Below are 128244 nucleotides of genomic sequence, written 5' to 3'. Positions count from 1 at the left end.
TCCACTCACCTCAGCCTCCCAAAGGCGCGGGATTACAGGCTGAGCCACCGAGCCCAACTAAGATGGAAAATCTTATGTAGTTTTTACCACAATAAATTTTTTCTCAAATCCAAATGGTATGGAAGTTAAAACAACTAAACAAACTTGTGTTTTTCTCTAACAATCCTGAAGTAACTGTTGGACGCTGCAGCCAGATAGTTTGATATTATGGACACCTTACCTGACATCTTCATTTTTAAAATGGAGATAATAATGGTATCAATTTCATAGGCTTTTAAATAAGAGTTAAATGCACATAAAACACTTAGAACAGTGCTTGGCACATAGTAAGTACTACATAGTTGTTAGACAAAAATAAAAAAATATTTAAAATGTTTTTAAAAACTATCAAAAATATGACTTTATAAAATATAATTTTGTTGTGAGAAACAGATTTCAACCTAGTTAGCCCTAGTTTGACATCCACAGAAGATTATCACGTTAGTTTTTTAAAGGGTAGCAGTACATGATGGTTAAGTGATAGACTCTCGATCCAGACAGCTGCAATTCAAATCTTAGCTCTATTGCTTTGTATTTTTTTAATCTTGAATAAGATACCAAATTTTCTGTACTTCATCTTCCTCATCTTACTTTTTCTTTTCTTCTTTTTTTAAACTAGGGTCTCACTATTTTGGCCAGGCTGGACTCAAACTCCTGGACCTCAACCTCCCACATAGCTGTGACTATAGGTGTGCACCACTGTGCCCAGCTTCGTTTTCACAATCTTTTAAAATGAGGAGCATAACAATACATTTATCGGATATGAAGAATTAGTGAGCAAAAACTAATAGAGCACTAGGAACAGCATATATGGTATACAAGCATTGAAAAATAAGTTGTTACCAAATAAGCAGTATACATATTCTATTCCATACTCTTAAAATGAACATTTCATGGACATATTTTCATAACAAGACATATAGAGCTATCTCCCTTTATATATTTTTATTTTTGCTTTTCTCTTTCTAGTTCAACAGCTTTGGGGGGGTACCAATAGTTTTTGGTTACATGGATACACTGTATAGTGGCAAAGAAGTCTAGGCTTTAAGTGTTCCCACCACCCCCACCTGGGTACATTGTACCCAATAAGTGATATTGCATCCCTTCACCCCTTCCCACCCTCCTCCTTCAGAGTCTCCAGTGTCCATGACAACTTTCTATATGACTTTGCAGATCTTTAGTTTAGCTCCCACTTATAAGTGAGAACATGTGGTGTTTGGTTTTCTGTTCCTATGTTAGTTCACGTAGGATGATATTCTCCAATTCCATCCAAGCTGATGCAAAAGACATTATTTCATTTTTTAATTGCTAAATAATATTTCATGGTATACACACATGCTACATTTTCATTATCCACTGATCAGTTTATGGGCATTTAGGTTGATTCTAAATCTTTGAAATTGTGCTGCAATAAACATCCAAGTACAAGTGTCTTTTTTGTATAATGACCTCTGTTCTTTTGGATACTTAGTAGTGGAATTGCTGGATAGAATGATAGATCTACCTTTAGTTTTTTGAGAACTCTCCATACTGATTTTCATAGAGATTGTACTAATTTGCATTCCCACCAACAATATATTAGCATTTCCTTTTCATCAGATCCGTGCCAGCATCTATTGCTTTTCTGATTTGAAATTCATCCGGGCTCGGTGGATCAACCTGTAATCCCGCGCCTTTGGGAGGCTGAGGTGAGTGGATTGCCTGAGCTCGCGGGTTCGAGACCCGCCTGGGCAGCGAGACCTCATCACTACAATAAATCAAAAAATCAGTCGGGCGTGGTAGCGCATGCCTGTAATTCTGGCTACTCGGAAGGCTGAGGCGGAAGGATCGCTGGAGCCCAGCAGGTCGAGGCTGCGGTGGCCGGGAGCAGCCACTGCACTCCAGTCTGGGCGACAGAGTGAGACTCCAACTCAAAAAAAAAAAAAAAAAAAGAAATTCATCAAAAGTAAACACTTTTGCTCAGTAAAAACCCTATTAAAAGGATGAAGACACAAGTTACAGAAGTGGGAGAAAAGTTTTGCAAGCCACATATCTGACAAAGGACTAGTGTCTAGACTATATAAAGAATGTTCAAACCCCAACAGTAAAAAAGCAAACAATCCAATTAGAACTTGAACAAAGGACGTAAAAAGACATTTTGCTAACAATATTTATGGCAAATGAACATACAAAAAAGATGCTTAATATAATTACCCATTAGGGGAATGCAGATTAAAACCAAATAAAACACCACTACACACCTATCAGAAAGGCTAAAAAAAATAGTAACAACACTAAGTGCTGGTGAAGATACAAAGAAACTGAATCAATCATTGCTGGTGGGAATGAAAAAATGGAACAACCATTATGGAAAATAGGTAGTTTATCAGAAAAAAACCAAGCACACTATCATATGACCCAACAATTGCACTCCTAGGCATTTATCCTAGAGAAATCAAGAGTTGAGTTCACACGAACACCTGTACACTAATGTTCATAGCAGCTTTATTTGTAGTAGCCCCAAACCGGAAACAACCCAGACTTCCTTCAATGGGTAAGTAGTTAAATAATCAGTAGTATATCCATACTGTGAAATATAACAAAAAAAGAATGATACATAGAACAATCTGAATATTTTTCAAAGAATTACGCTGAGTGGAAAAAAACTAATCCAAAAAGGTTAAACATTTAAGCATTCAATTTATATAACATTTGATACATTCAATTTATATAACATTCTTGACATGACAAAATTATAGAAATAGAGAATAGAGTAGTAGTTGCCAGGCTCAAAAAGAAAATTAGGGGCAAAGGGAGATGTGTGTGTTTATCAAAAAGGATTCTTATAGTGATGGAAATCTTCTGTCTCTTGACTGTATCAATGTTAATATTCTGGTTGTGATAGTGTATTATGGTTCTGCAAGATGTTACTAATTATGGTAACTTGGTAAAGAGTAAATGAGATCTTTCTGCATTATATCTTACAACTGACTGTGAATCTATAATTATCTTAAAATTTAATGTAAAAGATTTATAAAGCATAATATTTTGTGACATGATAAATTAATTACCTTGAATTCAAATTTCAGTGTCCAAAAATTAAGTTTTATTGAAACTGAAAAAAGTTGGTTTAGAGCTAAGGAAACTTATCTTGAGGTCAGTTGACCAGCAACCTTATTTCTAGCTGCAACATTATTTCCCCCTTGCCATGTAATATATTTATAGCTTCTAGGGATTAGGATGTGAACATCGTTAGGAAGTTATTATTCTGCCTAACACAGGTAGTATACTAAAAACACAAGTCAATCACTCCACGGCACTGATATAGTACATTGATATAGTTCTCATTTATTTTTATAACTACCTCATACTCTACTGGGTAGATATACTATAGTTTATACAATCAGTCCTTCAGCGATGGACACTGGTTTATTTTCAATCTTTAGTGTGACTGCTTCAGTGAATAACCTTGTACATGTCACTTCATTTTTTTTCCCAATATATCTTTGAGATGGATTTCTAGAAGTGGTATTGCAGGAATAAAGGATAGACTTACCTATATAATTTAGCTGTATATTATTATTATTATTATTATTTTTTTTTTTGAGTTGGAGTCTCACTCTGTTGCCCAGACTGGAGTGCAGTGGCCGCTCCCGGCCACCGCAGCCTCGACCTGCTGGGCTCCGGCGATCCTTCCGCCTCAGCCTTCCGAGTAGCCGGAATTACAGGCGCGCGCTATCACGCCCGGCTGATTTTTTGATTTACTGTCGAGATGAGGTCTCGCTGCCTAGGCGGGTCTCGAACCCGCAGGCCCGGGCGATCCACTCACCTCAGCCTCCCAAAGGCGCGGGATTACAGGCTGAGCCACCGAGCCGGCTAGGCTGTATATTATTATTTTTCCTACATAGAGGTTGTGCCATTTTGCATTTAGGGATGTATGAGAGTTCCTTTTTCCTCATGAACAGAATATGCTGTCAAACTTCTGGATCATTGCCAACCTAAGATGACTAATGGTACCTTAGTGTTGTTTTTAATTTGCATTTTCATGTTTCAGTGAAGTTGAACATCTTTGCAGATGTTTGAAGGCTGCTAGCATTTTTTATTGTCAGCTGTTTGGTTTTTTGACTACTTACTCTGTTGGGTTACTGGTTATTTTCTTCTCAACTTTGAGAAACTCTTTATATATTTGGAATACTAGCCCTGGCCTGTGATATGCTGCAAATCTTTTTCTAATGTCATTTTTTTTTTACTTTCCTTATGGTGTTTTTGACAAGCAATACATGTTATTTTTATGTAGTCAGATTTATCATTTTTTATTACTTTTGGATTTTAAGTCATGTGTTTAGATAATATTTCTTCATTCCCTGGTGTTAGCATTATTATGTTTTCTACTAATAGGTGCATTTCTTACATTTGGATCTCAGATCCATTTGAAATTTATCTTGATTATGATGAGTGGTTGGAGATATGGATTCAATTTTACCTTTGATTAGAGGGCTATCTGTCATCCCAACACAACTACTTTATAAGTCCTTAATTTCCCATTGATATGTGATGTCACTTCATCATTTGCCAAATGTTCATACACATCTATGTTTATTTCCAGTCATTCAGTCTGTTCACACACCAATATATCCTAATATGTTCTAGTAAGACTGTCCCTCACCATTTTTTTTTTTCAGGAATTTCATGTCCATTTAAACTTTCTAATGCCGGGCACGGTGTCTCAGCCTGTAATCCCGCGCCTTGGGAGGCTGAGGTGAGAGGATAGCCTGAGCCCGCGGGTTCGAGACCAGCATGGGCAAATTGGCGAGACCTCATCTCTACAATAAATCAAAAATTAGCCGGGCGTGGTAGCGCGCGCCTTTAGTTCCAGCTACTTGGAAGGCTGAGGCGGAAGGATCGGTGGCCGGGAGCGGCCACTGCACTCCAGTCTGGGCGACAGAGACTCCAACTCAAAAAACAAAGCCAAAGCAAAACAAAACAAAAAACCAACTTTATAATAAGTTTGTTTAATTCTAGAACAATATTTGTTGGCAGTTTCAGTTGTAATTTTACAGTTGTATACATGTTTGGGGGGGTTGACTTCTTTGAGTCTTTCTATTCAAGGACAGTATATTGCTTTCTAATTTTTAAAGTTTACACTTGAGCTTTCATGAGTGTTTGAAAGTTTTCTCCATATGTTTTGCTCTTTTCTTGTTTATTCCTATTGCCTTTTTTGTTGCTATTGTAAACATGGTCTTTTCTTTCATTACATCTCGTAACTAGTTTTCACTGGTTATTCGTATATGTGAATGCTATTGATTTTAGTGTGTTAATTTTACATCCTGTTACCTTTTTTATATTTTTCTTTTAAACTCTGTGGGTTTTCAGAGGTATAATTATCAGCGCACAAGTCCCTTCACGAATATCGTGAAGTGTGGTTGAGTCAGGAAGGATCTCAGAGATACAGAAACCAAAAATAAGAGTGGAAAAACTTGGGATTTCCCTATCTACTGATCAGCTCTCGACCACCCATGAGGTCGGGGAAAGTGGGTAGAGAAAGAGAAGCAAGCCAACTCCGTTTATCCGCGGTCCTGAGCATCCTCAGCCTTTCTCTTGCGTGGACGCGCGGAGAAACTACCGAGTTGGAAGCCCCTCCCGCCCCTTTCCTAGAACGGCCGTGGAAGCGCGCCCCGCGCGGGCCGAGAGAGCACGTCCTCCGCACCGCGCGGCCGCTTCCGGCGTCTGTGGGTCGCTGGTGGTGGGTTCCGGGTCCCGAAGGGGTCCGCGGCCCAGCCCTTTGCTCCTGAAGAGGGAGTCGTAAGCCGGCCTCCCGGGGCCGCGGGTGAGCGAGCCAGTGCCCTGGACGCGGCGGGCGGGGAGGCGGGGCATTACTGTGTTCCCGCGGCCTGGCCCCTCAGGCTCACTCTGGTGCCGGGCGGGCTCCGCTCCTTTCCTGCCTAGGCGGGTCCGCGGGAAGCGCTGGCTCCCCAGAGGTCACCCCCGCGGCGTCTAGAGAGCGGCGGAGCCCTAGGGCGAAGGGCCGCCCCCAGTAGGCCGAGAGTCTAGGCCGTGCGCCCCACACCGTCCGGGTTTGTTTCAGGCCTCTGCGGGCGAAGCGCCTCCCGGCACTTCTGGACACCGAGTCGCAGGCGCTGGCAGGCGTCCTAGGGATCCTTTCCTTGACCTGTCTGCCTTTGGATTTGTAGTCACAGTATACGACGCCTCAAGCAAGCCTCAAGGAGCAGTAACCTCTTCTGCTCTTACTCTTTATAAATAAGAGAATGAGATGCAGAGAGATTAAGTCCCTGAGAAAATAAATTTATGTGACTTTGCTGCTTTTGTGATTTCACGGTTTCCACCAGACAGCTGGGTATTTAAAAAAAAGAAGAGTAACTGATCAAGGATGTTCTAACCTTATACTATTACTATTTACTGGTTCTAAATGTTAGTTTTATTCCAGTTAATTGTCCTTTATTTTAGGGCTGAGTGGAAATAAGTTACCTACTAAATTTTGCTCTTCTTTCTTAAAGTCCTAAAACAACTTGGCACCTTTTCTGTAACCTTTCTATTTAAATAATAACCTTTCTTTGCATTCTTGAGTCTTTTCTATCAAAGTACTTCTCTGAGTATTGTAAATTAACCTGGAAGCAGGCTTTCAAAGGTCATAAGTTCTTAGAATTTGCAGTATTGTTTAAGGTGTAGTTTGTATTATTGATGATGGCTTATTCCTCAGTTTCATCCAGGAAGAAAGTTTTCAGGGGAAATCTTACTTGAAGCACTGAAGAGTTTTTGCACAATTATGATGGCATCTACTTGGATTATACAGGCCCACAAGGATCAAGGTGAACTTTTGAAAATAAAGATAGAGGAGGAGGAGGAGGAAAAGTATAAGTATACCACCAGACAGAATTGGAACCTGCAAAACAACAACATCCATAGCAGAGAGGTCTTCCGACAGTACTTCAGACAGTTCTGCTACCAGGAAACATCTGGACCCCGTGAGGCTTTGAGCCGACTTCGGGAACTTTGCCATCAGTGGCTGAGGCCAGAGACCCACACCAAAGAACAGATTCTGGAGCTGTTGGTGCTGGAGCAGTTTCTCACCATTTTGCCTGAGGAGCTCCAGACCTGGGTACAGGAGCAGCATCCAGAGAGTGGGGAGGAGGCAGTGACTGTGTTGGAGGATTTAGAGAGAGAGCTGGATGAACCAGGGGATCAGGTGAGAAAAAAGATGTGATTTGTATTTGAGAAAAGAGAAATTGTGGATTTCTAGGTGACAGTGAAGTACAGCACTATTTCACAAAGCACATTCTTGAGAGTTTGGTGTATCAGAAAGGAGCTTGAGTTTCATGGAAAATAGGTTAATGTGGTCCTGACTTATACCTTTTCTGCAGAAGGATGTGTACTTTTGCACTAAGCTACGAAATTCTGTTTGATGAACATGGTACTCAGCTAAAAACAGAAGACTTCTAAGACAGAGAGAAGGTGTTCGTTAGACTAAGGAGGCAGGGTGGGAAACAGCTTCTTGAAAGGGACATCACTTCTGTTGCATAATACAAATGATCAAGAAATAAGATTTTGCAGATATATCCACTACCCTGACTCTCCATTAAAATATTAAAAGATGGAGAAATCAAAGTCATCATTTCAGGGCAATGGGATGTAGGAGCAGAATAGAAAGTTAGCGGGGAGACCAGGGCAAGGATTCGTGTTTTTTTGAGCAGCAGAAAGCCCAGTTAGGTTGGAAAGGTGAGTTTTGAATAGAAGACTTGAGATAGAGTACAGTTAACCTCTGGAGTTTAGATTTCATTCTGTGGGGCAGAGGCTCTCAGCCTTTTCTCCTTGAGTTCAAATTAGATTTGCAAGTCCTGAGAAGTAAAAGGGAACCAAATTATGCAGAACCTTTTTGCTTTAACAGTGATATAAAACACTGTTACTCAACCAGTGGCAATTTTGTGCCCCAGGGACATTTTGGGGGCATTTTTGGTTGTCATAACTGTGGGAGGTGTTACTAGCATCTCATAGGCAAAAGTGCAAGGATGATGCCAAGCATCTTACAACACACAGGATAGACTCTGACAACAAAGAATAACCTGACCCAGTATGTCAATAGAGTCAAGACTAGGAATCTTTGGTATAAAGAATAAGAAATTTAGTGAAATAATAAAACAGGAAGTGCAATCTAGCACTAGGATACAAAATAGAATAGAGAGGGAAGGAGCATTTGGCAAAAATATTTTAAGTTCAAAATAGGGTCATGAACGTGTGACTACAAAGGATGAGGCGTGTCTTAGGTAAGAGCTAATGGAAATAATGACAGATTCAATCTGTAAAAAAGTAAAAATGGACAACTCTTTGTAGAGGAATCTGTTCTAGGCCAAACACTAGGAATTTGAAGCTTGAAAGATTAGTGTGATGGAGACATTCCTAACAGATCTGAAGACTATAGGAAATCATTAAGCAGATATTTACTGAATATCTATTTGTATCAGGTACTGTTTTAGGCACTGTGAATGCAACAGTTAAAAGATAGAAGATTGCTGCTCTTATGTAAATTCTAGTTTACTAAGAGGAGACAAACAGTAAATTTTAAAATCAACAGACATATAAGATATCAAGTGGTGACAAATTTTATGAAAACAACAACTACATGTTTTTAAGAGATAGGTAATATAAAAGATGTACATTGAGATATCAAAATGTAGGGGGCAACGAAGTTAAAGTGTAGAGTTAAAAAAAATTTTTTTTTGCCATTTGTTTCTTTTCCTTGTGATCAAAGTTAAATTTATCATCGGTTTAAAATATATTGTTATAATTACAGGGAAAATAAAAGAAAACAACAACAATAAAAGCACAGAAAAAGAGTAGTGACGGAAATGGGGATTGTGCTATTTTTGATAGGGTTGTCAGGGAAGACTTCAGATAGGGTGATGTTTAGGAGCAAAAATCTGAATTAAAAGAGCAATCCATACATATATTAGGGATAAGAGCATTCAGGCAGAGGGAATAGTACATGGATAGATCTTAATGTAAGAATGTGCTTATCATGGTAAAGATGTGTTTATCAAAGAGGAGATGAAATAGTTATAAGGAGATCACATTATGTAGGGACTTGTAGGTCATTATAAGAACTTTGTATTTTATTCTGAGATGGAAAGTTTATTGGAGACTTGAGTGATGTAATCTGACGTAAATTTCAAAATAATTACTCTGACTACTATGTTGAGAAAGTTTACAATGGGCCTGGAGGAGTGGTAGTAGCAAGGGTACCACTTTAGGAGGCTATAAGCAATAATTCAGGCAAGAGATATTGGTCACTTGTACTAGGATAGTAGCAATGGAAGTGGTAAAATATGGTTAGATTCTGAATATATTTTGAAAGTAGAGCTTGCCAGGATTTGTTTTTATATGGGATATTGTATGTGAGAGAAAGTAAGTCAAGGATTATGCCAAAATTTTTGGTTTGAACAAAATTTTTGTTATTCATAGAAATGGTAGACTGGGAGAGAAGTAAGTTTGAGGTGGAGGGACAGGAATCAACATGTTGGTGTTGAGATTCCTACTGGAAGCCAAGTGGAACAGTTGAGCAAGCGACTGGATATAAAGAGTTGGAATTCAGTGGAGGAGTCTGTGTTAGAAATATAAAATTGGGACTTTTCAGGATATGCATGATATTTAAAGTTGTGAGACAAGAAGATATTATCAAGAGAATAAACAACAGTGGAAACTGAGTAGTGGCCAGGGAGGTAGGAAGAGAACGAGAAGAAATAATGGGGTTCTTAGGTACAGGCAAAAGTAACTTGATTTTAAACAATGTTGAGTTTGTATTGCCAACCAGGCCTTTCTTTGAAAATATGCTGGGGAAAGCTTATGGAATTTAGCTTGAGTTCTGAAGCCTAGCCAGAGATCTGGGAACAGAAGGCAGGAATAGAAAAAAAAAGACTCACTGTACTGGCCTTTTCCCCCCTTTTTTTCCGCAAAATTTGAAGTGTCACAACATCTTTTTCTATAAAACTGAGATAGCATTCTACTGATTCTGGCTCTAACTTTGAAGACAGAAGCTATACAACGAAACTGTGTCAGAGAAATAGAGGCATTGTGTGATTTCTTATTTATAAAATTTATCCTTTAAAGGAAATGGGAAGGTGGTTTGAGGGCATATTGTATGGCAAGGCTCTATACCAGGTGCTTTATATACATGATATGTATAATTTCAGAAAAAGTAAGTAACTAGCCCAAGGTCACAGAACTACTACATTTAAGAGACAGAGTAAGTAATTAGCGTGATTCCAGATCCCTGTTTTTCACAGTACTATGCTAGGAAAACCAGTTATTTTTAAACGTTAGAGAAAGTGGGCCTATGGAGGAAGGGGAGCCACAGAGTGGCTGAAATTGTTGAATAAATGAGTTAGTTAATTGAGGAGGCAAGGGTCAGAGGGAAGCAGAAAGAGATAAGATTGAAGGCAAAATTAGAGATGTGATCCTTCAAAAAGAGAAGACATTTTCCCTTAAGACAGAAGAGAGAGAGAGAAGAGTATGAGGGAGCAGATAAAATGAAGTGTAGGTGATTTTTGAGATGAATAGAAAAATAGATCATCTTCCCAGACAGAAGTGGGTTGGGCTCCTCAGAAGGGGCAGAGACTATAGGGAACAGTTTCTGGATATGGAAGAGACTTCTCTCCTTTTCCTTCTTTTTCATTTCTTTTTCCTTTTTTTCTCCCTCCTTCTTCACCTGCTCCTTTTTTCCCTTCTTCCTTTCTTCCTTATTATTTCCCTTTACTTATCCCCTTTCCTTTTCTTCTTTCTCTCTCATGCTTTTTCTCCTAATTTCTTTTTTCTTTTTTCTGCCTCTTTTTACCTTCTTTTTCTTCTCTGTTATGTCTTTCTCTCTTTCCCTTTCACACCTCTTTGGGTGTGAAAGAAGACAAAAAAGTAAAAATGGCACAACCAACACACTAGCTGTTAACACCAGGGGAAATTACTTCTGGCTAGAAAAAAAAATGTTCCCAAGAGGAGGTGACATTTGCATTGGCCTTGAAAACTGGTTAGGATCATGGCAGGCTGATATCTGGAAAGAAGGTCATTTTAAATTTTAGCAAGCTAGGTGCCACTAACTTGAATGGTATATTCTTTTGTTTTCTGTTCTCAGAGCAAGTCTGTCAGCTATATCTCATTTTTCTCAGGTCTCAGTTCATCCTGAGGAACAGGAAATATTCTTGCAGGAGATGGCATCTCTAAGAACAGAACAAGAACCCAGTATGTCCCTCCAGTCCATGAAAGCCAAGCTAAAGTGTGAACCTCCAGAACTTGAAGCCCAACAGGAGCATGGTAAAGAAAAAAGACTCATCTTGAGAGGAAAGCGAAGACAGGCCTAGCACAACCCATTGGGGCTCTTTTGTACTTGGTACAGTTTGTGATCATTAAAGTTAAAAAGGCCTCTCTAGGAATCTGATGACTCATGCATAGATTCTCAGGCAGCCTGGTTTGTTACTTCAGTTCTTTTTTTTTTGATATTCATTTTCTAAATGATGGCTGTATTTCATTTGAGATCCCTTAATTTAGTCCTTCTGATAGTTATCTTCCTTTATACTCATGTGTCTGCTATTTCTAGCCTTTGTCATACCATACAATACCACTATCTTCCATTTGGGCTATATTTCTGTCACCTTCAGTAAATAAACCGTTTGGCCATGCTGTCTACAGCTAATTCTAAGATGGTTTAAGGAAAAAAAAATTGTGTACACATGTAAAAGAAAGGAATAATAAAGCAGATGTCACAAAACTGTTAAAAGTTAGTGAATGTATGAAAGATCCTCTGCTTTCCTTATCTCTACTTTCTGTTTTTCTTTCATTTAATTTTTTAAGTAGGTAAAAATTTGCATGGTTCAAAAACAAAAATTTTAAAAGTTATTTAGTGAAAAACTTCCCTTCTACTCAATTCCCCTAGCCATCTAGACTCTTCATCTGCTTTGAAATAGGTTGTTACTATTAATTTCTTATATTAAAATCTAGAAATTTTGTTAATGTATATACATTTTGCATATTGAAACAAATACCTTTTTCCTCTCTTTACCACTAAGATAGGAGAATCTTGTATTTTTTATTTTTTCACAACTGCTTAATATATGGATATGCCACAGTTAACTTAGCCAGTCCCCTACTGATGACGTTTGTCTTCAGTGTTGTACTATAACAATAATGCTACAATAAATAACTGTGTGTATGAATGTATCTGTAGCATAAATTTTCATATGTTCAGAGGTTTGATAGGTATTGTGCAGTTGCCCTCTTATGAAGGCTTAGATCAATTCACACTCCCACCAGCAATGTATGCTATCCATTTCATGAACACACTGTTATATTAAACTGATTAGGCAAATCAATATTGTCTAAATTTGCTTTTCCTTAATTGTGAGAAACAGCATCTTTTCCTATGTTTAAAAACTGTTGTATTTCCTGGAAACCATCAGTTTTTCCTTTTCACAATTTTTTGTTGGGTTATTGATCTCTTCCTTAATTTTTTCAATGCTTTATTTCTTAGGTTATCCTATAGTCTAATGACATTTTATAGTCATGCAGAAACTCTAGGTTCTTATAGTTTTCATTTGAATAATTTTATGTACCCTAATGAAGTTACCATTTGCTATCACTGGAAACTAGGTAAAATTTATGATCCTTTGTGTTTTCAGATGTTGAGACCAGAAATGAGTACAGAACTTTAACTCTCAAGCAAGAAGTTTCTGAAGAAATGGAACCACATGGGAATATATCTAGCAGATTTGAAAATGATATGTCCCAGTCTGCTAGGTGTAGAGAAACTGAACCTGAAGAAGAAACAGAAGAGCCTTCTGGATACTCCGGGAAAGATAAGCAACTTATATGTGAAGAAAATGGAGTAAGTCTGACTGATAACTCAGACCATATTGAACACCAGAGAATCTGTCCAGGAGAAAAATGTTATAACTGTGATGACTGTGGAAAAACTTTTAATCAGCACTCACGCCTCATAGAACATCAGAGGATCCATACTGGAGACAGGCCCTACAAATGCGAAGAATGTGGAAAAACTTTCCGTGGGAGAACTGTGCTTATTCGACATAAAATAATACACACTGGAGAGAAACCATATAAATGTAATGAGTGTGGCAAAGCCTTTGGCCGATGGTCAGCTCTTAACCAACATCAGAGACTTCACACAGGAGAAAAGCACTACCACTGTAATGAATGTGGCAAAACCTTTAGTCAGAAAGCAGGCCTCTTTCACCATCTCAAGATCCACACAAGAGACAAACCTTATCAGTGTACTCAGTGTAATAAAAGTTTTAGTCGGCGTTCCATACTTACTCAGCATCAAGGAGTTCACACTGGTGCAAAGCCCTATGAGTGCAACGAATGTGGAAAAGCCTTTGTTTATAACTCATCCCTTGTTTCCCATCAGGAAATCCACCACAAAGAAAAATGCTATCAGTGTAAGGAATGTGGGAAATCCTTCAGTCAGAATGGCCTTATTCAGCATCAGAGAATTCACACTGGGGAAAAACCCTATAAGTGTGACATATGTGAAAAAGCCTTTATTCAAAGAACAAGTCTTACAGAACATCAGCGAATTCACACTGGAGAGAGACCCTATAAATGTGATAACTGTGGGAAGGCTTTTACTCAGAGATCAGTCCTCACTGAACATCAGAGAATCCATACTGGAGAGAGGCCCTACAAATGTGATGAGTGTGGGAATGCCTTTCGAGGAATCACCAGCCTCATTCAGCACCAGAGAATTCACACTGGGGAGAAACCCTACCAATGTGATGAGTGTGGAAAAGCCTTCAGACAGAGGTCAGATCTTAGTAAACACCAGAGAATCCATAGTAAAGGTGGTCCCTGTATATGTAAAGAGTGTGGGGAATCATTCAGGCAGAACTCGGCTCTTATTCAACATCAGACTGTCCACAAAGGAGAAAAATCTGTTTCTGTGTGATGACTACAGGGAAGCTGTCTCACAGAGTATAGGCTGGTGAGAAATGCTAGCTTTGTAATGATTTGAGGGAAAACTTCAGTCACTATTGCTATAAGGAAAACTCAGATATTTAATAAGAATCTGCTGTGTACTGCCCTTTGTATTAGGTGCTGTGGAGAACAAGAAGATAACACTAGATTTCTTTTCTCAAAGAGGTTATAGCCTAGTTTGGGATATATAATATAGCCTAGTTTGGGATATATAAGATCCACATATAGTTATATAAGACTACAGGATAGTAGAATTAATGCTCGACATGGTATAGAATTAAAGTGGCACTTGGGAGACATTAAATATCATTAATTCTAAAGGACAGATTACTTTTGCTAGGGTGGTCAGGAAATATTTTATTGAAAATAAGGGTCTGATGGTCAGACTTGAAAGGCAAAAAGGAGAAAACATTTAGGTAAAAAAAGTAAGCAGACTTAAGAGTGCATGTGCTGGCTAGGCACAGTGGCTCAAGCCTGTAATCCCACCACTTTGGGAAGCTGAGGTGAGAGGATTGCCTGAGCCCGTGGGTTCAAGAACAGCCTGGGCAACTTGGTGAGACCTCATCTCTGCAATAAATCAAAAAATTAGCCAGGCATGATTGAACACACCTGTAGTTCCGGCTACTTGGAAGGCTGAGGCAGAAGGATCACCAGAGCCCAGCAGGTTGATGCTGGGGTGACCATGAGGCATGCCACTGCACTCCAGCCTGGGCAATGGAGTGAGACTCCAACTCAAAAAAAAAAAAAAAAAGTGCATGTGTTTTGGAAGCATCAGTGACAAGGCTAGCCAACCTAAATTGGAGAACTTATTCATATTGGGCAGTTGATAGAATTAAGTTGGAAACAGTTTAGGGATAGACTGTGGGAGGGCCAGAATGTCAATAATTTCATCTAATACTTTATAGCACTTTGACACAGAACACTGTCTCACTTAATTCCTAAAATACCTCTGTAAACCAAAAGTATTTTCCATTTTAAAAATGAGGATACTCTTGCTTATAGAGATGGTGGCATAGCTATAATACCACACGTAGGAAAAAACCAGCAACCTACGTATGGGTCTCTGACTTGTATGTAGGCTTACCCATTACACTAGTGATTCCTCAACTTTGATGAACATCAAAATTACCTATGAAGCTTGTTTAAAATGCTCAGGTCCCACTCAGACCTTCTGCTTCATTAGGCCTAGGGTCGCAGTTGAGAATCTTCATTTTTATAGCTCCACAATTATCTGATCTACTCTGAAATTTGAGAAACATTAAGTTGAATCATAGCTGTCTTCATGCTTGTCTGTAAAGTAAGAAAACCTGAACACAGTCCTATAAACAAGGGGCCACTGCAGATTTTTAGCATCAGGAAAGCCCTTCAGGAGACATGTGCCACCAGCTCTTTAGAGTGATTAGGGAATTAGACCACTGCTATGCCTAAAAACTAGGGTTTTTAGTGGCCCTTTCTTTCCTTCAAATTTAAGTTCCGAAAGAAGAGACAGACCTACCTTCCAAGGGTCTTCTGAGTGAAGGTTTTATGTGTTTGTTTATTTAGGATAGGGGTGCTAATGCTCTTTGCTGTTTTAACTTTTCTTCATTTCTAGCTGTCATTGTGTTCTGAATTTCTTAATAATTGCTCTTGAGAACTGATTTACAATTTTTTGGGTTTGTATACCTCTTCTTGAGCATATAAAAGGCCCAAATGTTAGAGATAATTTCCCTTGGGCTTCTGAAAATTAATTAGCCAACAACTGGTTGACTCTGCCTTGTATTGCTGAGTAAAAAATTCTGTTTTGGATGAGAATCTATGATGATTATTTAGTGGATTATTTTAGATAAGCCACATAGAAGTACTTGTGGCTCTTGATTTGTTTGTCCTTTTATTTACAGAAATCATTCTTAATCTCTGCAGAGCTGTGCTTTTATTTTCTTTCTAGCCACAGAAAACCACAATTTCTGAGACTGTTTTTCCACCTCACCCTACTCCAACACAACTCTAGTCCCCTTTTTTCCCCTCACTTCTAGCAGGTTTGAAGTGGTGAGACAATGACAAAAGAGGAAGGGGAGAGAGAAGAATGGGGCAGTACCTATTGTTCTTTAGTAAGTCCCTCTCCTAATTTCCTTTCTATTCAGCTTTCTGTCTTTGTTTCATCTTCTCCCCACTCACATAATACACTTTAGCCTCATTTCCCTAGAGTTCTTGACTTTTGCCCCTCTGTCCATAACCTTTATACAGAAAATCGTCACTGGAACTGGAAAAGTTCCTAGTCCTACAGGAATACATGTTTCTAGTTTTCAAAGTTATGAATGTGAATACATTTTCCCATAGAAAAGATAATGACATAAGTACTGTAATTTAGGCATATTATGTACCAAATTGGCTTCTGGGATCGGAACTTATATTACTTTATGTGCAGAAAAACATTCGTTAGTTCACAACAGAAAAGAAAATGAACAGCTGAAAAACAGCTCATAAGTTGAGAACTCCTTAGTTAGGCTTTTTCATAACACATGTAAGGCATGGAGGCAACTGTTGGGAATGGAAATCTAGGTTTTTTATTTTTTTGGTCTCCAGGAAATAAACAAGGAACCCAGAGTGAGCTTGAGAGCTCTACAGCTATAAGTATGTGAGGCCTATTCCCTACCTAAGCTTTCCCTGCCTCCCATTTCTCAGTTGTGCAGTCTCTTTTCATTGAAAGAGACTTCATTTAGTAAAGAGAACTTTTATAAGAATGTCCTCCTTACCAAACCAATATTATCCGTAGTCCTTATCTAATCTGATTTTATAGACTTGTCCTCCAAACTGAAACTACTCTTCGTAATAGGTTCATAACCTCACTCTTTAATCTGACTGCTTACTGGAATGCAATCCTTGTTTTACTCCTCTCAGTGCCTTTACTTGGGGTCTTTCCAGTTCACTGTCTATTTAACATGTTCTGTCAATGCACACGTTCCTCTGTTTGCCTTTCCACAAACTACTTAATCTAATACTGTAAAGGAACCGTAAAGACCCAGAGCAATGGAATATGCCTGTTATATAGAAAGATACAGTTCATACATATTTAAAAATAAATGCAGGGGTTTGGTCTCTTGCTTAAATACAGTTGTAGTACCATAAAAAGTGGAGTGGCATGGAATTTTTAGGTAGGCATCAAAGGGGATCAAACTAGTTATCCAGGATAAAGAGAAAATGTAACAGACTAAGGTTACTAGTTGGAGCTAAATTGGCAATATAAAGAAATTGAAGGCCCTGAGGGGCAAGTGGAGGGTGTGACAGATGTTAGGTATGGAATGGGAGTGCTGCCTTGGGGAGTGTGGTGAACAGAGAATGGCTTGTGAAGTCAAGAGTACAAATTTATGGATAAAAGATAGATACCGTGTCACAATGACTAGATCTAGGAAACCAGGGTCCTTTCAAACATCTTATCTATTTTGAACCAATAACAGGAGGCAGGATGAAAAGAAGAATGTGAAGTGAAGCAGGTTCAAGGTAGAAGTGATGACAGTCAATAATAGTAACACAATAGCCAGGTAGAAGTACCTGTTATAAAACACAAATGAATGAGTCATAGAGCAACAGCTTACAAATAACATTAAGAATGAGAATAGGATCAACTGACTTCTCTTCTAATAGATTAAAAGTAAACAAGACATTTGAGTGTTTAAGACCAACAGCATGGAAAGGTTGGGGAAGAGCCACGTTTCTAAAGCAGTGAAAAGAGAAGTGAGCTTAAATAGGCAATGCATGAAAATGTAATCTGACAATCAAACAGTGATTCCAGAGAGTGCAGTGGGACTGCAAAGGTAAAAAAGATGAGGTCCTCCCCCCAAAAAAAATTTTATGAGGAGATTGCCAGAATTTGAGGTAATGAAGAAGGAGAATGGGACTGAGTAGGGCTGTGAGTAGAGAAATCTCAACTGTATGTGAGGTTGGAGGTAGAGAACACGAAGATACGAGAACTTAGGCAAGGTCTGCACATAGGTAGCCTTTTTGTTAATATACAGTAAATTACTGATTATAGCGTTGCATAGTCAAAGCCATTATTATTATTGGCCATCTTTTAGAATTGAGAAAAGGGCTTGTTAAAAATACTACACATTTATTAAGTGTTTACTAAGGACCAGACATTACTAAATGCTTACATTATTTCATTTTCAATTGGGGAAACTAAAATTGAATTAAAGCTGCCCAATGTCACAAAGTTAATATGTATTGGTGCCAGGATTTGAACTCAAGTAGCTCAATTCAGTTCCAGAGCCCACACTTTTAACACCTATGATACACTTGTTAAATTTATTTTAGTTGAACAAACCATGTTTTGCAGTGTTAATTCAGTGTCTTGAGTAATTATCTGTGAAAACTTTTCAACTCTTATCACTATTTTGGAAAACACCTCAGAAACCTCAGAGTCCTGCGGTCCAAACACCTCAGGCATCACCCTCTCTGCGTAACAAAGCTTGGATGAGGTATTTGGCCAGCATAAACATAGACCTGATTCTTATTGCTTGCACAGTGAAGGGGGTTGTACATGTCTTGTAGCCGCACAGGAGGGTGTGGCAGGAGCCTATTTCACTTTAAAAACAGGCCCTTCATATGAATTAATCACCCTTCTAGCTTAGAACCATAATTTACTCTCTGCATTATTCTCATGGAATAAGGGATATTTGGCTGTCTAATACAGATCTTAAAGGTATGACCCTAAGTGTTAATAACCCGTTATGGATGGGAGTTTTTAAAAAGTGATTTTATATTTGGAGTTTCTTGTATTAAAAAAAAAAAAACATAATTCTACATTGTATAAAATATGTATTGGCTTAAAATTTACCTCCTTTACAGTTTAAATGATGTTCCTCCTGATGCCATAGGCCAGAATTTGAGCAACAAGTGTTGTTCAACTTAGGGATAATCATTTGATGGTCTTTATCTGAATCTCTTCCCAACTTTTATCCTTTCACATTGAAAAGTTCTTGTACCCCAGCTCCTCCAGCAGCTCATCATTTTGTTAGAATTTCTTTGAACCTTCACCCCTTTCAGATGTTTCTGGGTGTAATTGGTAAGGAGTCTTTGCATGTTATTTTTTGTACATATATACTTTTTCTACATACATATTAATACATAAAAATTATGTATGTATTAATATATTTCATGTAGTGTATATATTTATAGATATGATTTGGTATATATAATTTGATTTTTACTAAGCCAACCATGTTTCACGGAAACAGTTGATTCTCTTCACACACATTAAAAAAGACCATTTTGGCATCTGAAACTGATTAGTCAAGGTTCCCAGAGCTTTCACCCATCATAGTTCAGGATGACCTCTGGGGTGTATGTCTGTTTGGGCTTGCAGGTCATTTTCCTAAGCCCTATTGGTCTGCTCCTGGGTGTTCACAGAAGGACTCCTAAGTGGAGGCCATTTGTAACCTCTGATTTATAGTTAGATCATTATTCCTCTTCAGGCTTGGTATGCATATCTTGCTTTTTTGATCTTTTGCTTTAATTCAACCTACTTCAATGTGGACTTAGGAGTAGGTATCTCCCCATTTCATCCCCTATAAAAAATGAGGTAGTTTAGGAACTGAACAGTTTTCTGTAGCCAAATTTTGTACTTATCCTGAGGCAAGGTTTAAGAACATGGCTTGAGAGTGCCAGGGTTCAAATATCAACTTGCTAGCAGAGTGACTTTAGCAAGTGATTTAACCTCTCTAATGACTGAGTTTTCTTATGTGTAAATGACAATAATAGTACCTACCTAATTGGGCGGATATGTGAATTAAATGTTATATATAAAGTGCTTAGAATAGTGGTTGGTACATATTTAGTGCTTTATACTGTTTGCATTTTTTAAAATTGTTAACTGTGGGCTCTCTCAGCTGGGTTCACTCTATATACTCCTGCCCTAGGTAAGAATTTACCTTTAACCGTGCTACAAGTTTCCCGGCTCTTTTGCACAGCCCGCCCGACCCTGAGATGAAAGCTCCCACCCAAGTCTACTTTTACTTTTTTGCCTTAGGAACTGATGAACAGTGGCCACCAGGGGACACGTGTCGCCCAAGCTGAATAACAAATTTCCCGCCTCTGTTATCGGAAATAACTAGCAGCCCACGGCTTCCGCTGTTTGCCTTTGGAGCTATTTCTCCAAAGTTTTGCGCGGAAAGGCCGATTTTCCCGTGGGGCTGACGCGCCTCAAGCTGGGAGCATAGGCCACTGGGGTTACCTGACTGCGCAACCGGAACCGGTGCTGTTCAGCGGGGGCGCGTACGGCCAGGCAACCACAGAGAGGAGAAGTCCTCCAAGATCCTAGAGAAGCTGAAGGCTGAGGCCGCTGGTGACCGCGGCGAGTCCTAGAACTGCGGGCCGTTTCGGCCTTTGTGACGTACCTTTGGAGGCTGGGGTGGTCTTAGGTTGGTGGACTGCTCGTTCGAACTCGGTTCCGATTCGGCCTTTCAGTGGCTCGGAGGAGGTTGAGCTTGGTGTTTGGAGAGCTGCCTGGAAAGTCAAGCATGACTTCAAGTTTTGAGGTATCTGGGTAACTGGGCTGTTGGAAACAGAAAAGTCCGGGTGCCCGTTTGGTAAAAGGAAAGTTGGAGTCGATTGGGGGAAAATGATGTAGTTCATGACTCTCCTAAGAGTAGATAGGTCGACACTTCAGTACAAGGAAAGGAGACCAGTGTGTGATTTTGAGCAAATTACTGAATCTCTCTGTGCCTCAGTGCCATTAATCTGTTAGTGAAATTAAAATAGTGTCTACTTAAATGACTACGTTTGTAGCACTCTTTAAATATTAGCTTTTGTCTGGGCGCGGTGGCTCAGCCTGTAATCCCAACACTTTGGGAGGCTGAGGGGAGAGGATTGCCTGAACCGAGAATTTAGAGACCAGCAGGTCTCGACAATAAATCACAAAAAAACTAGCCGGGCGTGGCGGCGTGCGTCTGTAGTTCCAGCTGCTTGGAAGGCTGATGCGGAAAGATTGCCTAAGCCCAGCAGGTGGAGGCTGCGGTGGCCGTGAGTTTGCCACTGCAGTTCAGCCTGGGTGACAACTCAAAAAAAAAAAAAAAAGTATATATGCTGTCATTTCTCAATTCTGATGTCCCATTCTTTGCGGTTTATATGGGGTTCTGTGAATGGGAGAACGGGGAAGAGGGTCATGGTCTTTCTCTCAAGCTTTATTAACAAACATTTAGGAAGTAAAAGGCTAGAAGATGGGGCTAGCTAATAATTTGCAAAGCCACACCTGCTCTCCTAATTTATTTAGCTTCCTGACACAGTTCCATTTTCTTCAATGTGTTGTTCAGGTATGTGAGTTCTTGGCTAAAAGAGCTAAACAAAATTTAGTTTCTGTTAACATTGTTATTTTATGCCTCAGGAAGAAGACCATCTACAAAGAAATACTTCTGAAAAATCAATGTGAACCCCAAGCTGGAGTGAATCTTCTCCTAAGCTCTCTCATTCCAGAATGGCAATCCTGTTGCAGGAAAGATCTCTAATAGTGACTGAAGATAGAGGAAGAGGAATGTACCTGGGATTACAAATCAGGCTTGCAAAGAAATCACAGGTCTTTCCTCAAACTTTAAGTTGTTACTACTAGGACCTTATAGACCTGTCAGAAGACTCAGGGAGTTCTGGCATTTCTGGAGGCCAGAAATACATATCAAGAAGCAGGTGCTGGAACAGATCCTGACTCCTGACTGGGAAGCTACAGAATAATGCCATCCAAAATGTGGAGAGGAGACACTGATTGTGCTGAAAAAGTTGAAGAGACAGCTTGAATAAAGGACAAGCTACAGGTGGGAAGGATTGGGAGGATCACTGTGGCTTGACTAGCAAAGACTTTGGGAATAGTATCGAAAACAACAAAACTCCAGATGTCTCTGGAGCCATAACCCAGTGTTTCCTTCTTGGGACTTTTTTCTTCCTGCTATTTATATATACCTCTGGAACTTTCTCTTTCTATATTGGAGTTTTTTGTTTGCTTGGGCATTTTTTACTGAGGGTTTAGCTTCAGATTCAGTTTTCCAAGGCCAATTTATCGCATTGGCTTAAGGTCCCAGGCTAAAGGATAGGATAAGATATGCCTACAGCAAAGGCAAAGATAGTACTTTGGAATCAAAGTTTTCAGATCTAACCTAAGACCCTGTCTTAGTTTTATTCTCAGCATTATTGCCTTTTGATTTGGAAAGCTGATGAGAAGGAACTCTGGAGAGAAGGACAGAAAAAGAGAGGGGAAGCTTTTTAGAAATTTTAGTTCCCCTCTCTCTCTGAAACCTTGCCTCTGCCATCTCCTTATTGTCTACCTAATTCTTTAAGTAAAAACTCTCAGCCATATTTTTAGAGGTTTCAGGTGTGTGTGTGTTTTTTTTTTAACCTGTTTACCTGTTTTAGCTTCTAAGCATTGCTTTCTTTTAGACCTTAATGTTTTAGACCTGAACATTACCTGGAAAAGTTATTTCTCCACTGTAAATTTTTTAGTTGATACACAACAAACTAGTATGTATTTTGAAGCTGTTTAGCTATTGCTACAAGTTAACTTTTATCATGTCCCATTGTTTAAAGAGACACTCAATAAATATTCATTGAGCATTTTGTAAGTCTGTAGTAGTGGCCTAGGAACATATCAATAGGTAGAAATAGTCCTTTCAACTGTCCTTAAGAAATAAAACTTTATCTTGGTTTCATGATATTTCTTGTTTTTCAGTTTTGAATTCAAACTGATCTCTTCTTTTTAAATTGTATTTTCCTGATTCTTGATTGTCACTTTTTATGAGAACAGGCTTTCATACTCTTATAATCTCTCTGCCTAACTGTTTTTTCTTCTCATTCAAACTGGACCTCCTCCCAGCATGTGCCTTTTTGGGCACTTCACAAGATTGAGATATCTGTTTAGAGACTTAGAAAAGGCATGCACTTTGCGTAAAACTGGGTTTTATTAGTATCGCTGTTACTACATCTCTATCTCAGAAGAGACAAATAACATTTGAATTGTCCCTGCATTTTTCTTTTTTAGACGATGTTACTGAGAATGAAAATAAGGACTCGACTCCAACACAGGAACATTTTGGAGATGCTGAATTTTGTGTGTGTGTTGGGGGCAGGGGGCGCGTCTCCGTAGAACTGCAACATCAATGCAGTAAGTGTAGTAAAAGCTTTAGTCCTTGGTTGCTCAGCATCAAGGAGTCCACACTGAAGAGAATCTCTTTGTGATCACCAAATTTTGAATGGTTTTTGTTTATGGTGGCTCCTTCTTTTCCCACCAGGAGATCTACCACAGGGAAAAATACTATCAGTATGAGGAATGTGGGAAAGCTTTTGGCCATGAATATCAAAGAATCCACCTAAGAGAGAGACTGCATAAATGTGATGATTATGAAGGCCTTCATTCAGCAAGGAAACCTTATACAACCTTGTGTGAAGTATGTAGGAGGATCTTCATCTAGAAGTCTTCACCCAGAAGTTACCAGAAAATCTGCACAAGAGGGAGATCCTATAAACATGTTGAGTGTGGAAGTGCTTTCCATGGAATCCACCAGCTTCATTCATTCAGCATTGGAGAATTTACATTAAAGGGACACTCTGTCAGTGTGATGGGTATGGAAAAGTCTTCAGGGTTGGACCCTGGGAAATATCAGCAAAATTTATATTAGAGAGGCTCTTATAAATGATAGAGTTATAGGAAGTTCTATGGATAGAGATCAAGACAATAGAGTGTCCACAATACTGAAAAGATAATTTGTATAAAGGGGCAAGTTGTATGGGAGTATCTTAAATTGCCCATGTTAGCCAGTAAAAACATTAAATGACTGTCTCATGTCAAGAAAAGGAAAGACCAGAAGTTATTTTTCCCTCCCCAGAGGGATCTATATATGTAAGCAATCAGGATTTCTGAAATAAGCTATTACCTGCATCTCTGGATCTGTGTTCTGATTCCTGGATAATTATTTCTGTTTCAGGAGACATGTTATTTCCAATATGCCTGCTCTAGTCATATCTTTAATTCATTCAACAGGTAATACATAGTAGTACTATTATCTACTGTTTGTTGTAAATATGTGATATTTCATTTTCTTTGTGGGCTAAATAGCCTTGTGTGGGTACCCTAGGACACAAAAACTGCATGTATAATTTTTTTTTTGTAAATGTAGTTAAAGGAACTACGTTGAATTGCTGGGCACTTTCATAAATATGGGACTGCTTCTATGTTCTCCAACACGAGGCCATTAGAAGTCCTTAAAAGAGTATATTTTTCCAGCTTTGGCTTAGTTATTTTTTTAAGATAGAAGAAGAAATTTCACTGTAGTCTATTGACAGATAGTGACTGGTGTTTTTTCTTGTAGATAACTCATAACATTGTAAAGGCTAATCTTTAAGTAACTTGCTTATTAACCTTTTCAACTCTAAAATCTACAGGCAAAAAGAAAAGAATGTTTAGAAGCTGTCTGTTAGCAAGTTGATAAAATAGCCCAATCTCTACCTATGAAAGGAGAGTGAGGCTTGCATATTTTATAGTAGATAACTAAATATAGGAACCATGTATTTCAAAACTTTGCAGTGATTATTTCAGAATTCTGGCTTTGTATGTATAGTACATTCATAAATTTTTTGTGTAGGTATTGCTGCCATTTTAGAAGAATTGTATTCTATGAAAGACTTTTCTAGCATCTGTGGAAATTACATTATTCTTTTCCTTAACTCTATTATATAAAAGGATTTCTTAATATCGTACCAACTTTACATTTCTGGAATAAACCTCACTTAGTGATGAATTATTTTTTCTTTTTTTTTTTTGAGTTGGAATCTCACTCTATCGCTCAGGCTGGAGTGCAGTGGCACGCTCCTGCCTCAGCCTTCCAAGTAGCTGGAACCATAGGTGCACACCACCATGGCCAGCTGATTTTTTTTATTTAATGTAGAGATGAGGTCTCACTACGTTGCCAAGGCAGTCCTCTCACCTTGGCTTCCCAAAGTGCTGGGATTACAGGCATGAGCTACTGCACCCAGCTGCATTATTTTCTTAATGTTCTAATGGGTTTACTTGCTAATATTTTATTTAGTACATTTTTTCGATATCCATGGAATTTGGTCCATAGTTTTTATACTATATTTTTTAGGTTTAGGTTTCACTCTTTTATTTGCATCATAAAAATAATTTAAGCATGTGTAATTTTTAGTGCTCTAAAACAATTTATGAAGCATTGGAACTAGCTGATCATTGAAGGATAGATTCTAATGTGAAACCCTCTGGGTTACATGCTTTTTGGGGGATAGTTCCTTGGAAACTTCCTTTATTCTATGAAAATGGTCTACTTCGGCACTCTGTTTACAATGGAGTGGTCCATTTTGTTAATCTTTATTTGCCTAGGATATTATCCATTCCATTAAGATTTTCAAATTTATTTGCTTAGAACATGCAATGAAGTTCTATGGCTTTAAACAGCTTTATTGCGGGAAATTGATATGTAATAAACTGTACAATTGTATAGTTTGGTAAGTTTTAACATGTGAAACAGTCACCAAAATCAATCAAATATCACCAAAAATTTTCTCATGCCCCTTGATATAATTCCTTCTACCTTTACCTTTATTCTACCCCCATCTCCAGGCAACCTGTGATCTGCCTTCTGTTGCTATAAATTTAGTTTGCAATTTTCTGGAATTGTGTATGAATGGACTCATGCAGTATGTTCACTCTCTTTCTCTTTTTGGGGGGGTGTCTGGCTTCTTTCATTCAGCATAATTATTTTGAGAATCATCCATGTTGAATGTATCAGTAATTCAATTTTTTTCACTTGAGTATGTCACTAAACTCTGAGCTTCAGTTTCCTCATTTAGAAACAGATTGTAATCCTAAAACTTATAAATAAATATAAGTGCTTAACTAACACAATGTGTGGCACATAGAGGATACTCACATATTAGTTTAGTACCTTTCTCCACTATCATTATCTTCATCTGATTATTTTCATCTATGTAATTTATGTCATGTCTCTTCATCTACATCATTTTCTTCATCTAATGTCTTTCCATTAGACATTTAGCAGCACTCAACCTTTACCAGTGGCTTTTTTTTTTTAACATGTCTACTTATAGGCCGTTAGTGTCAAGTCAACCTTGGCTTTCTACTCTCTAAAATACCTAAAACTGGCCATACTTGGTGACTCACAATCAGCACTTTGGGAGGCTGAGGTGGGAGGATCACTTGAGCCCAGGAGTCTGAGACCAGCTTAGGCAACATAGTGAGATGCTGACTCTACAGAAAAATTGTTGAAACTTAACTGGGCATGGTGGTGCATGTCTGTAGTCCCAGCTACTCAGGAGGTTAAGATGGAAGGATTGCTTGAGCCCAAGAGTTCAAGGCTATATTGAGCTATGATCAAGCCACTGCAGTCTAGCTTGGGCAACAGAGCCAGACCCTGTCTCTTAAAAAGACATACTATGGACTAAAATACCTGAAGCTTTCCAGGCTTATCCTGTAAGTAAATCGATTCTAGACCCTATTAGTGATTTTTTTCAGGAACTAGAAACTCCTTTCTTATAATAGAGTAGATTTAATGATCCCTAATTCTCAGTGATAGAGATGTAGCTCAGAGACTTTGGCAGATTTCTGTAGGTTAATCACAGAACAGACCCTTAGGATTTGGGGGAAAAGTCATGCCATTCTACAGATATTCTCATTTTGAGAACAGTTTTTTACTTGCTACTGGACCATAGTAGAGAATAAATGCTTGGCCATGGACCACCATGTTACCATGTGACTTGTTCTGCTCATCATGAATTAGATGTTGTCTTATCTACTAAATCATAAAATTAGTCATGCACAACAGCACTTCACTATGAAATAGAAATAGTAGATACACGATCGAGCTTGAATAGGCCCTGAAGACAAGTTGCACGAAGGAACCCAAATACTTAGGATTTCTACTACTACATTACCTTGTCTTCATCTGCACAAACCTATGGACTCATGGAAAGTCCTCTATGAGCAATTGACTGAGGAAGAAAAAAAGTTGGGTCTGATTTACAGATGACTTTGCATGACATACAGGCAGTATCCAAAAACGAACAGCTGCAGTGCTACAACCTAACTCTCAGAAATTCCTGAAGGACAATGATAAAGCAAAATTCTCCAGGGGACAGAACATCAATCAGTGCACCTTATTTATTTTGCCTAGAAGAAGAGATTGCCAGAAATGTAAGTCCATTAACAGTTCATGAGCTGTGCACATTGATTTGGTTGGAAGGGCAGGGACTTGGAAGGAATATGATAGAAATATTTGAGACAAGGAGGTGTGGGAAGAAGTATGTGAATAAACCCCTCCAAACAAGCACTGAATATGAAGATATATGTGTACCATTGAGTATTTACCAAAGGGTGACCCTTCCCACTGGAGAATTTTAATTATCAAGTAGCTAAGATAACCTGTTTTACTGTATCAGTCAGCCCCTTTCCCTAGACACTCTTGTCATTGCTTAATGGGCTTATGAATGGAGTGGTTTTTGGAGTTATGCATAGGTTGAAAACATGGACTTTCATTCACTAAGGACAACCTAGTTAGAGTCACTGCTGAGTACCCAGTCTGCCAATAGCAAAAACCAACACTGAACCCCAATATGTACCATTCTGTGGGGTGATCAGCCAGCTGCCTAGCAGTGGTCTACCTCTGCTGTTAGTTACTCAAGGCAAAACAGGAGGCTCTCAATAGATGAACTTTGATAGAATCCTATAGCCTTATCCTAGACTTAAGTGGAGTTTCAAGTGTAACCATCAACCTATCAATTCACCTCAATCTACTGAAAGTGGAGAAAGTCTCAGTAAGGTTCTGGGTACTTAGAATCGAAGCCACCAGGAGACTTCATAGAAAAAAAATAACAAAAATCTGAATAGGAGATAGGGATCCTGTCACCCCCCTCCCCAAAAGGAGCAGTTTGATCTTTTATCTGTCACTTTACTCCTTCCTCAACATCAGCCAACAAATACCCAGCTCTTATATATCCCCCCATGATTAAACACCATGTTCTGCCAGGTATATGAAATACAAACACAAATAGAGTTCCTGCTTGCCGATGAGTGTAGGAGGATGGCAATAGAGGGCACAGGCAAGTAAACTGGGTTAATTTATTCATGCTACTATTGATGGGCATTTGGCAACTTCTAGTTTGAGACTGACAAATAATGCAGCTATAGAAATATTCTTCTACATGTTTTTAGGTGAACATGTATACATATTTCTCTTATATATCCAGGTGTAGGATTGCAGAGTCATGCATATGTTCAACTTTAGTAGATGCTGCCAATTAGTTTAATCAGGGCTGAACCATATATTTGGGCCTATAATAATGAAATCCACTAATATGTGTTGGTAATCACCTGCTTCTCACTTTCTGATAAGAGGACATAAGAAATAAAGCTGGATGTTGGGTGACTATGGCTGTTTGAGGAATTGGGTATGTCTTGTTCATAGTTGTATTCCAGATCCCTTGCACATACTGGGTACTCAGTATTGAAGGGATCAGAGAAAGGGGGAAGGCTACAGTAACCTATACTAAGTATGTAACTTTGGGGTAAAGTAGAAGGAAAATCATAATGATAGCTATTACTTACTGTTTGCCAAGTCCTGTGCTAACTGCCTTACGTTAATTCATTTAATACTAAGCCTGAGGCAGCTGTTATAATTGATAAGAAAACTGGGGCTTATAGAAATTTGAAAACTTTGTCAAGGTAATTCAGTTATTATAAATGGAAGAGCTGAACTTGGAAGCAAAGTCATCAGCCTTCATATACCATCTTAACTGGCGTGCTTGTCACCTAAATTATTCAGCTGGTGACATGTATACAGCAAAACAAAAGCCAGTAACAAGATGAATATCATTTGTTTAGGAAGTAGATGATATGAGAACATTGACAAGGACACACCTGAATGGGATGTTGAATTCCGATTTTGCCACATTCGACATATACTGGAAATGGGACTTCTAGTTGGAGGCATGTCAAAGCCACTTCTGCGTTAAGCTAAAGGAGGAATCCATTCAATAATTGTTTTTTTGTAGGCACTTGTACATAACATACATATTCCCATTGCTCTTGTGGACATTATAATCTAGTGGGGGAGACAACTTAAAAATTACATAAGCAGCAGTATATTTATAATTGTGGCAAAAGTTTAGAAAGAGACGTGTAAATGATGTGACAGCAGTGTATAATGAGAACCTTATTTAGTATGGAAAATCAGGTCTCTCTCAGGATATGACATTTAAACTGAGAGACCTGACAGAGAAAGCAGGGCGGAAATAGGTATAGCATTTCAGGCAGAAGAATCTGCAGGAATGAAGGAAAAGGAAGCTTGATGATTTTGAGGAACCAAGAAAGCTTCGGGACTGGATCTTAGGGAGAAAAGAAAGACTGCCAGACAGGAGGCCCAATAAGGAGAAAAGCCCTGTCTCCTCTTCTTAGGAAAACTGAGAATTTTTCCCTTGAACTTTTAAAAAAGTATTACCATCCCCTCTTTCACCCTTTCAGTCTTCCCTTCTTCTCTCTTCCCTCAGGTAAAGAGAGAAATGCCTTTTTCTATAATATTATTGTTTCAGAGTTCCCCAAGACTACCCTCAAGCCTGGAGATTCACTAGAAGGAATCACAGAACTCAAGGGATTGCTATTTATTTTGCAGTTCCTTAGGCATGCAATGAGTCAACTCCTCAGCAGCTGTGTCTATGATTTCTAAGTTCCACTGGTATCCTTATCTCATAACTAATCACAACATAACTGCTGTCTCACCATGGGTGAATCAGTAGCCATCTAGGCATCAAAGGGTTGTCAAACTCTGTCTTCTTTTTTCTAGACAATGCTTTTGTCATGTTTCAGTGAGTTGGAGGTGGTTTTAGCAAATCCCTCTTTTGATGCCATCTGTGTCAGAGACCCACAAGACCACCTTCAGTCTTGATTTACTTGAAGGACTCACAGAACTCAGAAAAACTGTTATACTCACAGTGACAATTTATTACAGTAAAGGGAAACTGATGAAAGTCAGCAATAAGAAAAGGCACATGGGTGAAGTCCTAGAGAAGCCAAGCACAACCTTCCAGGTGGTGTCTCCTCCCAGTGAGGATGCACTGAATTCTCACAGCAATGATGTTCTGCAACATATGCAGAGTATTGTCTATCAGGGTTTTTATTGGGAATCCGTCATTTAGGCTTGCAAGCCTGACCTTAGCTACTCATTGTTCCAGCCCCCAGTGGTTAGGCCAATAAATCATGACCCAGGGCCTCAGACATACAAAAACAAATGTTGACTGTAAGTCACATTGTTAATATAAATTATCTGCTCAAATGAATACAGTGGGACCCAAGACTACAAGCATACAAAACACTCTTATCTGACAGTATATTCCAAGGGCTCAGAAGTTTTGTCCCAGGAATCAGTCAAGGGTCAGTCCTTCTGAAAACAGATTCTTCTTTAGAATGTGCAGGGTTTAAGCAACCTGGGTCTTTTAAGTTAAGCCTCTTCTGCACACTTATCCAGGCAGGTAACAAAAAAACAGCTAAAGGTGGCCAGATCAGAGAGATGAGAGGTGAGGAAATGGGGATTATGTCAAATATATTTCTCCTTTTTTCAGTTCTAGCCAATTATTGGAAGTTGCCGTCCATTTCCACTGAGCCAGATCCAGTGTTTTTTCAAAAGGAGCAAGCTCGAAATGGGACTTCTGGTTAAAGATATGGTAAAACTAATTTCTATCTTAAATTAAGAAGTTCCTTCAAAAGTTATTTGTTGCAGGCACTAGAGCATGACAGACATATTTCCCTTATTCTTGTTAATATTATAGCCTCATGAAGGACCCAAATACAAAGCAAATAAAAAAATTCCATAAATGGTCATATAATTATCTCATGGTAAGAGGCTTTGAGACTTGAAGAAAAAGTACAGATGATGTGATGGCAATTTTTAACATGAGTTCTCACCTGATCTGGGGAATCCAAGCTGTCTGACTAAATTACGTTCATCTAATGCCTGAAAGAATTATCTGGGGTGGGGGTGGGGGTGTAGAAACAGCTTTTCACCCTTTTCAGAGGGATCTGTAAAAACAAAGTCTGTGAACAGGAAGCAACTTGATGAATGTATGAAATAACGACGAGAATTTTAGAAGACTCAGTTCAAATGAGGAGGCTGAGAGGAAGAGCCCCACGTCCAGCTCTCAGTAAAGATAGGTCTTTTGTCCTTGGGCTTCCTAAGATTCTGGATGTTCCCATTATCCTAAGTGAACTAACTCAGGAACAAAATCAAACACCACAGGTCCTCACTTTTAAGTGGGAGCTAAACTAAGGATCTGCAAAGTCATGTAGAAAGCTGTAATGGACACTGGAGACTCAGAGGAGGGAGGGTGAGAAGGGGTGGAGAGAGGAAAACTCACCCATTGGTTACAATGTGCACAGGTGGGGGTGGTGGGTATACTTAAAGTCCAGACTTCTTCGCCAGTATACAATGCAACCATGTAACCAAAAACTATGTGTACCCCCCTAAAGCTATTGGAATAGAGGGGGAAAAAAGGAAATATAGTTAACAGCATTAAAAAATTTTTTTTGGATGCTCCCTCCATGGCTTCAACTTTGCCTGCTTCTATCTTCCTTTGGGTACAGGAGAATCTCATACTTTTTCCTAAAACACTATCTAGGCAGTTAACAAAAGTGATTGAAGAAGTGATGGAGACTGTAATTAAAAAAACACCTCTCTTTTCAGTTCTAGTCAATTAGTGCCAAGTCACAATCCATCTCTAGGTAGCCAGATCCTAAGAGTTTTTCAAGAGGAGCATGAATTTTTCTATGAAGTAGGAAGTAGTTTTAAAACATTATCATGATGTATGTCAATCATGTGCAGACCAAACTCTGCAAACCACCATGTTACCTCTGCAACTGTGATCAATAAGAGTAAGGTGTCAGCCAGGCTCGGTGGGTCAGCCTGTAATCCCAGCACTTTGGGAGGCCGAGGCAAGTGGATTGCCTGAGTCCGTAGGTTCAAGACCAGCCCAGGGAACTTGGCGAGACCTTGTCTCTACAATAAATAAAAAATTAGCTGGGCGTGGTAACACACACCTGTAGTTCTGGCTACGAAGGCTGAGGCAGAAGGATCGTTGGAGCTCAACAGGTCAATGCTGGGGTGGCTGTGAGCGTCCCACTGCACTCCAGCCTGGGCGACAGAGTGAGACTCCAACTCAAAAAAAAAAGAGTAAGGTCTCATAAGTGAATTAGTTAAAAGGTAAGCTAATTAAGCTTTTTGTTGTTGTTGTTAATACGTTAATCTTGGGTGTATTAGAGTTATTCTAATGATGAAAATTTCTAGCAGGGAAGGACCCTCCACTATCTTCTCCTAAAAACTTAGATAAATGGTTCTCAATTACCTTCCATCTAGAAAGCATTTATGGCAAGGCATCTTTTCTTCCTTTCTGTGCTCCTTATATCCCAATCCAACACGGAACTTTTTCTCCTGGTTTCTTTAATGAGTGCTATCTGTGCTGCTTAAGCCCAAGCAGGTCTGGCCAAGAACACGCTGGCTGAGGTATTATGAGAATCCAAAAGGCAGGAAGAAGGTAGACAAATAAGATTCTTGTTAGGGCGACCGGGGACGCCTGGGCCCAGAATGCCCACGCTCTGCTGGTGGGGGATCTATAGCTGAGCCGGTCAAGGGAATAGCGTGAAGTTGGAGATGCATATGAGTGAGCACCTCAGGCCTCGGCTGCCAGGCCTTGGAGAGGAGGTCACCTGTTTCCAGAAAGGGGCCTGGAGGTCACCTGTTTCCAGAAAGGAAGCAGAAGCGTGTCCAGGGCACGCTGTGCTGGGCTTGACAGCTGCCTGCAATAAAAACTTGGACAATCGGTAACTTTGGCGGATGGTGGCGGGGGGGGGAGCGGAGCAGACTCCCTGCAGACTTTTCTTCCACAGCCCCGAGGGGGAAAAGACCAGCCCCACCCCACATTCCCTTCCCGTGGGTCTAGTCCCTTTTCAACTTTGTGAACGTTTACAGTAGGACAAGGTCAACTCTCGCCCATCCGAGCCTGGGTTTTCTGCTAACCACAGCTTGAGTTATTAATTTGGTTTCTATGTCTAAACTCTATTTATTTTCATTTTACATCAGATTTTGCAATAATTTTATCAGCTAATCACCAGGTCCCTTGCCAAGTATTTGCACCATAGAAATGTGAAATATTTCCAGTTTATTGGTTTGTGTTTCCTGTTTTTTTGTTTTGTTTTGTTTTTTGAAGTAGGGAATCACTCTGTCGCTCAGGCTGGAGTACAGTGGCAAGATCACTGCTCACCACAGCATTGGCCTCTTGGGCTCAGGTGATCCTTCTGTTTCAGCCTCCTGAGTAGCTGGGCTACAGGCATGCACCACAACATCTGGATACATTTTTTGATTTTTTTTTTGTAGAGATAGGTCTTGCTATGTTGGGTAGGCTGGTCTCGAATTCCTGATCTCAAACGATCCTCCCGCCTTGGCCTCCCAAACTGCTGGGATGAAAGACCTGTGCCACCGTGCCAGGCCCCTACATTGTTCGATTTTTTAAAAAAAAATCATGGACTCAAAATTTATCTAGTCTTAGAAGCTTTTGATTTTACCCTTAAGCTAATGTATATATTTTATTACATTGAATTATTTGGTTAACTTACTTTGTCATTGGAATCCCTATTGAGCTCCTACTGTAATGAAGGTAACATTGAAGACTAATAATAGCTATTTAGCCTCATTTAATTTAGCTGTTCTAATCTGTTTTATATTTCCACTTCAGTTATTATACTGGTTGATTAATTTACTTAATATCTGTTCTCAAACATGATTGATTTTAATTTCTTCCCTACAAAAATTCTGTACAAGTTAGTCATTTTAGATATAAACAATCCTTAGAAATAGCAGAAGAGTTCCCAACTATTTTACCACATGACTAATATTTTCGTCCCCATCCTACTTTTGAAATATTTTGCCTGTTAAACAAAGTATAATTATTTAATATATCCAATTTATTTTCTACATTTTATTAATTCTAGAAAAACAGAACTAGACAAATTCAGTCACTCTTATTACTTATTATGGGTGACTACAATAACAATCCATTGGCCACATCACAGGAATTCTTATCATTTCAGCTGTCACCCATTCTGAATTTCTGATCTACTCATTCAACAAATATTTATGTGCCAGAAATAGTATAGATATAGTTATTAGAGTGGTAAACAAAACAGACAAAAATTCCAGCTTTCACAGGGGGTTACATTCTAAGAGATGTAGGCCAGTTGACCAACAGGGGAAAAATAACGTATAGGTATCCAGTTCCTGACAAGATGGAACAGATACACTTATCCCTATTTCTCCTGCTAAATATGGCTAAAAACCCTAGAAATTATACATAAAACAAACAAGAAGACTCTGAGAGTTGGAGAGAAAAAGGCATCTAGGAACCTTGAGATCCAAAGAAAGACATAGAGATGAGTTCTCTTGATTCTTTATTCTTATGTTTTGCATTGTCTGTGGAGACCACGGTTTGGGTCCTAGAGAAGGCTGCAACTTAAACGTACAGTAGTTGATTCTAACCAGGGAATTATTTCAATTATTGTATGTTTCAGTTCTAAAACGTTAATCTGACTCATCGTTGTTTCTTCTAATTTTTTGCTGAGACTATTTCTTTGCTGAGAGTTTTGTTTCAAACATTTTTCTAAATGTTTACTGAAGCGTTTATGATGACTGCTTTAAAATCCTTGTCAAATAATTCCTGCATCTGTGTCATCTTAATGTTGGTGTCTGTTGATTCTTTTTCAAGCTGAGATTCTCATGGTTTGAAGTAACAAAAAGTTTTTTATTGTCGTCTGAATTTTTAAAAATATCCTTATCTGGACTTTGGATCTTATTTAAATATTCTGTTTTAGCAGACTTTCTTCTGATATACCACTCTCAGCAATCATAGAATGACTAGACAGAAAAATCAGTAAAAATATAGAAGCAACACTATCAACTAAAAGAATCTCAATCCTCTCACCTCAGCCTCCCAAAGTGCTGGGATGACAGGTTAAAAAAAAAAAGGATCTAATTGATGTTTACCAAACATTTCACTCAATAAGAGCAGACTACTACACATATTTTTTAAAAAGTATCCATAGAACATTCACATTTGTTTAGGTCATAAAACAAACCTAAACAAACTTACAAGATTGAAATCATACAGAGTGTATTCTATGGCCACAATGAAACCAAACTAAAGATCAATAATGGGAAATTTCCAAGCATTTGAGAATTAAACAAAATACTTCTAAATAATGCCTAAGATAAAAAGTCATTCTCAAAGCAAACATTTCTTTAAACAGTGCACTAAATGAAGATACAACCTACCAGAATGATGCTGCTGAAAGGGAATGTTAGAGCAGTAACTGCTTCTATTAGAAAAGTGCCCCAAATCAATAACTAAGTTCCTGCCTCAAGAAACAAAAAGATCAAGAGCAAAATAAACCCAAGGCAGCCGAAAGAAGGAAATAATGACTATAATAACCAAAATCAATGAAATTAAGAACAGGAAACAGTAAAAAAACCTGAATCAAAAAGCTATTTAAGAATGCTGGTTTTGGGTTTTGTTCAGGAATTGGATGCCAGTTCCGATTTCCATGAGGGTTTTTCCTTCATTTTCTAAGGTTCTTATAGTTTGAGGTTTTACATTTAGGTCTCTGATCCATTTGGAATTAACCTTTGTTCATGGGGATAGATAGGGGTCCTGTTTCAATCTTCTGCATGTGGTCAGCCAGTTTTCCCAGCACCATTTACTGAATAGGTTCTCCTCTCCCCAGTGGTAGGTGGGGGAGGCTTTGTCAAAGATGAGTTGGTTGAGAAATTGAGGTTTTGCTTCTGGGATCTCAATTCTATTTCATTGATCTATATGCCTGTTCCTATACCAATACCAAGCTGTTTTGATGATTGTAGGCTTATAGTAAAGTTTGAAGTCTGATTGTGTGATACCACCTGCTTTGTTTTTTTTGCTGAGGATTGTTCTGGCTATTCTTGGACGTTTGTGTTTCCATATGAATTCCTGGATTGTTTTTTCTAGGCCTTGTTCACAATAGCAAGAACCTGGAAACAGCCATGCTGCCCATCAAGAGGACTGGATTAAAAAATGTGGTACATATACACGATGGAATACTACGCAGCCATAAAAAAGAACAAAATCATGAATTTCGCAGCAACCTGGATGGAACTAGAGTCTATAATACTGAGTGACCTCTCACAGAAACAAAGATCCGAGTATCATGTGATACTCATATGATGGACCTTAAACATCCAATGCAATACTATACGAAAATGACTGACCGTACTGGGAAACTATGGTGGGGGGGGGAGATGGGATTAACAGTAGCAAATATCTGTCTGGGAACGGGGAAACACCCCATATCAACAGGGTGCCTGAATGAAACGCAACTGTATACCTAACCCTTAACTGTACCCCACAACTTCACAATAAAAAAAAAAAAAAAAAGAATGCTGGTATCATAGAAGCAGCGAGTAAAACCGTGGGCTTCCAGAGACTGGAGGTGGGGAGGATGAGAAAAGACTGGTAAACAAGTACAAAGTTACAGTGAGATAGAAGAAATACACTCTGGTGTTCTATTGCACAGCAGAATGACGATTGTTAGTGGTAAAGTATTGTATATTACAAAACAGCTAGAAGAAAGTGTTCTTACCAGAAAGAAATGATAAATGCATGAGGTGATGGGCACACTAACTACCCTGATTGGATTACTGTATAACATAAAAATGTGCCAAGACATCAAATTATATATCATAAGTATGTACAATTTCAATGTGTCAATTAAATAATTTTTTTAAAACTGTAAAACAGATAAACCTCAAGCAAGACTGACAAAGATAAAAAGAGAGAAGACCAAATCACAAATAACAAAAATATCAGCGATTTCAGATCTACAGATCCTGCAGCTGTTAGATGAATCCCAAAGGCAGACTATTAACACCTTTACTAATAACTTTGACAACTTAAAAGCAATGGACCAATTCTTGAAAAAGCACAAGTAAACAAAATCCCACCAAGATGAAACAGACAATCTGAATTGTCTTATAATCACTCAAAAAGTTGATGATCTAAAAGTTTCCAAATCTTCAGGCCCCAATGGCTTCACTGGAGAATTCTAACAAAAATGTGAGGAAGAATTAGCACCAATTTTATACAATTTCTTATAGAAAATAGAAGAGGAAAGTATACTTTGTAACTCATCATATGAGGCTAGAATACCTCTAATATCATAAGGAAACAAAGATAGTACTAAAAAAAAAGAAAAGAAAAACTCCTACAATTTAGTGTCCCTCATGAAATTAGATGCACAAATTCTCAACAAAATATTAGCAAATTGAATCTAGGTATTTATAAAAAGAATTATACACCATGACTAATTTGAATTTATTCTAGAATGCAAGCCTGTTTCAATATTCAAAGATTAATATGTGTATTCCATCACATCAACAAATATATATCTGTTATATTCATATATAACAAAAATGTTTTAAGAACATACATTTGGCACAGAAAAAGCATTTGACAAAATCTAACACCTATTCATGTCAAAAAACCTTCAGCACACTAGAAATAGAGAGGAACTTCTTTAACTTCATAAAGAACATCTACAAAGCACCTACAGCTGGCTTCATACTTAATAGTAAGACTATGCTTTCCCCATAAGATTGGGATCAAGGCAAGAATGTTTATTCTCACCATTCTTTTCAACATAATACTGAAAGTACAAGCCAATGCAATAAGGCAAAAATGATTTAAAGGATATATATTGGAAACAAAAAATAAAACTGTCCCTATTTGTACGATATAATTGTGCTCATAGAAAATTCCAAGGACTCCAGAAAATATAGCCAGAACTAGTAAATGAATTCAGCAAGGTTCCAAGATACAAAATCAACATGCAGCAACCAATCCTATTTCCAAATATTGATATTTGGAAATTGACTTTTAAATTTGGAAATTTGACATTTAAAATGCAATGCCATTTGTAATCACTTCTAAGATAATGAATTACTTATATAGAAATCTAACAAATGTACAGGATCTGTGTGCTGAAAATTATAAAATGTTGAAAAAAGAAATCAAAGATCTGAATAAATGGAGAGACAACACAGTAAATTCTTCTTATACTTATAGGCCTAACACAAATCCTATCAAAACCTCAGCAAGAATTTTTAAGGAGATATAGATAAACTTGTTCTAAAATTTGCATGAAATGGCAAAGGACTAATTAAATTCTGAAAAAGTAAAGTGGGAGGAATCACTATACCTGATGTTAAGGTTTACTATATACCTACAGTGATCAAGAGAGTTTGATATTATAGAGGGATAGACATATAGTACAGTAAAGCAGATTGAAGCACCCAGAAACAGGTCTAAACAAAAATGCCCAATTGATTCTTGACAAAGGTGCAGAAGCAATTCAATGAAGGAAGGATAGCCTTTCAGAAATTGTGCTGGAGCCAACCAAAAGAATAAGAACTGACACTAAAAAAACTTTTAGAAGCACGGGAACATAGGGCTAGGTGAAGATTTAAAATTGACATCAAAAGCCTGATTTATTAAAGGAAAAATTAACAAATTGGTTTTCATCAAAATTTAAAACTTATGCTTTGTGAAAGATCCATTAAGAAGACAAAAAACAAGCTATAGATGGGAAAAATATTTGCAAGCCACATCTTTGACAGAGGACTTGTATCTAGAATATAAAAAGACCTCACTAAATCTCAACATTTAAACGATGACAAACAATTTAATTAGATATAGTTAAAGTGACATAGCAAAAGTTGTGTGAACAGACATCTTGCTGATGGGTAGCCACCTGTGCCATTCACTGGATCATTCATGCTCCATAGCATCTCCCAGACACTTTCACTCATAAGGTTACCTTAACTTTTATCTCTTCATTGCAAGATTTCCCCAAACTCTTAATAGCTGAATTTAGACAATAAATAAATAAATAACACTAACAAAAACCAACAACAAAGCAAAAACAAAACAGGTAAAGAAGTTTAGTGCAGGAACTTAAAAGATTACAATAGCAACTGTCAGGAGAGCATGTTGTCTGCTTGACCAGGAGCTCAGGGAGTAGGAGTGATATGATGTTCATCCTGCAAAGTTAGCTGAAGTATCAGGGAATCTTCTTTCTTACGTAACTGAGATTTGGGATATAAAGCCAACAGAAATCAGGGGACACAGAAAGCTCACCAGTAAGCACAGATTTGTATCATCCACTCAGCCTCAACAAACTTTTAGTTACAACTAAGACATCAGGCAACTGGGTTCAAACCTCACCTGCAGTAGTTTAACCTGCAAAGATTCATCTTCAGGTAGCATATGCTGTTGAATCCTGGGGAATCTATTCATATCTGAATAGTCTCGCCAAGGCACTATATCTTCAACAGTGGGAAAACCCTAACTCCTTCCTTCTTGACTACAACTTAGGCAAGAACATGTGCTGCCTGTCAAGTCTCATCACAAATCCTATCCAGTCCTATCTGAATGCATCTGTCTTTCTTCTGAAAAGGCATTGTAATCTTACTAGCTTCATATTTGGCACCAAATTGTCAAGAAAGGGCTGGCATACAGTCAAGTGTTGCTTACAAAAGGGATACATTTCAAGAAATGCATTGTTCGGCAATTTCATCATTGTGCAAGCTTCTTAGAGTGCACTTACACAAACCTAGTGGTATAACCTACTATACACCTAAGCTATAGAGTATGGCCAATTGCTCCTAGGCTACAAACCTGTACAGTATGTGATTATACTGAATATTATAGGCAATTATAACCCAATAATAGGTATTTGAGGATGTAAACATAGAAAAGGTACTGCAAAAACATTATAATCTTGTAGGACCACTATTGTACATGCAGTCATTGACCGAAATGTTATGTGGCACATGACTGTATTTGGTTAGTAAAGAAACAAGCCCTTTTTGAATTAAAACACTTGTTTTGTTTTTTGAAGCAGTTTAAAAAATTGATAAAGATAACAAAAGCAGGAATACAAAATGTGCCAGCTCTCTGCTTTTTTCCACAGGATGGCACCAAAAGAGTTCACATGGTGGAATGTCTTGCTGAGGAGCTGACATGCTACAGATAAACAGTTTTATAGCTTGCAGTTATACCTTAAATGGGGAGAGGTAGAACACCCCATTCCTCATCAGAGATTATCTCATGACAACCTCCATTAGTAGATAGGGAGATGGCCTGGTAACAGCTCCTCACAAAACCTGCCAAGCACTCATGTTCTAGGTGAGAGGAAGGGCCTAGACTAGTTGGTGTTAAATCCCAGTCTATGTGGAACCTATGAAGACATGCAAGATGCCAGGCAGCCATGGTACAGTCATTCCCATGAAGAAAGAAAAACCTATTAAGTTGATGACAAAATGAGGACAGAAATGGATAAAATATCATAGGTTAGAAGACAGAAGAAAGTTTAATTTCTACTGTCTTCAAGGGCAGAGGTAATATCTTGTTTATCTTAGCACCTGACCTGATGTAGTCAGGTTTGCTGAATGGTTGGTTATAAACAAATTTGTTTAGATAAGGGGAAGACTTTGCCAGCCCGGGCAACTTGGTGAGACCTCATCTCTATAATAAAATAAAATTTAAAAAATTTAAAAAATAGCACGTGTCTGTAGTTCTGGCTACTCATAAGGCTGAAGCAGAAGGATTGCTGGAGCCCAAGAAGGTTGACGCCGGGGTGGCCGTGAGCATATGTGCCACTGCACCCCAGCCTGGGCGAAGGAGTGAGACTCTAATTCAAAAAACAAAAAACAAAAACAAAGGGTGAAGATTTTTATTTCTGGAAATATAAACATGAATACTTTGGTCTCTAGCACTGAGTGCCAGGAGTTTTTATGTTAATAATACAAAAAAAATCAAAACAAAACAAACAAGTAGAACCAGCCAATTTTCAGAATCATTCAACAGGATTCTTGATGCTGAAGATACAATGGTGATACCGTTGTTTATCTCTTGTCTCTCAGTCTCGTACCAACCCTTTCCTATCCTGATCTGTGAGCAGGATAGGGAAGCTACAAACATCATTTCCCAGGCTCCTACTGCCAAGTGAAAACTTGATCAAAAGAGGGAAGCATGGTTAACAATTTGAATGCTTTACTGAAACTGTAATACTGTAATACTGCACTGTAGTTTTAATACTAAAACTATGTTATAAAGGTTAATTTTATGTGCCAACTTGACTGGGCCCCAAGGTACCAGATATTTGGCCAAATATCATTCTGTGTCTGTGAGGGTACTTTTATATGAGATGAACATTTTAATCACTAGACTAGGTAAGGCAGATTGCTCTCCCTAATGTAGGTGGCCCTCCCTCAAGGGATACTCTTCCTGTCTTGAGCAGGGACATGAGTCTTTTTTGGCCTTTAAAAAAATGAAACATGAAACAGTGGCTCTTCTTGGGTCTCAAACCTGTTGGTTTTTAGACTGGAGCTTACATCATTAGCTCTTCTAGGTCTTTTACTTGCAGACAGTAGAACTTTGGACTTCTCAGCCTCCGAAATCATATAACCCAATTCCTTTTAATAAATAAATATATATACACACATGTATTTATAAGTATACATATACAAACATACATATACATTCCTATTGATTCTATTTATCTGGAAAATCCTGACTAATATATGTTCAGAAAGTTTGGAAATCATGCAATGCACTTTTATCAATTTAAGAATTCACTCAAAGTAGCCATAAGCTTTATTACTGTAATTCAAATAATTTACATTAGGATTTATTAGATTTGTCTTTTAGATCCCCCAAATGTTGAAATACCAAGTCTTAGAAACTGGCATAAAAACAAGGACTTGGATAGAACTGTAAAGGAGTTTGGACGATGACTCAATTCCTAATAAACAAAACACATAGAGGACAGACTATCACAGTGGTGAAATCATTCATTGTAAAAGGTAAACAGAAAATCTCACTATATTAGTCTTAGATTGATGTTACATAAATATCAAAGAGATTGCTGGTGCCAGAAACCAAGTAAGACATGTGAGTAGATGCAATATTGAAAGCATCTACACAATAAGAGTTTGCAGGAAAGTGCTCATCCTGAAATACTTTTGTAGAAACAACTTCAATTGATATATACATAATAAACACTATTTGTATAATGCTAACTAAAAGTTTTCTCACTTGAACTTACAAGACTGAAATTTTGACTATCATGATGGAAAAAAAAAAAAAGATGTCCTACAAAGTGTGTTTAATGAAAAGCAGATAGTCTAAGGAGTTAAATTAATGGTTAACATTTTCATCATGAATAATTGAGAAGCTTTTACCACACAGGTGATTTGGGAATCAATGTATAAGAATACTAGGAAATGTGAACTTAGCAGGAATAAGTTTTGATGCAGTTTACTAAACAGGGTGAGTTGGGTGGTAGGGCAGGGCAGGATAGTGTCTGTAGCTTTAGAAGGCATTGGTTAGGTTCAAGAGTACTAAAAGGTGAGAACTAAGATGCTGAGCATTAGAAAAGTTATTTATTTATTTATTTGAGTTGTGGTCTCAGTCTCTCGCCCAGGCTGAGTGCAGTGGCATGCTCATAGCACCCCAGCATCAACCCGCTGGGCTCGGGCAATCCTTCCACTTCAGCTCTCCAAGTAGCTAGAATTACAGGTGTGTGCTACTGCACCTGGCTAATTTTTTTTTTAAATTTTTTGTAGAGACGAGGTCTCGCCAAGTTGCCTGGGCTGGTCTCGAACCCATGGGCTCAGGCAATTCACTCACCTCGGCCTCCCAAAGTGCTGAGATTACAGGTTGAGCCACTGAGCCCAGTCCATGTTATTCTGACTTGATAACTGATTTTCACACTGCCTGAATAGGACAGTTTTCTCCCTAAAGAGTAACAAAATTAACAGCAGGGAAATATTAAAGAATGGAATTCTATAGATGGCATACATTCAGTGATTTAATGATAAAGAAGCTATTTAAGGCATTGCACTATATTTCCTAGTCTGGTAAAGAAATATGGATTCTTTCTATTACAGTAACTTCATGCTCACCTCTTCTCTGTCAATCTTATGTACTTGGGAAAAAATGTACTAGGTTGACTCACAATCTAGGACCTCAGAGACAAGCAAAAATGGCCTTGGTGAGAAGTTTCTCAGAGATTTAGATAACATCAGATTTCAGAGCTATAAGGTAAACTCACTGGGACACTTAATAAATATTTATTAGCACCTGTATACAAGGCACAGAGAGAGGAATGTAAACCTGGGAACCTCACCAAGTAGCCAGTCTGGGTGAGAACAAACCATTTCAGGTCTTACTTCTTCCAGACAACTCTCCCATAGCCTCCTATCAAATAAGTTTTTTCCCCCAATCACTTTCTAGGATGTGGGAAAAATTCATCTCAGCCAGACTCTGTGTAGTGGTAAATAAAGCCACAGCCCACAATTTCTATAGTCAGGGCTCCAGGGTAGCTTCAGTTTAATGAGTAATGAGCATCAATTTTGGCATGTATGGAACAGGTCAGCATCATAAAATTTTTTTTTCCCAACATGGCTTCTCTGATGTTGAACAAGGTATGAAGTTCGGGTGAAGCCTTTTCCACAAGTGTCACACTGATAGGGTTTCTCACCAGTGTGGATTTTTTGATGTTCAATAAGGCCTGTATTTTGAGTGAAACTTCTCTCACATTCATTACATTTGTAAGATATAGGAGCCTCAACATTCTGCCACTGGCTTTCTGTCCTACCCTGACCTTCCCAGGCTTCTCCATGCTCAGGTTCCTGAACACTTTTATCCCCAGTATGGATCCTCTGATGTCTCAGGAGATGTGAACTCCGCCTAAAGGCTTTGCCGCACACGTTGCACTGGTATGGCTTCTCTCCAGTATGGATTCGATGATGTTCAAGGAGGCTGCAGCTCTGGCTGAAGGTCTTCCCACAGTCATCACACTCATAAGGCTTCTCCCCGGTGTGGGTTCTCTGGTGTTTGATAAGGTCCGAGCTGTGACTGAAGGCCTTGCCACATTCTTCACACTCGTATGGCTTCTCACCAGTGTGAACTCTCTGATGAATGACAAGGGCAGAGCTCCCGATGAAGGCCTTGCCACACTCCTCACATTCATAAGGCTTCTCACCAGTGTGGATTCTCCTGTGCTTACTCAGGCCTGAACTCTGAGCAAAACTCTTTCCACATTCATGGCAAATGTGCCGCCTCCCCACTGTTTTCTGTTTTCTTTGTAACCTGCCCTCCTGTTCACCAGCTTCTACACACGTAGGAGTCTGGGTAATGTCTTCACCCAGGTGGTACAGTATGTGCCCAGGCTCTTTTTCTGGAAGTTCCTCCGCTGGAGGTAAGTCCCTCACCTTAGTCTGTATTTCACCACCTGAAACAACAAATGCCCAGCAACTGTCAATTAATCCCTGCCATAGGAGGAAAGCTCTGTGATAAATACCAGGCAGGCAAGGATTACACAGGTACATATATGCCAGGGATGAGGATTTAAGTGCAAGGATGAAGATGGGAACAAAGGGGGCAAACAAGAGTGCTGGTGAGGAGGGAGACCTGAGAACGGGAATGAAACCATTATAAAGGTACATGCTGGGAATGGAGGGAGTGAAGGGAAAGTGGTGAGAACTGAGAACTATGCTGAGGGTACATGTGGTGGCTCCAAGCCCTAAGAATAGTAAGGCAGGGCCACACAGTTTTGGTTAGATACTAAAAGGGTAACAGTAAACAGGGTAAATGGAAGGGTTTCTGAAGCATCTGCAAGAAACAGTGAAAGTAGAGACTCAGAAATGAGTCACTGATCAATGATATAGGCAATTGTCTCTGCTCTTGCCTCAGGGAGGCAGGATCACTAAACAGAACTGGCTTCGGTGCTGGGAGTTATGCGCTACCCATGAGCTTTGTGACCTCAGACAAGTCAGGCAATCTTCTGTGCCTCTGCACCCTCATCTCCGAGGTCAAGGTCTGTGGTCGATGTCTGAGGACACTTGTACCTCTCATACTCTAAGGCCCCGACGCCCATGTCCCAAAGAGGCTTTGTAGACAAGGCTAGGAACGGGAGGAAATCAACACTTACTGAGCATCTCCTATGAGCTAGACCTGTACTAAAGACTATGTCTATTTCATCCTACTTAACCTAACAAGAACACTGGCAGGACAGAGAAGAAAGCAAGGTCAGAAGAGGTAAGGAGCTAGTCAGTAATAGGTTTTCAGAAGTGGTGATTCTGAACCCAAACATAAGAGGGCTCAACAGTTTCTTACAAAAGTTCTAATACACAAAGGATGCCAAGAAACTGTAAGAGAAATCAGTGCCTATCAGTCTTACCCGGGGAGGCCAGGCTGCCATGGTTCTCCTGCTTTTCATCTCTGTAGAGGTTCACCTGAGATGAATCCTGCTGTGTCCACTCAGGAATGAGGGTCAGGGCCACATCTTCCTTTTTCAGCAACCCCTAAAACAATAGGTAATCCCACTGAAGAAGGGACTGACCAAAAAGATGGAGTAGGAAAGATCTGGGAAGCACAGATAGCCCTCTCAAGCTAGTATAAAACCTCTTAAGTGAGCATCTAAATGAAATCAGGTGGGACAGATGAGAAAACTCAAATCCATCTGAGATCTGTGCAGAGGACCTAGGATGCGGATAGAGGGGGACTGGGAAGGGAGGAGTCTTCACAGGAAGCTCAACAGTAGTAAAGAGTGTTGAGGGAGGGAGAGGGGCTCTAGCTCACCTGGGACTCTGGAGCGAGCCTGGCAGCTACCATTTTGTCTTCTCTGCAGCACCCTCCTTGGGCAAGCCCGGGAACCTGGAGAACTAAGAAGGAAAGAAACTCTGACGAGACCTACCCTGGCATTCAGCCTCCTGCCTTGTGTCATCTAAGTTCAAAAGCTGGATTTATAAATTCCTGCCAAATAAGTTTATACAGAGCATGTTCCTTTCCAAAATGCTTGATCCCTGCCAACTCATCCTGGGACCTGAAGATATCTGATGTGCTCTGTAGATATATGAAAACCATTCAAAAAGGCAGGATCTTAGTTAGCAGTGGTGAAATGAAAGGAACATAAAAACAACTAAGCTTTCCATTTGAAGATCCTTTAAATTTTCCTAGGGAGGGGGAAAAAATAGGATTTTTGGTTTAATATGCTTTAGTAGTTAAGATGCTTTTGGCTTTGGTGTTGAAAAGCTAAGGGGTCAAACAAGGCTTGGCCTAGAAAGACAGAACTAGCAATCTGTATAGAACTTGCTCGGATTCAAGAGCAACAAAAGTAAAGAACTTCAGGTTTCCTTATAAAACAATCAAACTTTAAAAGGGCACAGAACAGGTCTCCTGGTGCCTGTGTATCAAGCTTGGGTCCCAGCTCCACCACTTCATGTCCTGCTCTCTAGGAGGCCCAAGTGGCTCTGCCACAGCCTCTATTTCTTTGTGACCTGCAGGTTCTGTGAGGTCCATAAGACTCCAAAACACCTGGAAGCTAAGAAATGACTATTTCACTTGAGACGGAATCCCAGAGTAGGAGGAATAAGAGGAAGAAATGACTGGTTCTCAGTGAATTTGTCCTAGGAACTGTTGACATTCAAGGATGTAGCCATAGAATTCTCTCTGGAAGTGAAATGCCTGGACTCTGCTCAACAGAATTTTTATAGGAATGTGATAATTGAGAACTACAGAAACCTGGTCTCTGTGGGTCTCACTATCTCTAAGGTGGACATGATCATCTGGTACAAAGCAAAGAGCTCTGGAATGTGAAGAGACAGGAGACAGTGGTCAAACGACCAGGGGCATCTTCTTTCCCATGCTCTTAAATTCTGAGAACTCTAATTCCCTTTCAGTGATTTTACTTGAGTTTACAGTGAGAGTCAAAGTCCTCTTCATGATTTATAAGAGACTACATGATCTAACTGCTCTTCCATCGCTTTTGAGGACACAGGACTATCTGCATATTTTTGAGAAACTCTATGTTAAGCCATTTTTAATTCCTTTTTTTGCAGCTTGTCTGAAACATGTGACAGTAGTGGAGATACTGGGATTTGGTTCAGAAATCCTAGGAAAACCACAAGTAGATGTTATATGTTTTCAGCTTTATGATTTCTTATCTTATGAAGGTTTCAAATGGGATTCTACAGAAATTCATACTCAACAGTTTTATCAGAACACAAAGTATCTCCCTAGATGTAAGAAAATCTAATGTTATTTTAATATTTAATTTTTAAAGTATACACTGAGATTGGTAATTTAAACTCTGTCCAAATTCCTCAACTGTTAATATAGCTAAACGTACCTACTCACTATACAGAGTGTGCCAAAAGAAAAGTATACACATTTTAAGAAAGAAAAATATATACTGGTAACAAAAGAGGAATACAAGGCACATTTGACTTCTGTGATTACAAGAGGAGCTCAAAGTGGTTACCAACACTTGAATGGCCAGACACTTCTGATTACGGCGAACTAAAAGTAGTACATAGATAACATGTCTTAAAATGTGTATACATTTTTTTGGCACATCCAGTATTTCTCAAATATATTTATATCTAACTGGGGAGGTTAAAACATTGCTGAGCATATATTAAACCCACATGTGTGAACTTATTTTACAATTTTATCTTGTTTAGTATGAAGTTTACCTGGACAGCCCTATTTATACACACACATATGTACATATTTGTATATATGCATATACAAATATGTATGTATGGGTGAAATGTGAACTGTTTTCACAAATAAAAATTGTATAACTACATTTTAAAAGGCACAAAACAGGTGGTTTAGGCCAGAACCTCTGTTGAAAAATAAAGATTAAATGTTGGCTGGAGTATCCCAGTACTGTGTGCCTTGAGAACTTAACATGTATGGAGAGCACATAAGAGGACACCTGAGAACACAGTCATTTCCTATGGATTTTAATAACAGACATAGAATTTAGAAGATTTAAACATTTAACCTGCAATAGTCCTACAGTCTATGAGATAGTCTGGTTGGCTTTACAGATTCTGTTTCTTTTCTTCATAAAACTTAACCACTATCTGAAATTGTATTGTTAATGTGCTTATTTGCCATCTTCCCCACTCGAATGCAAGCTCCTTTGGGGCAAGGACTGTCTCCCTGACAGCTCTGTCCCTAGTGCCAACAACACTGGCCACCACATTGAAGGCCTCCATAATAATGTGTTAAAAGAATAGAGAGCCAATTCTTTCCAAGCCCCAATTTTAGCAAAACCTTATTTATTATGTCTTGTCTTGGCTGGGAAAGCTTCCCACCATTATGTTTGAAATTTCCCCGTTAGTCTCTGTCTTAAATTAGAGTTGATATGTGATGGGTATATAAAGCACCTGTACGGAATCTTATAGGCGATCTTTATATGATATGAGATGAAGTCTGTAGAATTCATACAGCCCAGAAGACAATTCTCACCTCTGTCTTGTAAGGGCTGGAATCCCAGAGATTCATGCTTGAGCAGAGACTTCATTGGCAGGAACTGGCTACTTTCTGACCCCTGGGCTGGTGTCAACAGTGCCATCTTACAACAGAGCAGTTCTTGCCCCTGGTCACCACCTGGGACCTACAAGTTATTTATTTTTATTTTCATTTATTCCTCAAACACTTCTACAGCACCCCATCTATGAGTGTGGCATTATTTCCAAGAGAATGAAAAATATTAACTCATTTAACACAGACAACAAGCTTATAAGGGAGGTATTATTATTATTATCCCATTTTACTGATGGGGAAACTTAGGCACTATCAGTTTAAGCAGCTAATAAGTGATAATGCTAGGATGGGAGCTTAGGCAGAATGACTCCAGAGCCATTTATTTATTTATTTTTGAGAAAGGGTCTTGCTCTGTTGCCCAGGCTGAAGTGCAGTGGCACAATCATAGCTCACTGCAGCCTTGAACTCCTGGGCTCTAGCAATTCTCCTGCCCCGTTCTCCTGAGTAAACTACCAGCAAGTAACTACAGGTGTGTGCCATCTTTCCTGACTGATTTTTTAATTTTTTGTAGAGATGGGGGTCTCACTATGTTGCCCTGACTGATTCAGAACTCCTGGCCTGAAGGGATTCTCCCACCTTAGCCTCTCCAAGTGTTACGATTATAAGCATGAGCTACCACTCCCAGCCTAAGTCCATGCTTTTAATCATCACTCTATGCCCCTACATATATACATTTGTGACTTTGTGAAAACCCTTTTGAAACTGGTGATAAAGTATTAGAGAATACTAATACCTTTAATTATCTGAAAATAAGGATACTAATTTCTAATTTATGAGATTGTGGGGACCAGTAAATGAGATCTGAGTATGTGAAATCACAACACAAGACCTGGCACATAGTATGTCCTTATTAAATGCAAGCTCCTTCAAGACAGTGATAGTTAAATAACAGTTTTCAAGTTACTTTCTCATGTGCAGCTCAGAATTTCCAACATCCTTTACAAAGAATGAAACTAAGAGATCTGTAATGACTTTTCACTGTTACAGAGCTCGGGTGCAATAAGTCTAAATCAAGAACCATGGTCTCCTGCTCACTGGTTAAAAGGCTCTAGCCATATGTCCTCTAAGAGAATGTACACAAGTACACAGGTTGATGCAAAGAGGAAACAGTCTCATAAAACAGGAAAGATGGAGGTAAAAATCGGCCCATTTTCTAGCAGAGGTTCATAACCAGTGGTCCATGGACTCCCTCCCAAGTGGTCCATGAGCTTGGAGAGGAAAAAACTATTATTATTTTTACTAGCCTCTAAGAGAAATGTATAACTTCTCTCAAATATTAATAGAAGCAACAAAACTATGTTGGCATAAACAGTACCCAGGGCTTTATCCACAATAGAAACTGCAGATGTTTTCTCATCACATTAAAACCAGGAGAATATTGTCAGTCATTCATGTTTATCACCACTTGGAAATTGCCAGGTATAAGTTGCCCCTAGGTCATATTATTTGGTGAACGAATAAACAGCACACATGTAACTTTGCTAACTGCTACTTTCTGCATTTTGATATGACGGAGTTCTTTTGTAACTTTATGATTTCCTTTATGTATTTAAAAATATTATTCTGAGAAAGAGTCCAGGGACTTCCCCTTACTGCCAAAGAGGTTCAGGGTACAAAAAGAGATGGAGAACTCCTGGATCTTAAAGGAATGCCCCTCACTCCGATATTGAGAATTCAGGAAAAAACAGACCACAGCTCTCGATACCAAACCTGTTCTTTCTACCTGCGGCGTCGGCTCATCCAGCTGCCTCTCCAAATACTCCAACAGCACCACCACCTCCTCCCCGCTCTCTGGGTGCTGCTCCCGCACCCAGCTCTGCAGGTCCCCCGGCAGGATGGTCAGGAACTGCTCCAGCACCAGCAGCTCCAGCATCTGCTCCTTGCTGTGTATGTCAGGCCGCAGCCACTGCCGGCAGAGCTCCCGGAGCCGGCTCAGCGCCTCGCGGGGGCCTGCAGCCTCCGGGTACCGGAAGCCTCGGAAGCGCTGGCGGGAGCACTCAGAACCCACAGCTGGGCTGTGGGGCAAACTGGCCTCTTCCTCCTCCACCTTTATGACCAGAAGCCCCATCTGGTCCTCTGCAGCGTGGGCGTCCAGGGGTGCGCTTTCCCTTGGTTCTCTAGCCATCCTGCACCAAGGCAGTACTTGGGTCTCACTCTAGCTGTACTTCTGCAGAAGATTCCTAAAAGGTGGGAAATCACTATTAACCAGTGAACTTGAAGCGTCCTCTGCCCAGGGGCATCTTCAGGGAGCAGCTGCAGATAAATTTCCTTCCTGCTTTCAAGTACCTTTGCTGCTTCATTCTCTACACCACCTCAAACCTGAATACCACAAGAAGCTTCCTAAAGGATGTCCTGGACACCCACTGACACCTCCCCAATCTGGAGAGAAAGTGGGACTGGTGGAAGACCCAGGCCCCTTCACGGACTCTCTAGGAAGCCCCTCTCAGTGACTGGCTCAGAGTTATCCCATTAGCAACCAGGTCCATGATTGCCTGAATTCTATGATGATCCTAAAGATTTCCTGTGCTAACCCCCAGGACTTTAAATATGATGAGACAGGATGCCCAGAATGATTGGACTGATCACAAGGAAATGAATTCTACCCAGAATCTCAGTGAGCTTGTAAGTAGATTCCTCCAGATAAGAGCCCTGCCCTACCAACAGATTGGCTTTGGCCTGGGAAGACCTTAAATGGAAAACTCAGCTGAGCCTGCCTGGCATTCTGACCTACAGAACAGGAAATAATAACTAGGTTTTATTTTAAGTCGATATGTTTGAGGTAAATTGTTATACCTCAATAGGAAGTTAGTACCATCAGGCCTCCATATCTGTGGGTTCCACATCCAGGAATTCAACTGACCACAAATCAATGAAAAATAAAACAATTTTAAAAACATACAGTATAACAACTATTTACATAGCATTTATATTGCATTCGGTATTCGAAGTAATCTAAAATGATTTAAAGTATACAGGAGGATGTACGTAGGTTATATGCAAATACACCATTTTATATAAGAGACCTGAGAATTTGTAAATTTTGGTATCTGTGAGGTGATCCTGGAACCAAGCCCCCATGAATACCAAGACCTGAAAGTGCTCAATAAAACCAGTATTTGTGCATCTTTGTTCTCTTTAAAACTTTGTCTATCATGCTGGGCTATGAGTTTCTTGAAAGCAACTCTGTCCTTAGCTTACTCATTTTAGTATTCCCCAGGTATATACATAGTAAGCACAGAATAAGTTGGTTGTTTTTTTAAGTGAAAGGATGAATGAATGCAAAAGCATTGGGCGAACACTTATTTCTGTAAAGTCTGGTTTTCAACTTCAGTACTATTTTGGGCAGTATTAATTCTATGTTATGGGGAACAGAGGGAGTTGTCCTGTAAATATTAGGGTATTTAGCGGCATCCCTGGCCTCTATCACTTGATAGCATGACCCCTAGCCATGGGGATCAAAAAAAATTTCCACTGACCAACCTCTCCCCATCCTTTCCTCTTCTTCTCCCATCCAGTCTCTGATAACCACAGTTCTCTCTGCTTCTATGATATCAACTTTTTTTTTTTAATTTCACGTATGAGTGAGATCATGTGGGTATTTGTCTTTCTGTGTCTGGTTAAGAGTAAAGTAATGTATTATTACAAAACAGAAGAAACGTTTTTAAATGTTCTTACCACAAAGAAATAGTAAATGCATAAAGTGATGGCGACACTAAATGTCCTTATTTGATCATTATATATGTATCAAAACATCAAATTGTACCCCATTACAGTGTGTCAATTATAAAAAATCTGTAGACATTGCTAAATTTTACCTTGAGGGCTTAAAACCTCTGCTATAAAGAGTGAAAATGTGAAGTACTGAATTACAAAATCTGCTGATAAGGCTTATGGCGAACACAGAGACCAGAGTATGGTGTCATCTGGCTGGTAAGGGCATAGGTTGTTTCAGGAATCACAGGGACGCCTAAGTTTCCTATAGTTGGACACCAGGCAGACAGGGCTGTGGGTCTATGTCCCCTGTGGACATGTCTGGTGGGACATACAGGGTGTCCTGTTGAGTAAAGGGAGGGATGCCCTACCCTTCCCTCACTGTGGTCTCAGAAGTTAGAAAGCTGGAGACATAAGTGACAAATGGGCATTCAGAGGCTGCCTAATATGCTTCGCAGGAGGGCTGGCAGTATGCATAATTGATGCCAGATCCAGGCTGCATAAATTACCACATGTTGTCATTACAATATTGGCACTGGAATAAGCCTGGATTCAAATCCCACCTCTGCCACTATTAGCTATGTGACCTTGTACATACTACTTATTAACTACTCAGTGTCTCAGTTTCTCACACGTTATTCCCTCTCTTCACAGGTGTTCTCAGAAGGCATGAGACTTGGGCATGCCCTAAGAGGGAAGAGAGAAGATGCCATTGAACCATATGAGACTAAACCAAAAGTGACTGTAAAGTTATTTGATTGGGTTTTATCAGTAAGTCCCTCTTTACTTAGTGGAATGGAAAGGCTAGAAAATGTAAGGATGGTAAAGGTTACTAATAGAAAAACAATTCTGAATCTATACCTTTGTGAGTTTCTATTCCTCAATCCAATTCTTTATAGTTTAAAGGACGGCAGGGAATGGATGGAATTTAGGAAGCAAAAAGACCCCATCAACTGTTACAAATGAAAAGTAACAGAAAATACTTCTTTCTAATAAGCAGCCACAAGACATCTGGGCCATTACATAAGCTAATAATACCAAAATAAGTGAGCCTAAATCTAATTAAGTCTTTAGAGCTAAATACCAATGTACAGGTGAGATACAGGAGTAATTTACATTAAAGTTTTTCAAGCTTTGCTATACATTAGAATCACTGGAAAGTTTCTTAAAACATCTTAACACCTTGGTTACAACCAAGATCAATGAAATCAGTCTCTGGGTGTGGGACTCAGGTACTGATAACTTTGAAGACTTTCTAGGTGATTCTAATGTACAGCTTAGTTTAGAATAAGTTAAAGACATTTAAAAAAGCAATTGGTCAGATCCAGAGTGTGAGACATTTTATAAAACAGAAGGTCCAAATTATTCAACAAAAAAAGACATTTTTATAAAAAGAAGGGGGCGGGAAGTGAAATTGTTATAGACTAAGAGACTGAATAGACTTATCAATCAAATGCAAATGATAAGCCATATTTGGACTCTATTAAAAAAATTGTAAAAAGACATTTTTGAGATGATTAGCAAAACAACAAATTTATTGAATGTGATAATGATATATGGGTATGTTAAGATAAAGGTTTCTATGTAAGAAATTAACACTGAAGTACTTGCACATATGGGTGAACTAATAATGTTTTCATCTGTGAGTTGCTGTAAAATGAAAGGGGGGAGGAGGGAGGGAATAAGAAAAAAGAAACAGGAGAGGAAGGAAGGGAAGAAAGAGAAAGAGAGAGGAGGAGGAAAGGCAAAAAAGGAAAGAAGGAAGAGGGAAGGAAGGAAAGAAGAAAGGAGAGAGGGGGAAAAGGAAAGAAAAGAGAGGGAAAGGGAAGGAAAAGAAGAATGAAAGAAAAGGATCAAAAAATGATGGTTGAAGTTGAGTGATGGGATATTGGGGGTCACTGTACTATTTTCTCCACACTTAAATATGTCTGAAATCCCCCCCATTTTAGAAAATTAAAACTAAGTCCTACCTTTTTCCTTCTTGAATAAAACAGTCCAAAAGCATTAAGGTGAGGTCAAGGAAGGTGAGAGGGCCACAGACCATCTCAGAGTGAATTTGAAGCCCGAGGAGAGAGGAGGGTATCTACAGAGGAGGAGGAGGAGAATACGGCAGGAAAACTCATTATGATAAATTATAACCATCTATCTATTACACAGACCTCATTCAGGTTTCAATACCTGTCCTATTTGGTTTCTAAACCCAACTGACAGAGTGAGAAGACACGGGACTGGGAAACTGGTTGCAAATTAGTAAATATATCAAATTGTAAATATACTGAAGATAATGAAAGCAAGGTTTCTCATGATCAGAAAAGAGTTACAAATACAGAAAAGAGAACCTTAGAGTGAATCCTGTAAATGTTGAGTTGAAATGAAGGGTATTAAGTATGAACAGATAGATTACGTAGATAAGAGAGATGTTGTAACACCAGGGGTCCTAGTCCTTTTTCACTACTAAAAACCTCTCTTGTTCTTCCTAATCTCCAGCTAGGAAAAGATATTCCCAAATCTTAAAGATTTTGGGAGCTTCAGGATCACAACACAGAACACAAAACAGTTTAGGTCTCTGCTTTGGGACAGGTTCTTTTTCAGAATGTCTTACTTTTCCCTCCTAAAAAAATATCAATAATCCATTACAAAAAGAGCTTATGAATAACACTAAAATTCAGAGAAACAGTAACAAAAGCCAGTCACCATGACTACTCATTAAAGATCATGTGCTGTCATAGAAATAATAATAGTAATAATAATAATAATAACAACAGCAAATCTTTAAGTCATGCTTACTCTGTGCCTGGTACTATTTTAAGCACCTTCAACATATTAACGCATGCAATCCTCACAACAACCCAGTGAGTTAGCTGATATCATTATCTCCATTTTACAAAGCGGTAAAATGAGACAAAATTTAAGGGATTGGTGGAAAGTTACACAGTCAATAATTGTCAGAAGCAGGACAAGAACCAGGTAATATGACTCCAAAATTCTGTCTCTTGTCCAGGACCAGAGAATACTTTAAGGACCTTGAAACTGACCTCATCTCCAAGCAGAGCAAAAAATGTAACGGCTCCCTTTTCAAGGCTTGTCTAGTAACCCATGCGTCCCGTCTCCAAATGCCCTAAGGGACCAACCCGAACATCTGGAAACAGCCCCAAACAAGAGGTGCCCGCAGTGAACCCTACGCGGGGACCCCCGACACCACTGCGTTAGGCCCCAGAGCGCCCTTCAGTCCCCACGGCCTCTGCCAGGGGTCTCGCTCCTCGGGAGACGAGGCTGTGAGGGAGGGGTTTCTCGCCACACACACCTCTGCAAGCACACTGCTACCCGGGGACAAAAGAACTGCAGGGCCGACCGGAGGAGAGCCACGGGGGCCGACCTAAGCCCACCCCGTCAGGTGGGCGCCTAGTGGGCGTCCCCCACTCACCCCATACTCACAGTGTCCGAAACTAGCAAACCACCCGCAGGGCGGGGCTCAGAAGCCACTTCCGGGCCTCTCTAGCCGCCTCCCTGACGGACGCTCTGTCGTTTGCTAGCGCCCCACCCGTCCCCTCCCTCCTCTCCTGTTATTAAAGAGACTTTCCAAGAATAATGTTTGCAGCTACAGCGAAAGGAGAAAAGCAAGTGCAGGACTCTGTCTATAGTTGGCTATATTTGCGAATAAAAGAGAGTAAGAATAATTTAAATTGGTTTACTTGCGTAGCTCAAAGTAACTCTGGAAAAATGCATAAGAAAACGAGTAACAGTGGTTACTGCTGGAAATAGGGGCGGCAAGGTTCCCCCACCCCCCCTTTAAAGCTGGTGCACAAAACGACAAGGAGACTCGGAAATCAGTGGAGCGAAGCGGCTTTTTCAATGACGCTCTTGCAAGAACGGGTGTTTTTTCTTAAATGAGCAGGCACACTGAAGCAGTTACGGCACTATTTCCTGCTTACCTGTGAGAGGTGAACTGTTAGAAACTGGGTGAAAAGGGGAACAAGAGGAAGAGTGAGAGGAAGAGTGTGAGGTACGCGTTTTAAATACGCTTTTAAATTTAGAGCCGATTACATTACCTAATTAAAACATTAATTATAAATACATGACGTTTTAAAGGATCGCGCTGAAGTGGAGGGGAGGAGGGAGGGAATAACAAAAAATAAAGAAACGGAGAGGAAAGAAGGGAAGAAAGAGAAGGAGGGGAGGAAGGGAGGCAAAAAAGAAAAAGAAAGAAGGAAGAAGGAAGGAAGAAAAGGAGGGAGGGGGAAAAGGAAAGGAGAGGGAAAGGGAAGGAAAAGAAGAGTGAGTTACATAGAAAATCCAAGATAATCTAACCCAAATTATGATGATTAATAAGAGAGTTTAGCAAGGTTGCCAAATTTTTAAAAAATGATACAATCACATTTCCCATCACCAGCACAAGTTAGAAAATGTAATTTTTAAAAGACAGTTATCAAGAGAGCAAAGAAATACAAAAGATACCTTAGTGGAAACACTATCAATCTTTACTCATTAAGGATAAATAACTGAAATACATACCATATCTGTGTATATGTGAACTCAACATCATAAAGATATTATTTCTTCCTAAATTAATACACACATCCAATGCAAAGTCAACCAAAAACCCAATAGTACACTCAGTGGAACTCAACTAGTTGATTCTAAATGTCTGTGGAATAATAAAAGAGTGATGAAGATCCAAGGAATTTTTTAAGCAAATGAAGGAGGTTCAGAAACCTGCCCTAATAAAAAGATTTATTGTAAATATGTAGTAGTTAAGACAGTTATAGTATTGGCACAACTACAGACAAATAGACCAGTGAAACAGAATTGAGGACTGAGAAACAAGCATGTATGTGCAGATACATGGTATATGACAAAAGTTGCATTAAAAATCAGTAGGAGCCGGGCTCAGTGGCTCAGCCTGTAATCCCGCACCTTGGGAGGCTGAGGTGAGTGGATTGCCTGAGCCCGCGGGTTCGAGACCCGCCTGGGCAGGCGAGACCTCATCTCTACAATAAAATAAAAAAACTAGCCGGGCGTGGTAGCGCGCCTGTCCGGCTACTTGGAAGGCTGAGGCGGAAGGATCGCAGGAGCCCAGCAGGTCGAGGCTGCAGTGGCCGGGAGCGGCCACTGCACTCCAGTCTGGGCGACAGAGTGAGACTCCAACTCAAAAAACAAACAAACAAAAATCAGTAGGAAAAAAATGAGCTATTTGACAAATAGTACAATAATATTTGGATCTCTGAATGGAAAAATAAAATAAAATCGGGTTTCTATTTCACATGGTGCACAAAAAATCAATTCCAGTAAAGTTAAAAACTTTAAAGCAGAAAGCAAACTTTTGCATTAAAAAATTTTAAATTATTTCTTTATGAAATCACGTAAAGCAAGATTTCTTTTAAACTGCACGAACATACAAAAGGGGGAACCCACCAAAAACTGGATTTGTCTTTTTTTGGCTGGCAGCCCATTGTAGTACAGGCTTCCCCTGCTAGGTAAGGGTTCTAGGAAACCATTGCCATCAGTGAACCTGCTAGCATTGTTGTGAGAGGCTGCATTCGGCTTCAGTGAATTGTTTTTTGGAGATTCTTTCAACAATCTTTGTCCATTTCATGCTGAATGATTTATGAGCACATCTGTCCATACTGTGCTGAGTGCTCAGCAGTTTTTGACCAAAAGCAACCTGACCCCATGCCCCACCCTCCCTATTCAACTGATCTCTTCCTCTTTTTTTGTTTCTCTGGATGAAAAAAGTCCTCAAAGTGAAACATTTTGCCAGTGTGGAAGACGTGAATCAAAAAATGGCGGAAGCACTAAAAGGCATCAAAAATGAAGAGTTCAAAAACTGTTTGAGCAGTGAAAAAAGGTTTCTATAGATGTATTGCATCAAACAGAGAGTGCTTTGAAGGTGACTGAAGTTTAAACATGGACGAATAAATACACAATTTTTTATAAATAATTTCTGGATTTGGGGGGAGTCCCCCCTCATACAAACTATAAAGAAAAAATAAATTTGACCTCATTAAAAATTTAAAAAATTAAAAGAAAATTAAAAGATACCAGAAACTAGTGGAAAAGACGAAAGACTGGGAAAAGATATTTGCAATATATATAATCAACAAAATGTCAATATGCTGAATGTCTGCTGAACATTTACAGATAAATAAGAAAAAAGGCCAACAACTAAACAAAGAATATGCACAGGCAATTTCTAGAGGATAAATCTTGAATAATCAATAAACGTAAGCAAATATAGTTAGTTGACCCTTGAACAACACAGGTTTGAGCTACATGGGTTCACTTATATGCAGATATTTTTCTTTGTTTTTATTTTAAAGATGTGGGGTACAATTCAGGGTTAGGTATACAAGTGTTCATTAAGCAGGAATGCTTGCTGATGAGGTGTGCCCCTCCCCTGGCAGCTTCCCACTGCTGCCAATCTCTTTCTAACAGTATTATGATAATTGTTCAAGGTCCGCTTATGATCAAGAACATATGGTACCCTGTTCTTTATTTCTGTGATAGATCACCGAGTATGATAGACTCTAAATCCATCCAAGTTGCTGTGAAATCCATATGTTTGTCCTTCTTTATGACTGCAAAATAATCCATTGTGGATATGTACCACATTTTAAAAATTCAGTCCAGTTTCGATGGGTAGAATGGTTGCTTCCTGTTTTTGCTATCGTGAATAGGGCTGAAACAAACATGCATGTGCAGGTATTTTTTTGGTAGAATGACTGCTGGATTCCAGCTCCAGGAGAGAGTCAGGGCTTGAGACGGGGGAATTGGGAAGCAGTGAAAAAGAAAAGATGAAAACGACAGGATCCTTCTTCCTGGGGAGAGTTCAAGACTCTGCCAATTTTTATTAAATTCTTACAAGCTTATATAGTTTTTTTACTGAACCCTCTACCCACAAAATGTATCCCATGTTACACATTAAATGTTTACATCATGTTTTTTCCTTTGTTTATGGAGAAGTTGACCTTTACAAGTTTCATTTTGTTCCTTCCTGCTACCGGTTGTGTAACAAAATACCAGCTGCCAAGAATTTATCAGCCACGTCCTGTGACCTCTAGGCCAACTGAATCTCTTCCCTTCGCTATTCTATTTTTTTTCCTTTACTAATCTATTTTGTTAATTCTACCTTTATATATACTTTTAGCAGCAATATATTGACTTGTTTTTTTCTTTTATATAACCACCCTTATCTTACCCACTACGAATTCTTAATACTCTTAATTCTGATTGCCTTATCTATATTACTTGCTATTTTCTTATCACCTATTTTACATTTTATATTTCTAAACAAAACATGTCTAAATCTACACTTATATATGAAATTAATCTTACTTCTAATCCTAAATGTATTTAATTTTAAACCTACATTAAGTGTGTATAATTTTAAGTTTACCTTAAAACTTAATTATTTCCTATTCCTTCTATTACTTATATTTAACTAATACCTACATGTATAATAAACATTTATCTTTTAATTATAACTGCTATTTATTTAATTCTAATCCTTACTTTAATTTTAACCCTCTTTCTAATTAAACTATAATATTTCTTAAATCAAAAGGCATGTCTGTGACTTGTTTTTCCCGAAAACACCTGTTTTTGGAGATACAATCTGTCTCAGTTTTTCACTTCCTCATCAATCACAACTGTCAATGTTGTTACTTATAAAGGGTATGAGGAAGTACTTGTTTTTCCTTTTTTAGCTAAAAGTTGCAAAATTTCATGGGAAAGGGGGTAGTAAAAACATTCCCTTGTCCCTTCAGGGGGAATATTTTTGCTGTTGAGCCCTTTTTACGTTTCTATACGTAGGTTTACTGCTAATTCCACATCCTTGCACATTCTAGCTAATTGTTTTGTTTATCAAGGGAAGTGTTTTTCAAGCCTGAGCACACATTCCTTTAAGGCCAAAAGGAGCCCTTCATAGGATCCATGGGGCTCCGCCTCCATCATGGCCGCTTCCCACTGGGGCTCTGCTCCCAGCCAGCGTTTTTCCCGTTTTCGGGTAACCTCCATTTTGCCTCTTTAGGGGCTGTGGCTTCCGGCAAATGACTTCAATTCCTCTGGGTATATTCCCAATAGGGTGATTGCTAGGTCATGTGGAGGTCAGTCTCCAGTTCTTTCAGAAATCGCCACACTGTCTTCCAAAGAGGTTACACTAGTTTGCATTCCCACCAGCAGTGTAGAATCCTTCCTTTTTCTCGCATCTTTGCCAGCATGTGTTGTTGTTTGTTTAATTAATTTGCTTTTCTTTGATGATGAGTGAGACTGAGCACTCTTTCATGTGTCTGTTGGCTGCCCATATATCTTCTTTTGAGAAGTGTTTATTCTTTTGCCCACCTTTTAATGGGGCTGTTTGTTTGTTTGTTTGTTTTCCTTTTGGCATATGTGGATTTTTGTTCAGCCAAAATAGATGGAAAATATAGTAATCAAGTCATTAAAAACCTGAGGTATCCAGAGAGTCAACTTTACATATATGCAGGTTCTACATAGGACTTAAGTATGTGCAGATTTTGGTATATGCAGAGCGTCCTGGAACCAATCCTGAGCATATACTGGTGGCCAATTGTGTATTTAATGATCAAGGAAAGGCCAATCGTAAACCATTTAACACCCGCACTTCAGCAAAAACATTTGCTGATAAGAATGTGAAAATTTGAGAACTCAATTAGTACAGGGGCAATTTTACATAAACAATAATGTTAATTGGGTCATTAGCTAGGTCAGATATAGTTTTAGGTGCTCAGGACACAACAGTGGGTGACAGAAGCATAGTGGCCACCTACTCAGAAAGCTTATTTTTCCTCCATATCACTCTCATTTTATGATGAATTGTTGCTGGACTAATCCAATCTGATATCTTGATGGATCTGATAGAACTCATTTTATAGTGGGAAGCTCTGGCCACATGGTCATTTGAACTCACATGGGCAGGTGGTCTGTCTCTACCGAGACTTAGTATTATAATAAATGTTTTTTGAAACATGTACAATTCATTGTGTATGATCTAGCCTTGCTCCAGAACCTTATGATGGGTCTATATTTTGATTCTCTTATTAACTTGCTATAAACTCAACACAGATGTTTTCCACAATGAACATCTGTAATACATGTATTACCTGTCATGCGGCCCAAGCACCAGAGTTACATATGCTACAGTTTTTTTCCTCCTTGGATCTCACTCATATTTGACGGCCTTCATTGTCACTCAGTAAATGTGTCTGAGGATTTTTCCCAATTATTAAATATGCTGCATCTAGTACCTGAAGAGGCAAACCAGGCATGGTGCTTCCTTCTTTGTGGTAAAAATTTTGTGGCAATCATTTCTTCTTTGTGTTGGAGAGAATGATCTGGCATGTCCCAGACAACTGGACTTACTTAAAATCTTCACTTATATATGATGGAGACCCCCCCAAAACCCTGGAATTATCTTTTGGAGGGCAGGCCCCTTGTAGCACAGGCTTCCTCTGCTAGGTAAGTATTCTAGGAACCCATTGGCATTAGCGTAGCAGCTAGAATTGTTGTTGGAAGCTACATTTGGCTTCAGTGAAAAAAAATTTTTTTAAAGATTCTTTCAACACCTTTGTCCATTTCATGTTGGGTGATTTACATGAACAACCTCATGAGCAACCTGCCCACACTGTGCTGAGTGTTCAGCAATTTTTGACCAAAAATGGCATGACCCCCATGTCCCACCCTCCTATTCACCCAATCTTGCTTTGGAGGATTTTTGTTGTTGTTGTTGTTTCCCAGAATAAAAAAGTCCTCAAAGGGAAATGTTTTGCCGGTGTGGAAAAGGTGAAACAAAAAATTGGTAGAAACACAAAAGGCATCAAAATTGATGAGTTCAAAAACTGTTTTGAGCAATTGAAAAAGCCTCTCAATAGGTGTTTTGTATCAAATGGAGAGTACTTTAAGGTGACTAACATTTAAACATGGAAGAATACACCATTTTTAATAAATAAGTTCTGGGGTTTTGTGGGGGGGGGTCCTTCCTCATAGCTGACTCTTGAATCCTCATTGGATAAATCTCCCACCCTTCTGTAGCAAATGTATCTTGCCCAGACCTCCAATACATCACATTTTGCCTGTGTGGTCTGAATAATGTATCATAAGTAGAGTGAACCAATATAATACCCTTAGGATTGTCCAGTTAGTCCAGATCTCTTCTGACTATTATATGATAGAGGGCAGGAGAGCTAATGTGGCCCCTGGGAAACCACCAGAAATGTAAAATTTTGTCCCTTTTAAACAAAAATGAATTACTTTTATTCCCCCTTTCTAAGAGGGATGGAAATAATGCATTTACAAGATCAATGACTGTAATAATGACATTAGGTCATATTAATCTGCTTTAGAAGATATACCATATATGGCATTGCAAATTGTAACTGAAGCTACTACTTGGGTGAGTTTGCAGTAGCTACGGTCATTCTTTCAGATCAGCCTGTTTTTGTAGGGGCCACACTGATGAAATAAAGGGGGGCCTTTGCTTTAAGGTTGGCATAAACCTTTCCATTATTATAGTCAAATTGTACAAACTAAAGATTTTTAAAAATATGGAATGTAACCAAAGAAAAATGATCACTACAAACATGTAGGGAAACAATTATATGAATTATAGTTGGCTTCTCATCAGAAACAATGGAAATCAACAGATATCTTTAAATAATAAAAGATTAAAAAACAAAAGTACCAACCCAGAATTCTGTTAATCTATCATTTGGATGATCAATCCATTATTAAAAGTAGAGTATTGAAATTCCCTACTATTGTGTTATTGTGTTGCTGTGTTTTTCTCCATTCAGTTCTGTTAATGTTTGTTTCATATATTTGAATGCTCTGGTATTGGAGGCACACATATTTATAATTATTTTATTTGTTCATTAATACTATTATCATTATATAATGTCTTTGTCTCTTTCAACAGTTTTTTACTTAAAGTCTATGTGTCTGATATAAGCATAACCACTACTGTTCTCTTTTGGTTATCATTTGCATGGAATATCTTTTTCCATTTTTTTCACTTTGCCTATATTTGTCCTTAAGTATAAAGTGAGTCTCTTGTAGACAGCATATAGTTAGATCTTGTGTTTTCACTTATTCAGCCACTCTATATCTTTTGTTTGGCAAATTTAATGCATTGACACTTAAATTATATAGCAATTATTGATAAAGACTTACTACTGCTAGTTTTACAATTTTTTTTTCTGTATTGTAGATTTTTGGTTCCTCTTTTCCTCTCTTGTTGTCTTCCTTTATGTTTTGTTGATTTTTTTCTGTAGTGACATACTTTGATTCCTTTTTTATGACTCCTATATATATAGTTTCTGCAACTGAAGCTACTACTTGAATGAGTTTGCAGTAGCTTCTGTCATTCTTTCAGATCAGCCTGGTTTTTGTAGAGGCCACATTGATAAAATAAAGGGGAAAAATAATGAAAACTACCACCTTTGTCCAAATTCCTTGATTAGGGATCCAGAGATATAAAACATCTTTTTTTTAAACAGTCTACTTTAATTAAGCTGATAACAACTTCAGTTGCCTATAAATACTAACACTGTTGCTTTTTTGATCAATCATGCTAGAGGAAAGACTACATTATCTTATTTTTCTAGAAAACTTAAATTATAAAATTAATATACAAAGAAGCAGTTGAAAAATATACAGTCATTAACTTAGGGGAAAAGTATTGTGGAAGTGTGTCAGGCAGTTAAACAATAAAACCATTTTGTTATTTTTCTGATTTTTGTTTGTGACGTTTGGAAGATTTCAAAATTTGCAACGTGATGTGATTTTTCTATTTTAAATCTCCATTTTCATACCTGTTTTTACTTGTAATTTTGAATTTCTTTTCTTAGAGAGTCTCTTAAATTGTGTAAGCTGGATTTTCCTCTGTTCATATTTTTCTGTATTATACACTTCATGAGGGTGGGAACCCTGTGTTCTTCATTATCATTAAATCCAGTCTCCAGCGCAAACCCTTGGCGCCAAGATTGCATTCAATGGGGATTTGTTTAATAAATGAATGAATTTTTAAAAATCAAGACCCGAGTAGATCGAATTGATTGTCTCTTATACAATTTAAGAGACTCTCTAAGAAATGGAATTCAAAATTACACGTAAAAAAACAGGTATGAAAATGGGAGATTTAAAATAGAAAAATCACATCTCATCACATATTATCTGTTTTTTTTCCATTTCTATGGCAACTACCTTGATTCAGGCCCTCACTATCTCTACCTGGATCCTTGCAGTAGTCTCCTAGGTAATCTCCCTGCCTCTGGCATCATTTCCTTACAGTCTATCCTGCACGTCTACCAAGATGACGTTTCTAGATACAAATTTGATCGCATTGTCCAAATTCCTTGGCTGGGGATCCAGGAAAAATAAGAGCTGGTGCCCCCACCGTATTCCACTCTCTAGCCATGCTGATCTGACCAGTTATTTGGATTCACCAAATTGTCTCACCCCAGTCCTGCTTTTGTACATTCCTTCTCCCAGAATATTCTTTCCTTTGCTCCTTTCCCTGTGTATACTACATCTACTGCTCTTGTTTTTCTGCTCCAATAGCTTTCCTCTCTTCTATGCCATGAACTAACCTCATACATTTATTGCCTACATACGTACTAACACAGCATTTACTATGTTCCAGGGACTATTCTAATCGATGTACAAACATTTATTTTACTTTATTTCATATGCAAGTCAGTTGTATTAGTTACTTGTTTACATGCCCTTCTCCTTCTAAACGTTGAGTTACAGAATAGAGACTGAGAGTAAAATACAAAAGAAGAAAATCACAACGACAAACTTTGTATTGTCGTCTCCATCACTGCCACCTACTCTTTGTGGTACCAAAGAGACCACAAAAGGAGACAGACTCAGGAAAGAATGGTTAAGTATTAGAAGTAGAGGACTGTGAAGTCCCGCCCTTAACGTCTAGGGTCTCTACGACCACCTGACTCCCATCAGATGCTGGGAGCTGCTCTCCACAGCAACCCGTCGCTGGATTACTCCGTCTCGCATCCCCTGGGACTGGGATTTCTGGCCCCCGGCTTTGCAAAAAGGTGGTCACTAAGACGGAGCAACCACCGAAATTCCTAGAAAGGAAAGCGATGCTCGCTTCGGCGACTGGGCTCAGAACCGCTGACGCACTTCCGGCCTTTGTGGGTGATGAGTTTTCAGGGTGCTGCAACCCTGCCACTGGATCTGGAGCTCCCCTGTACCCTGAAGGTGAGTCTCGGCCCCTCGTCTGGACACGCCCGGCTCGGGGAGCTTTCAAGTCCGTGCCTTGGAGCAGGAAGGGCACGCTGCGCAGGCGTGGTACCAGCCAGCCTCTTGCCCTCACACGCACAGGATCCCTGGCCTGAAGACCCAGGAGAGGAAGAGGAGGTCCCGCCCCTGCCCGGGTGGTTGGAGGGTCCACTAGATGCGGCGGAGCTTTGACGTAGAACCCGGGGTTGGGAGGCGCAGGAGAGGCACCCGACTGCAGATCTCGCACCGTGTCAAAGATCATACTCCCTATATACCATCACTTTTACTTAACAAGTGTTAACATTAAGCGGTGTTAGTAGTATATATAATATATATATATATATATTTTAAAATATCGTAGAATAAATTACAAGCATCATTACTTAACACCCCTAGTTTCTAATGCATCTCCAAAAATTAAAGACATTTTCCTACATAACCACAATATTACTAGGACACCCAATTAAGTGTAGGAGCATTCTCTAATATCACTTAACACCTAGTTCATATTCTGATTCCCCCCCATTTCCCTTGTTGTCCCAGATTTCTTTTGAACTGGTTTATACCAACTAGAATCCAATCATAGACCACTGATTGAATGTAGTTATTAAGTCTTTTAATCTACAGCAATCCTACCATTCCTCTCTCTTCTTCCATCCGATCACCTTATTGAAGAGGAGACTCCTGCAGTCCTCCTGTAGCGTATCCCTCTTTCTGGATTTGCCTATTTCTTCATGGTATTTAAATTATTCCTCTATTTCCTTGTTATTGTAATTGGTTATCCTTTGGGATTTATTTTACCTCAAGTGGTTTATGAATTATATTATCTCTTTGTTGTTGCTAAATATGTTGAAGGTATCTTGTACATGCCTTCAAAATTATGACTTTTATTTCACTGTATTGCAATTGTAGTTCCATGAGCTATAAACCCTTGTGTGGTCCAGCTTTTATACATGTCCATAAGTATCTGACTGAACCACTTTTACAAAGATTAAGCTGTTTCTCCTTTCATTTGTATGTATTTTTCAAAGTCAAATTAGTTTCAAGAATATAGTAACATCTTAAGAGAAAATCTTTCCAGGTTCAATGCAATGACTTGCACCCCGACCCTTCTTTCAATTCTTGCCTCTTCTGCTTCCACTCTTGCCTCCACCTTCCTTCCAGTTTTGTCACCTCCCTTCTTTAAAGCCTTCAGTGGTTTCCCATTGCACTTATAAAATTCTAATTTCTATGCTCTGCATGATCTGGCTCCTGCTTTTCTTGCCAGTCTGATATTTTGCCACTATTTGCTACTGTCTCACTTGGCTGTAGACACCCCAGACTCTTCTCATTTCTTTGGCCACAGCATGCCGTGCCTCAGGGTCTTTGGACTTTCCCTAGTGCTGTTACCCTTCCCCACCCCTACTCTGTATGGCTCACTCCTTTTGCTCTTAAGGGCTCAGCTTAAATGTTACCTCACCTCCCACCACCCCATCTAAACAGGTCCTCTGTTTGATAACTCAGTGCTTGGTTGTTATTTGCTTACTTGTTTTTGTTGCTGTTTTTTTTTTTTTTTTTTTTGAGTTGGAGTCTCACTCTGTCACCCAGACTGGAGTGCAGTGGCCGCTCCCGGCCACTGCAGCCTCGCCTGCTGGGCTCCAGTGATCCTTCCGCCTCAGCCTTCCGAGTAGCCAGAATTACAGGCATGTGCTACCACGCCCAGCTGATTTTTTGATTTTATTGTAGAGATGAGGTCTCGCTGCCCAGGCGGGTCTCGAACCCACGGGCTCAGGCAATCCACTCACCTCAGCCTCCCAAAGGCGCGGGATTACAGGCTGAGCCACCGAGCCCGGCTGTTGCTGTTATTTTCAGTTTTTCTTTCTTTTCTTTTTTTTTTTGAGTTGGAGTCTCAGTCTGTCGCCCAGACTGGAGTGCAGTGGCCGCTCCTGGCCACCGCAGCCTCGACCTGCTGGGCTCTGGCAATCCTTTCACCTCAGCCTTCCAAGTAGCTGGAACTACAGGTGCGCGCTACCACACCCGGCTAATTTTCTGATTTATTGTAGAGATGAGGTCTCACCAAATTGCCCAGGCGGGTCTCGAACCCGTGAGCTCAGGCAATCCACTCACCTCAGCCTCTCAAGGTGCAGGATTACAGGCTGAGCCACCAAGCCTGGCTTGTCTTTCTTATTAAGTTGTAAGCGCCAGTAAAATAGGAACTGGTCTTGTGTCCTTCACCCTTGTAGCCCTAGTGCCTAACAGAGGCTGGTATATTATAGGTGCTCAATGAACACTTATTGCCTAAAATGGGTGAATAAAATGGGTCAGCTATTGGAAATGAGGCTGGTTCTGTCCCTTGCCTCCTGGGCCTTAGCCTCTGATAAAGCCATAACCTGAGTCAGCAGTCTACAGCTTATTTTGTTTGTCTCCCTTTTATAAGTGTGGCAGCCCATGACTGCCCTTGGCATGGAAAAATGAGACTAGTTCCCCTGCAATCTAAGATACATTGCCTTGAGTCAATTTAATCCCCCAGAAGTCAATTCACATCCCTCTTGGGATGTTCAGGTGACTGTCCCTGATGGGATTTAGAGATGGGCTTCAGCACACACCTGTGAGGTCACAAATGGTCATAGTCTGTCCTGGCCTTTCTTGACCATTTTTTCCAGTATTTTCAATCATCTACTGAATGGTTACCTATGAATTCAATGCTTTATTTTGTTGGGTCTGTTTCCTCTATAAAAGGAGGTTATTTGGTTTATTAATATTACTTTGCTAATAATACCTAATAATTGTTTGGGGCCAGGTACTGTACTAAGCTTTTTATATGTATTACCTTGTATAATGATCCCATTAACCCTATGAGAGAGGATGCTATGATCATTCCCATTTTAGAGAGGCCACATGATTTGAACATTATTCCTTATGCTGCAGTGCCTAACTAAAGAGGATTTTGAAGAGCTCATTCTATTCAATTCATCAGATGTTTATCAAATACTTGTTCCCTGCTAGGAATTCAGATGACACCAAATTTCCCACTGTAATTGAATAAATCAGGTAAATGAAACATTGAAGACATTTGTTTGTGGCAAGTGCAGACTTTTAAGATTTCAAGGCATTTTTTTTTCATAATAAATGTCTGGGACCTGTAGCAGTTGGGAGAGGAAATAAAATAAGGGAGGACTGGCTGGGAACATAGGGTAACACATATAGATCCTGGCAGCAGGGGTGGTATGCAGAACAAAAGGAAATAAGGTAGTTCCCCCTTTGTCTTCACTTACCTGTCCTTACCATGGCTTGATGAAATGAAAAGGGATGTAGAAGGAAAACTTATTTGTTTATCTAGAATATATTTTTGGAGCACTGACAATGGGCTGGGCATTGTGTTAGACATTAGGGGTAAAGACAAATTTCATAGTAGCATAAGACCAGGAGGTAAATCCTAAGTAACAATTGTGGAGAGAAGAACACAGTGGATGGATGAATTCCCCATTTGTGGCTTTAGGTGTGCAAAGAATTTCCTGTACCAATTCAGTAAGAAAAAACATAAAAATAAAAAAATAAAAAACACTATCTTCATAGTTTTTCAATAGCATTAAAGTGCAGAAACCATATTTGCAGAATAATTTTTGCCTGTAAACCTGAGACCATGGGAAACCACATTTTTAAGAATAATAGAATCTAATGCAAATTCAGACTTAGAAATGTTCAGTCTTTTTGTCTTTTTACACTGCAGACTCAACAAACCCAATTCCCAGATGCTGCAGAAAGGAATACTATGAAATGCAGTTGATCTTGAACATTGACAAAGAATAAGTGCCACAATCTTTGTAATTCTTCAGATTCTCAACTCTGCAACAATATTTTACATAAATATTTTATTAAAGTCTGTCTTTCCCACTGTAAACACCATAAAGGCAGGGATCATGTCTATTTCCTCTCACTGTTTTGAACTAAGCACCCTGCACTATGCCAGGTACCTGGTAAGCACACAATATTCGAATGAATGGAATAAACACATTTTCCCTCTATAAAGTATAACTGAAAAACTCCAAATGCTCTCCGCACTTGGAGCACTCCATCAGCCCAGTGACAAACATTATATAAAACTTACTACTAGCCAGGCTTGGTGGATCAGTCTGTAATTCCAGCACTTTGGGAGGCTGAGGCGAGTAGATTGCCTGAGCCTACGGGTTTGAGACCAGCCCGGGCAACTTGGCAAGATGTCGTCTCTACAATAAATAAAAAATTAGCTGGGCATGGTAGTGCACGCCTGTAGTTCCAGCTACTTGGAAGGCTGAGACGGAAGCAGGTTGACTCTAAGGTGGCTGTGAGTGTGGCACTGTACTCCAGCCTGGGTGACAGAGTGGGACTCAAAAAACAAAAACAAAAAAACCCCAAAACAAAACTTACTACCACTGAGATAAACTTTGTATCAGTTTTAATTTTTTCTGCTCCTCTTTCATGAGTGTGGCATTCCACTACAGCCCTTGGCATGGAAAAGTAAGCCCATGAGAAGCCACATTTTTGTATTAGTAATCACCACTACACCTCCAACTTAAGTTGTCACAACCTCACAATATATTCTATTTCCTTCCTGAATCTTACTCAATATTCTTTTAAGGTCTAACACTAAGCGAATGAAATAAAACCTTTGATGCCCCTTAGTTTTCCATATAGCAAAGTCTAAACATCTTAGCCTAGAGTTCAAGGCTGTTTTCTTTTTCAGTATAATTAGTCTTTCCAACCTCATCTCGTCTCACATTTTTACCTACACTCCACATTTTGTAATTCAATTACCACTGTCAGTCCTGCCGGTCCTTTGAGCCACTATGTGTGCTCTTAAATACCTTTGCTCATGTTGTTTGCTTGATCTATGATGCTAAATTCCCATCCTTTCTCTGCTTGATAAATTCCTGTTTATTATTTTAGCCTAATTCAAATGTATTTATCCCTAAGCCACATTCTTCCAGTGCTCCATACCCAGTCAGAACTTTTTTTCCCCTATTCTTTACTCCCTAAATTATTCAGTTGAGGCCTCTATTATAGGACTAATCATCTGATATTATCCCTGGTTTTGTATGTCCTGTTCTCCAACTAGGGTTACCATATACATCCATTGACTATCTACCAGGCTTTCAAATCAATATTACAGGTTGAGTATGTCTCATTCAACATGCTTGGGATCAGAAGTGCTTCTGGTTTCAGATTTTGGAATATTTGCATTATCCTTACCAGTTGAGGATCCCTAATCTGAAAATCAGAAATCTGATATGCTCCAATGAGCATTTCCTTTAAGCATCATGTCGGCATTCAAAAAGTTTCAAATTTTGAAGCATTTCAGAGTTTGAATTTTTGGATTAGGGATGTTTGGCCTATATTTATCCCTCTATCTATTTTTGAATAAATACTTTATTCCAAATCATATTTAAAAATCAGGAAAAAAAAGTACGGAGGGTACAGGGGCAGTGAAACATTAAATTCCCTTGCTCCCTTATTTCAGTTACCTAGTTTTCCTCCCCAGAGACTCTCCCTCTATATATATTAGTTACCTGTTGCCATAATAATGTGGTGTAGTAAACAGCCAAGAAACTTCGGTGGCATATAGCAATAAACATTTATTTAGTACATGAGTCTATGGGACACAGCTGACCTGGGGTGAACAAGGCTTACTTGCATATTCGCAACTTGCTATGGGTCAACCAAGCAGCTCTGCAGATCTCAGGTCAGGCCTACTCAACATAGCTGGTGGTTAGCTGGCTGATAGCTAATCTAGGATGGTCTCAACTATGCCACTGGAGGGACTTGGCTCTGTCCTGTGTGTCTCTTATCACCTGAAGGTAAAATTCTTTTGTGGGGGTAATTTCAGAGTAAGCAAGCCCAATCATGTAAGTACCTTTCAAGCTTCTGCTTGTATCACATATACTAATATCTCATTGGCCAAATCAAGCCGCATGGTTGAGCCCAGAGTCACAATGGGAGGGCACTACAAATTACATAACTACAGAGAGGGGTGAATAATTGAGTCCATTAATGTACTTTGCCATAACCTTTTCCCAGTTCTAAACAATTATAAGTAAATACCTATATATACTTTTTATTAACACAAATGGTAGTATGCTATTGTTTCCACACTTTGCTTTCTTTTACTACTTTATTATCTATTTCCATTAATACCTAATGTCCCATCATCAGATGTGTTCTAAAGAAAATTAAATGAGAGGATTTTAAACCACACGTATTCCTTCATCCCAAGCAGGAGTGAGTCTTCTAAATTAATCCCAGAATGGCTTCAACAGAGGAACAAGATGGACTTAAGATTGTGAAGGTAGAGGAAGACCCTATCTGGGACCAAGAAACTTACCTTCAAGTGAACAACTTTTCTGGCCGGGAAGCCTACCGACAACTTTTTAGGCAGTTTTGTTACCAAGAGACTCCTGGTCCCCGAGAAGCGCTGAGCCGGCTCCGGGAACTCTGCCATCAGTGGCTGAGACCAGAGACACACACCAAAGAGCAGATCTTGGAACTGCTAGTGCTGGAGCAGTTCCTGACCATCCTACCTGAGGAGCTCCAGGCTTGGGTGCGGGAGCACCATCCAGAGAGTGGGGAGGAGGCGGTGGCTGTAGTTGAAGATCTGGAGCAAGAGCTCAGTGAACCAGGGAGCCAGGTGAGAGGAGGAAGTTGGGCTTCTAGATGTTGAATACTAAATGAAAGGTGAAGTTTGTTGACAGGTTGGTTTGCTGTAGCCACACATATTAGTTGTCTGTTGCTGTGTAACAATTTATCCTAAACCTTAATGACTTCACCAGTTATGAGTCAATAATTTGTGAGCTACTTAGGAGGATCTCTCATGAGCTTGCAATGAAGATATTAGCCAAGATTGAGGTGGGTGGATCCAAGACGGCTCACTTGTATGGTTGTTGGTAGGGGGCCTCAGTTGCTCACTAGCTATTGGCAGGAGGCCCTTAGTTCTTTGCCATGTTGGCCTCTCCCTAAGGCTGCTTGAGTGTTCTTACAACATGTCAGCTGACTTCCTCCAGAGGAGAGAGAGAAAGAAAGAAGGGAAAGAGCCATACTGCTTTTTATGACTGTTAAATTATATACCATCACTTCTGTCACACTTTCTATTCAGCAGAAGTAAGCCATCATGTACAAGCCCACACTCAAGGGGGTAGAAATTAGATTCCAACATTTAAAGGGAGGGATATCAAAGAACTTGTGGGCTTATTTTGAGCCAGCACACTATACTGGGCCATTCTTACTCTCCCTGTTCTGCATTTGGGTGTGGAATTAAACTCTGGTCTTTTCACTGTGCCATCTCTCTAGAAAATGTTTCATATGGTTGAATCTGATATCTTTCATTGAGTATTAGCTTGGGCTCCTATAGTCCTCCTCTATGAACCCAAATATACTTACTTGCCTTCAGGCCCAAGATCACAAACATGAATTTTCTAAAGGGCTCTCAGAGGATGTGTTACCCCTGAAGGCCAAGCAAGAATCAGCAGTCATCCAGCTTCAGTCCATGGTGACACAGCTCAAATATGAATCTCTTGGCCTCCGCCAATTTCAAGAACAAGGTAAGGACATTGATAGGTCCATTCAAGAGACGGTGGGTCTATATAGGGTAATAGTTAAGACTGTGAACTCTGGGCGCAAATTACCTGGGTTGGAATTTAAGTACTGGTACTTAGTAGCTCTGTGACAATGGGCAGGTCAGATAACTTTGCTATGCCTTCAGTTTATGCATCTGTGAAATGGGAATAATCATAGCACTTCGGTTACAGAATGTTTTTGAGATTTAATACATGAATACATGTGAAATACTTAGAACAGTGCCTATTTTGTAGTACATATTCTATAGTGTCTGTTTGTGTACATCCTATTTGGGAGCCTTGCTTTCTCTGGGTGATTTCCCCAGCCATTTCAGCAGTGCACATGAGCCCTAACTCTGCTAGTTTACACATCCCTGTGTTATGCCTCCTTATGTTACACTGCCAATTTTGCATTCCTAGAACATGACGGTTTGATATGGAATTTTCTATTCTCATCCTATGACTGTGTTTTTTCATAAAGGAAATAGATGACATTGTTTGGGTCATTTATTATTCCAGGTGGTGAAACTATAGCTGAGAACCAGAAGCTGGCATCAAAGCAAGAAGTCCTTAAAAAAATGGAACATTTTGAGGACTGCAAACTCAAAAGTGATGCTCCTTTAGATTCTAAGTACAGAGAAACTTATAAACATGAGATCACAGCAGGAGAAAAGCAGCGGGGACACTCCACTGGAGAGAGACGTCACAGGTGCAATGAATGTGGGAAAAGCTTTACTCAGAGTTCAGTCCTTATTCAGCACCAGAGAATCCATACTGGGGAGAAGCCATATGAATGTGAGGAATGTGGGAAGGCCTTCAGCCAGAGGTCAGGCCTGAATGAACATCAGCGGAGTCACACTGGAGAGAAACCCTATCAATGTAAGGAGTGTGGAAAAGCCTTCAGTGCCAGCAATGGCCTCATTAGACACAAAAGAATCCACACTGGGGAAAAGCCATATGAATGCAAAGCATGTGGGAAGGCTTTTCGCCTCAGCTCCTACCTTGTTCAGCATCAGCGGATACACACTGGAGAGAAGCGCTATCAGTGTAACCAGTGTGGCAAAGCCTTCAGTCAGAATGCGGGGCTTTTCCAGCATCTTCGAATCCACACTGGTGAGAAACCCTATCAGTGCAGTCAGTGCAGTAAAAGCTTTAGTAGGCGGACACTCCTTATGAAACATCAGAGAAGCCACACAGGAGAGAGACCGTATGAGTGCAATGAGTGTGGGAAAGCCTTCAGTCACCACTGCAACCTTATTAGGCATTTTAGAATCCATGCTGTTGCAGAACTGGACTAATTCTGTGGACTCTCAGGCCCCCAAAGTTATCTTGGAAAGTAAGATTTTCAAGTGGCTTATTCTGTTCTTATCAAATTTATTTTGCTTTGGAGTGAGTAGCTTGTCTACAAACCAAGTGCTAGTGTCTCCTGGGTGGATGACTGTGGGTATGGGGAGTTGTTGGGTGGCCTCCTTATTCCCTACCCTTTGGTTCATTAAACATGATTTCCCTTAACGGGACTAAATCTTGTCTGGAAATAAGTTGGTATGGAGGAGCTGTTTTTGAGTAACACTGAATATTGAACAACTCTAGAAGATTAGTATCCATGTGTACTTTGTTTAAAATTGGCTAAGTTCAAAGCATATTCAGAAGTGAGTCCTTTTTCTGTAAGAGTTACATTTTAAAAACAGTTAAGATTTTTGGGAATAATAATGGTCCACATTCCCACAGGAAATCATTGCTATGGTCTCCCCTAGGAATGAGATGGATGTCTTTTGTAAGCAGTATGAAACCTGTAGTCCTGAAGGTTTAGAAATATATGTCCTATTTTAAATCTAACTCTAAATTCTCAGTGCAGGTCATTACTGAGCTCACAGGTTTGAGACTTGCCTGGGCAATATGGCAAGACCTCGTCCCTATAATAAATGAAAAACTGAAATAAGTTTTTCATTTTTGTTATAAATAATGAGTTAGTGATACTTTGAAACCTCGAGTCTTCACACTGTACCTCTTTAATTCATTATCTCTTCAGTGGCATTATATCCCTGGCACTGCCTTCTGTGGGCTAGCCAGTCACTGACAGTGCCAATGTAAGCAGTATCATTTGAGCAACTCTATAAAGAGAAGGAGCCTCTGACCTTGGGCAGCTTGTTGCTTATCCGGGAAACCAGCATGCTCAGGACATTTGGTTAAAACATGCTCTGGTACCAGACTGTCAAGGTTAAAATCTTGCCTCTCCATTTGTGAGCTGTGGGATTTGGGGCAACTTATGTAAATGTCCCTATGGTACATTCTTTCCATGTGTAAAATAGAGGATGGTAACAGTACCTTCCTCATAAGGTATGTAAGATTAAATAAACACAAACTTGTAAAGCACTTAAAGCATAGCTCTCAATAAATGTGTATTATGATTTACATAAGAAATAATACCATTTAACAAATATAGGTGGAATTGTAAGTGTCATGTTAAAAACAGGATATTGGCTGGATGCAGTGGTTTACACCTATAATCCCAGCACTTTGGGAGGTGGAGGTGAGAGGATTGCCTGAGCTCACAGGTTTGAGAACTGCCTGGGCAACATGGTGAGACATTGTTCCTACAATAAATTAAAAAATTAGCTGGGCGTGGTGGTGCATGCCTATAGCTCCAGCTACTTGGAAGACTGAAGTGGAAGGATCACCTAAGGCCAGCAGGTCAAGACTGTAGTAGCTGTGAGTTTGCCACTGTATACCAGCCTGGTTGACAGAGTGAGAGACTCTGACACAAAAAAAGGAAAAAAAAGTAGGATATGTAGGATATCAAATGCCTCTGCTGACATTTGTATTATACTTTTCTCCAGTCAAAATCTGACCAGAATTTCAAAAAAGAGGAAATAAAACTTCAGTTTAAAAGTATATGCCATAAATTTTGGCCTTTCAAATTTGTTTTAAAAACATAAAATTATATGTATAGATATGTGCACACATATATTTTTTTTCCTTATAGTTTAGGAACCATTAAAAAATTATTTAAAATTCCTTTACTAGCCAGGTATGGTGACTCACGCCTGTAATCCCAGCACTTTGGCAGGCAGAGATGAGAGAACTGCCTGAGACTAAAGGTTCAAGACCAGCCTGGGCAACTTGGCGAGACTTTTCTACAATAAATAAAAAAATTAGCTGAGCATGGTGGTGCATGCCTGTAGTTCCAGCTTCTTGGAAAGCTGAGGCAGAAGGACTGCCTGAGTCCATCAAGTTGAGGCTGTGGTGGCTGTGAGCATGCCACTGCACTCCAGCCTGGGTAACAAAGTGAGACTCTGACTTAAATAAAATAAAATAAAATAAAATACCTTTACTGTTTCATTTTTGAATAGAACAATTAACAATTTGCTAAATTTAGACTTTTTTTTTTTTATTTTTTGATTTATTGTAGAGATGAGGTCTCGCTGCCCAGGCAGGTCTCGAACCCGCAGGCTCAGGCAATCCACTCACCTCAGCCTCCCAAAGGTGCAGGATTACAGGCTGAGCCACCGAGCCCAGCTTAAATTTAGACTTTTTTAGAATAGTGTTTATCAAATTTTGGAGAGCCTACCAATCACCTGGGATCTTGTCAAAAATGCAGATTCTAATTTGAACGCTTAAAAGGGAGCCCAGGAATCTGTATTTTTAATAAGCTCTCAGGTTATGTTGATATTGGTGGTTCATGGAGCACATTTTGAGTATCAAGTCTCCAGACTGCCCTGAGTTACTTGTATGATTTCTAATAAGTTAGGGGCACCAAGCAAGTAATAGCTTCCATTCCATTCTTCCACTGGGCAACCTCTACATCAGCATGTAGGCTGTGCCCCCCACACTGACCCACTGCCTGACCCTCCCTATGAGGAGTGAGATGCTTGTGGGATACAGTGGACAGGTGGGGTTCCTGCATTAAAGAGAACATTTGGGAATGTTTCATTTTTTTTTTCAGACTCTATTTCACCAACCTGTCCAAAATGTTGTAGTAGCTGATGCCACCACTTCTCTGAATTCAGTGTCAATTACAGTGACAAGAAGGATTTCCAGTGCCTGTGATCAGAGGAGCACCAAGAGACCTAGAGAAGAAGAGAGGCTCAGACTGTGGGTGGAGGCATTTGGTCAGTCAGCAAGCATCCACTGACCACCTGCTATGCCAGCAGGTACCACTGTAAAGACTTGGGACACAACAGCGGAGTAGACAAAAGTTTCTGTCCTCACAGAGTTTACATTCTAGGAGAGCAGAAAAACAATAAACAATAATCATAATAACTATATAGTATATTAGAAAGTGATAAAGTGCTCTAGAAACTGAAGAAAGTGGAGCAGCATAAAGGAGAAGTGTGTTTCATTATATAGAATAGTTGGGGAGACCTCAATGAAAAGGAGACATCTTAGCTAAGATGTGGAGGAAATGAGGGAGTCAACTTGGTGCTATCTGGGAAAAGGGTGTCCAGAAAGAGTGATAAGCCAGTACAAAGGCCCTGAGGTATGGAATAAAAATAATTTTCCCTGAGTTTGTCAAATGATCCTCACAACCACCCTAGAAGAGGAAGGCATATACTTACCATTCACATTTAAAGTTGTGTGAACTCAGCATGGTAAAATCAAGTAATTGTTCAATGTCACATGCCTGCAATGCAGCAAAGATCTGCATTCAAGACCGACTGACTCCTTGTCTGGTGCTGTTTTTTAAGTACCTAGAAACTTTGCTTTCCAAACTGGGAAATCATCTAGAAGACAAATGTGATACCACATAAACAGGTGCTGAGTAACTATTTTGAATGAGTAACTGTGCCCTGAAAGCATTGGGGGAGGGAGAGGGGCAGATAACCTATTGATAAACAAGAAGAATGACTAGAATCCTGGAAGGTCAAAAGAATGAATGGTTGGGTGTGAGAGGCTGGGGAGTGAGAATGGTGAAGTACAGGAATTCTAGAGGCAGCCAGACCTTAATGGAAAAAAAGGGCTGGGAAAGTAGAGGAGTGGAAGAAAAGGAGACAGAGTTAAGTTTGCTACTAGGTAGCATGGTATAGCTGTTGTCTGTTACTATCTACCTGTGTGATTGTGGACAAGTTACTTCACCTCCCTGTTCCCTTGGTGGAAATACATGAAAGCTAGGTGGGTAAGGAGAGAGGTCTCAGGAGGTTACGCAATGCAGGTAAAGCCTATAAATCCATTTGTGGGGCAAGCGGATGGATGGGAATTGGAGGGAGGTAGGTGGTTAGGAATTGAAAGAGAAGAGCCAGACATATATTGAGCAGGAGGTCTCAGCATGTTTGAGGAGTAGAGAAAGAAGAGAGTCTCCCACTTGTCTCTTTGGCCTAGATGGGCCCAAAGTGATGAGCTCAACAAGATGAAATATTCTCCAAGTTGCCTAAAGAGACATTGGAGCAGGAAATAGTTCTGTGGTACAGTATTTGCCCAGGTCCTCGGGTTCCAGGGGGATTGGAAGAGTCTCAGTCAGAGCTTGGCCCTACCCAGGGTGAGCCCTAGTATATGAGTGAGGTAAGGATGACGCAGTGACTGTGGATGGATAAATGCCAGCATTTCAGGATAATAATAGTAATAGATACTTCTGTAGCACATACCGTATGCCTCTAATTGCTTAACATGTATTAACTCATTTAATAATCAAATAAGATCTAAACATGATTATAGTCAACTCCATTTGAAAGAGGGGAAACCGAGGCACAAAGAAGTTAAGTCACTTGCCCAAGGTCTCACAGCTTGTAGGCAAAAGAGGCACTCTGTGTTCTTGACCCTGCTTCTGATAAGGCCAAAGCCTGCTCCATCTGCCTCCTATTTGGCTTCAGCGGAATATTTTCTGTCCTTTATTATCACAAACTCCCAACTGCCTGCTCCTGATTCACACTTGGCATCTGACTAGAAGAACACACAGGTGTCTATACTGGCTCACAATCATGGTCCTTCCAAGTGGATGCTTTTATCTTTGCCAGAGGATTCAAAGTTGCCCTCTTCTCACTGTCTCAAAATTCGAAGTCCCTTATAGTGTGCTCATCAGTTACCTTACTAAATCCTTTTACACTTTACTGAATTTGAGCTGCTGTGTAATCTGCCCTTATGGGGCCTCCTCTTCATCTCCTTGGCTGCTGTGGTTGAGGTTCTCTGATTCACTTGCTCCATTCTTTACTTCCTGACATTCTTCCTTCATCCTTTTTACCTTCTGCAACTATTGGTCACTACTATTTGGTACCTCTTCTGATACATCAGACCATAGCTCACATTCTTGTTCACAGCCAAGTCTTATTCTAGAGCACTCTCCTTTATGTTCTTTTAAAGTGCCAACTTCTATTCAATAAGATCCTTTTCCACAGCTGCCAAGCCCCAAGGCCATGCCAGTATTCTCTTCTCATCTTCATGATAGTTATCTCCAGCCGTATGGATAGTCTTGTCCTTTCTGTCTTAATAATTATCAAACCTCCCTGACAGGACCTTCCCACTCTCCTGCCAGTGCCCGCCTCCTTCAGCTTAGGGCAGTGATCCCTCGTAGGCATTTAGCAACACTTAAGCTTACTACACTACCCTTTTATTTCACTTGACTCATCTTGTCCTTTCCCAGGATACGGAATGACTGTCACATTTCTTTTGTGCAGTGTTTCAGATAAGAATCTAAGGTTGAAAAAAAATGTAGACTAACAACAAGAAAAAGGAACCGGCGTTAGAGCAGGAAACACCTGAAGAAGTGAAACCCCCCAAAACAATCCTCCACAGACTTCTAATAAATGTTGTTCAGAGTCCTAAATGCGACAGAAGCAGTGAATGGGCAAACCCACAAGGGGACTCTACAGGGGAAATGGCTCACGTGAGTCACCACCATATTCACCCGAGGATCCACACTAGAAAAAGCCGGACGGGTGCGCCGCGGAGAGGAAGAAGACCTAGGAGCAGCGCTCCCACCACACCACGCACCCGGCAGCGTGCACACGAGCGACTCTGCGCATGCGTGCTTGCGGCCGGGCCTCCAGCCTGAGCGCGGTGCTGCTCCAGATCCGCGCAGTTACAGCCCCGAGCGCCGCTTCCGCTTCCGCTTCCGGGCGTGCAGCTGCGCCTTCCTCCGGACCAGCCTCTCACCTCACCAGTGCGTCCGCACCAAGCGCAGATGCCAGGGAGCGAAGACTGCCGCCAGCGCTTCACTAGGAGCGACATCCTCCTCCGGGACCCGCAAGTATTCAAGCAAATGCGGCCGCGGCGAAACCTTCAGCCAGAGCTTCCGGAACACTTCCAGCACCCGAGGGGCCACATGGGCGAGAAGTCTCACCGGTGTGAGCGTGGCTACGCCTTCAGTCAGAGCTCAACACTTCCTGAGTAAAAGAAAACCCTTTTTAAAAAGAAAAAGAAAAAGAAAAAAATACACACACACACACACACACACACCTAATTGGTAGTGATGGAAATTCTTCAGGTAAAAATCTAAGTTTGGATTAATCAATGAGCCAGTGAAAGAAGAAATGAAGAGCTTGATGCTTTTTTAAAATTTTTGTAGAGATGAAGACCCGCTATGTTGCCTGGATTGGTCTCCAACTCCTAACCTCAAGCTATCCTCCCGCTGCAGCCTCCCAAAGTGCTGGGATCACAGGTGTAAGCCACAGTGCCCAGCTAAGAACTTGTCAATACCAGAAGCGCATCTGCTGCAGCGAAAACCAATTATATCTTCTGTCGGAACTCATATTTTACTGATAGCAGTAATCACATATTACTGAGAGTGTGTCAGGAGTAAGGAGCATGATAAATAAAACAGACCTTGAGCTTGCGTTGACACTGACACCGACCCTACCTTGGAAGGCATATATATACAGCACAGCCACAGATTTAGTTCATCTGAATACTTTGTTAAATGTGTCCTGGAGAGATACTTTATGAGACGTTAAATTTGGCAATACGTTCCTTCAGAATTTTGACTTCCATCAGAAACTCCATGTGGGCAAGAAGTCTCACATTCCTTTGCCCTAAGTAGCAGGGGAGTTATACTACAGTAAAGAACAAATTTTGTAGTATAAAATAAGGGAAAAGTTCAATCTAAGTTTAGGTCTTATGTAAGAATGTTTAAGCACAAATACAAGCTAGACTGATTTTTTTTTTTTTTTTTTTGAGTTGGAGTCTCACTCTGCCGCCCAGACTGGAGTGCAGTGGTCGCTCCCGGCCACCGCAGCCTCAACCTGCTGGGCTCTGGCGATTCTTCCGCCTCAGCCTTCCAAGTAGCCGGAATTATAGGCGCGCGCTACCACGCCCGGCTAATTTTTTAAAATTTATTTTAGAGATGAGGTCTCGCCAAGTTGCCCAGGCGGGTCTTGAACCCGTGGGCTCCCAAAGCATGGGATTACAGGCTGAGCCACCAAGGCCGGCCTAGACTGATGTTAATTTAGTATTTGGTTGATAATAAGGGAATCCCTAATCAGATACTTCAATATGAGGAATGCAGGAAAACTTGACTTGTTTGTCTTGCCTTGAAGAATCTTCCTGCCTTAAAGACTCACTGCCTTGTGACTCAGTTGGAAACGGTTCCCTGAAGCTAGCGAGATTACTAAAGGATATTGGGACCTCTTCTAATGTATAAATTTACCTAATAGGTTTTTCTTCTTTTGAGTTGGGGCTCTCACTCTGTTGCATAGGCTAGAATGCAGTAGTACAATTAGCTTACTGCAGCTTTGACCTCTTGGGCTCAGACATCATCCCCAACCCCCACCCCCCATCCCCGCCTCCCTCTAGAGCAGCTAGGACTACAGATGTGTGCCACCATGCCCTGCTAATTTTTTTATTTTCTTTTTTTTGGGGGGGGGTAGTGATGAGGCCTCACTATGTTACCCAGGCTACTGGACTCAATTCTTCCGCTTCAACATCCTAGTGCTGGGATTACAGGTATGAGCCACCACACCTGGCCTACATAAGTTTTAAAGTCAACATTTTGTCTTCATCTCTCACCCCAAATTATTTTGTTTTTCCCATCAAGTCTCCTTTCATATTCCACTGTTACATAGTACATTTTAAAACAGCTATTTGGATAGCTACATGTTCCCATCCAGTTGCAATGTAGTCTAAGTATCTTGAGTATCTTGAGTAGTATATCAAATTTCAGGTCTGTTTTGGTTGGTAAAGAGAATTGCAAAAGAGATTCTCTGAAAGTTTGACTAATAAAGGACATCCCCAGAACAAAAACAAATATGTAAAGCAAAAGTATTTGAGGAACACAAAAGTGGAGCTGATAGAACCACCATAGATGCTCAGCACAATGGCAGAGTAAGGTACAGATCTGCAAGACTTTGTTCTTTCCTGTGCTACAGCCCTTCACAGTTACAAAGGTGTTGACCTTTTCGGCACTGTGACTTTTTGGGACTTTATATAGAGAAGTACAAAAAGAATAAAAACTAGAAAAAACATAAAACAAAAAAGGTACTCAATAATGGCTGCAAAGATTGTACCACTTACTACTATGTGAATTTGGAAATGCTACTTAACCTCTCTAAACCTGTTTTCTCATTTATAGACAGGGAATATTAATAACTTAATGTCTATAAAACTCTCAGACCAGTCATATATAGTGCTATAGACGTTTTTGTTAAATGTATATACATCTGTGAAACAGAAGTCATCCAAATCTTGTCCTCCTATATCCAACTTCATCTAACCTAGGAGACCAGATATGCATCAGTGATATATCACTTAGAATTGTGTTCATTTGGGGGCAAATACCTTCCCCAGCCTCTAGAACAATGAGCCAGATTCAGAAAGGTAGTCTGTCCAACGTAACATAGTTGGAATGCAAAGACTTTCTGGTATAAAGATCCACATATAGTCCACTATTTATGCTTATGCATAAAATACTGTCCCTACCTTCTGTATAGCTCATACTCAGCTTTGCTCTTTAGAACGCTGAATGTCAAAGTTGTTTGGAGAAGGGCCTTGTGGGGAGCGTGGTGGGAGGGATGGAAGGGAGGCAGAGGTGGGCAGTCAGGCAATCTCACAGAACTGGTCTGAAAGTAATGGTAGAGGTGGAGAGACATGAATAGATTCAAGAGAGATTGAAGGCATGTGATAGAAGATGGGGGTCAGAGATGACATCTAAGTGTTTAGTTTGATACCTGGGTGGGTGTGATGTTATTTACTTAATTATGGAATGCTGGAGAAAAGATTTAGTAGGAGGGAGATATTAAGTGTAGCCTTTGATAACCCTCAAGTAGGCATGGCAAGAAGGCTTTAGGGATCAGAATAGAAATGAAAGTGGAATAAGAGGTTATTCTATAAAGGTTTTCTGCCTACATTAGCAATTACTATCTGCACCATTCACTTGTCATTTAATCAAAACATGTTCCTATTAATACCTTTTTGTGGGTAAATACATATAGATACCAGACAGTTCATCACTTGAAAGCAGAAACCAACACACCTTAGTGATATATTTCATGAAGAATATCAGATCAACTACAAGAAATACTGAACTTATATTTTCTTGAGCATCTTGTGTGGAAGAGATGGATCTGACTCCATTACACATGGCTTATACTTTCACGACAACTATGCACATAATAGACATGTCTGTTGAAAGAATTCAAGCTTGAGACCCACCTTCTAGCCAGGAATGGGAATTGTAAATGCTAAGATGTGAAAAGCAAGAGGTTGTTGTAGCTACAACCCACAGAAATGTGGAGTCTGTTTTCTTTTTACCTACTAGATGAACCAACCAATATTAGATTTTATGTGACTAATACTAAGATATCTCAGTTCATATCATTCATTTTTTCCAAGTATTTCCCCTTGGGTTGTCTGCCACTGATGGCCTTAATCCTAGACTCATACTCTTACCTTGTTAGGTGATTTCTGCATGGGCTCTATGTCAACTTAATTCTACGGCTATCCTTTCCTTCATTCTCATAATCAACTCTTACTCTGATTTGCTCCCAATTTCTTCAGTTTTCCTTACTCTTGACTTCTGCAGCCAACTTACATAGTCACCATAAGACACATCTTTCATTTCAATATTCAAAGGCACTGCCTTATTCTCTGTTCCTCCTTTACAGCATTCTTCTTCAACATCCATGCCTGACCCTTCTCACCTACACACAATCAGATCCAGTTTTACACCAATGTTGAGATCTTTAGGATCTTACAACCTGTGCTTTGTTTAGATCATTCTTATTTCATAGGCTTTGTCTAGATTTTGGACTATGGATTCAGCACATTTCTATGGTTACTATGACATTGCCTGCATTTTAAAAATGGCATTCTTCAAAGAAAATTTTTAAAGCGGGGATTTAATTTTTTAAATGTACAAAGTAGTCAATTCAACAAATAAATGATTTCCCATGTATATGACATGAAATTTAACATAGAGAAAGGTACCACTGGGGTTCAACGTTTTTGCAATTTTAAACATTATTTGTTATAATAGTCTTTGAAACTCTATAAATGTCTGATTTTTAAAATATTAGTCATTTAATTACTTAATAATTTCATGACATACATCAGTTTTGCTTTGGGAAAGTATAACCTAACGTGTAGCAATCATTTTTCTATGTTTTATTAATGTCTACACTGTGTCCATTTTATTTGCCTTAATCTGACAGATCAGCATAATGTTCCAAGTAGAAATGCGCAACACATCTCCGAAAATCCAAGAGGTCTAGAGAAGTATCCGGGTTACAGGCTCTGTGTAGTTGCCATGCATTGCTCATGGCTACATCAATGATGTAGTTCACCAAAACTGAGTACCATTTCTTGCTTCTTATCCTCACCCGATATTTGGAAATAATTTGATTCAATTTAGCTACACCTTCCTTGCATTCATCATACACTTTAACTATGGACGGTTGACTTATCTGAGGGATCTCTTCATCACCAGCAAAACAACTTATGTCATTGACCGGTTCTATGCCTACCGCATTGGAGCACAGACTGGTAATACCATCACCATTCCAACGACATAAAATTATCTCATCATTTTCTTCTACTCGGAAATCGAAATACCCCCTCTTCATTTTTTTCATATGTTCTGCATTCATCAGGGGACATTTTTCAGTCCTGTTTTCATGAATTGTTCCTGTTGCCCTCACCCCCTTCTTCTTCAAGGCTGACACCAATTTGACACTTGTAAAGAAGCTATCAAAACACAGGTGATAGGGATATTGACCTCTCTCTAAAAGAATATCAGCAAAGTTCATCACCAGACTTCCACCTAACCCAAGGTCAAGATCCTCATCTGCCTTCATAGTTGATTCTTCTTGGTAGGGTTCAAACCAAACCAAATAACCCTGTGTGGTTGTACCACACCAAATTTTATAGCCAATTCTAACAGGCTTTCCATTTAGGAATTGATCACTATCAAAGCATTCACACATTGACTTATCAAAGCAATAATATTCTTCTAGAGGAGCATACAAGAGGAAATTTTTATTCATTTGCTTTATGAGAGGCCTTAATTTTGTAAACTTATCTTTTTGATCTAGGTGGCCATTATCTGCAAAATGCAGGTATGAGAAAATCAACTCAAATCTGTCTCTTCTAATTGCATCTCTAACCAGGTTCAGGTCAGCATCCCAGATTTCCCAATACATTCCCCTTCTGGGACGCCTCACAAATCCACTCAAAAGCAGGACACCAAACACACACCTAATTTCCCGAACCGTGACTTCCAAACTGACATTTTTCTGAGAGGCATAATTATTGGTTTCATTGGCAATCAAGTTGAATGTTTCATCATCAAAAAATAACTCAAAGAGTTCTACTGGGTTCAATTTTTCACTCTTGAGATTCAAAAGTCCAGAATCCAGTGATGACCAACTTGGAAAGTTGGGTTTAATGTCTCTTTTGATCCAATTCTTTTCAGGGACACATGACACCTTTAGCTTCTTTTGAGCAGGCTGGGTTTTAGACTCATTATCTTCCTCCACATCTGAGTCACCAGAAAATGCAAGGCCTTGGAGCAATTCACTCACTCGAGCTTTGTCTTTTTTTCTCCCTTTTCGGGTAATGTCTCCTGCAGCATATTCCAAGGATGAGATGTGCTTCCGGGCCCACAAGTCACCCGGGTGACGGTCCTTCACAGTGTTCAGATGCACAACTGTCCTTTCAGTAGGGATAGAAGTACTACAAGAGATCTGGGGTGTACAATCTCTGGGGGAAAAAAATAACATATGTTATAAAAAATACTCAGTTAAACTCTCTCATAAGGATAAATCTGCTGAAGCCAAATCTTTTGGGGATGGGAGGATTACTTACTTCTTACTCCTCATGTTTCCATGGGGAGGACTTTGGCTAGACTTAACATTTTTGGCCTCTCCCTTGTTCCTCAAGATGTAACTTGAATCTAGCAGAAAGAACTGGGCATCCTTAGTGCAGCCCCTCTCTCTGTCCTCTTTAGGAGCAGGATGCAGACACCCTATGCTCCTTTTTGCCCCAAGTTGCATCTGGTAGGCTTATGCAGGGAAACATCTGCTACACTCAGCTGCCAGTATGAGCCTGTTTAGCGCTGCCTCTGAGCTGCTTTATCTAGTTTTATTTGGCACCTGTCAGCAATAAAGTTGAAGTTTCCAGAACCATCTGTTTTACTCCTCCTGTGTTTCCGTCAATTGGACAAGAAAAGAGCTTATTATTTATTGGGCCTCCTCATACCTGTCACAGAATTTCTGAACATGGAACGACTTAGCTTCTGCTAGTTCTACTTTCATCTAGTGGGCATACTACTCTTGGGAGAAACAAAAAAGAAACAACTCATTGAACTTGGATGACATCAATGGAGTTTACAAAGAAGTAAGCTAAAGTTACTTGGTTCAGTCATCACTATTTTACACAAACTTCCTTTTTGTTTCTAGATATTTGCATTTTATTTACTAGTGTCCTTTTGGTAAACTAGTTGAGTTTTAGAAGACATATGGGGGATAAAGTGAAAAGAGTATATTTTAATATAATTGACACTACATATATCTATTTTCTTAAGGCATTTATCATCCTGGGTGTCTTCAATGTCTGAATGTATTCAAAACATCCACAACTTCAGTGACATTCCTTGATCACATTGAGTCTTTTTACTGCTGAGATTTAAACTCCAAGCCATTAAGCCCAATATTGTGAAGGAAGAAAATGGGAGTGGAAAATGGGGAAAAAGACTGAGGTACGATAGTAGGTGGGGGTGGAGGAGGAGGACTAGAGAAGGAGTGCAAGGGGACAGTGGGTAGGGGGCTAAATCTTTGGCATCTTGGTTAAGCTACTGCACCAACCGGAAATAGTCTGCTATCAGAGTTTTTGTAATATGAAGCAATAAAGTGTCTTTATTCTTATAGGTACTATGAGTCATGGTTTCAGTTACCTGATGCTAAATACACAACAGTAGATTTCTATTCTCCAGTTGTATAACTCTGCTCTGTTATTGAACATTATTTTTAGTGAGGCCTGGCTCAGTCCTCGCTATTGTAATGAAAAATTCACTTCTCTTTTTTTTAATTTTTTTTTATTTTATCTCCCTGTTCCCTAAGATAAACAAATGTCAATAAGGAGAATTCCCATACCCTGCTCTGCACTTAGCTTAATTATCCCATTTTGTTTCCTTTCTCCAGTTTTCTCAAGTTTCTGAGGACTCAATGGCCTCATCAGAAGGTAACTCTCTGCTTTTGATTTGGTTGCTGCCTTTCTGCTGTAGGAGTATCATGTTGCACATTCATTCCCATAACCAACACTCATGAAGTGCCTACTACTTTCATTAATTTTTCCTTCATCAGCTACTTTCCTCTTGAACTACTCATTGTTTGGGTCTCCTAGTGGAAGTTGAAAATACAGGTTTATTACCCTTTATATGAAATGCCTGGGACCAGGAGTGTTTCAGATTTTGAATTGTTTTGAATTTTGGAATATTTCCATTATACCAGTTGAGTATTCCTCACCAAAGATTTGAAATCCAAAATGCTCCAATGAGCATTTCTTTGGAGCATCTTGTAGCACTCAAAAAGTTCTGGATTTTGAAGCATTTCAGATTTCAAATTTAGGATGCTCAACCTGCACATTAATTGTCCTACAAAGTCCTCTTCTGGCTCTGATATTTCTTAACTGTCACGGCAGCTTCACTTGCAATCCTTACTCTCATCTAAATTCTCTGCCTTCTGGCTTCTCCATTGCTCTTTCAAAACATAAAGGAACCCAGTGGAGAGTGATCAAGCAGGACAGACTGGGTTGGGATAGGATTCTTGGAGGCAACCATGTGCCAGCTGAAGGTTTTGTATAATTATTGTATATTGACAGTTTTCAATAGGTCATCTTGTCATGGGGCCTCCATGATCACAGAAGTGAGAATGACTCTTATATTATTCCAGGGAAGCAGACTTTTGATCAACTGGTTTCTCTGATTCCATTCCAACTTCTTCATATGTCTGTAGGATTTGATCCTCTCAGGACCATGGACACTCACCTGTTGGGCATTCCTGAGTCTTCCCCACCTTGTTCCATTTCTTCAGAAGTTTCTTGCTTTGCATTAAACAATCCATCTTTAGTTACAATTTCTTCAGCTAAAATAATATATTAATGACTTAAATGTTATTTGGTTTTTTTTTCAATTTTGACAAAAACAACCTCCAAAGTAGGGAATAGATGTTTCAAGGTAAAACAAACAAACAAAAAAATCAACTGGTGCCTCAGGTGTGCGCAGTTTCGGAATCCTACAAATTTGGCACAGTGTGGAAAATTATTTTTTAAAAAGTCAATTAGGGTACCAAAGCCCAAGTGGGGTGAGGGTCCAATAGGGTAGGACACATTTAAAGAAAATTAAATATGAAGAGTAGCATTCTCAGAGAGTGAAGATAACTTCCTCTGAGGTAAAGAAGGGATTAGGCAGAGGGATTCATGGGACTTCTAAGTATGAAGGGGTATTTGACATGTTCAAGTTATCTGGAATCCTTAATAGGGAAGAGATGCAAAGGAGTTGCTGAGGAAATCAGGGGATAGGAAGGGATGATCAGAGAAGATAACACAAGAATAAATAAGCTGGGTGATGAGCAACAGAAGAATATGTGACTGGGAAGGATGCAAAATGATATGGGCTGAGAGAAGTCCGGAGACAGAAACAGAAGAAAGGAAAGGGAGGGTGTGAAAATATGGTTTGAAAATTTCTGTAGAAAATATTGGCTCCCTGGGACCAAATCAGGGTTAGTGATAGAAAGGCACACACAGGGGACCAACAAGAGGCCTGTGCTTACTCATCAGACTGAGGCTTGTAATCTCCTGAGCTGAGTTCCGACAGAGGTTCCTCTGAACTAGACTCAGATGTGGCCACTCCTCGGTGGCACAGACCTGGGCTGTTTCCTCCTCAGTCTTCAGTGATGTCTAAAAAGACACACACACACAAAATGTGCCTTTTAGTTTTTACAGTGATAAGGATAAGGGATTTGATTGTGAAAGGTGTTGAATAGCACATTACAGATCAGTGGTACCAGACCCTTAAAGCATTCTGTAAATTTGTGGAAACCTTTCTGGTTATAACAATAATGTCTACCACCACTTTATGCCAATGCCATTCAGAGGGTGAGGCCAGAGATGCCACTTCCTGCATCGTATGGGACAGTTTCACACTACAAAGAACTGTCCCACAGCCTGTAGGACTTTTGAGTGTCCTACTGAACCAAACCTACAATCAATATAAATCAGCAGCACTTAAGTCTAAGAATCCTCAAGAGTTTTATAGGATGTTGAATAAATCAGTAACTCATGAACATTACAGAGAAGGAAACTCACATGGAATAAAGATATTGTCAAAAAAGATGACTCCTTCAGACTGTTCTACATGCTGTTTTATCACATTTTCTACTATGTATTTGATTGAACAACATTTCAATGTAATACTGTAGTTACTGCAAATGCAATCAAATTGATTAGATATAGAGAAATATTGAGACTCCTTTTAACAAACTTGGAACCTAATATAAATGCAGAAATCTCACTGAATTTCGCGAATAAATATTGTTTTAAAATACTTCAGACCAGGTGTGGTAACTCATGCCTGTAATCCTAGTACTTTGGGAGGCCAAAGTGGGAGAATTGCTTGAGCCCAGAAGTTTGATTCCAGCCTAGACAACATAGCTAGACCTTGTCTCTACAAAATCAAAAAATAAGCCGAGTGTGGTGGCACACACCTATAGTCCCAGTTACTCAGGAGACTGAGGCAGAAGGATTGCCTGAGCCCAGGAGTTGGGAGACCGTGGTAAGCCAAGATGACAAAGTGAGATGCCGACTCAAAAATAAAAAAATTTCAAAGCTAGCAATGGCAAGATACATAGGCTGAAAAAATATATACAGAATTATTTTGGGGGTTGTCTGTGGTTTTCTATCTTGACACTGTCCCCTTAGGTCTATCAAATGGCTTTTTGTTAACCTCTTGATTTTCTGTTTCATTTTCAAATCTACCTTCTCTTTCCCATTGCCTGTAAAAGTATGCAGTGCCAGTCTTTTACAGACCTAATGTCTATTTTGACAATGAGGGTGTTTCAAGACAGAAGATACTTTCTTTTTAACTCATCATCACCCCATCCCAAACTGCAAACAGAACATAATTTTGGTCATTAAAAAGCCTACCTCATTTAAACACAGCCACCTCATTTAAATGCAGAAATATTATAGGTTTGGTTCCAGACCACAGCAATAAAGCAAATATTTCAATAAAAGTAAATATCACAATAAAGCAAGTCACATGAATTCTTTGGCTTTCTAGTGCATATAAAAGTTATATTTAACATGAGCCAATGCTCAGCCTCATGAATCATCAGAGAAATGCCAATCAAAACTATAAAATGAACACTGGTAAGGATGGTCATCATTCATAAGTTAAAAACAACAACAACAACAGGTACTGGTGCAGCTGTGGAGAAAAGGGGATGCATCTGCACTGTTAGTGGGAATGTAAACTAGTTCAGCCTCTGTGGAAAGTGGTGTGGCAATTTCTCAAAGAACAACAATTGAGCTTCCATACAATCAAGCAATCCCTCTTCTGAGAATATACCCAGAGAAATATAAATCGCTCTACCAAAAAGACACTTGTACACACATGTTTACTGCAATACTATTCACAACAGCAAAAACATGGAACCAACCCAGATGATCACTGAAAGTGAACTGGATAAAGAAAATGTGGTCCATGTACATGATGGAATACTATGCAGCCATAAAGAAGAACAAAATCACGGCCTTTGCAGCAACTTGGATGCAGTTGGAGACCCTATCAAGTGAACTAACACAGATACAAAGAACTGAATACTGCATGTTCTCACTCATAAGTGGGCCCTGATCACCGGTCACACTAGCACAAGGGTGGGATCAACAGACCCTGGGCACTGCTGATGGAGTGAAGGAGGAGGGAGGGGGGCATGTGGCAACACACTGGGTACCTGGTCCACTATCAGGGAGAAAGAGGGTCAGTTAGAAGCCCAAATTTCACCTGCATGCAACCTACTTATGTAGTAAATCCCCACTTGTACCCTACATCTCTAAAATAAATAAATTAGTCCATTAAGTGTAAAAAAGAATTATGTCTTTAAAAAATATGTTAATTAAAAAATACCTTATTGTTAAAAAATGCTTAACAATCACCTGAGCCTTTAGATAATTTTAATCTTTTTGCTGGTGGAGGGGCTTGCCTCAATTCTGATTGCTGCTGACTGATCAGGGTGGTAATTGCTAAAGGCTGGGATGGATATGGCAATTCTTTAAAATGAGACAACAGTAAAGTTTGCTGCACCGATTGATTCTTTCACAAAAAGGTTTCTCTGTAGTATGCAATGCTGTTTGATAGCATTTTATTCATAGTAGAACTTCTTTCAAAATTGAAACCAATCCTCTCAAACCCTGTCACTGCTTTATCAACTCAGTTTATTGTCATTTCAACAACATTCATAAGCATCTTCAGCAGGCGTAAGTACCATCTCAAGAAACCACCTTCTTTGCTAATCCATAAAAAGCAACTCCTCATCTATTCAAGTTCTATCATGAGATTGCAGCAATTCTGTCACAACTTAAGGCTCCACTTTTATTTATAGTTCTTTTGCTATTTCTATGATATCTGCAGTTACTTCCTCCACTGAAGTCTTGAATCCCTCAAAGTCATCCACAATGATTAGAACCAACTTCTTCAAAATTCCTGTTATTTTGACCTTCTCCCTTGAATCATGAATGTTTTTTAGTGGCATCTAGAATGATGAGTCCTTTCCAGAAGATTTTCAATTTACTTTGCCAGATCCATCAAAGGAATTACTATCTATGGCAGCTATAGACTTTAGACTGTATTTCTTAAATGATAAGACTTCAAAGTTAAACTCACTCATTGATCCCCGGGCTACAGAATAGGGATTGTTAGCAGGTATGATAACAACATTAAACTCTTTGCACATCTCCATCAAAGCTCTTTGATGACTAAGTACACTGTCAATAAGCAAAAATATTTTGAATGATGGCTGGGCATGGTGGCTCACACCTGAAATCCTAGCACTTTGGGAGCCTGAAACAAGAGGATTGCTTGAGCTTAGGAATTCCAGATCAGCCTTGGCAATATAGTGAGACCTCGTCTTCAAAAAACATATTTTAAAAAATTAGCGGGGCATGGTGGCACTTGCCTGTAGTGCCAGCTACTAAGGAAGCTGCGGCAGAAGGATTGCTTGAGCCCAGGAGGTCAAGGCTGCAGTGAGCCATGAAAGTGCACAGCACTCCAGCAACCTGGGCTACAGAGTGAGACCCCAACTAAACAAAAAACAAAAACAACAGCAACAACAAAAGGCAGTTTAGTTGTGTCTTGTTTTTTTATCTACTCAGTTACACTAGGCCTTTTAATTAGAGGATTGAAACCATTTACATTGTGTTATTATCAATAATTAAGGATTTACTACTGCTATCTGTTGTTTGTTTTCTGATTCTTTTGAGACTTCTCTCTCCTCCTTCCTTCCTGTCTTTCTCTGAGGTTATATTCTTTTGTAATATGGTTTAATTTGTTGCTTTCCCTTTTTAGTAGATTATAGATTTTTGCACTGTGGTTACCATGAGGTTTAAGAAAACACATTATAGCTGGGCTCGGTGGCTCAGCCTGTAATCCCGCGTCTTTGGGAGGCTAAGGTGAGTGGATTGCCTGAGCCCGCGGGTTCGAGACCCGCCTGGGCAGTGAGACCTCATCTCTACAATAAATCAAAAAATCAGCCGGGCGTGGTAGTGCGGCCTGTAGTTCCAGCTACTTGGAAGTACAGGCTGAGGTGGGAGGATCACATGAGCCTAGACATTGTACTGAGGCGGAAGGATCGCCAGAGCCCAGCAGGTGGAGGCTGCGGTGGCCGGGAGCGGCCACTGCACTCCAGTCTGGGTGACAGAGTGAGACTCCAACTCAAAAAAAAACCAAAACCAAAACCAAAAACAAAAACAAACAAAAAAGAAAACACATTATAGATATAGCAAGTTATTTTGAGATGATGATATGTCTTAGATCACAAATACAAGAGTAGAAACAAAGACAAAAACAGAAAAAAATTATACACTTAAACTCTACCTCCCTGCACATCTTGACTTTTAGTTGTCTCAATTTATATTTTTTTATACTACCTATCTCTTAACAGGTTGCTCTAGCTATTACTGTTTGTTTGGTTGTTTATTTGTATTTGGAGACATGGTCTCACTATGTCACTCAGGCTGAATGCATAGCTCACTATAACTCAAATGTCTAGGCTCATGTGATCCTCCCACCTCAGCCTCCTGAGTAGCTGGAACTGCAAGCTGGCATCCCCACACCCAGCTAATTAAAAAATTTTTTTTGTAGAGATGGAGTCTCACTATGTTGCCCAGGCTGAACTTGAATTCCTGGCCTCTGGTAATCCTCCTGACTCAGCCTCCCAAAGTGCTGGGATTATGGGTGTGACTTATCATTCTGGATTCCATTATTGTTTTATCAGTTTGGCTTTTGGGTTTCAAGGCATTGTTGTGAGTAGATTACACATTATCATTACAGTCATCAAGCATTCTGGGTTTGTCCATGTAGTTAATTTTACCAGTTTATTTTATACCTTTGTAAATTACCCTGTCTCCACTACTTTATTATAGCAACACAAAACGTACTAAGATAGATGCTATTTCCAAGTCAGGTCACATTCACTTGGGGGTTAGGACTTCAACATCTTTTGGGGAAACATAAGATTTCAATCTATAACATTTCATCCCTACTTCAATTAAGATTCTTTCTTTCTTTCTCTGTCTAGTCTTGTATTCTTTGATTAAATACTAGATTTCATTACATTGTCCACCCACACTTCTGCCCTTTGATTTTCCTGAACTTCTGATATCTTTATTCCTCCTTAATTTGAACTTATTAATTATACATCAGTGCAAACACCTAACTACTTTGTTATTTCCTTAGATATAATCATGTTCTAAGCATTTGTATTTTAGAATACTTTTTTTTTAGTAAATTCCTTTTTTGTTGTTTCTACATAATAGCATTATATTACATTTAAGGTAATTATGTTGATTTTTTAAAAGCATACATAAGTATGTTTTATTTTCTATACACTTTCTTTCCAGTAAGGTAAAGTATTTGTTAAGAACAGGAGGCACTGGGTCTGATGGGATTAAGACCCAGTTGGAGCTCACAGAAAAGGACTGAGCAAGAAGGGAACCCTGTGATAACAGTGTCTTGAGAAAACTGATGTGACAGCAGTGTGCAAAAGGACTTAAATGGGAAAGACTTCATTTTTTAAAACTAAATGACTAGAAAAACGAATGAACCACTTAGAGAATTAAAAAAACAAAAACCAAAAAACAAACAAAACAAAAAACCAGAGTACATTTTGTGAAGAAGATGTGAAGTTTTACCCTGGATATATAGAATTTCCATTATCATCACCAAACATTAATTGGATATGTGCTGAGCTCTGAGACTTTAAAGAAGTATGAGAAAAGGTCCTGGTTCTCAGGCTGAGGAGATAAACCAGAAACTCCAAAAGAGAAAAAATCAGTCACTCAGTATCAAATGAGTGGAGGCACTTGCTGAAACAAGGGCCTAACTCCACCCTCACTCCCACACCTTGAGATTTGGACAGGCCTCCTAAACATAATATGAAATGAGGCAATGGTATGTAGCCAATACAAGCTCCCTGGATGATACAATATGGTCTGTGATATTCTGTGAAAAGGTGCAGGCAGAGGGACTGTGCCACCCAAAAGGCCCTCAGGGCGATGAATGTGAGCCAAGAAAAGGGCAAGAAACAGGTGGTCAGGGAGAAAGAGGGTTGCTACTGAAATTCCTATAAGTCCAGACATCCTGCTCACCTGGCACCTGGTTGGGTGGAACTCGAGCACTGCTGCCTTGTCTCTAGGGCTTTCTTCCTGGAGATGGGCTGGTCCCTGGGGAATAGGCCCTGTAGAAAAAGAAGACAAGAGTAATAAGTGAGACACAATGACCTTTAGGAATACCCTTTTTGGGGACGTAGCCCTTCCCCCCAAACTGCTTATGTTTGTTAAACATCCAAGAACTAAGACTTAGATCTTACTGTCTGAGACAGAGCATCACAACTGCTTTAATTCTGCCAGGAATTTTAAAATTCTAAAACCTTAAGGTCTCTTATCCACAAAATTGGGTGGAGTTTATGAATTCTGAAGGTACTTTATAGTGACACACTTTTAGACATATAAATAAAAAGTAAAAATCACAGACAAAAATAAAGAGGGGGAAGAAGAAGATGGTGGTAAAGAAAAGATCATGCAGAGGACACAAAAACAAAAGATGAAAGAAAAGACATGGAGTACAGAGAGACAAGGCAATGGAGAAACAGGAAAGCAGAAAAGAAGATGAAGAGAGAGGCAGGAAAACAAAGATATAAGAAAATAAAGAGAAGAAATGTATTAGCCATGAGCTAGAACCTTTGAGAATCTGCCATGTTAGGAGGTACTGATCCCAAAGGAATCAATAATCAAAATGGTGGATGACTGAACAATGCCCACTATGGTGTTGTTACTTAAAAGATTATTTCCAATTCTCACAATAATCATTAAAGTCCAAATTATTGCCTCCATCTATCATAGGCAGATTCAGAAAGATCATTGCTAAGTACAAAGTACACACAAAAGTCAAACAGATAATTGTTGACTGACTGACTGACTAACTGAATGACCTATTAAATAACTTGCTCGGGTCACACAGTTGGCAGGTGGCAGAGTTGGGATTCAAACCTCTAGAATTCCTTCTTTTTTTCTGTAACTTTTCTTTCTGGACTCTCTTCCTTCTGAGGTAATGTTTCTCTCAGTTGCAGAACACCAGAATACGGGTATGTGTGTTACAAAGTGGTTCTTCCAGGCCCCAGTTCCCACCTCAGAGCATCATGCACTCTTGTTTCTACCATGAATGACAATACTGAGATCTGGGCTGCTATAGCTACCAACACAACAAAGGCAGGCATATTTTCATAGCCTCAAGGTTCAGCTCTGACCGCTCAGGGTAGAAAGTGAACACTTTCAGTTCCAACAGGAGCTAAGAACTGAGGCTCAAAGCTGCTGGTCTCCAGCAAAGCACTAGCCTGCTACTGAGGTACGCAAAATGAAGGTAGGAATCACAACCATTCAGATATCACAATACCATATTATAATGTAAAAAACCTGTACTACTGACTTTTCCTAAAATTGCTCTAATGCCTAAGCATCTAAAATTCAAGGCAACAAAAAATAGTGTTCCATGGATAATGGGAGGAGGTGATTGCACAGACCATCTTGAGCTAAGAAGAGGCACCTTGAACGCTACAAAATCAGAGGTCGGATTTACTTGTCTGATGAGACTCTATGATCAGGCATGCTTCACTTGTGAACTTTTCACATTTGAACACTGACTATGGGGTGAAGAGCTGTTTCTTCAGAAATTCTCAGAGTAGCTAGAGTTCTCTCTTTTAATTGCCCAACCATGGTTGGGGTGAGGGTGGGACTTTCTGGATGAGATAGCTCTGAAATATCTGAATATAAGGAGGGAGTTCCATACAATGAGGCCACAGATAGAGCTGACAGGTAGAGAGAATGGTCAGGAGAAGAATTAAAGGCCAGAAAACACTCAAAGGAAATGAGAAGACCTAATCTCAGCAGGAGCCAAAATATCAGTATCAAACACTAATTGAACACTGATGTATGCACAACAGTGGTCTTGGTACAAAGGAGAGAGATACAAGCTACAGCTTTTGCTCTGAATGTGTTTATGGCTTGACTAAGAAAATATAATACAGATATAAAGTAATTTGATGTTTAAAATAACCAGATTACAGTTACAGTGTGACCTTGGGCCTGACACAGTCTAAGCCTCCAATTCCTTATCTGTACAACAGAGAGAATACAATTCACTTTACAAGATTAATGAAGATTAGATGAGATAATGAACACAAAAGCGCTCTATAAACTGCAACACTTCACGTGAGGTAATATATTATTAATTTTTAAGATAGGCAACAATATAAGAAGCACAAAATCACCAACTGAAAAGCCCATATGGTAATTATAATCCAAAATATAGCAAAGAACATAGCATCACTTTTCTTTGCCCTGGATACAGTGGATCACAATGGCAACTTTGTATTGCTGTTGTTTCATTTCTAGAGAGAATAAAGCTTGCTGGAAAAAAAAAAAAAAACAAAACAGCCTTGCCCCTGATTCACTGATACTATATACCTTTCAACAATACATACACACCAAACCAGACAGCCTAAAAAGCACAGTATAAGATAAAACAGGTCTGCTGATTCAAAAAGAGCTAAGTTGAGAAAAAGTAGCAACAGAAATGAAAGAAGGTAAAGCTATAATGCAGTGAGAAAACAGATCAAAAGCAACAGAAAATCTGGGAGAGCAACTATCAGATAAGATCTTGTATTTGCTCCTGAGGTAGAAGAACCTGAGTTAAGTCTGGGAAAGGGGCAGAACATTTTCAAGCATATGAAAGTTCACTATGAACACCACTGACACACTGCTGTTACTCTCTGACAAAGACAGAACAGGAGAAAATGGGCCTAAGGTGCAGTGAACCAGAAGATATCTCAAGGTCTCTTCTATTTCTCTCAATATTTCTAACCACTTAATAATGTGTCTGACATTAAGAATCAATCACAATTATTAAGAGTCTGGCAAAAATAAAACAATCAAGAATTTTCATTTAAAATTCAGTATTTCATGACAGGTGAGAGTGAAATACCACACACACACAAATAACACAATGCATTTTTTTATTTAAAAAAAAAAGGCTTCAAGGCCACTCAACTTTTTAATAATAAAGTCCACACTTCTTGGTTTGAATTTAAAGACCTCCATAATATGGCCCAACTGACCTTCCCATTCTCTCCTCAATCTTTCCTTAAACAAACTCTACCCTCTAGCCATGTTGGTTGACTTACTAACTCCTTGAAAATACCAACACAGGAGGGAATGCAGTTATGCCTGGAAAACTGATCTTCCATTCATCTTGTCTCAGGTAACCTGGAGAAATGTGCTGCAATTATAACTACTAGGCAGGCAGGCAGAGTCTCCAGAAAATTTAGGAGGGCCTAAGAGAATATAAAAAGACCTTCAGAATGACAAGGTATACCTTCTGAGCAATCAGAGAGTATCTTTATCCCCTTTACACATACTATTGCAGTGGTGCACCCTCATGGGAAACTTAAGGACCAAGAGAAACTATCCATCTGCCCATCATGCTGAAGTCCAGTTCTATGAGTCATCTCATGCAATTTTTCAACATTTACTTGCATTAAAGAATCTTATACCCTATGACTGCTATTTGTCAATTACCATCACCATTCTGATAACTTCCACTCTTGATTATCCCTCTTCCTTTTTCAATCAAAATAAAATAAAATCACTTCTAGCAGTTACATGTTGATCAGCTCATAAATGGGAATGTTTACCCTATTTTTGCTCCATTCCAAATACTGTGAACCCTCAATGCTCAATGCCAGGCTTATCCCTCTGGAAAACTTTTCTAACACCCAAGATTATAGGGCTTCCCTACCACCTCTAAATGTCTTCAGCCATGTAGGTAGGGAAATATCAAGTTCTATTTATGCTGCAAAGGATAAATATCATAATAATTAAGCTCTATGCATTTTATCTCCCTCCATTGTCCTCATATCATTATATGAACCACTTATTCTGTACTTACTAAATATCAATATTCACAGATCAATAATGTGACTGGTAAACCAAACCCATAAAATAATGTATAGAATTTTTTTGTGGTCATGTATTTTCCAGGAAAGAGAGTCAATAGCTTTCAACAAATTTGGGGGGAAAAATGCAAGTACTCCCTCCCCACAAAGGTTAAAAATATTCCTCTACAGAGTTTTAAGATCTCCTCTTTGTATTTTCTATATACTTTTGTCCACTCTCTTCAGTGAGTCTACAGACTGCAGACCAGACTCTGCATTCTTTTCCTGGCTTATCATACTGCCAGAGGCCTCTACAGAGCTGAAATATAATCAACAGGTTATGGGACACTTTATATCTGAGGTAAAGCCTGAATATGGAAAATGAGAGAGCTATGTACAAAGGAGGATAAATTTCAAGTGAAGTGAAAAAGATAACCTGTTTAAACCTAAAGCTGTATTTAAAATGATTGAAAAATTATAAAGCAGAGAGTAAGAAAATATTACTATAGGAGAAAGGATGTGGAAATTTGTGGAAAGCCACCATTGCATATTTAAAACATCCACAAATGTAGAATACAGACATGTGGCAAGAAAGAGTTTTGGTGAAAGATCAAGAGGCTTAACTTCTAAAAGGCTCTGCCCCTGTTAATCCTGAGCAAGTTATTCAAACTCTTTGAGTTTTCGATTTCATAACTATTAACTGAGGGTGATGGATAAGAAGGTCTTAGAATTCTAACATTTTATGATTCTATATTTTTAAAGATTTGTTTATATACAGGGCTAGACAAAAAAGCAGAACTTGATGATGGTCAAAATGTACGAACTTGCAGTTACAACTTCTGTAGATCTAACATACAGCATGGTGACTATATTTAGTAATAATGTATTGTATACCTTAAGTTTGCTGAGAACAGATCTTAGGTATTCTTAATACACACACACACACACACACACACACACACACACACACACGGTAACTGTGAGATGAGATGATGAATATGTTAATTAGCTTGTGATAATCATTTTAAGATGTATTCAAATACTTGCTCACACAGATAAACAAGTTTTTGCTAAAAAATCATGCAACCGTCAGTGGCCAACTCGTAGTGTCCTCACTAAACTCACCCTCTGGCACTTACCACTCATTTCTTGGGGGTTCTCTTGGGGAAGCTGTGGAGGCTCACACTTCAGGGTGGTTGTACCAGGCAGGAGCTGGAGGCTCTGATGCTCCAAAGAAACTCCTTGATATTCTGTCACCATTAGGTGCATGTCCTGTCTCTGAATGTAGACAGAGGCCTGGAGACAAGAGATTTTCCTTGATAAGGCATCCTAGTGGGAACTAGAACAAATAGCTATTAGGGACTTCTCCAAGGGAACATAGGTCAAATCCCATTTAACCCTTTAAAGAAGCAGTAAGTAAGACAGAGACACCCATTCATTTGGCAAATATGGACTGCATGCCTTCTAAAAGTCAAACCCTGTTCTACATGCTAGGGATACAGCAATAAACAAACCTGACAAGAGAGCCAAAGGGTCCCTGCCCAGAAAAACAAAAACAAAAAAACAGAAACAAAAAACAGATGGATGTTTAAACTAGTTGGTGAAAGTTTAATAAGAAATAGAATATGTATTCTGTCTCAAAATGTCTCCCCAAAATTCCTTAGAACTTACAAAGAGGGCCAGCCTTGGTGGTTCGGCCTGTAATCCTAGCATTTTGGGAGACTGAGACAAGTGGATTGCCTGAGCCTGCGGGTTCAAGACCAGCCCGGGCAACTTGGCAAGACCTCATCTCCACAATAAACAAAAAACTAGCCAGGTGTGGTAGCGCATGCCTGTAGTCACAGCTACCTGGAAGGCTGAGGCGGAAGGATCGCTGGAGCCCAGCACATCGATGCTGGGGTGGCTGTGAGTATGCCACTGCACTCCACCCTGGGCAACAGAGTGAGACTCCAACTCAAAAAAGAAAAAGAAAAAGAAAAAGAAATTACCAAGAGATAAATGGCAACTTTCTAGTGAAGACATCTGACAAATACCACCATAACCTCATGAGTAATGGGACAAACCATCACCATGCACCTCCTGAAGTCATGTACTAAGGAGAACACAACATTATCTTTGTGACATTCTAGCCAAAATGTACAACCTGGATCTAATCATGAGAAAATATAAGAGAAACCCAAATTGGGGACATTCTCTTAAAAAAAAGCCAAAAACACCGGGCTGTACTCTTCAAAAATAACAATGTTATGACAAAGAAAGGCTGAACAACTACTTCAGATTCACAAACATAAAGACATGGCAACTAACTGCAATGTGTCATGCTGGCTTGTATCCTGGATTAGGGAAAAACTACATAAAGAACACTACCGGGACAAGATTTGACTAAGGAATTAGTGTTATATGATAGTACCATAACAATTTTAACTTCCTTAAACTTGATCACTGTATTCTGGCTATATAAAAGAATGTTCTTGTTCTGCAGAAATACACACTGACGTGTTTAGAGGTAAGGAGACATAACGTCTATAACTAACACTCAAATGGTTTGAGGAAAAAATACTGTATGTGTGTGTACGTATGTGTGTGCACGTATGTGTGTATCCATATACATATGCATACAAAGAGAAAGAGGGAAAATGTATTTGCTTGTGTACAAGTGTACACCATGAGGGGGACACATCACGGACAAATGTTAACAACTGGGTAATATGGGTGAAGAGTATATAGGGGTTCTCTAAACTACTCTCTCCATACTTCTGTAAGTTATAAATTACTTCAAAATAAAAAGTTGAAGGCTGGGCTCGGTGGCTCAGCCTGTAATCTCAGCACTTTGGGAGGCCGTGGCAAGTGGATTGCCTGAGCCTGTGGGTTCGAGACCAGCCCGGGGAACTTGACAGACCTTGTCTCTACAATAAATAAAAAATTAGCCGGTGTAGTAGTACGCGCCTGTAGTTCTGGCTACTTGGAAGGCTGAGGCAGAAGGATCACCGGTGCCCAGCAGGTCGGCACTGGGGTAGCCACAGCACTCTAGATTGGGTGAGAGTGAGACACCAACTCAAAAAAAAAAAAAAGTTGAGAATTAACAGATAAATGTTTCTCTTTCTTCTCCCACACCATACACGTTCTCCTCTCACCTGCTGACCTTTGTCTCCACTTCTTGTATTTAAGTTCTCCAACACTGTCACTGCCTCCTCCCCACTCTCCAGAGGACATGACTTCACAGAGGCCTGGAGTTCTTCAGGCAGGATGATTAGGAACTGCTCCAGCACCAGCAGCTCCAGGATCTGCTCCTTAGTGTGCATCTCTGGCCTCAGCCATTCATGGCAAAGTTCTCGGAGTTGGGCCAGAGCCTCACGGGGCCCAAGAACCTCTTGGTAGCAGAACTGCCGAAAGCGCAGGCGGCAAAGTTCCTGAGTGTGGGAGCTGCCCTCTTGTGAGTTGCACACCTGCTCCCAGGTGGGATCTTCCTCCTTCACTTTCACAAGGCCATCTTCATTTTCAGGAACAGGGCCTGACAGGGCCTGTTCATACATTTTGAGCTTAGAGGCTAGAAAAAGATTCACTTAACTGGGGGCTGATGTTTAGAAATTTACATCTGAGGCATAAGAATTGATCAGTAATTTGCAAATTACAAGAGCTTCAAACTCTATGTAACCTACTGATATTTTTGTTCCCTCTGTAACAGCAAAAGCTAAGCCTGTTTGCTTCTACTGTCAGTGAAATGAATGAGAAGTATATTTTGGACACTAAAGGAGTTGAGTCCAGAGGTAGGTAAGGGATGTAGGATATGGGGGAAGAAAGGCTAACAATTACGAATGCTTGAGCAGCTTACACTTTAGCTGGGGAGAAGGGATAATTTTACCCATTGAGGAGCCACATGGTTGCCTTCATGAACAAATAATACAGTTTCAAAGGTCATCTGTGTCTGTGAATTTCTCACTGAATATTCCACTTTAAATGTAGGTGTGGTAGATTGTTTCCAAAGTCTCCTATCCTCAAATGCTTTTTGTGATGAGATTTTGACAAACTTCAACAAGGGGTGGAATCTATTTTTCCTTCCCTTGAATCTGTGCTGGCCTATTACTTGCTTTGAGCAATAAAATATGGCAGAAATGACATTTTAAGAGGAAGTGCTCCTGTATCCCTTAACACACTATCACAAGGCTCCCATGCTGTGGGGAAGCCCAAACTAGCCACACAGAGTGGTCATTTGGATGAGAACCAAGATGCTCAAGCTAAAGCCCAGGTGGGCCTAGATCCCAGATGATTCACCAGCTGAATGCAGCTATATGATTAACTTCGGGTGAGATCAGCAGTAGAACTGCCCAGTCAACCCACAGAATCCTGAGAAATAATAAGCTGAGGTTATTTTCAGTCACTGATATAAGAATTTTATTTTTGATGCAACAGTATATAACTGAAACGATATATAACTGAAATATGAATCAAGTTCTTCTCTCTTCACTTTTTCCTTTTGTGATCTTGTTAGTCACAATTTCAATATATTTCTATGCCAAGAAGACTCAAATCCCTGTCTGGCTCCAACTTGCCTTTCACACTCCAAACCTATATCTTGAAATGCCAGCAGCTGTGGGCCTCTATTGCACTATAATTTCAACATATCTAAAACTGAAATCAAAGTTTCTCAAAGTTGTGCTCATTCTGTATTTCTCCATTTCTACCGGCATTACCATCAACTTCCATTGCATTGCTATAAAACCATTCCCTAAATACAATTACTGTGAGTCCAGTCAATTCTTTAAAATGCCTCTTGCAGCCTTCCTTCCTTTTTATTCCCTTATGTACATTTTCATTTGCTCTTACAATAATTTTCTCTGTGGTATTCCTGCCTGACTCCCTCACACCCCCCAGCATTATCGAATTAATATTTCCTAAAGCACAGCTCCCACCAAATTCAACATATCTCCCAGACATAAAAAACTGTAATTACTCCTCATTGAACTAAATTCAAACTCCACAAGATCTGATCTTTACTGGGTTTTAATAGTTTGTCACTCAGTAAACATTTATGGAATACCTCATTAATTTCCAGGCATAAAGCTAACTCTGGAATAAAAGACATAGTTTTTACCTTCAAAACGGCCATGGTCTTCCCAAACTCCGCATGTCACACAAATTTGGTCCACCCACTTTATAGTTTACAAGAAGGACCACCCTTCTAACGGGAAATTCCCAAGGCTAGTGCAAATGCCTATGTAAAGCCTTCCCAGGCCACACCCAAACTTCATGTGCAGACAGGAACAACTGTTCTGTTGTCTAAGCCACACAGGAAGAGATGGGGGTGTTCTCAGAGAAAACTGCACTGCACCCACTCACCCCCATCTCTCTCCAATTGGTATTACAGATCACCCTCACCCCACCCCACCCCTGCTTCTTGAGAACAGGGGTTTATGTCTGCATAGACTCTACAGGCTCAGCACATACCTGGGAGTGGGCTTCGTGATGAATGCACGTAGATGTACCTGAGCTGCACACTCTGGCGGGTCCAGAATGTGTATTTCTGAAAGTAGACCCTAGCACAGCGCCTGGCACGCAGTAGGCACTCAATAAGTGTGTGTGTCTAACTGTTGGTCAATGGGCAAAAAGTTCAGGGAATGTGCACAACAAAGACGTGCCCGACCTCGTGAAAGACTCCCACGGAAGAGCAGAGGCTCCGGCCTTCACAAGAGTGCAGCGCCCCCCAGCTTCCCCAGAACCCGGGCCTCTGGCGCCGCTCGGCTGGCGGGTTTCGTCGGCGCTACGGGCAGACGGGCCGAGGTCGAAGGTCTCTTCTCACCGCCGGCAGCCGAGTCGCGGAGTCTGGCCGATTCCGTGCTTCTCTAGGAACGCAGCCGCTCGACTCTCTGGTGAGCCGGGAGGACCCGTGCTGCCACCTCCCGCCCAGCCCAGGCATCTCTTCGCTGCCCGACCCCAGGCCCTTTCGGACGGCCCTCGCACACCCTACGTTATGTCGAATCATTTCAGGTAAAACCCAACAGCATGGTAAAGACACAGGTGAATCTCTTTCTTTGGGATCCTCAAAGATGGTGGGAGGGACATATCAATAAACAATTACAGCAAGTAGTACAAATTATATTATTTTCTTTAAGCATACAGATTATACATGCACAATAAAAAAAAAAAAAAAAAAAAAACTCAAGCTGCACAGACTATAAAACGAAGTGCCCTGCTCCTTAGAGTTAACCATTGTTAATATTTTGTGTATATTTTCCCAGGACACTGCCTGCCACACAGTAGCACTTAATAAACATTTTGTTTAGTGAATAAGTATGTATTATATACGTATTTTTAGACACAGTGTAATTTTGCACCTTAGCTCTTTTCAGTTAAGATGGCTTGGAGATTTTTCCATATCAATTTATTTGGTATCATAATTGACAGAACTATTTCTAATGATGTATACTTAAGTTATATTTTTTCTTTAAAAGCAAAGTTGTGGGGAACACCATTCAATAGCGTTACATTCTTTTATAAGTATATTTCTAGGATAAATACCACACATCAGAACTGATCAGACAAAGGCATTTTAAATGCTGATATGCAAATTACCTATTTAATTTTCAAAGGCATTTCTCTTTAAGGAGACTCTAATGGAAAAATCAGTAAAGGAAGTGGTCATGGCTATTCACAAAATCAAATTAATAAGTGATAGGTTAACATTTGAAAAGATGTTCAATTCAATAGGAAAAATATAAAACTCCCTTTTAAAAACAGACCCATAGCCAGGGTGGTGGCTCACACCTGTAATCCCAGTGCGTTGGGAGACTGAAGTGGGAGGATTGCTTGAGGCTAGAAGTTTGAAAACCAGCTTGGGCAACACACCGAGACCCCGTTTCTTAAAAAATTAGCTGGAGTGGTAGCATGTGCTTCTAGTTTTTCCTCCTCCAGAGGCTAAGAACATCACTTAAGCCCAATAGTTCAAAGCTGTAGCGAACTATAATTTCATCACTGCACTTCAGCCTGGGTGATCCAGTGAGACCCTGTCTCTACAACAAACAAACAAACAAACAAATAAACAAAAAACCAGATCTATTATTTATCCATTTACTGACTGAAGGACATCTTATTTTCCTTTGAGTTTTGGCAATTATGAATATAGCAGCTATAAACATCTGTGTGCAGGTTTTTGTGTGGAAATATTTTCAGCTCCTTTGGGTTAATAACAAGGAGGGTGATTGCTAAATCATATGGTAATATTCTGTTTAATTTTGTAAGAAACCATTAAACTGTTATCCAAAGTGGCTGTTTCATTTTGTATTCCCGTGAATAATGAATGAGAGTACCTGTTGCTCCACATCCATACCAGCATTCGGTGGTGTCAGTGGTCTGGATTTTGGCCATTCTATTAGTTATAGGTATGTAGCGGCATTTCATTTCCCTGATGGCATATGATGCAGTGTATCTTTTCATATGCTTATTTGCCACCTGTATATTTTCTTTAATGGTGTGTCTGTGAAGGTCTTTGGCTTTTTTCCCACTTTTTTAAACAACTTTTTTCTATATTTTGGATAATAGTCCTTCAACAGACATGTCTTTTACTGTCATATATCTGGGCAACGATATATTATTCATTGCTAAAAAGAAATGTGCTACCATGCCGTGAAAAGACATGAAGGAAACTTAAATGCATATTACTAAGTGAAAGAGGTCAATCTGAAAAGACTACATATTGTAGGATTCCAGCTACAGGTTAAGTACTCTTTATTCAAAATACTTGGGCCCATATTTCAGATTTTTTTTGGATTTTGGAATATGTAACATAATGAAATATCTTATAGATGGGATCCAAGTCTAAATATGAAATTCATATTTGCCTTATAAACATAGTCTGAAGCTAATTTTATACACTGCTTTAAATAATTTTGTGCATGCAACCTGTCACATGAATTCAGGTGTGAAAATGTCCCACTTTTGATATCATGTTCATGCTCAAAAAGTTTCAGATTGTGTCCAGGTGTGGTGGTTCACACCTGTAATGTCAGCACTTTGGGAGGCTAAGGCAGGAGGATTGCTTGAGCTCAAGAGTTTAAGACCAGCCTAGGCAACATAGTGAGACCTCATCTCTACAAAAAAAAAAAAAAAGTGCTGGGTGTGGTGGTGCACCTATAGTCCCAGTTACTCAGGAGGCTGAGGTGAAAGGATTGCCTGAGCCCAGGTTGAGGCAGTAGTGAGGCCTAATGATGCCACTGCACTCTAGCCTGGGTGACAGCGACCCCAGTTCAAAACAAACAAACAAGTAAAAAGTTTCAGATTTTAAAGCATTTTGAATTTTCAGATTAGGGATGTTCAACCTGTATATGACATTCTAGAAAAGCAAAATATAAAGATGTAAAAGAGATCTGTGGTTGCCAGAGGTTGGGAGACAGGGAGGGATATAGGTGAAGCACAGGGGCAGTGAAACTACTCTGAATGAAATTATAATGGTGGATATATGTTATTATGTATTTGTCCAAACCCATAAAATCTACAACACCAAGAGCAACCCTAATGTATACTATGGTCTTTGGGTGATAATGTATCAGTGTAGTTTTATCAGTTGTAACAAATTCACTCTGGCAAGGGATGTTGATAATGGGGGAGGCTATGCATGAGTGGGAGCAGGGAGTACATGAAAAATCTCTGTACCTTCCTCTCAATTTTGTTATGACTTAAAACCACTCTAAAAATGAAGTATATTAAAAAAAAAATAAAAGCAATCCATTTTTTTTTACATATAAGATTGTCAAATATTCAAAAGAATAATTCCCAGAGTTGATGTGGATGTGGGAAATTGGGCATTATCACAGGCTGCTAATAGAATATACAGATTGGTGTAACTTTTCTGGAGGGCATTCTGGCAAATGCATGAAGTCTTAGAAATAAGCCTACCCTCTACCTCACTGTCTCTCATTATGGAAATTGAATGAAGAAAACAAATTCTACCAGTGAGCAAAGTTATATGTACAAGGATGTTTACTGGAAAATTGTTTCCGGTGACAAAACTATAAATGACCTAAATGACCAACACTAGAGACATATACTATGGAACCCTGTGGTACTTATATAGAAAATTATCTCCTATGGAGACTTCTAATGATCTGTATTTCTCAATGAGGGATTTGTTTGAAATTTTTAGTAGAAGGAAACAGGAGTATTCTATGGACTCCTAGGACCAGGATGTAGACGGATCTCAGAAGCTGAGGGCTGAAGTTGCTATTCCTGAGTTTCTCTGGGCTGTCATGGGTAACCCACATCAGCAGTTGGCTTCATTCTTTTACTTCTTGGTTCCTCTACTTGGTCTTTATGTGGTCACAAAAATTGTTCCAGTTCCATATTATTTTCTAGCTCAAATGCCTAAAAAAGACTAACCAGAATCTGTGATCTAATGTCAAATTCCTACAGGTATCTAAATGGCCAAATCTAGTTGAGGTCTCCTTCTGATCCAGTCATCAGTAGCCAGAGAGGGGCCATATGGTAGCCTGCCCACTCAGGATCATGGCAGGACCAGAGTAGAATTGGGTGGGCCAACAGACACACTGACTATCCCGTCTGCTACAAATGAAAACTATTTATGATACGTTTAAAGTCCAGTGAGAGAAGTCAAGTGTTTCTGTGCATAAAAAGATCAGTATTTTAGAATATATATTAAGAGATTATATCTGTAGCATAAAACAAGGTGATCTTTTATTTTTCAAGTTTTTTTTACAGTGACTATGAACTTATAAATATGTAATAATTTATTTAGATATAATATGGACAATTAGGGTAATTTTTTCCCTTTCCTATTTTTCCATACTACTTTTATAATAACAAACTACAGGTGAATGAGAAATGGAGACATGTAGAAATTTTCCATTCCACTCTATATTTAGGTATTACAGGATAGTACTCTAACAGAAATGCCTGATCAATAGAAAATATTGTTGCAATATATCTCTCCTGGGTTACTACCCTCTGATTAGATTTTTTCAGGTATTTTACAAGACAAGGAAAACCTTGAGATTTGTTATGACATTAGCCCTTTGTTCACTGTTTCTATACTTTTTAAGGATAAAGAATAATATTATTAAGTATACCTCTATGTGACATTTATGCCCATGTGGGTATAGATTTGCTTCAAGGGAAATGATAAGAATATTATTTCCTTTGGAACTGTAAGGAAAAGTTAAGCTGTTTAAGGTTTCAATGAATTTAGAATGTTTATACTTGTTCTATAAAATCATTAGAGAAAGCCAAGATATATTTTCCAGATAATTAAGGGTATACTGTAGAGTTTTTCATATTTTGAATCCTTTAATTTTCACTGCTTTTACACAATAAAGATTATCCTATGTGCTTTCCTTATTAAATGGATCAGAATCAAATAGATTCTGATCCATTCTGATCCAAACTATGACATGGAGCTAAGTGTTGAGGTATTGACCTCAATATAGCCCTCAAAATACTTGGGGGAAGAAGTCCTGAAATCACTTAATTTTACTCACAAAGGCAGAAAAAAAAAGATACATAGCTTTATGGCTTCCAAAGCAACAGACTACAACTGACTTTACATGAAACCTTTTATTGTCTCAAAAAGTTACAGCTGCTTCTCCCACAGATTTTTTTCTCCTTCCAGGAAATCGTATTAACTGTTGCTTCTGGTCAGCTTGCACCCAGTCATATCAGAGCAGGAAGGAAAAGAAAGTGGGCCAAAGACTGCTGAAGTGCCTAGTCCAACATTCATTCTCCCCTTTATCCTCAGTGACAAGCCTAATTTTCAGTTGGGCACTCTGCAATTCAGAATAAGACATACTTTTCAGCCTTCCTTTCCTAACTTTTGCTCTATCACATATATGCTAAGTGATTTCTGGCGAGTACTCAAAGGGAGCTGACTGAACTAGAAGGAGCCTCTTTTTGTACTGCCTTTTGTCCATATTTTGCTGTGAAGCTGAAGCTTCAGCAGCCATGTAGTATGGACTAATTATCTACAGCCTTTTTCCTGTTAGAGAGAAAAAGAAACTTTGAAGTCATTCTTTTTTTTTTTTTAATTATATGCAGCTGAACCTAGTCCTAGTCACTACATAAAGGTTCACCAATCTTCCCATACTGGTGACTGAGAAGTCTTCTCCAGACTTGCTGTTACCATCAATTTGTAAGTGATGTTTATTACCTTGGTAGTATGTTTTGAAGTGGACTTCCCTAAGTGTAAAATTCTTCTTAATTACTGTGACATTCTGGTATTCATGATATAAAGATCATGACCTCATCTTCAAGCTTTAACTTTCAAAGTTCCAGAACAAGCAACATGTAAAAACTATATTATCCAGTTACTTGGAAGGCTGAGGTGGAAGGATCGCCGGAGCCTAGCAGGTCGAGGCTGCGGTGGCCGGGAGTGGCCACTGCACTCCAGTCTGGGCGACAGAGTGAGACTCCAACTCAAAAAAAAAACAACAAAAAACTATATTATTGATATTAAAGGAAAAGATCCAATTTCTTTCACTGAACATTTATTGAATAGTGTCTATGCAGCAGCCACTATATTGGCACTGGGGTTATTAAGTAAGATAATTGCTTCTGAATTAATTCAGCACAGCGCAAATGACTTGTGAAATCTCTTCCACAGTCTAAGTAAAACATTGATTTATAACCTGAATCATGAGATAATGTTGTTGGAGCAGGGATAGGAAATGATAAAATTATATGAAGCTAACCCTGAAAGAAAGTTCTAAAGTTAACCAACTAAAGATTATCTTTGCTCTTCAAAATTCTTCCATTGCTTGTGGGCTGAAGAAGGTGGGGGTAAGGCTAGTGGGAGAGGTGGGCTGAAGCTAGTGAGGAAAATGTTCACCATTAACCATTAAGACGTCTTTGAGAGTAGTATATTTCTAAACATCAAGTTTTATTTTATAGAAGTCTGTTACTATAGTATATGTAAAAATATCAATCTCTCCTTGTTCTGCTCAAGCCTAAAAGTCTCTAGCACTTGATTCACTGCTGACTTCAAAGCCCTCACTCCATTCTGAGGCTTTCTACTGCTCAGAGGTACACCATCATGTATTCATTACTTTAAAAGTTCCAAGAAGTCCTGCAGAAAGAATACTATTTAACTTTGATCCCATAGTGCCATCTAGGGTGAAATTATTGTGGTCCAAAGCTGACTTCAAGGAAACAAAGGAGAGGGAATGGAGGCAGATAGCCTCCAACTCAGTAACCGAGAATTCTCTGATGCCAGAGTGGGCTAAAGTGACTTTTCCTTAAGTGCTGTTTGCTGGTCAATGTGCCCTCTTTGATGTCTCACAAGGAGACAATACCTCATCAAGCCAGTTTATCTTTGTGGTGATATCTTTGATGTTGAAAAAGACCTGACCTCTGCCTGAAGGCTTCTCCACATTCATTACACTCATAAGGTTTTTCTTCATTGTGGATTCTTACATGCTGAGCGAGGTGTGAGTTTAGTCGGAAGGCTTTCTGGCATATGTTACACTTGAAAGGTTTTTCTCCAGTGTGAATCCTGTGATGTCGAATAAGGTCTGAGGTCAAACTGAAAGCTTTTCCACACTCGTTACATTGATGGCTTTTGGAGTGGCTGTGAATTCTCTGATGGTGGGTGAGTAGTAGGGCCTGGCTAAAGATCTTTCCACATTCCTTGCACTCACAGGGCTCCTCTTGACTGTGAATTCTCTGGTGTCGATTAAGGTGAGAGCTGCGCCTGAAGTTTTTTCCACAATGGATACAGAGATAAGGTTTCTCTCCAGTGTGGATCCTGAGATGTTCCAAAAGGCCTGCATTCTGGCTAAACACTTTGCCACACTCCTTGCACTGATAAGGCTTCTCACCAAGATGGATTTTCTGATGTCTGATGAGGTGTGAACTCCTCTGAAAGGCTTTCCCACACTCTTGACACTGATGACCTTTCTCTTTAGAGAGGATTTTCTGTTGTTCAGTAACACTAGAACCCTGATGCACTTCAGATTCACAGAGTTTTTCTCCTGTGTGGGCATTCCCATGTTCTACCAGGTCTGAGTCCTGGGTGAATCCCTCCCCATGTTCTGAGCACTTATAGTCAGTCTTGTCTTTGGGCCTGGCCTGCTGCATTTCCAAGTTAGAGTCCTCATAATGATCTTCCATGGATTCAGATATTTTCCCATATGATTCCACTCTTCCACAAGACTCTGTCACTATAAGCTTCCCATTCTCAATCCTTGTCTCTTTACCTGAAACATTAAATATGTACCATCAATTACTTGTTTTTTAGATGCTTAGGGGAAAGAGTCTGAAACTAAGAGGAAAAAATTTAAATGAAGGCATTTGTGCAAAGCAAAAGCGTTGTAGATGCTTGTGTTGAATGATACATAAGAAACTGTTAACTGTAATCGCCTTTGGAGAAGGATGGGAGGATTGTGGTAGATGACTTATTTTAAATGGTTTAAATTTTATCGTGTGATTCACACCACACACAGAGAAGCTGGAAAGCAAGCAAACAAAAAATATGTCTTAAAGGGCATATTTTTGAAAAGATTTGTCACATAAAAATAAAAAAGTAGGTTAATTGAGGACCCTGAGACCAATAGGAAAGGGATGGCATTTTAACTGAAAATGAAGAAACGTAGATGTGGTGCCAATTTTATCACTGGCTATCTGCATAATCTTAGAGAGGTAATTTAAATACTCTGGGCTTAGTGTCCTCTTCAATAAATTAAAAAACACTGGACCATAAGACCTTGAGAACAGCACAAGTTTATGAAATGCCTTGGCCTTTCTTTTCTTTTTTTTAATGAGTCAGGGTCTCACTCTCACCCAGGATGGAATGCAGTGGCACAATCACAGCTAATCACAGCCTCAAGCAATCTCCCCTCCTCAGCCTCCAGAGTAACTGGGACTACATGTATGTGCCACCACACCTTGCTTGCTTGCTTTCTCATTCATTCATTCATTCATTTAGTAGAGATGAGGTCTTGCTATGCTGCCCAGGTTTGTCTTAAACTCCTGGGATCAAGCAATCCTCCCACCTTGGCCTCCTAAAGTGTTGGGATCACAGGTAGGAGCCACCACGCCTGTACCATAGCCTTTTCTGATCTCTTTGGAGGCAAGAGATCTTTTTTTTTTATTATTCACCTCTAAGGTAAGGGCAAGAAGAGAAAAATGAAGGTCCAAATTCCCTTTAAACCCTTTCCTTGGTCTTCTGTTCAACTAAAATATTTGGGGTGATAGAAATATTTTATATCTTGAGTGTTGTGCTGATGAGGCCACAGTTATTTCATATTTGTGAAAACTCATGGACCTGGTATACTTACAGTGAATTTTACTGTATGTAAATTGTGCTTCAGTAAATCTGACTCAAAAGAAAAACAAAGAACAAAACACAAGAGTGCCAAGCAAAGCATCAGAGGGAACTGCACAGCCCACTTCATCACACATGCAAGATGTAATCTAGTTCTTACCCTTCTCTTTCTCAGGCTTTGTAACTTCACACTCAGGCTGAACCTGCTGCTCCTGTACTGCTTTTAGAGAGGCTGTTTCTTCCACAACCAGTTTTTGCTTCTTTGCTTTATCTGGGTCCTAGGGACAATTAGGTACATGTAGGGATAATTAGGTAGGGTTTAGGAAACTACTGTTTAGGAAAACATTTAAATTCCAGAAAAAACAAACAAAAACAAAGAGAAATCCTAAAGGGGCAAAGAAAAGGGGATGAAGAATCTGGAGCATGTTCAGTTTTTTCCTAGCAAAGGACAGGTAAGATTGAAGTAAGACCTAAAGAAATAAACAGCCAGGCTGGAGAGAAACTAAACCGAAGTTTAGCAATATTCCTCCTATTGGTGAGCTCATGTCCACCTGTTTGGCCAGAGACCTCAACTCCTGCTTTCCTGCAAAAGAAAACATGACCCTTACCACCTGTTGTTCTGTTCCTCCAAGCTCCAGCTGCAAATCCTCCAGAACAACAACCACATCCTCCCCACTCTCTGGGTGATGCTCCTGCACCCGGTTCTGCAGCTCCTCAGGCAAGATGGTCAGAAACTGCTCCAGCACCAGCAGCTCCAGGATCTGCTCCTTGGTGTGTGTCTCAGGTTGCAGCCACTGTCGGCAGAGCTCCCGAAGCCGGCTCAATGCTTCTCGAGGTCCTGCTGTCTCTTCATAGCGCAATTGCCTGAATTGTTTGCACAATGGCTCCTGTCCAAGGCCTTTGCTGTTTCCTTGCAGCTTAAATCCCCGTTCCCAAGTCGAGTGGTGATCCTCCCTCACTACCCGAAGTCCCTCCTTCTTCAGATTCAGTGGAGCCAGGGAATGGGCACTCACCAGTGCTGTTGCCATCCCCAGCTTCAGACTGCTTTCTCTGTTTTGGAGAACTTTCTTTCGTATTTCAGAGATATTCCTAAAAATATAATAAGAGCCATAGAAACAGTGATAGTACTAGTAACAACAGCAATAACACCCTTTCGGGTTTACATATTTCCTAGTTTTTTTCTGTTTGAAACAACAATTCCTAAATACACATAAAACTGAAAAAAACTCTTGTGTTACAGAAGACTGCCAGCTAACGTAGCAGGAATAACAGACTCCAACTCAAATAAAATTTTTTTTTAAAAAATCACCATTTTACAGCCCTCAAGACAACCGGTTCAGTCAAGGACCAAAACTGGTTGCAAAACCACTAAGTGGAAGACCTGGGGGAACAGGACATTCTCACAGTCTCAAACAATCACCATGCTAATTGTTTATTAATTACAAAGAGAAAAATGAAGATATTTGACATCACATGCTTTATCATATGTTTAGAATTTCCACTAAAAATTTTTAGCATGAATCTAATAATAAGCAAATTTTCAGATAAAACCAGAATGCAGCTTGGTTTCCCAAAGTGCTGGGATTACAGAAGTGAGCCACTGCACCCAGTCCCTTCACTTAAAAGATAAGTGAAGCTGAGTGCAGTGGCACACACCTAGCTACTCAGGAAGTTGAGGTGGGAGGATCACTTGAGCCCAGGAATTTGAGTACAGCAGCCCGGGCAACATGGCAAAAACCTTTCAAGAAAAAAAAAAAAAAAAGTGAAAGTCAGACAGAGAAATAGGAAAAGGATTTTTTGTTGTTTTTTGTTTTTCAGACAGAGAGAAAAGTCTGAGCATAGAGCTGTTGGATGTTCAGTATAGTAGTTAGTTATGGCTGAGAAAAGGTTATGTGGAGCCAAAATCCTGGGAAATATCTACACATAAGGAAGAAAAATAAGAAGGAACAACTGGAAAGGTAGGAGGACAACAAAGACTATAGTATCCAGAAGACCAAGGAGATGTAGTTCTGTAAGTGTAGAGTGGTAGAAAAAGCCTGACCCCAGGTAGGCCTGGGTTCCAATTCAGCCCTGTTATTTAAAGCTGTGATCTTGGGGAAGTTACCTATCTCCTTGGAAACTTGTTTACTCATTTGTAAAATGAAGATAATACCTAATTCAAAGAAGTTTTGAGGTAAATGAGGAGGAATTCATTGATTTATATGTGAAGCAATAAGATGGCAGCATTCAAGCATGTAAAATACTGTAAGAATGGATTAATCTAAAGCTTGACATACCCATTTGATTAAAAAATACAGATGTATTAATCTAAAATCTGACATACCCACTTGATTAAAAAATGTAGATGTCATTGTTGACCTCTGTGAAGTCAATTTTGGTAGTAGAATGGGGTGACTAGCTGCCCTGCCATAAAAAATGGAACGTGTGAACAAAAACTACTCTTTCAAAAGGTAAGTTATTTGGCTGGGTGCAGTGGTTCATGCCTGTAATCTCAGAACCTTGGAAGGTTGAAACAGAAAGATTGCTTAAGGCCAGGAGTTTGAGACCAGCCTGGGGAACTCAGTGAGACTCCATCTTTGCAAAAGAAAAACAGACAGTGAGAGGAAAGAGAGAGAGAGAGAGAGCGCAGAAGCTAGGAAGAGATAATGAAGAGTGTGAGTATGTTTATGATTTCAATTACTATCTTTATGTTGATGATTTTCTTATTTTTCAGGCCCGATATCTCTACTGCCAAACTTGTATTTCCTTCTGCCTATCCGGTACCTGGATACCCTGCAGATGTCTCTCAAACCCAACATGTCAAAAATGAACTCAAAGGATTATCCATCATCCCCTGAAGCAGGCCCTTGATATGAAGTGACATAGTAGTCTTTGTTTTGACTACTCTTGAGTGACTCTATGGATCAACGAAATAGCACTTGCCATCTGCTAATACATACTGTTGAATTAATGTTGCGTAGGGGGTTGGAGTGTGAGGGAAGCCTCGCTCAATTAGTGGCTGTTTGTTAGGTTCCAAATACATCTTGCTGTTATATATTCCTGAATGTGCACCTAATAACACTTCCCAGTTAATAATTATTTTTCTTTGTAAGAAATGGACTTAGAATTAAAAAAGCCAAATCCAAGTATTCTTTTTTTTTTTTTTTGAGTTGAAGTCTCACTCTGTCACCTGGCTGGAGTGCAGTGGCATGCTCATAGCCACCGCAGCGTCAACCTGATGGGCTCAGGCAATCCTTCCACCTCAGCTTTCCAAGTAGCTGGAACTACAGGTGCACACCATCACACCTGACTAATTTTTTGAGTTATTGTAGAGATGAAGACTCATCAAGTTGCCCAGGCTGTTCTGGAACCTGTGGGTTCAGGCAATTCTCTCACCTTGGCCTCTCAAAGTGCTGGGATTATAGGGGTGAGCCACTGCGTCCAGTCAATCCCAAGTATTCTTAAAGGAAGTGAAAAAGTTCAAGAAAGTGATGATTATTAGCTAGAAAATAAAAGTTTTGTATTGTGATGGTTAAGTTTATGTATCAACTTAACAGGACCACAGGGTGCCCAGATACTTGGTCAAACATTATTCTGGATGTTTCTCTGAGGGTGTTTTTGGATGAGATTAACATTTAATCAGTATATTATAGACTGACTAAAGCAGACTGTCCTCCATAATGTGGGTGGGTCTCATTCAAGCATATACAAATCTGACTAGGAAAAAAAAAAATGACCCTCTCTCAAGAAAGAGAATTCTTTCTAAAGCCCTTTGAATGGAAACCTCTGCCTTTTTCTTGCCTTTAGACTTGGAATGAAATAGCTCTTACTGGATCTAAAGTCTGCTGGTCTTCAAACTAGAACTACATCATCAGCTCCTCTGGTTCTCGGGCCTTTGGGCTCGAACTGGAACTGAACCATTTGCTCTCAAGTCTCCAGCTTGTGAACTCCCTCTGAAGATCCTGGGACTTGCCAGCCTCCATAATCATGTAATCTAATTCCTTATAATAAAGCTCTTTCTAGATATCTATCTATAACAATAAAGATATACTATTTATATAGGTAATAATGCAGATATATAGGGCATTGTGTTGAATTATTGGTGATCCATTTGCATGATGTGATTAAGTATATCAAATACAATATATTATAAATAATTTGATAAGCTGTTTTTTGGAGGAACACTCCATCTACTCAGCTATTTGAACCAGAAAACTAGCCATTCCCTCCTCCTTTCATATCTCATGTATCTGATCAATTAAGTTCTATAGATTCCATTGCTTAAACATATCTCAAATCCATCCAATTCTCCTCATCCTCTTTGCCATCATTTTTTCCTAACCAGACTACTGCAATTAATAGACTAGTCTGACATACCAGTCTACTTTCCACATTGCAAACAGTGATCATTCTAAGGAGGAAATGAAATATTATTATTTTCTTGGTGTTCTTGTTGCAAATAAAGGTTCATTATTACTTTTAGGACCAACTCCAAAACATTTAAGATGGCTTAAAATCTTCTTATGATCTAATACACTGCTTTTATTTTTCTCAAACTGGCAATACTTCTTGTTTCTGGGCTCTTTCACAGTTTACTCCTTGTGCCTGTAACACTCTTCAACCCTACAATTTACTTTGTGTTAATGCTCACTCACAGTTTATGTCTCAGCATAATAAAACAATAAGCCTGCACAACTGTTCTATGTGCTTTACATGTTATTAATTATTTAATCCTCACACAACTCTATAAAGAAGATATTATTACTAACCTCATTGTATAGAGAAGGAAACTGAGATGTAGAGAGTTAAAGAACATACACAAGATCCCAAATCTGAAACTCAGATCTTTCCTCTAATATCTCTAGTATCCAAAAAAACTGTGGATTTTTTTTGGCCTTCTCTCTTAAGTTTTACAAACTACATGTGACCCAGTAGCAAATATTGGTGACTCTGCTTTCAAAATTGATCAATAATCTGACCACTAGCCCAAAATATCCTTATCTCATACCTGAATTACTTGCAACTTTAAAAAATTACTCTTAATTTTTAAGCTTTCCTGATTCCACTCTTGCCCACCTACAATCTAGTCTCATCATAAGTTCCCAGATAAAGGTGCTTTAGAACATAAGTCAGATCATATTTTCCTCTGCTGAAAATTCTCCAAAAACTCACACCAGAAAAAGGCAAAATTCTTTACACAGTACAGTGCTTACTTATTCTACACTTATTCTGCACACCTTTCTCAATCTCCCTGATATCATCCCCTACAGACTTCGCCCTAGTTCACTGTGCCTCAGCTACTTTGGTCTCCCTGTTCTTCCTCAAATATGTTAAACAAGTTTCCTCTTTTGCCTTGACACTTGCTGTTACCTCTACCTAGAAAGCACCGGATCCCAAAAGCCAGATAGGTCTTTCCATCTCCTTCAGATTTCTGCTCAAATATTACCTTCTCAGTGAGGCCTGCCACTAGCATCTAGCTAAAACTACGCTCAATGGATGAAAAATTAGCAGCAGAAGGTTGTACCCTGTTAACTAGATCCACAGCTTCCACCCTCCTATAGGCCCCAGGGCTGACACCTCCCGCCACGGACCCCGCCCCCTCGGCAGAGAGAAGCTTCTCTGCACCCGCCGTAATCAACTGCCCTCCAGAACTCTAGACCACAAATTCTCCCCCAGCCCGGAGCCCAGGTTAAGGGCCAGCTCACCCGGCCAAGTGCCCGCAGAAGGAGCCAAACACTCTCAAACACCGTCTTAGCTTCTCGCCGAGAATCAACTCTGGCACCCCGGAGCCCTTTCTTCTCCGCTCTAGGAACGCTTGGAGGTCCACGACTCGATGGTATCCTGCTTGGGCTTCGCAAAGGCTGCTAAGACGCCGCCTGCTGCGGTCCGCTAGCCAGGAGGGTAAGTAATGTCATTTGTGAGTTTTGTTTTTTGTATTTGTTTTTCATTTAAAAGCCGACATTCATCTTATTCATGTAAAAACAGGCCAGTTCAGCTGCATGTTATCACAGCCAATATTTCCAGTTAACATAAATAAAAAAATACATACTTTGCCATTTCTTACCAATTAAACAAATTATCAAAGCCAGTGGCAAAAATGTCAATGTATTTTGAAAATTAAAATGAAGAATATATATTTGAGTTGAAAGGTTTATTTATTTGTTTTTGAATCGGAGTCTCACTCTGTCGTCCAGGCAGGAGTGTAGTGAAAAGTTTAAAGTAAGAAATTAAGCCTATTACTGTGAGAGAAAATAATCAGTAATACTTGTCAGTAAATGTAGTGTTGAGGTGTGTGGTGGGGAGCATCAGCTATCACTTTGCCAAAATAAATTCTACCAGAGAACAGAAATAGTCCCTCTCTTGCCCACCATCTTTTAAACTGTGTTTTTGTAGACTTTAAATAAAATAAAAAATCTGAACAAACTTTTCTGTTTAATAGATCAGTTGATTCTAGTTTTGAAATATCAATAAATAGCATATGAACCATTGAACTATGACATATGTAATTTATTCAGCATTTCAAACATTGAAATGACCATAATAGAAAGAAAAAATAATGTTTCATTATCACAAGGAGAGTCATCTTTTCTCCTTGGCTATCAGAATGTGATTTTGAAAGTATCTTTTAAAAGTTAAAAATATTTACCTTAAAACTTTTCATTAGGCTAACAAACCCAGTTAACATAAATATTTTACTAATTAGAAGTTAATATTAAACTTCTAAAAAAATTCCCAGTAGGGGATTTTTCTATTTTGTAAAACACTATTTTAGGTAATTTCATAAAGTCATAAAATGATAAGAAATGGTGTTTCATAAAATTTATCAATTGTAAATCAATCAGCTGTAGCCTCACTAGTTTGGTTTTTTAGGCTGTTTCTCAGCACCGAATAAAACTCAGTGTAACTCTGGTAGTTAAGACAAATTGATCTGCTTGAGCAGAGTTAAATAATAAAGTGATTTTGGTGATTTCTTGGAAACTAAACACAGAATGTTTATTGTGCTGTTTTCCTTCTATTCCACTACCCATAATGACATACTCTGGGGAAAACTACTTCAAAGGACAAGTTGTTCTAGCACTTTTTATTAGCTCCTGAGAAAAAAGTAATCCACAGTAAAATTCCAACTCTCAAAATCTCTTTTATGGCACATTTCTTGGCCCTCTCTAATGGCAGCATTAAATGGCAAGTTAAACATAACTACAGCAAGTGCTGTCCCAAGTATTCAGCTGTGTGGGCATTAGATATGTTATTTGTTGCACTGTATGTGTTTTATCTTTTTTTTTTTTTTCTTTTTTTTCCTGGAGTTGAGGTCTCACTCTGTTGCTCAGACTGGATAGTGCAATGGTACGATCACAACTTACCACAGCCTTGACCTCCTGGGCTCAGGCGATCCTTCTGCCTCAGTCTCCTGAGTAGCTGGAACTACAGGCACGTGCCAACATGCCCAGCTAATTATTTGATTTCTTTGTAGGGATGAGGTCTTGCTATGTTGCCTAGACTGGTTTCAAACTCCTTGGCTCATGCAATCCTCCCACTTTGGCCTCTGAAAATGCTGGGATTACAGGCATGAGTCACTGTGCCTAGCCAATCTTTTTGGAAAAGAAGCCCACCAATCTTACCTTGGCTTATTTAGAAGTTGGAGTTTCTCAGCTGCATCTTTTTCCCAAGTGAGAAAGACAAAGATGTTTGGCTAGTATCAGGGAATCTTTAGGCCTCAACAGGCAATATGATCAAGAACTTACTTTTCCCAGAAAAGTAAGTCAAAGGCAAATAACAAAAATAAATACTTGCAAGATATTAATAGTTACTTTATTTACTATTTAAAGAGCAGACAGACCAAAAATGCTTCAGATGAACAGACAAAGGTTATAATGTGGGCAGTACACACACACACACACACACACACACACTTTCAAAAGACTCAAATACATCTATGAAAAGATGTTCTACCTTACTCTTAACTAATGAAGTGAAAATAAAATAAAGAATGAAATACCATTTTTCATCTATTAGATTGGCAAAGATCAAAATATTTGAAAGTACAGTGGTGATGTCAGCAAGTGTGTAAACATAGAAGGCAATGTTGCAATATGCATTAAAGTTTAAAAGCAGAGCTAATATGTGACATTCTTAGGCTTTTCTTGACCACCGTATCAAGTCTCCCCATTTTGACTCTAGCCCCTCTTCCTCATATCATATTGCAATGTGTAATTATTTGTCTCCTCCAAGTAGAATGTAAAATTCTGTGATAACAAGGATCAAGCCCATCTTGTTTCTTGGTTTATCCCCAGTACCTGCCATAATGCTTAACACATAGAAAGCACCTAGTAAGTATTCTCCCTTTGATTCAATAATTATACTTTGAGATTAGCATTTCTAGATGACCCAAATGATTCTTTTGAGATGAATATGTTAAAGATATACTGTCACACATCCACTAGGACTTTTGCTACAGTATTATGACATCAAAACATAGAAAAACATCTCTAATGTACAACAAAATATGGTCCTTCCATACAGTGGAATATGAGAGTTAATAAAAAGAATGAGGTAGATTTTATGTATTGACATAAAACATCTAAGATGCATTAAGTGAAAATAGGCTAAGTGTCAATGCACGTATATAGTGTAGTATTGTTTTTAAAAATGGAAATATGCATATGTAATAGTGTGGCTATCATCAATATTCTCCAACTCCCTTTGGAGAAAATCTCAAGCTAGTGTGGTTCACTGTTAACCATGTCATCCTGGGGTAAAGGTCCCCTTCCACATCACACTGCCCTGCCAGATTCTAGAACCCCATCCCTTCACCTTCAGTTCTACAGGGTTTACCAGGGTTTTGAGCTTTGAAAAGGGGGTTATCCAAATGAGACAGTTTGGTTAGTGTTGAATGAAAGTCTCAGGGTCCAAGCAGATATCACCAAATGACAACAAAGGCTTATAATAAACCGTGAGTGGAGTTTACTCTCAAGTTTCCCCCAAGACTGGTGCTAGCTAGTCTCTGAATGCTAATTTTTTTGTCCATGTGGTCCCTCCTAATCTGGTCTCTTCATGAGCTCTGCCACCTACCTTATTCTTTGTACTTTATCATTTTTTTCTTTCTCTTGCTAGTCTAGGTGATTGTGATCTTCTTTTAGATCTCTTTTTCTGAATAAACTTTGTATCTTTTTCTGAATAAACTTTGTATCTTTTTCAATCAGGATTTGGCTTCTAATCTTCAAAGCCAAGCTTTTCTTCCAGAAAACTTTGACTCATGTACTTGCTACATTTTTCAAGAATCATTCAAAACTGTAGTAGGCATTTATTAGTTGTCTATTTCCCCTAATATTGCTCTGATTTTCTTTCAGGTATATACTCCTTCCCCACATAGCCCATAAACTGACATCTACAATTCCACAGGTAGGTCATTCTATTTCCCAGGCAACGGCACTTGTTTTGAGAGGACATGTGACCTAAGCTTATCCCATTAAGGGTGACTCTCTGGACTCTTGTTTGGAACACCAAGTCAAAAATGTTATTTCTCTCATCAGAGGTGGACCAGGAAAAAAGAAACAAACTCAGTAACTCTGGCAGACATTTAGTTGTATAAAAAGCCCATGGAAAAGGAAGACAGAGAAAGAAGCCGAAGTTTAATCAAAAGCATGCAGGAAATCTGTTCCCCTTCTAGACTTTTAGTTATAACCCGGTCTATTAGCTGCAGCCAGAGGTATACAGTCAATCTAATCCTTTGTTCTTTTTGGGCTTCTTTTGATCCTCCCTGGGAAAAATAAAATGGCTCCATGAGGTAATGGGGTGAGGGGGGAGAACAAAAAAGAGTGACGGGGAGAATACTTTAGTTTAATATAACTCTAACCTTTATCCCACCACATAACCACATATACCCTTGAATGTGCACATAAAATTTATGGGCATGTATAGGAGATACCAAAAAGAGATTTCTTTGGGGAGAGGTGTCAGGGATTGAAGTGAAAGATTCATTTTACTGATTCTCCTCCTGTAGTGTTTAAATGCTTTTTAAACCACGTGTACATATTTCTTTTAACAACAACAACAACAAACCTGCTAAAGATATCTCCTAATGCAGGTTTTTCCTGAGGGACTTACTAACATAGTAAATACAGTAGCACTGTAAAGCCTTTTAATATTTTTGGTTATATAAAACTTTTGTTGTTAAGAGTTTTGCTGTGCAACAAACAAATCCCTACTTGTCATCTTTCCCTTTTGTCTTTCTGAACACCATCTCTCGGAAACTGGCTAAAATCTTATTTTCTCTCTTTCGTCTCTCTTCTTGGTTAAAGGATGCAAGGGCTCTCTTCTCGTCAGCACTATATATCTGGTTCTCCTTACGCAGTCGTACAGCCTCCATTCTGCGATGCCTGCTACCACTCATGACATAACCTGAGCATTCAAACGAAGCGATTTCTTCACTTGTCAACCCAATTTCACCTCTTCGTGGGATACGCTTTCCGGCTTTTACATATTCAGCCATAGCTGCACCTTCACCTGGGAGCAGCGCATGACCATAGTTCAAAGGTTTCTCATCTTGAGAGGTATACATTATAGGTGCTTCTGGACCTATTAAATCCATGGTATCTGCAATCTTAGATTGTTCAATCCAGGTGTCTTCTGGCAACTCCTCTTCTGAAGTTCTACAGCTTGAGTCGTTGGATTCTTTTTTAGTCTTCTTCTTTTTCTTGGTCTTTTTGGCTTTGTGTTTCTTTTTCTTCTCTTTCTTTTTGGCTTTTTTGAGTCTCTTTTTATTATTGTCAGAGCTAGAATGCATGTCGGAGTCTGAGTCGCTGTCACTATTATTAGAAGACTTTATATGTTTTCTTTTAGACGACTTATTCCTTCTCTTTTTCTTGTTTTTTGAACGACTGACCTTTTTCTTTTTTTCTTCCGTGTTGGAATCCGAACTGCTGCTCTTCTGATTCATTACCTCTTCGTCCTCAACTGGGGTATGTTCATCAGAATCTGGCTCAGGAGACTTCGGAGACAGCCCCCATACTTCCGGCGCTCCCAACTCTCCGGTCCTCTCTCTCTCCTTCAGCCTCCTCTGCCAATAGCGCTCCTCTATCACCTTCTCGTAGACTTCCGCCCGCTGCCGGTAGCCCGCATAGCGGTGGTGATGGTAGCGGGATCCCCCACAGTAGACCGAAGAGGAGGACGAGAAGGCGTAGTTGCGGAGTCCTGGGGGCCGCTCTCGAGACCCAGAGCGGCGAAGGGTGGAGGAAGTACCCATGCCCGAGTCGCTGCACGGAGGCCTGAGGTTCTCACGGCCGCGGGAGCGAGAGTGGGAACGGCCATCCCAAGGGGAGCGTCCGGCCTGCGCGGATGGCCGGCTCCCCGACGAGCTGCGGCGCTGTCTCCGAGTGTCCAGGGTTTCCTCCCAACAACGGGATCGGGATACCGGGGCCATGAGCCGCGCCTCGAATGGGCTACGCGGACGGTTACTACAGAAACACGGGCTGGCTGGCGGTTCCCACTCGCGCAAGCGCAGTAAAAACGGCCTCCACGCACGACTTCCGCTTCCGGCCAGTTGCCAGGCGAATAACGAATCTGCGCGTGGGCTGTGAGGTCCCCGCCTTGTCGGACGCGGCGTGGAGAGTTTTTGTCGGAAACGGACACAAGGACCAGGGTGCGCCGCCTTTTGAGACTTACAACTCTCAACTTGAATCGCGTGGAAACGTGAAAGGAGGAATTCGCATCAACTATTCCTTCTGTTGTTGAAACATCACCTTCTCTATTTGGGTTTCTTCTTTTACTATCTTGCTTCCGCCCGTGGTTCCTCCCTTTCTCACTTTCGCCTCCTTAACTTTTACCCCTTAGTGAAGAATGTCAGTTACCAGCAATCTTCCCCTCCCACCCCGCCCAAAACAAGCAAAGAAAACCCCCAAACTTATTCATGCTCTTCATGGAGAAAATACGTTTAATTAATGACGTCTCAACCCTGCTTGTTCTTACTGGAAGCAAGAACCAGAACTTCTTTTGGTATCAGTTTGAGCTCAGCCCCTAAGCCAAGGGAGGGCCAGAGTCATAATGCTAATTCTTACATAAACAAGCTTTTCCAACCCAGAAAGATAAAAGCATCCTACTTGGTCTTGTAGATGTCTTTCTATGTGGGGACGTTTCTTTAGAAACCCGTAGTTTGGAAGCCACTTTCTGAACATACTTTAGATCTCACTTTCTGAAATGACATTTTATTCAGGGTTATTTCCCCCAGATCTTAAAATGTGCATAGGCATTACCAATGCCTTGGTTCTGTTAAGTTGAGTTGACCTGCTCAATTAGTTGACAGCCAAGTCAAATCTTAAGAACTTTAAGACTAGTGCTTTCCTGATGTTAGGACTCTAAACAATACAATAAGATTAAATTGAATAAAACCAAAGTATAATTTTAGTCATGTGATCGAAAGGAATAAATATCGGTGCCATGCCATAAATCATGCAAATTTAGGAACTGACAAATGGGGAGTATTATATGTGATTGGTCACATATATAGTGAAAATACATGGATAAGGTAGTACTATAGGTTGTAGGTAATGAGAGTTTTCTTTTGGATTTATAAACTACTTGATAGGTCAATGAAATGAATACTTAAATGTTCCTTGAGATAACTGAAAAATTAAGTCATTAAATCTGTTGGTGATTTCGAATGTTGACAAATTGAGGGAAAACCTTTTTCAGATAGCACATAGGAAAATGTATTTTAGAATGTTTTTTGATCGGTAGAAAATTTATGACCTAGAATAGGGGGTGTCAAACTTTCTGCAAAGGCCATTAATAAATATTTTAGGGTTTGTGGGCTAAGAGGCAAAATTGAGGATATTATGTATGTACTTACAATAAAAGGAAAAACAAATGTTTACATATTTTGTTGATGAAATATAATTCTCTTATTCAAAATAACAAACATTTTATACAAAGTTATGCTTCCCTGATCTTAAAATGTGCATAGGTATCACTATCATCTTGGTTCTGTCTAGTTAAGTCAGCTGGCTCAATTGAATACTTTTTTTTTCTATTACAGATTTTGTGATAGGAAAAATGAAATTCTTTTCTGGGTGAATAATTTTGCTTAATTGCGGATCTGCCCTTGTAGGATTAAAGCAGCCATAGACAATATGTAATAAATGAATGAACATGGCTGTATTCAAATACAATTTTATTTATAGACACTGAATTGAATTGTATATGATTTTCACATATTAACTAAATTTTATTATACTTTTAATTTTTCCCCCAACATTTAAAAATATAAAAATCATTCCTTGCTCAGATCATACAAAAACAGACTGAGGACCAATTTTGCTCTGCAGGTAGTAGTTTGCTAACTCTTGATTTAGCAGAAAAAGCAGTGGTATAAAAGATGTGCTAATAGGGATAGTAATGCCTACCAAATCTGTTTTATGGGGGGGCTAGGCTTTCGTTTTTTAAATTTTATTTATAGATGAGCAAATGTTTATTAGTATAGAACATAAAAATATATTTGATGGGCTAGATGTGGTGGCCTGTGCCTGGAATCCCAGCATTTTGGGAGGCCAAGTTAGGAAGACTGCTTGAGCCAGGAAGTTTGAGACTGAGACCATCCTGGGCAACATAGCCAACATACCCCATCTTTACTATACATGTTACCCTCCAATCCAATGAATCAGCTGCTATCCCTCATGGCCAAAAAGATGAGGAGCAGAGACTGGGAGAAAAGGGAATGTTTAATTTCTATGAGCAGGTTATAGAGAGATGCATTGGCATCCTTACCAAAAAAGCTGCTCAAAGCAACACAAACTAATTTCAGTATTGGATGAATGAAGGGCAACATTCATAGCCCTTCACCCACCCCAAGCTTGAAGACTATGTGTGAAGGAGATGAGGGCATAAACTGACAAGGTCCTTGTGTTCCTGGCCTGTATTCAAAGAAGCCTGGCCAGTACTCCCTTCTCTCTGCTTACCCTTAGGGAGTTGACTTGATAAAAGGAGTACCACCTGACCTCATGTCTGCCCCGTCTGGATGTTGCCTATTTTAACAATAACATTATTCAGTATCAGTAAACACAGGTGTTATGCTAGAAATACTTAGAACATTAAAACATTTCTTGTTAAGAGTGTAGTTTGGCCCTATATAAGGGGCATGCTGTGAAAATAAAATTGCTCTCACCGATTTAAGAGAGAGACCTTCCAATCCCGCCGTTTCTTGTTTTCTTTCTCATTCCCTCCCCCCACCTCAGGCCCTGCTCACTGGAAGTTGGAACTCCGCATATGTGTAGTTTTATCATGACTGAAGACTTGTATTAACAATTTTTAATATGTGATTACTAATGTGACAAAATCTCCTGGTCATGCTGACATTTTAGATAACATTTGGAATTTACAATATGTTCTTTTACAGTGTTTTAGAGGAAGGAACAGACAATTGCAACATTTGGAAGGAAGGGAAATTCACAACATTTAAAATAGATAGCTTTAAATTGTTTTAAAGCATAATTGTAGACCAGGCATGGTGGCTCATACCTGTAATCCCAGCCCATTGGGAGAGAATAGCTTAAGCCAAGAAATTTGAGACCAGCGTGGGAAATGTAGCAAGACCTTGTCTCTACAAAAACAAAAGCTGGGTGTGGTGGCCTGTAGTCCTAGCTACTTGGAAGGCTAAGGTGGAAGGATAACCTGAGTGCATGAGTTCGAGGCTGCAGTGAGCTATGATGGTGCTACTGCACTCCAGGCTGGACAGTAGAGCGGGATTCTTACTTAAAAAAAAAAAAAAAAAAAAAACTCAACTCAAAACATAATTGTAACAATCTTCTATTCTCAGAGCCTATCATGTCCTTCTATTCACAGAGAGGAGGTGGGA

The 128244-nt window shown here is 39.5% G+C and overlaps 6 protein-coding genes across 9 annotated transcripts; 2 read left to right on the top strand and 4 right to left on the bottom strand.

Annotated features, from left to right (window-relative positions):
* Nucleotides 1-6576: 6576 nt before the first annotated feature.
* On the top strand, nucleotides 6577-30695 carry ZSCAN12 (zinc finger and SCAN domain containing 12). Of its 2 annotated transcripts, XM_021715377.1 has the most exons (7): nucleotides 6577-7222; nucleotides 11187-11331; nucleotides 12693-13836; nucleotides 21365-21785; nucleotides 23003-23125; nucleotides 23253-24001; nucleotides 30604-30695. In XM_021715377.1, the coding sequence occupies exons 1-4, from the start codon at nucleotides 6803-6805 to the stop codon at nucleotides 21483-21485; spliced, it is 1830 nt and encodes a 609-aa protein (XP_021571052.1). In that variant the 5' UTR covers nucleotides 6577-6802; the 3' UTR covers nucleotides 21486-21785; nucleotides 23003-23125; nucleotides 23253-24001; nucleotides 30604-30695. The 2 variants fall into 2 exon arrangements, with proteins under 2 accessions (XP_021571052.1, XP_008061967.1); XM_008063776.1 differs by lacking the exons at nucleotides 21365-21785; nucleotides 23003-23125; nucleotides 23253-24001; nucleotides 30604-30695 and having other exon boundaries at nucleotides 12693-14327.
* Nucleotides 30696-43482: 12787 nt separating this feature from the next.
* On the bottom strand, nucleotides 43483-55379 carry LOC110596132 (zinc finger protein with KRAB and SCAN domains 3-like). Its single transcript, XM_021715378.1, has 6 exons — nucleotides 55263-55379; nucleotides 50240-50696; nucleotides 48439-48586; nucleotides 45757-45839; nucleotides 45356-45479; nucleotides 43483-44407 (listed from the first exon to the last, which is right to left on the bottom strand). Exons 2-6 carry the CDS (start codon nucleotides 50639-50641, stop codon nucleotides 43521-43523), a joined length of 1644 nt encoding a protein of 547 aa, XP_021571053.1. The 5' UTR covers nucleotides 50642-50696; nucleotides 55263-55379; the 3' UTR covers nucleotides 43483-43520.
* A 10038-nt stretch (nucleotides 55380-65417) lies between these two features.
* ZSCAN31 (zinc finger and SCAN domain containing 31) lies at nucleotides 65418-75935 on the top strand. 2 transcript variants are annotated; one of them, XM_008063775.2, is made up of 4 exons: nucleotides 71436-72121; nucleotides 72881-73031; nucleotides 73566-74382; nucleotides 75884-75935. In XM_008063775.2, the coding sequence occupies exons 1-3, from the start codon at nucleotides 71741-71743 to the stop codon at nucleotides 74342-74344; spliced, it is 1311 nt and encodes a 436-aa protein (XP_008061966.1). In that variant the 5' UTR covers nucleotides 71436-71740; the 3' UTR covers nucleotides 74345-74382; nucleotides 75884-75935. The 2 variants fall into 2 exon arrangements, with proteins under 2 accessions (XP_021571045.1, XP_008061966.1); XM_021715370.1 differs by lacking the exons at nucleotides 71436-72121; nucleotides 75884-75935 and adding an exon at nucleotides 65418-65460 and having other exon boundaries at nucleotides 73566-74505.
* Nucleotides 75936-84329: 8394 nt separating this feature from the next.
* On the bottom strand, nucleotides 84330-102794 carry PGBD1 (piggyBac transposable element derived 1). The gene is made up of 6 exons (XM_021715369.1): nucleotides 102295-102794; nucleotides 100300-100456; nucleotides 95322-95410; nucleotides 89231-89357; nucleotides 88447-88543; nucleotides 84330-86162 (listed from the first exon to the last, which is right to left on the bottom strand). Exons 1-6 carry the CDS (start codon nucleotides 102691-102693, stop codon nucleotides 84605-84607), a joined length of 2427 nt encoding a protein of 808 aa, XP_021571044.1. The 5' UTR covers nucleotides 102694-102794; the 3' UTR covers nucleotides 84330-84604.
* An 8220-nt stretch (nucleotides 102795-111014) lies between these two features.
* Nucleotides 111015-119254, bottom strand: ZSCAN26 (zinc finger and SCAN domain containing 26). 2 transcript variants are annotated; one of them, XM_008063774.1, is made up of 4 exons: nucleotides 119105-119254; nucleotides 114029-114509; nucleotides 113581-113698; nucleotides 111015-112353 (listed from the first exon to the last, which is right to left on the bottom strand). In XM_008063774.1, the coding sequence occupies exons 2-4, from the start codon at nucleotides 114446-114448 to the stop codon at nucleotides 111455-111457; spliced, it is 1437 nt and encodes a 478-aa protein (XP_008061965.1). In that variant the 5' UTR covers nucleotides 114449-114509; nucleotides 119105-119254; the 3' UTR covers nucleotides 111015-111454. The 2 variants fall into 2 exon arrangements, with proteins under 2 accessions (XP_008061965.1, XP_021571055.1); XM_021715380.1 differs by having other exon boundaries at nucleotides 114434-114509; nucleotides 119105-119165.
* Nucleotides 119255-123464: 4210 nt separating this feature from the next.
* NKAPL (NFKB activating protein like) lies at nucleotides 123465-125111 on the bottom strand. Its single transcript, XM_008063773.2, has one exon. The coding sequence runs from the start codon at nucleotides 124816-124818 to the stop codon at nucleotides 123601-123603; it is 1218 nt and encodes a 405-aa protein (XP_008061964.1). The 5' UTR covers nucleotides 124819-125111; the 3' UTR covers nucleotides 123465-123600.
* Nucleotides 125112-128244: the final 3133 nt, after the last annotated feature.

Source organism: Carlito syrichta, unplaced genomic scaffold (genome assembly GCF_000164805.1).
Source record: "Carlito syrichta isolate Samal-C Ts95f unplaced genomic scaffold, Tarsius_syrichta-2.0.1 Scaffold307028, whole genome shotgun sequence".
Lineage (NCBI taxonomy): Eukaryota > Metazoa > Chordata > Mammalia > Primates > Tarsiidae > Carlito > Carlito syrichta.
The sequence above is the reverse complement of the archived record's forward strand: the minus strand, read 5'-3'. Positions and strand labels throughout refer to the sequence as shown.

Bases quoted from the DNA above. Each gene is read 5' to 3' on its own strand.
- LOC110596132 (XM_021715378.1), bottom strand. From the start codon at position 50,641: ATGGCTAGAGAACCAAGGGAAAGCGCACCCCTGGACGCCCACGCTGCA. The intron at 45,480-45,756 runs GTGAGCTAGAGC...CTATTGTTTTAG, and splicing joins GGCTCGCTCCAGAGTCCCAG to GGGTTGCTGAAAAAGGAAGA. The intron at 44,408-45,355 runs GTAAGACTGATA...TTGTTGTTTCAG, and splicing joins TGGCAGCCTGGCCTCCCCGG to GTGGTGAAATACAGACTAAG.
- ZSCAN26 (XM_008063774.1), bottom strand. From the start codon at position 114,448: ATGGCAACAGCACTGGTGAGTGCCCATTCCCTGGCTCCACTGAATCTG. The intron at 113,699-114,028 runs GTAAGGGTCATG...AATTGTCCCTAG, and splicing joins GAGGAACAGAACAACAGGTG to GACCCAGATAAAGCAAAGAA. The intron at 112,354-113,580 runs GTAAGAACTAGA...TTAATGTTTCAG, and splicing joins AAAGCCTGAGAAAGAGAAGG to GTAAAGAGACAAGGATTGAG.
- ZSCAN12 (XM_008063776.1), top strand. From the start codon at position 6,803: ATGATGGCATCTACTTGGATTATACAGGCCCACAAGGATCAAGGTGAA. The intron at 7,223-11,186 runs GTGAGAAAAAAG...CATTTTTCTCAG, and splicing joins TGGATGAACCAGGGGATCAG to GTCTCAGTTCATCCTGAGGA. The intron at 11,332-12,692 runs GTAAAGAAAAAA...TTGTGTTTTCAG, and splicing joins TGAAGCCCAACAGGAGCATG to ATGTTGAGACCAGAAATGAG.
- NKAPL (XM_008063773.2), bottom strand. From the start codon at position 124,818: ATGGCCCCGGTATCCCGATCCCGTTGTTGGGAGGAAACCCTGGACACT.
- ZSCAN31 (XM_008063775.2), top strand. From the start codon at position 71,741: ATGGCTTCAACAGAGGAACAAGATGGACTTAAGATTGTGAAGGTAGAG. The intron at 72,122-72,880 runs GTGAGAGGAGGA...ACTTGCCTTCAG, and splicing joins TCAGTGAACCAGGGAGCCAG to GCCCAAGATCACAAACATGA. The intron at 73,032-73,565 runs GTAAGGACATTG...TTATTATTCCAG, and splicing joins CCGCCAATTTCAAGAACAAG to GTGGTGAAACTATAGCTGAG.
- PGBD1 (XM_021715369.1), bottom strand. From the start codon at position 102,693: ATGTATGAACAGGCCCTGTCAGGCCCTGTTCCTGAAAATGAAGATGGC. The intron at 95,411-100,299 runs GTAAGTGCCAGA...CTTTTTCTACAG, and splicing joins GAACCCCCAAGAAATGAGTG to GGCCTATTCCCCAGGGACCA. The intron at 86,163-88,446 runs GTGAGTGTCCAT...TTTTTCCCCCAG, and splicing joins GACTCAGGAATGCCCAACAG to AGATTGTACACCCCAGATCT.